The 144,179-nt window shown below is 40.7% G+C and overlaps 1 protein-coding gene across 3 annotated transcripts; it reads left to right on the top strand.

Annotated features, from left to right (window-relative positions):
- Window positions 1–36,228: 36,228 nt before the first annotated feature.
- Window positions 36,229–114,606, top strand: gria1a (glutamate receptor, ionotropic, AMPA 1a). Of its 3 annotated transcripts, none has more exons than XM_085474760.1 (16): window positions 36,229–36,532; window positions 36,685–36,819; window positions 58,505–58,744; window positions 65,264–65,448; window positions 70,151–70,204; window positions 73,458–73,616; window positions 73,914–74,081; window positions 75,000–75,104; window positions 75,864–75,971; window positions 83,580–83,786; window positions 84,479–84,924; window positions 100,374–100,572; window positions 101,294–101,541; window positions 105,263–105,377; window positions 112,133–112,267; window positions 114,129–114,606. In XM_085474760.1, the coding sequence occupies exons 1-16, from the start codon at window positions 36,445–36,447 to the stop codon at window positions 114,294–114,296; spliced, it is 2,760 nt and encodes a 919-aa protein (XP_085330886.1). In that variant the 5' UTR covers window positions 36,229–36,444; the 3' UTR covers window positions 114,297–114,606. The 3 variants fall into 3 exon arrangements, with proteins under 3 accessions (XP_085330886.1, XP_085330879.1, XP_085330895.1); XM_085474753.1 differs by lacking the exon at window positions 105,263–105,377 and adding an exon at window positions 104,418–104,532; XM_085474769.1 differs by lacking the exon at window positions 105,263–105,377 and adding an exon at window positions 104,418–104,532 and having other exon boundaries at window positions 112,133–112,422; window positions 114,129–114,190.
- The last annotated feature ends 29,573 nt before the right edge of the window (window positions 114,607–144,179 follow it).

The following is a 144,179-nucleotide window of genomic DNA, read 5'->3' as shown; positions in this document are numbered from 1 at the left end:
TTTAAACTGCAGATTCTGTTATTACATGATGTTGAACAAAATGTATACATACATGCTCATATTTAACACATTAAAGTGAGTTATACTGTCTTTATGTTAATTATGCTATGTGGAAATTTAAATTTTTTTACTCCATAAAAACATGCCAACAAATAAGTATCGTGCAAAAGTCTTGAGGCACACATCAATCGTTTATAGTTTGCTTCAAAGGAGGGGGGTATTTAAGCACTCAACATTGACCCAAGCATAAAAAAGAAACCTAACTCAAGGGATGGACCACATAACAGGCAACTTAGCAAAGAACTAATTTTAAATTGTATCTTTCAGCAGTATGTTAGAAGTGGACTGTCACAAAAACATATAATTTGTCCCCATTTCTCTAGCTGAATCCATGAAAAATGCCAAAGATAACACAGTTTGACAAGCATAAAACATAATTTTCAACCAACAAAGTGATTCCCAAAGAGCTATTAGCCAAAAACTTGGCATATCTTAGGAAGGTGTGCAGCGTATCCTTAAAATTGAGGAAACTGGACAAAACTGAAGAAAAGTAGAATAAAAGCTTACATGGATAGAAAAGCACGCGATGGTCATGGATTGGCCTCCCCAGCTCCAAATTATTGATGCATTGTGGGAAGCCAACATCCATCGATCCAACTATTCCTGAGGACTACTTAAAGAAATTATAAGAAAGCTTTGACTGTGTTGAAGAATAATTTTGGTAATACCAAATATTACCTTTCAATAGAATTTGAGAAACTCTGTTTTTGCCCTATATGTTATAAATTGGAACATGTTTCAATAAATCCCCGCACCTATTTCCCATTTCCCTACAAAAATATCGACACATTTAATTTTTTCGTTTAATACTGTATAAACAACAGTGTCTCCCTAATGCAGCTTGGGTAGTCTGTAAAAAAGATTTAATGAAAAATGTATGGTCAAAGTTACATTACTCATTACTATAGCAATGAATGACAGGACTGAATGATTTAGGTGCTAAATTCCAACAATATCAACACTGGGGCTGAGTCAACACAAGAATTGTGATACTGAACCATCTATAATCTCAATAGCAATATCGAATTTTCAGTTAATTTTTTTAAAATCTACTTTATATCCATCCAAAAGGTTTCGTATACTTGTGTTTACTAAGCTCTAAAGCATCACAGTTGATCTGCTAAACAGAGATGGGCAGTAACGCGTAATCCGATTACTTTTTTCAAGTAACGAGTAAAGTAAGGGATTATTATTGCAAAAACGGTAATTAGATTACTTTCCCGTAGGAACGCTGCGTTACTGCGTTACTAAAACCGTGAGTTTTTTGCGAGAATGTCTCATGACAGTGACGTAAGCGAGTGCGACGTTCGTGACAACAGCTGTGTGCAGATCAACAATGGATAATATATTGAGTGCGGGAGAGAGTATGAGGTGCAGCGTTTAAAGCGTGGAAGTACTGACCTTACTTTGAGTTTGATTCCATAAAAAGTGACAAAAACATTAGCGTCCATTGTGCGTGGGAAGAAAACTTATTTTTACAGCGAAAAAAACCCCTAAACTTCCAAGCAAGCACCGAGAGCGCTACGACGTAATGGGAAATTCACAGAGGAACTCTCAGATTCTTCAACTGACCGCTGCGGCACACCTGCACCAGGGTAAACCTCCGCCTACCTCCTGCTTTACAGGTGAAACTAGAGCAACAGGACACTAGTCTTTGACTTTATTTATTTTCTGCTGTGTTTTACTTGCATCTATTTGAAAGACTGAGTGTAAACACACAAAAAAAATATCTTTTATGTGCTGGAATGTGCAGAAAATAGGTTTAAATATTAAACAAATTTCTTCCAGTCAGAGAATGTTGCATATAATTAAATTTTTGCTTGATGCATGAAGTTAAACGATTAAAACTAATAAAACAAGTTTTAAAAAGATGCTTTTCCATTTGATTACATTTTGTATGATGGATTATGCAGAAAAAGTAGAATTGGGCTGAAATATCTATTGCTTTATCACCTCTTCAGGTTGTAAATCGTGTTTTTAAAAAGTAACTAAGTAACAAAGTAATTAATTACTTTTTAAAATAAGTAATCAGTAAAATAACGGGATTACGTTTTTGTGGAAGTAATCAGTAACTAATTACTGATTACTTTTTCAAGTAACTTGACCAACACTGCTGCTAAATACACTATATGTTACATGTGCAGTGTTTCCATCTCTTAATTTTTTGGGATAATGGTGTGCTACTGCCTACTGCGCTCACTTCTCAGAGTTACTGGCCTGTAGCAAGCAATGTGGATTAACTTAGTCATTACATTTTACAGATATGGTTCAGTGGAGAGTCCTGCGCTTCATGATACAGAGAATATAAACTCAGTTGTAAGTAAATTTACATCTAATTAAGGGGGATTGATTGATTGATTGATTAATAGTTAGTTAATACATGTAACAGTGTATGCACTTATGTTTGTGATTATCGATTATTAAACGCCATAAAAATAGAAAAGTAAGTGGTTTCATATATCAAAGTAACACTATTTTAGTAAAATCCCTTTGGCCTCCACCTCAGAACGTATCCTTGAGTGTCTGTTACTTTAAAGGCTACATGGCTTTTTAAAATGTAATGAGGCATTTATCCTTTCTGCCCTGATTGGTGTTATATTTCCTTGAGTTAGGCTGCACTTGATTTTCAAACAGCCCCTTGTTAAAACGCTACACTCACTGGGTTATAACCTTCACTCCCTGCTGTCAGCCTTAGAAGACAGACATCAAAGTAACAGTTTTGTTTTTAATTTCCATTCTATTAAACACCCTCTTGATTGGCCCTGTACAACCAGCAATTACAGCCATGGCTTCAAATACTATTAACTATTTCATACTTGGTTAAGCCACAGGGAATAGGAATTTGTGAATATAGTTGGTAAGTAAAACAATTTAGGTCTCAGATCTGTAATGTGTGCATGTTTGAAATTATTCTTAAAATGGTTTGAGGAACAATGTTGCTTTTGAGGTTTGAGGCCAAGGCTAAGCCTCGGGATAAGCCAAGTCTAGATTGAGGATTTTCTTGAAAGCAAGCATAGCTATGAAGTTAGTAACCAAGGCTAGTTCAAATTAGAAGAGAGCAATTAGAAGCTAAAAATAAGACTCTAATGATTATAAGGTTGAGTTTCAGCACTAGCAACATTAAACTTATTTATGGGCCGTCATCAGAAACACTACAGGGCCTAATAATATTTGGCAGTGATTTTTTGGCCTAAATGCTTGTTTTCTTGTTTTCCTCTGCACTTGAATAATATGCCAATAAAATGGTGTAAGTGTTGCTAAGCAATCTCGTGACCTTGATAAGGCAATGAGCCATGATGAGGGGCTAGAGGGGATTAAAACATCAGCTTATCTCAACAACTCACTACTGATGGTTTTCACAGAGCTAAGAAAGGAGGAAACAGAGAAAGGAACGCAAAAATAAACAAAAAAGTGTAAAAGGAAGCATAAAAAAATAAAAAAGAACACATCTGTGCATTTAAAAAGACAATGGAAAAACAAAGTCTGTGTCACTGCAAACGCTTCTTAGCAGTGTATTACACTTGCAATGCGATGTCAAACTTTGGGGAAAAAATAGAAGAGAAACAAAGAGAAAAGACTGAGGTATGCCAAATCACATAAAAAATAAACCGAGAATCAATGGCAACAGCTCTTCTGGAGTGACAATCCAAATTAGAATAAAAAAATAAAATGTGTCAATATGTATAGAGCGAATCAGAAAAGAAGTAAAACAGTGAGCATCTTCAGTCATGTGTAGGGGGCTGCAAAAGTTTGATGAATGTAATACCACATGAAATACAACTGACCCACATCTGATCTGATGATCACCAACACTCTGCCAGTGCAGTATACATACTGTATATCTGGATAGAAAAACACACAATGGAACATTATGAGTTATGGACTGGCCTCACCAGAGTCCAGATTTCAACATTATTAAAACAGAGTGGGATAATCTTGACAAAACAGAATAAAAGGCATGTAACATCCACAAAGAGCTTTAACTGTCCTTAGAATTGTTAGAATTGTACAAACTCTGTGTAATCCTAGTCATGACATGTAACACTTGTGGTGCTTGAGATTTGTTTTTATTTATACTGAACAGAGTTTTGTCTTCGCCGACGCTGTGGAGCAGCTTTCCAGCAGACTCCACACACATCTCTTGCTCCAGGCCCCGGTGTCACTGAAGGGGTAAGAGTGTGATTACTGGATGCAATGCAGCTGTCCTACCACCCTCCCTGGCACTGCCCCTCAAGCCTGCTGCACCACCCCTCCCCTGCAGTGGAGTAATAGACTACACCTCATACCTTATTTACTGTTTTTCCATTTATGTTTGCACATTTCAATAAATCACTGCACTCCTTTCCCCCATTTTCTTAGCACAGTATAAAGAAACGTGGGGTAACTCAACATGTTTGCACACTACTCTGTGTAATAGCATTAATACATAATCGTTTTTAAGAGTTCATTTGAAGTTATTTATTTTGTTTTTTGTTTGTATATGTTTGCACGTTTCAATAAATTTCTGCAAGTATATCTCATTTTTCTAGCAGAGTATGAAAATGAGGGGTGCTCAAGGCTATTGCACAGCACTGTATGTGTGAAAGTGATTTTCAGGAGTGTCTTCCTAAGGCATTCAGCATGGGCATTTTCTGGGTTGAAGTCTAAAACCTTTTCATGGCTCTTTTTCTTAGGTATGAAAAATATATATTTATTGGATTGTGTTATTATGTATTATGTACTATTATGCAAGAAGGTCCTGAGTTCAATTCCACCATCAGGCCGGAGTCTTTCTGTGTGGAGTTTGCATGTTCACCCCGTGTTTGCGTGGGTTCCTTCCGGGTACTCTGGCTTCCTCCCACCGTCCAAAGACATGTAGTTTGTGGGGATAGGTTAATTGATTAATCCAAATTGCCCATAGGTGTGAATGTCTCTGCGTGTTAGCCCTGTGACAGACTGGTGACCTGTCCAGGATGTACTCCGCCTCTCGCCCTATGACAGCTGGGATAGGCTCCAGCGCCCCCTGCGACCCTGAAAATGATAAGCAGAAGAGCTGAAAAGGATGGATGGATGGATGGATTATGTTAATTAGCATCAGTGTATAGTAGTTGAATTTCCAGTAAAATGGCACCTAATTTATCAACATGAGAATTTCTGGGAATACAAGAAGACTAGGAATCTAGAACTGAAAACTCTTATATATCCTTCTTTATTACCAATTCCAGTGGCTTAGACACTGAAAGCACAAAAGAGACTAGATTTAAATGACGTGTAATACACCTATACAAGCGACCAATGACCCTTTCAAGCTTGAGTGGCCTTCTGCTTTAGTAGCACTGTAGAAAAAGGAGTGGACTGAGGGCTGTTGGCGGACAAATTGATCTCTATAGGAGGGAGAGAAGCTGTAGCTGTAGCTTTTTTTCATTCAAGCTGTAAATTAAATGTTCAGAATATTAGGACTGTTTATCTGCTCAAGGGCTGAACACTCGACATAAGAACCTTCAGATTTAAAAGAAATAGATGTACTGAGAATTATTTAAATGTACTGACACTTTCTGGTGGTTTATAGTTAAACTACAGGGTGGGCCATTTATATGGATACCCCTTTATAAAATGGGAATGGTTGGTGATATTAAAGTCCTGTTTGTGGCACATTAGTATATATGAGGGGGCAAACTCCTCAAGATGGGTGGTGACCGTGGTGGCCATTTAGAAGTCGGCCATCTTGGATACAACTTTTGTTTTTTTAATAGGAAGAGGGCCATGTGACACACCAAACTTATTGGTAATGTCACAACAAAAACAATGGTGTGCTTGGTTTCAACGTAACTTTATTCTTTCATGAGTTATTTACAAGTTTCTCTTTGTTCACAGCCATTGACATGTCGAAGAGGTTAACACGTGAGGAGCAGATCGAAATTGTGTTGATATCTGGTGAATGCAGTAACCGGGTCATTGCAGCAGATTTCAATGCAAGACACCCTACGAGACTACCCATCTCCCATGCTACAGTTAGCAAACTGCTTGCTAAGTTTCGTGAAACTGGTTCAGCGTTGGATATGCCAAAATGTGGACGCAAGAAAACTGTCACTAATGAAGAAACATCAGTGGCTGTCCTAGCTTCATTCAGCAAGAGCCCACAGCGTAGCACTCGCCGCATGTCACTGGGGAGTGGCATTAGTGGAACATCCCTTCAGCGGATATTAGCTACTCACAAATGGCACCCTTACAAACTCCAGCTACTGCAGCATCTCAACGAGGATGACCCAGATCGGCGCACAGAATTTGCCGAATGGGCAAAACAAAAACTGGAACAGGACCCTCAGCTCACGCAGAAGATTTTGTTCAGTGATGAGGCAAACTTTTATGTGAATGGTGAAGTTACTAAACAAAACCACCGCTATTGTTCTGACACTAATCCACATTGGATGGATCCCTCCAAGACTGTTGGAACAACAAAAGTGATGGTTTGGTGTGGTATATGGGGTACAATGATAGTGGGTCCATTCTTCATCAATGGAAACCTCAAAGCCACTGGATATTTGAAATGGCTACATGATGATGTGTTTCCCTCTTTATGCACTGACGCTGGCACGTTCCCTGAGTTTTCCAGCAAGATGGTGCACCACCACATTAAGATAAGATAAGATAAGATAAGATAAGATAAGATAAGATAAGATAGAACTTTATTAATCCCTCGGGTGGGTTCCTCTGGGAAATTCGACTTCCAAAAAGCACAGCAACAACCGAAGTTACAGTTACAGAATTGTTATATATACATATATATATATATATATATATATATGTATATATATATATATACACACACACACACACACATATATAAATACAGAGACAAATATAAATAAAATATACAAAGGGGATAAATAGAATAAATAGGTCCGAGCATTCCTAGATGAACAGTTTCCTGGAAAGTGGATTGGTCGTCGTGGGCCAGTTGAATGGCCCCCAAGGTCTTGGACTTTTATCTTTGGGGTCATCTGAAGGCAATTGTCTATGGTGTGAAGATACGAGATGTGCATCACCTGAAACTACGGATACTGGATGCCTGTGCTGGCATTTCTCCTGCGGTGTTGCTTTCAGTGTGTGAAGAGTGGGAGAAGAGGATTGCATTGACAATCCAACACAATGGGCAGCACATTGAACACATTTTATAAGTGGTCAGAAACTTGTAAATAATTCATGAAAGAATAAAGTGACATTGAAACCAAGCACACCATTGTTTTTCTTGTGACATTACCTGTCACGGGCTGAAAGCAGGGACTCAAGCGCAGAGCAGGTTGATGTCTCAGAACACGATTTATTTACACACCCGTGCAATAATATATACAGTGACGGGAAATTCAGGGTTCCAGGGGATTAGGGGAAGGCACTCTCTCTCTCACGCTCGCTCACGTCCTCACACACGTTCGTACCGCGGGGAGGTCACAGGTCCGGGAAGATAAGCTGGAACAGGGAAAGGGAGAAATCACTCACAAATCACGAAGGCATAAAGGTGTAAGACCACGGGAGCTGGAAAGGTAGACTAACGTCAGTAGCGCAATCATCCCACGATGAGAGGATCTGTGACCCAGCCTCAAATAGAAGACGGATAATCAGCTGATCGCCAACAGCTGTGAGAGCCAAGGGCGGGAGCCAGCTGTGAGCTCCGCCCAGGCAGAGAGATAGGGGGAGAAAGAGAAAAAAAACACAAGTGTAGCCTTGTGAGGCCGGCTGGGCAGGCACGGGGACCATGACAGTACCCCCCCCTCAACGGGAGCCTCCCGGCGACCCACCAGGCTTACCTGGATGCCTGTGATGGAAGTCCCGAAGCATATTCCTGTCCAGAATAGCCGCCCGAGGCACCCAGGAACGTTCCTCTAGCCCGTAGCCCTCCCAATCCACCAGGTACTGAAAACCCCTGCCCCGGCGCCGGGAGTCCATGATGCGGGAGATGTCATAGACCAGCTGACCACCCACAAGCCGGGGGGGCGGCGGGGGCCTGGCAGGAGGACACAGCGGGCTGGAGAGCACCGGCTTGACCTGGGACACGTGGAAAACATTGTGAATCCGCATGGTACGAGGCAGCTTGAGGCGAACGGACACAGGGTTGACAATGGAGTCTATGGGAAAGGGGCCAATGAACTGAGGTGACAGCTTCTTAGACTCCGTCCGCAACGGCACAAAACGGGTAGACAGCCATACCTGTTGACCGATGGAGTATTCAGGGGCCGGTGTCCGGTGACGGTCAGCGAGGGCTTTGTTGCGCTCCTTAGTGCGGAGTAGAGCGGCCCGAGTAGCACGCCAGGCCCGGCGGCACCTGCGGAGGTGAGCCTGAACAGAGGGGACAGAGTGCGCACCTTCGACAGCTGGGAGCAGGGGTGGTTGGTAGCCCAGGGATGCCTCAAAGGGTGACCTGCCCGTGGCGGCGGAGGCGTGGCTGTTGTGGGCGTACTCGATCCATGGCAGCTGTTCACTCCAGGTTGATTGATTGTGGGAGGCAACACACCGGAGGGCAGCTTCCAACTCCTGGTTAGCCCGTTCGGACTGTCCGTTGCTCTGTGGGTGGAAACCGGAAGAGAGGCTGACCTTGGCCCCCAATGCGGTGCAAAACTCCTTCCATACTCGGGAAGTGAACTGTGGTCCCCTGTCCGAGACGATGTCCTCGGGGATCCCGTGGAGCCTGAACACATGTGAGGCGAGGAGCCGAGCCGTCTCCAGAGCCGTAGGGAGTTTAGGAAGGGCGACAAAGTGTGCGGCCTTAGAGAAACGGTCGATGATAGTTAGTATGGCGGTGTAACCTGCAGAAGGAGGCAGTCCAGTGATGAAGTCCAGCGCGATGTGTGACCATGGTCGAGCCGGCGTAGGGAGAGGTAGAAGATGGCCCGACGGAGGTTGGTTTGACCGCTTGTTCTGGGCGCAGGCGGGGCAGGCGGTCACAAACTCCCTGGCGTCCCTCGCCATGGTGGGCCACCAGAAGTAGCGTCGAAGGAAGGACAGGGTACGGAAGACCCCGGGGTGGCATGAGAAACGGGCAGTGTGAGCCCACTGGAGTACCTGGGAGCGGACCGCCGAGGGGACGAAGAGGCGGCCCGTTGGGCCGGTCCCAGGATCCGGTTCAGTCTCTTGTGCCTCCTGAATGAGGGATTCAATCTCCCAGGAAACGGCTCCAACCACCCAGGCCGCCGGCAGAACTGGTTCGGGTACCGACTCCTCCTCCGTGGTGGAAAACTGCCGGGACAGGGCATCCGGTTTCACGTTGCGAGATCCGGGCCTGTAGGTGATGGTGAAATCAAAGCGAGCGAAGAACAATGCCCACCTGGCTTGCCGAGAACTGAGGCGTCTGGCCGAACGGATGTACTCCAGGTTCTTGTGATCCGTCCAAACAATGAATGGGTGAGCAGCCCCCTCCAGCCAATGTCTCCATTCCTCCAAGGCGAGTTTTATGGCCAAGAGTTCCCGATCCCCGACGTTGTAATTGCTTTCTGCGGGTGAGAGACGGCGAGAGAAGAAAGCACACGGGTGAAGCTTACCGTCCTCCTGTTGTGAGAGAACCGCCCCCACCCCGGAGTCAGAAGCGTCGACCTCCACCACAAACTGCCTTGTGAGGTCCGGCTGCCGGAGGATGGGCGCTGAGGAAAACCTCTCCTTGAGCTGGACGAAGGCTCGCTGAGCGGCAGGGTCCCACAGAAAAGGAACCTTCGGAGAGGTGAGTCTAGTGAGAGGGAGAGAGATCTTACTGAAATCGCGAATGAATCTCCTGTAGAAATTAGCGAATCCCAGAAAACGTTGCAGTTGGCGGCGATTAGGAGGGACTGGCCATTCAACCACCGCACGCACCTTCTCAGGGTCGGTACGTAGATTTCCGTTCTCAACTATATAGCCCAGGAAAGCCACCGCAGGCGCGTGGAACACACACTTCTCCCCCTTCACAAACAGCCGGTTCTCCAAGAGGCGTTGCAGGACCTGTCTCACATGCACCTGATGCTCCGCGAGTGACTTAGAAAAAATGAGAATATCATCCAAGTACACAAAGACACAGCGATTAACAAAGTCACGAAGCACCTCGTTCACCATGGTCTGAAAAACAGCGGGAGCGTTGGTGAGGCCGAAGGGCATAACAAGGTACTCAAAGTGCCCCTGGTGAGTATTGAAGGCCGTCTTCCACTCATCCCCCTCCCGGATGCGAACCAGGTGGTAGGCGTTGCACAGGTCCAGCTTAGTAAAAACAGTCATGCCCTGGAGCAGCTCAAAAGCAGAGGAAAGCAGCGGCAAAGGATACTTCAGGTTAAGGCCCCGAAAGTCGATACACGGGCGCAACGAACCATCCTTCTTGTCCACGAAGAAGAACCCAGCCGCAACCGGGGAGGAGGAGGGACGGATCAAGCCCGTAGCGAGCGACTCAGAGATGTAACGCTCCATAGCGACCCGCTCCGGCTGGGAGAGGCTGTACAGGCGGCTAGACGGCAACGGAGCCCCCGGAAGGAGATCGATAGCGCAGTCATACGGGCGGTGGGGGGGAAGGGACCGCGCCCGATCCTTGCAGAACACGCCACGCAAGTCATGATAGACCCGCGGAACCGCCAAAAGATCTGGGGGGTCGGACGGCGAACCAGAGGGCAGAAGCGGAATGGGCGCCGTGGCCGCCCGAAGGCAGGACATGTGACAATTAACACTCCAACCCAGGACGTCACCCTTCTCCCAGTCAATGTGCGGGTTATGGAGCACAAGCCAGGGGTGACCGAGAACCAGCGGAGTGAGTGGAGCCGTGAATGCAAAAAAACAAATCCTCTCCGTGTGATTGCCCGAGAGAGACAACGAAAGGAATTCCGAGACATGAGTGATATCGGGCAGGCGGTGACCAGAGAGCGCGTGCACGCGGAGAGGGCGTGACAAAGGCTCCAAAGCGATGTTCAGCTTGGCGGCGAGCGAGGTGTCAATAAAGTTCTGCTCAGCCCCAGCGTCAATGAGTACTGAAAGCGAGTGAAAAACAGATTGTACTTGAAGTTTGGCCGGTAAGAGAAGTCTGGGGAGAGGGTTTTTACTAGACAGATCGCCCACCAGCACCCTCTCAATCACTGGCGAGCGCGCCCTTTTGCCAGCGTCGGGCACGAGGAGACAGAGTGACCCTTACGGCCACAATAGACGCACTCACCGGCGGCCAGACGGCGCTGGCGCTCTGCAGGCGTTAGCCGCGAGTGTCCAAGCTGCATGGGCTCCTCCTCATCACCGGCGTCAGAGTCGCGCGGCCCGCGGCCGGCTGGAGAGGCCCCGTGATAATCCAGTGATTCCTGTCCCGTCCGTGTGTGCGCGCTCCGGTGTGCACGTACTCTGTCATCCAGCCGAACGCACAGGGTCATAAGCGCGTCTAGGGAAGAAGGCAGTTCACGAAGCATCAGTTCTTTCTTTATGTCTTCGTTAACATTAGAAAGCAAAGTACTCTTTAAAGCCTCCTCCCCCCACTCTGTCTGTTCAGCTAAGGTGAAGAAGTCAATAGAGAAATCAGCCAAACTCCGCTTGCCTTGTTTGAGCGCGAGCAGGCGCTGGCCGGCTGTGAGCGTGGTGGATTTTCTATCGAAGACACCTTTGAACTTATCCAAAAAGTCAGAATACGTTATGTCAGGGTTGGCGTGAAGCACAGCTTGAGCCCAAATCAGAGCCCGATCCTGGAGTAGTTGAACTATATATGCAATCTTAGCACCATCGTTAGCAAAAGCTTGCGGTTGCTGACGAAACTGAAGGGCACATTGAGTGAGGAAGCCAGCACATTTATCAATTTCTCCGGAGAAAGCTTTCGGTGTGGGTAGAAATCTGTTAGCTTGGGTAAGTGAAGAAGCAGGAGGTGTGGCACTCACTGCTGAGGCCGAGGCTTCCTGGAGAGGAGCGGCGGCAGGTGGAATTGCCGGCAGGGGTGTTCGTTGGGCCACAGCCTGCATGAGAGCAGTGAGCTCGCCACGGAGATGAACAAACATCTGTTCGTGTCGCTCCAGCATTGCGGCCAGGGTGGCGAGAGTGGGAGTGGAGGCCGCCGAGTCTGCTGAGTCCATTTCCTGGCGGGATGATTCTGTCACGGGCTGAAAGCAGGGACTCAAGCGCAGAGCAGGTTGATGTCTCAGAACACGATTTATTTACACACCCGTGCAATAATATATACAGTGACGGGAAATTCAGGGTTCCAGGGGATTAGGGGAAGGCACTCTCTCTCTCACGCTCGCTCACGTCCTCACACACGTTCGTACCGCGGGGAGGTCACAGGTCCGGGAAGATAAGCTGGAACAGGGAAAGGGAGAAATCACTCACAAATCACGAAGGCATAAAGGTGTAAGACCACGGGAGCTGGAAAGGTAGACTAACGTCAGTAGCGCAATCATCCCGCGATGAGAGGATCTGTGACCCAGCCTCAAATAGAAGACGGATAATCAGCTGATCGCCAACAGCTGTGAGAGCCAAGGGCGGGAGCCAGCTGTGAGCTCCGCCCAGGCAGAGAGATAGGGGGAGAAAGAGAAAAAAAACACAAGTGTAGCCTTGTGAGGCCGGCTGGGCAGGCACGGGGACCATGACATTACCAATAAGTTTGATGTGTCACATGTCCCTCTTCCTATTGAAAAAACAAAAGTTGTATCCAAGATGGCCGACTTCTAAATGGCCACCACGGTCACCACCCATCTTGAGGAGTTTGCCCCCTCACATATACTAATGTGCCACAAACAGGACTTTAATATCACCAACCATTCCCATGTTATTACGGTGTATCCATATAAATGGCCCACCCTGTATACTAAACTTAGCAGTATAAATAGGGAATGAAGAAATCCTTCATACAGCTAAGTATCAGCATCATTACTCTACAACCAATGATTTAGAGAATTGTGCAATATTAGTAGGCATCATAAGCCAGGAGCATTCCACAAACAGGACACCAAAACAATCATATTAAACACTTTACCGCTGCTGAGACTAAAGCTGACCAAATATCATAAGCTCTTATAAAAAAATGCAATAATCTATGACTGCCATATCATAATAAACTAAAAGGTTATCCTACACCAAATAAAATGAATTGGAAATCAATTTTTAACTATTACTCCAATTTCCCTCATCTGCTAAATACGTCAGGGCTTTGGTAGGTAATTTGAATTAAACCTCCAATACTCTGTGAGACTGTGTAGGTTCTGAACATGCACATGGCTAAAAGTAACCAGTATACAGCTTGTGCAAGTGTGTAAAATATTTGACAGTCATGGAGTAAAGCAAGAAACTAAACTGATGTACTGTGAAGTTAAATTAAGAATAAATGCACATTTCTTGTTGCTTTCCCTTAAAATCATGTCCACATTACCACAAAACATTCATCCATCACTCTAGGAGGTGGTTGCGTATCAACAGAATGCTTGTGGTTGGCAAATGAAATAAAAGTGTAATTGATGAGTTTGCTGAGAGACAGTGGCGCAGGAATCTACAACATTTGCTCTTACAAACCCGCTGATAACATCTCTTGACTATTATCATATAACTGTGAGACCATCAGTTTTATTCAAGCAACAGTGTTTTGTAGCTTCAAGACACAAACCATGAAAGATTTCTAGATGAAAATGGTTGTTGCACACTAAGTTATCTTTATGTCATCTGATGGGGACATACCTTAATTGACAATTTCTGCATATGTGGATTCATCTTATATACACGTATGGACACATTCAGCATTTCCTTATGTATGAAATGCTGTGTTTTTAATCCCATATTCTGCTTATACGTCCTCCCCTGGTTTGTGATTCTTTTCCTCTGAGGCCCAGTGATATTATCCATCAATAGTGTTCTTTATCCAAACTATACATGTAATGGTAGCACCAACCCCCAAGAGAAAAGGCAATGAAACAACCCCCCTCTGCAGCTTAAAAGAGAACTGTAGTTTCCATAGGAACAGCTATAAAAGCAATTAAATGCGATGTGCAAAAAAAGAGCTTGATGAGCCATCATTTAGGAATGGCCCTCAAAATTCCATCTGAGATGCACCAAATCCTACGCATCACTCCCCACCTTTAATTTCCCCCTCTTCACTATTCGTGTCTCCTTTCCTCTCTTCAACAGATGATAGTTTAAAGCACGCTTTCTGCAATGAATCTCATCTTTACATCATAAGAGGCCCTATTCATCTTTTGATCAGCCAGTTTGCCTGAAGAAGAGATCGATGACACAATCTCGCTTTCCGAAAAGGAGAATGGGAAGATTAGGATGGGCCGGAGAGGCAAACACAAGGATGTGTTTAGGTGGAGGTTAGGAAGCAAAGGAGAAAATTGAAAGAGATAGTGGGAAGGGAAGGTCACAAGCATATTGGACAATGAGGCGGACAGAGAAAGAGTGGGATCGCTGGAAGAGGAAAAAGGAGAAAGAGGGGAGATGTGTTGATTGGTGACCCTATTAGGGCTGTAGTCCTGGGCCCATTGCAGCTCATCTCCATAATGTTCCTCCTGGCCTCATTAAAGATGAGTAGAGGTGCTGGGAACATTCTGCCAGGCAATACAAGCGATACAATCTCCTCCTCCTTTCCTTCACCCTCTCACCTTATTCCACCGCTGCCTTCTATCTTCGATTCTCGGCTCTCGCACCCTCCAACCTCCCTCCAATCTGCGTATCAAAAACGCATAAGAGAGAGAAAGGAAACATCTGACAGTCTGCAGTCCTCTGCACCTCTCATCCATCATACATAAATGCTTCCCTCCCCTCCTTTCCACCACCGAGCTGCCACCCCCTCCTCATTTGTTAGTACATGTTCTGCCTCCCTTTCTCTCCCCTTCAGCATATCTCTGCCTGCTTTGGGCTAAAGCATGACTGCATGTCATCCACAGTTTAAAATACTACACATCTTTTCAGGAAGAAATAAATGGATTGCATCTCTATTTTTTGCCTATGTCAGTCGCTCTTCCTGATTGGCATAACGCAGCGCGACAACAGCTCTGGCACCAGCCTTAAAGGCCATCGCTAAATGGATAGCAAGTTGAAAAGAAATTCAATTAAAAAATCATTATTAACAAAAAAAATTGTGGACACCATCCAACAGCCTCCAGTCGGCGAAAATCTGTATTGCATCAAACACCAACCATCACGCTCCTCTCCTTTATTTCCTTTAGTCTCTTGACTTAGAGAATAATGGCTGCTGTGGCAATCAATAGATTTCCTCACAACTAATGTCACTCTCTGTTCTGTTCTCTCCCACACACCTCCTCACTTGTTGAGGCTGGAAAGCGCAGCACAGATTTTTTTCTCATTTTCCGCTCACACACTCCATTTGTTTTTACATCTTTGTACTTCTCCCCATCTCTGGTCCTTTTTTTTGCTCTCTCCAATTATGTTGCCCCCTCCCCTTCTTTCTCTGCTTCCCTCTCTATCTGTGACAGCTGTTGTTGCTTTGCTGTGTTTGCAGCCTACGCCTTATCTGGGCATGAATTCATTTAGCTGCCATTAGATGCCTCCCTGCCCAGAGCTCTTCTAAAGGGGGGGAACCCATTTAAACAGCATAATTCATAACACAGAGAACAGTGGTACAGATGGAGGAGTAATGTGCTTTAATGCTGTCTACTGTGAGTCGACAAATAGCTGGTCGTTAACATCCATATCAGTGCACGAGGGGGGGAAAGTAGATGCTTCAGTATTGTTATCATTTACATATAATGTTTTACAGTAAGCGCTGTGTTTCTGACATCAAAGTGTTCCCCCAGCAAAATGACACATTTCACTGGATTTGTGCTGAAATGTTGGGTCTTATTTTGCACCCACTGCCTACATATGCAAATTTTACTCAACTTTTAAACCTTTTATCCAACTTCCCTGGATTCTCTGGCTCTCATGCATGCTGTCAGCACATTTCTCAAATCACCTATCCAGCTTTGTGCACCATATGTCCTGAAATCTGCATGCCTTTTTCTAGACTCACCCCCATTATTTCTCCACCTTCTCCTCCCTTTTGTTCTTTCTTCCACCATATTAAAAGAGAGACAAGGAAAGTGGGTGAGACTACATACCCCAGTGATCGTGTTAGATGGAGAGGAACTTTTTCATGGCAATCAAGTGTTTAAAAGTTGCATGCAGAATTTCCCAAGGCTCAGTTTTTGGGCATCTTCTGTTTAACATTTGCATGTTCTGAGTGACTTAGATTGGGTATAGCCGCTAAATATTTTACTATATTTATCACCAGCATCTGTAGTTAAACAAAGATGAAACAAATAACACATTTTATGATTAACTGTAGTCAAATCAGTAAAAAAAATCAAATCAATAGTATTCATTCATGCCTTCACACATTTCATGAGTAAGCTGTTATTTGTATTTCCCTCCTTTATCTTATTCTCTTGTTTTTATCCCCAGTAGGGATAACATTTGATCCCCAAACCCCTTCTGATTTTTAGTGCTGCATCTTGAAAGAGTCTACAGTGCAAAAACAATCAAATCATAAAATGGCTTTTACTTTCAATGCTGCAATCCTATGACAATAGAGATGACACCGTGTAGGGGGTGTTGATCAGGATCTGTTCTACTCCAACTTTCATTAAGCCACCGTGCCAGACTGAAAACTACTGTTATCGAAATAAAGGAGAAATCACAGTTTTTTCATAGCAGACCCATAATACAAATGTTTCAGCAAGTTGCCTCATTGTTGAAAACTCCATACAAAGGTGAGTTATGCAGCTCTTTCTTTCAAGTTGTTGAACTGCAGTTATGCACCAGGGCTGTCTGTGGTGGCGTGCTGCTTTTAGAAACTCTTCCTATGAAGGATGTCTCTGAAAAATTACATGCACGGTTTGTTGGCTTTGCAAGCAATGATGCAGCTGCTGTTTTGGGATGATAGAAAGAAGCAGCAATATACCCCTAACTATAAAGGGAGACTGTGTGGCAAGGGTGGCAGACTTTCATTTTTTGGGAGTCCACATGGAGGAGAACTTGTCCTGGAGCATAAATACCTCTGAGTTACTGAAGAAGGCCCAAAAGCGACTGTACTTCCTGAGAATTCTCAGGAAGAGTAATATCACACAAAGACTGATGGTGTCCTTCTACAGAGCTACCATTGAGAGTGTACTAACTTATGGCATAGGCATTTGTTACGGCAGATCAGAGGAAAGCACTCCAAGGGGTTTTTAACACCGACCAAAAGATCAATGGCTGCCCTCTCCCAATGCTGAAGGATTTACATGAAAGCCGTTGCTTGAAAAAAATTCAGAACATCATTAAAGACACTTCTCACCCCGGCCATTCCCTGTTGAAACTGCTGCCCTCAGGCAGACGGTATAGGATTGTATAGGACAATCAAATGTTTCCTCATTTTTCCGAACTCGTAATATAGGGACGTGTTGGGTGGCCGAAAGCGTAATATACTGATGATTTGTCACCTAGCATAAAATGTTATGCTTTGGTAGCAGTGTTGGTCACGTTACTTGAAAAAAGTAATCAGTAACTAATTACTGATTACTTCCACAAAAAAGTAATCCCGTTACTTTACTGATTACTTATTTTCAAAAGTAATTAATTACTTAGTTACTTTTTAAAAACACGATTTACAACCTGAAGAGGTGATAAAGCGATAGATCTTTCAGCCCAATTCTACTTTTTCTGCATAATCCATCATACAAAATGTAATCAAATGGAAAAGTCTCTTTTTTTTAACTTGTTTTATCAGTTTTAATCTTTTAACTTCATGCATCAAGCAAAAATGTAATTATATGTAACATTCTCTGACTTGAATAAATTAGTTTAACATTTAAACCTATTTTCTGCACATTCCAGCACATAAAAGATTTTTTTTTTTTGTGTGTTTACACTCAGTCTTTCAAATAGATGCAAGTAAAACACAGCAGAACATAAATAAAGTCAAAGACTCAGCGGTCCTGTTGCTCTATTTTCACCTGTAAAGCAGGACTGCGATAGGCGGAGGTTTACCCTGGTGTAGGTGTGCCACAGCGGTCAGTTGAAGAATCCGCGAGTTTCTCTGTGAATTTCCCATTAAGTCGTTGCGCTCTCGGTGCTTGCTCGGAAGTTTAGCAGTTTTTTTCGCTGTAAAAAGAAGTTTTCTTCCCACGCACAATGGACGCTAATGTTTTTGTCACTTTTTATGGAATCAAACTCAAAGTAAGGTCAGTACTTCCACGCTTTAAACGCTGCACGCTCATACTCTCTCCCACAATCGATATGTGATCCATTGTTGATCTGCACACAGCTGTTGCCACGAATGTCGCACTCGCTTACGTCACTGTCGTGAGACATTCTCGCAAAAAAATCACGGTTTTAGTAATGCAGTAACACAGCGTTCCTACGGGAAAGTAACTGTAATCTAATTACCGTTTTTGCAATAGTAATCCCTTACTTTACTCATTACTTGAAAAAAGTAATCAGATTACAGTAACGCGGCGTTACTGCCCATCTCTGTTTGGTAGTGAGAACGTGGTGTGAAGTTAAACGGCACAGCAGGCCGAATAAGTGGAATGGGGATTTAATTCTGATGCATTAAACCATTTGTATTGTTGCTTTTCATTGCATCACCTGTGTCTGAAGAGAAAAACATGAAACCTAGAATACTGCATCTTATAACTTTTTTAAGTATATCATTAATATATTAAATATTCTTGGAAATGCTGCGTTTAAGTTCTGAACTTTACTTGAAGTTCATGTTTAATCCATTAACGTTACACTGACAGCAGTAATGACTACTCTAACAGGCATCAGGTTTTAATTTGACAAACTGCTTAGTGTCTTGGTCGCTAAATGTTCATCCATGAGAACGTCTCTCCTTTCACATGGCGCTCTTCCACCCAGCTGCCAGAGACATAAAACCCTTTTGTCATATAAAATAACAGTTAAATGGACATACAACTTTCTATGTCATTCCCAACCCAAATCATGTTGTTCAAGAGCACTGTAGAAATAAACTTGACTTACCTCACCTTTTTCCTTGATCTTCAGTATCACTGGTGAAACCATTAATAGTATGGTCACTTCCCATTTAAACCGAGTCATCTGATAACTTTGTCATCTCTGCTCAGCTCCTTTAATGTGTCTTCATATCATCTCAGGTCGACTCATACATATTAATTGGAAATCAAATTGAAGAAGCTCCTCTGATCCCCCTGTCACTTTTGCAGAGGTATTAATGGAAGCCATTAACCTGTTAACGACCAGCACGCTGTATTCATCATTTGCATTTTTTTTCCTAAATTGTGTTTGAGAGTTGGTGCATTGCCATTTTTTTAAATGAAAAGGGAGGCTTTTCATTTGCAAAAATGCTGATATTGTTATTTGTAATTTATTGTGAGTTACAAGTATAATCTGAGAATGCATCTGTATGTGGGTGTGGGATGTGTGTCTTGACAAAACCCTACACTTTTCTTTCTAGCAGGGAGGAAAAAAACGAAGCTGTTCTCCTCGGAGATTTGGCCCTAGTTGCTGTTGTCATCACTTCAAACTGCCGGGTCATTACTGCACCACAAGCAGCTTGCCTTAATGTCTTTTGACTTAACGCTAATGACTGGCTCCGCATCTGTCCCTGCGGGTAGGAGGGGAGACGGGAATGCTATGAAAAGTCATGCTAACTCTTATTTGCGACAATTAAGGCAGTAATTCACATTTCATCAGTTTTCTTAAAGTGCTTCCATGATGATAGTTTGGTTTTCATAATGAAAAAAAATTATGCCCCATTAGAGGGGAAGAGAGAAGACCTGAGGAGAAGAAAGTGAAGGAAACAAAAGGGACAAGGAATTAAAGGAACAAGGAAGTAGGGGAATGGAAGTGGGAATTTCAGCTGTAGAACTTTAACAGACCAACCAGATGAGAGGAGAGGTGAAGAGCAGAAAGGCGATGAGAGGGGAGAAAAGGAAAAGACAGGATTTTTTTCAATCGTCTCCCTTCCTTACGTTCCTTTGTTCTCTCCTCCTCCTTTTTCCCCACTGTCACTCCTTTCCTCTTCTACTCCTTTTCCCCCACTCTATGTATGGTGTTGGATTATCCATGCATATTTAACATAGCTGCATCTTCAAAGCTATGAACTTATTCATTAGCATTTATAGTGCTAATGAAAGCGTGCAGAGTGCTAGTACCCTCGCTGTTTCCCTGCACTTATTCTCAGCTCTCTTCATCCAACCATACACCACCCTCTGCATATTGCCACCCTCCCACAGCACCTTTCTAAGACCCCTCTGTCTCCCTGTGTCTCTCTTTTTCATTGTTTTCAACACAAAATTCTATTACAGAAGGGACAGACTTAAAAAGTTTAAACAGGAAGATGTGGGAGAGGTAGAAAAATCCCACAGGGTTTTTCTTCCTTCATCACCCACTACCACTACTTCCACTCAGCATTGCTCTATTCATATTTCACCCTTCTCTTTCTCTCCTCTTTCCTTTTGGTGCTTGTCTGGCCTGATGTGGAGGGAGGAGGAGATGCAAGGAGTTCCCAAGGGTCAGGAATGTGTGTTCTTTCACATGTCCTCATTCTCACAGTCTCTTTTCTAATTCTTTCTTTCTCTTTTATCCTCTTGCTACACTTTCACAAAAAAGACAGCAAGTGAAAAGTCACTTGGCTAATTGGACAAAAAAAGAAAAAACAGTGGCCCTATCCATGTAAATCGCGCATGCACAACATTCTCAAATAAGCAATTTATCAATATTTTTGTCCCAAAACATATTTGCAACAAATTTGTATATTACAGCTGATCATCCGTATAAAGAAATGAACGCCTGGTTGTCTCAAATGTAAACACGAGTCTTTAAAATGATTACTACTGCTACTAATTATTATTTGTATTATTATTTACAGTTTCCCCAAACACAATATGGCACAAAATCATATGACACAAAATGATCAGAATCACAATTAAATTAAAAAAAAAAAAACTACATTTAAAGAAAACAAAATATAAATGAAAATTGTTCCTTAAATGTATTCCTTATGTCTTAGATTATGTCATCTTTCTCTAAAAATGACTTATTGTTGGATGGATATCACTTACAGTTTAATTTCTTAGCATCAGCACAGCTGTTGGAGAATCTGGGTTCTTTTTTTCATTGCAGTGAGTTTCTCGTCTCATCTGACAGATCACATGCACACGTTTTTTCTTTTTTTTTTCTTTTTCTTGTAGTCTGTTTGTTTCTTTTGTATCAGTTTTGATTGTTGTTTTACTACAGTTAGATTTTTTTATTACTCCACCAGAAACACTTTACAAAGCTGCACCCCTTTCCTGGCTTCCTCTTTGGAAACAATTGCATTTCTCCTGGTTTCTTGTCTCAGAGGTTCAAGCTTCTCTTTTGGAACACTGGCACTACTTTTTCCATGCACCATGAAGCAAACATGTTTCCTTATATAGAAAAATAAAGGCATGTCATCATGCAGATTGTATACAGATTGCACAAGCCTTCTTCATTTCATTCATTTCATTTATTTATTCATTTTCAGGCACAACAAATACCTATATTGAACATAAAATACACAAAACAAAAAACAAAACTTGCCTGAAAAAGGAGTGGGACGAAGAAAACTTATTAAATCCCACCCCTATACTCTGGCTCAGAATATTCTAATTTACAGTGGCAAGAGCAAAATAGGCCGGTGTTGCATAAATCTGATGGTAATTTTATGTTTATACTTGTTTTTCTGTATAGGGTAAAACATTTCCACACACATATTAATAAATGAGAGCAATATTCTCCTAATCCATTCCCTCCCACTCACTGAATGAAGTGAAAAGTGGGCGCCTTTTTCTCAGGGCCAAAACCAGCTCCTGGCTTTGTCTTTTCTCAGCCTCTGGTCTCAGTCTTGGTCTGTCTCCTCAGTGTGTTCCTTGCATAGGCCTTACCTGAATAAAGAAGCTTTAAAGACCAAAGAGGCTATTGACTCAAAATGGGGGTGCATCTCTACACCGCCTCCAGCTACAGATCCATCACTCTCCCACACAAATCCACAGCAGCCCATGTAGGTCTCTGATTGACAGAGAGCAAGAGAAAGACCGAGAGTATACAGAAGCAATAAGGCCGGAACTGGAGAGAGTGATGAAGCCGCGGAGAGGAGGGAGAGAGAGGCAGACGCTGGAGATAGTGGGTGTTTTGGTGAAAAGACGGAGCCTGGAATGAGAGAGTTAATCTGCAGAGGAACAGATTGGCTTCCCGGGCCTCCTTCCTTGTCCTTCAAAGCAAAGCACAAATTCTGCAGTCTGATATACACACATACACACGTGCGCGTGCATACACACAAATACACACTCACAAACCACGCACAAAAGGAAAGAACTCCACATGGTGAACACTCAAGCATGCAGCTCATGCTGTGAATGTGTGGATGCAAAATTTACAGAGATGCAAATAGTAAGAGAAAATGATCGAATTCCACTCTTATGGATAGGTACGGATGTGGAGCTGCATACTGCCATTCAGTGGTCCATTTCTGGCCCTCAGACACTTGGGGTTGACCAGAGAATAGGGTTGGCAACTTGAAAGATATGGGTCAATAAAACACAAGGGACATTTTAGCTGAAAAGGAAATTGATTTCTCAGCAGCCAGAATGTGCTGTGACCTTCACAAACCTTTTTCTCATGACTTTATGAGGACTGAGCTTCATTTTGTCCTTGTTTGTTTCAAACAGGTCTGACTGCTGCAGCCGTGGCTCCATCAGCATTTCAGAGTACATTACATCAATATTCTAGACTCATAACCTTATTGAGGAGCTAAAATTGTTTCGACTGAAGTTAAAAACATGGCATTTGTATGCGTAGCCAGATAATCATGGACTTGGTTTACTTACAGTAACCAACTAGTAAGAAACCCATGATCATTAATAATTCAAAAGATTTCAGTTAGAATTTTTATGTGGAAAATATATTCATGATTTGAAATGAATGTTATGTTTCAACAGCTTAACGCAGGACACAGGAGGCAGGTTGCACGATATCCAAATGATAGAACAAAAATATAGGAACAGATCTAAGCAAACTGAGAACACTGGAAGCATGATGCAAGCAAGAAAGGTGAACTGAAAAGACACAAGTGGAAACAGTGTGAATTAACAATGGAAGCATGGTCAAGAACAGGTGAAAATAGTCAGGCACACACATAGGCTGGACAGTAAGCAGAGTTTTTATGTTACTCATAGTTTACTGTGTGACATCAGGAAATATGCTCTATAATAATCACTGTAAAGCTTTGTAATTTGTGCCGTGCTCGTGGGCTAAGCTCACATGCTGTCTTACAGTGACACCCTTCTTGTTGTGCATTCACCCTTGGCCTGGGGGATGCCCGATACTATGCCAGCTGTGTACCATTGGTCACAGTGTTTGTTGCGATGGTGTTAGTTTTAATTAAAATATGACGTTTGGAAAATAAAGATTTGAACATGGCTCCTAAAAGCTTCTTTTTTTCAGCCTTATAGTCAACAAATACTCTAAATTATTATAATTGCTATATTTTATACTATGTTTACATCATATCCAGTGCTGTCACCTTAGTTGGCACTCAAAAAGTCATGTTGCAGTGTTTGTTTTGTTTTTTTGTTTGCAAGACATTAATCAGTTTTGGAAACTTTTAATTTACAGTAGAATATTTAAAAAATAAAGCATTTTTCATTCTGTTGTGGAATATAAGCATTTACACCATGTAACTGCATTACACCATGTTAAAAATTTGTTATGTTACCTTATAGCATGACCTTCACAGAAAACGGACCATATTGCATATCTGTAATATTTATGCAAAGACTAAGACCCTACATAGTTAATCATGATATGTTTAACTATGTAGAGCATCCATAGTCACATCAAGTACACTCTACATATCTCATACACCCAAATTAAATGCAGATTAGCTTAGAGGAGCAATGTCTTGTGATCTCAAAGATGAAGTTGAATATTGTGTGAGCAAGCAATTGGCAACAGTGGAAAGGAAAAACTCATTTTTAACAGGAAGAATCCTCCAGCAGAACCAGGCTCAGAGAAAGGCAGTTGTTCGCCATGACTGGCTGGGGAAGGTCAAGAAAAGGTAAATATACTCGCTAAGCGTACCTACAACCTTCATTATTAACGCTGTTTTACCCAGATCTTTCAATCTAACGTTTAATCTTTGAAAGGGACGACAAATAGCTTGCCTGAGTTTATAATAAAGGAAATGATCAGTGAGCTACAGTACAGGTTATTCTTAGCTGTGGGAGTCACAAGAAAGAGGACATCCCAGTCCGCTTGTATTTGTAAATGCACTAGGTGCGTCAATGTGTGTGACCTGGTTTGCTGACCCAGTAACTGTGGGCACATTCACCTGTATTACTCACACTTCTCTGATTTCCACGTCTCGCGCTGCCCAACACCAGGCGGCTATCTATCGGGCTCACTACTGAATCATAACTCTGCATCCAAGCTGCAGGACACCTGGGAGCAAATGCTCTTTGACTATTGCTGTCAACAGTTCTGCAATGTGATCAAAGCAGAGCGATGCGCACTGCCAGAGAGTGGTTTCAGTGTTTAACAGGCAACAAGCAAATGTGATTTCTTTTTCCATGTGATTTCACTAAGAGTCAGGTTGTGGAGAATGTTGCTTCATAAAGTTTTCAGCTGAGAATAGGAGTGCTAAAGGTATGCGCCAGAGTTCAGACTTCATGAAATTCCTTTAGTTCTTCAGTTTTATTTACTGTGTTAAATCTCCTTTAGTCTCATCCACAACATCAGATCTGCCCTTTCCACCTTTGCTCCTCTTTCCAGTTTCCTCTGTGATAATAATGTCAGTCAGACTGCATCAGGTTGCCTTGGAGATCATTAGAGCTGCTGATTTAACATCTCGCAGCAACTTATGCAGAGGTACCATTAAAGGTTACGTTACTAACCTACACACACTAACAAATGTTCACACTGATTAGACTGGCACTGATTTCCCTGGACAAATATGCAATGCATGATTACTTTCACAGGAAGGCGATGCCATCTCTGTTGCCTGCAATGTATACTGAAACACGTGAGTCATGATATTAAACTTCGTGTCTGTATCCATGTGCGTATGAGACAGAGAGAAAGAAGGGAGCAGAGTGCTTATTCAAATGAACCTCAAAGGTTTCAAGGGGATTTCATGATTAGAAAATTAATTTAACTGCATTCAAATTCTTCCCATTTTTTAAAGATTTTTGAGGGCCTTGGTGAATGCAACTACTTAACATTCAGACCACTGATTCGGCAGCATGTAATAATAACGGTCAACTGTCAAAAAAAATAATTTAACATTTTCAAGACTGTATTCGCCCACCGGCTAAGTGACCACTAAAATTAACACATGCACTCGTTTTAGCCTGAAATGGCTATCCTATTAAAGGAGTTCACTATGAAACACAAGCTACTAAGCTTAAGATTGACTCAAGGCCCGTTAAGCATTCATTCTTCTTTAACTGTGCCTTTGAGTGTGTCCAATCTCATTTGAGCTGACCCTGGTAGCTGCTCCGAACATTAATTTGTTTTGATGGATCCTAAATGCTTATTAGCAAAGGCAGAATATTCACACAGAGACAGCAGCCTTGATATTCTAAATTATTAGGTAGTGAGGTAGTTACGTAACATATCCATTTGCGCTGTACAAATTTACTGCTGTTCGTAGACATTCACCTGAAACATATCTGCCGTCATTAAAATAATGTGCAGTAAACAGCTCTGTTTATTGATTTTTTTACTAATTAGTGTACCAGCAGATGGTGGAGTAAAAGGTATTAGTTTCTTCAGGTAGTGTGCAGTTAAGCAGTGTCTTTGTGTAAAGTTCCTAACTAGTTTGTGATATACATGTTTGGAGATTAAATAATGAGCCGTCTTTCTTTCTTGTCAGTATAACATACTGACAACATACTGCACATACAATGTGTAAACCCGACATTCATGTTCCTGATATTGTGCCAAATCTACTCAGGCTTAATCCCAACTGGAGACATTATAAGAGGGAATCATGGAATCAAACATAGAGCTGTTGTTCTGTGTCTCCAAACAAAAAGCCAGTCAACAACTGAACCAGGAAACATATACAGTCATGTGGAATATAAAGTATGTGTTTTGGCAGTGAGGTTAATGTACGCCTCATGAGGAATGATAAATAGCTGGTTTAGACTAGTGTGACTGATATACCAGCAGGGCAGATATATTAGCCAATATTAGCTGTTTGCTGATATATTGATATCTGCATTTAGAATGACAGGAGAAACACCCATTAACCATGTTATGAGTGTCAGTGTTATTTAGTTTGTCTACCAGACAGCACTCTGTTGTGTTGGCAACACACAGTCAGCTGATACAGGCATAGCATAAACCAGTAATCCACAACTTGTTAAGTAAAATAAATTACTATTTAAAATGTATTGTCATTTGATCTCATCAAGTACTCATAAATAACTAATAATAGATATTTAAAAAATCTGTTTATGCATCAAATGTCTAAAAGAAAAAAAGATACCAGCCGATGTGTCAGGGTTTAAAATTTAAAATCCAAAATCTGTTGGGTCTCCAGTTAAATTAATGAAAAAATCTGTGTTTGTTATTTCGCTTCATTTCCTTGTTTTGTACACACAGCACTCATCATCCATATTTCTTTATATAGAGTTTCTTCTGCAAAAGAAGAAAGCTGTAAAAAAAACAACAGATTTTTGGCTTCGATGGTTTTTCAACTCTAGAACATAGTTTGTCGAGAACCTTTTTAGTGGCCACTCAACACACTTGCTGCATATTAAATATCATATCTTAAGAGAAAACATTCTGGTTCTCACTCATTTCTAAGCTCTGTCTCTGTCCTTGGCAGGTTTTTAACTGACGTAAATGCAAGTCCAAACATTAGCACTGTGGCAGGACATTGAGACTCACAAGCATCAATGAACTCAAGCAACAAAAACTATTAAATCATATGGAAAATGATTCGTTCAACTTATTGCTGCTAAAACTGGTTCTATAAGCTACTGAATCATGGGGTGCACTCAGTTTTTCACACACAGCTTCTGCATTTTTGTTTCGTTTTTGTTAAATAAATTATGACACTGTTTAATGTGTCACGTGTGAGTGTGAATTTACCTCATTTTAGAACCAGGTAAATACCGGTTGATTTTTTTATATTGTCCTGATCTTCTTTTGAAACATGTCTGTAAGCTCCTCTAGTTGGGAGTGGGAAGTGAATGTATTTATTTATTGTTTTTCTTATTCATAATTTGAGTTAGCACAGTTCTTGTTCAGTACTCTGTTGAATGAGCTGTACAAAAAAAACCCATTAAAAACAAACAGAAGAAGCATCTCGGATGAGAGGTGAAACGTTTTCGAGCAACTTAAAAAAGTCCAGACCTGGATGACTGAGAACCTTCACAGACAAACAGAAGTAATGCCGTGCAATTCTTTGTAAGTCTTACTCGGAGACAAAGTGACCAACCTTTCAAGATTCTGCTAATCCTCCTTGGTAAATAACTAGCCATAGAAGTTATCAAGATGGTTGCTCATTGTCATGAACTTTGCCACCACTCACAAAACCCAAAACTGATGTGATTCCAACACCCTGTTGCCAGAAACCACAAGACAGTCCCATAATTCCCGTTATCCACCATTGCCCTATAATATTAATAACTTGATATTGGCATCTTATGCAACAATCCAACATTAGTCATGCTTTAATATCTTATTTAAGTTTCTTCACATGTAAACAAACTTGTATTTAGGTGATTCTGCAGTGTTCTTTATTTACTACACATTACTCTCTTTAATCTACTTTCTGGGTTGTGTGATGTAAGTGATCAAGCTGTAAATGGATGTAGTAGAGATAACATGGACACACCATTTTTATGCTGAATTACTTCTGTGACCGTGATAACAATCCATAACTATTCTTTTTCCTCAAAGCTCACACTGAGCTCCTGTAAATCAAGAAGAGAACGCAGAGAGTGAAAATGATTTCTTAGCTAATCATAATGCAAAAAATCTGAATTTAAAATCTGTCTGATTAATCATCTGATACTCCTTCGAGCATTGTTCGGCAGCCCCAACCATGAATTTCCTCGTCGTCATCCTTCCTCCCGTCTGTACAGCTAGACAATGGTTACAAAAGCGCCTGGAGTCTGGTCTTATTGTAGAGCTCTATGTCCTCTATGAGTTCGTAGGTATTCACAATATTTCCATTTCCCCAGAGGGGATTAATCATGATGCGGGCTATTATAATTTGTTCCTCGAAATTTGTCATGTCTGTGTGTGGCAATGCTCGATGTTCTGGAACCGCACAAGTATCGACTCCATCAATCAGTATTACCACGGTAACGTTGTGAGAGCTCCACTTCCCCTGCGGCCAGTGGAGGGGAAAGGCAATTATGCAGGTACCATATGAGAGCGAGGGAGCTAGAGACAAAGTTAGTGAGAGAGAGCAAGAGAGCACCTGAATAGCAATAAACAGCAAAACAGGAGTGCATGTTTATTTCCCACACCACTTAATGTTTTTTCTCTTTGCACTGTATGCCTGATTGATAATTGGCATTATCTGATTGACTGTGTTCTTTTTGCATAAACAGCCTCTCTGGGTATACGAGGCTGAATGTTTCCAGTATTAAGCGTGGCCATCTGCAGTTCCTTTCCATAGTTTGGTAACTGAAAACTGCACTGGGGAAGGTATTAAAGCAGCACACTACTTTCTCCGTGGTGCAGCTCACTGACCACAATACACCTTGTTCCTGTGTGTTTATGTTGTCTTAGTGCAACCATTAGGTATCAGTGTGATACCTAATGCTTTTATTTTATTTCCTTAATTGCTGTTTAATGATGTCAGCTGTTATGAGAATGTATCTTAGAAACGTTAATATCATGAAAATGAATGAAAAGGTGTGTCTTTAAATATGACAGGTAACCTTGATCTTAGGTAAAATGTGTAAGTTCTGAGAAAATGTGCCCCAATATATGGAGTGTGAACATTTTCACCAATCTTCTCCTGTTAGAAAAGGCACGCTTCGTCTTTGGCATCCCTGGTAAATAAATTACCAGGGCAAGTAATTAAGCTACATGTCAATAACTCATGCCAATTAAAGTACAGAGCAGAAATCAGGTATGCATTGAGTCCAGGACAGTTTTCTTCCTATTGATTCTGTACTAATGCCAGGCAGTCGTCCAAGGCTGGTGTAGTTCCACAGTGTCTGTCAGTCAACAAGTGCCAAGCAAAAACCATTGGAATGCATTACTGTGTTCTGCGTGTGACGTGAGGTCCAATCAGTGTTTCACAACTGTTAGAATTCATTGGGAGAGACAATTTTCACATTAGCACTTTGTGAATTCTGTTCTACTGTGATTTTTTTTAAAAGGAAACAATCACACGCTTTATTTGTTTGCCTATTACGGATCTGTTTAATGTTTTCAAAGGCAAATAGGATGAAACATCTTGTGGGATTCATAAATGTCTTATGATAATCTAGATGTGCCTAAATTCATCTTCCTGTCTTTGCATACAGATGAGACCAGACGACTGGATTAACTGTTAAATCTTTATTTTGTTTATTTACAAAAAGAAAATATTCTACAGTTTTTGCCTCATGGAAATGTAAAATATGTTATGTTACTTATAAAATCCCACAATGTTTAAAAAATACTGTTTTTCAACATTAATTGTTAGACCATGTCAGGGACCAAGCAGTAAAGCATAAAGGACACAGGTGGTTTTAATTCAAAAAATGGGTTTTATTGACCCAAAAATATGAAAATATATTTAACAAAGCCAAAACTTAAACAGGCAGACCAATAAAAGAGGTCAACTCAATAGACTAAACTCAAGATAATAATTAACAGAACCTCAAACAACCATATGACAAACTGACCTGCTGAAATGACACACACGGGGGGAAACAAGATGGCTGCCATATAACCAACTAATACAAAACATTTAAACAAACATGAAACACCCCCCAGGCAATGAAGCATGTGGTGCAATCCAATTAGGCTGTCAGCAGTACTTCAGGTCTCCCAGCCCTTTGCCACACAGGAGGAGACACCAACCCCCAGGTAACTCAAACAAAGAAAGATGTATTAATATAACATAAAACAGAACTTTGACCTTGCAAGGTTAATATGTGTGCACGCCATATAAACATTGGAAGGTGTGATGGAAAAATGAATACATTTAATAAAGAAACAATATTGAACAATAAGTAGAATATTTTAAAGTAGTGACTGTAAATTAAACTAAAGTGAACAGCGGGTGGTGAGGTGTGGAGCTTACCATGTGTGGCATGCCATCACAGACCAATAAAAATGAAGAAACTGAAAACCCCACGTGTCTCATCATTTGTCAGCAAGACAAATGCTGTGATACAGAAACGCAGCACAACTGTTTTTATATATTAGATATTTTTTCTTTTGATTAAGAAAAGAAAAGTTTTGTTTAGTTCAAATAACAATAGCAACACAAAGTGCTTAAGAATGATTGAAGAAACATCAAAAATGTGGGCATGAATCAAGAATCAAATGAGGATGATGTCATTTGTTTATAAATAATAAGATAAAGTAATAAATAGGTTTGATATCAACAAAGTCCCATGCAGCACAATCGTCCCAGGCTTTCTTTGTATTTTGCATCCAAGAGCTTTCTTTCTTTCTTTCTTTCTTTCTTTCTTTCTTTCTTTCTTTCTTTCTTTCTTTCTTTCTTTCTTTCTTTCTTTCTTTCTTTCTTTCTTTCTTTCTTTCTTTCTTTCTTTCTTTAAGCCACTTAGAACTGACCTATGAATCATTCAAACATAAAATTGGTACCTAACCCAACAGACAACTTAGCAAAGAAATAATTTTAAATGATATTTTAGACACTTGGTTACTAGCAGCCTGTTGCCAAAATCCATCATTTATTCCTTCTTTAGTGGAATCTACAAATTCTTTTTTGAAGATCACAGAGTTTGACAGGAATAAAACAGTATTTATACAAACACACACACAAACTAACTACAGCAAATGAACAGCATCTGAAAGTCATGCCCTTAAGAAATGAAAAAAAAAATCCAGCTAAGACCTGACATATGACTTGAGAGATGCATGTGGCCCTTAAGGTGATCCACATACTCCTCCCTGAAGCCAAGGAGGGCCTCAGTGGAAGGGTGGCTGTCAAGAAGCCATTGTTAAGGAAGAAAAACAGGGAGAAAAGGATGAGGTATGCCACATTACACAAGAACTGGACTGAAAGTCAGCTGCAACAGGTCTTATGGAGTGATGAGTCCAATTTTGAAATTTTTGCTTCAAATTGTCAAAGTGTAGAGAGGATGTCAGGAGAGAGGTGACTATAGCTGCTGCATTGCAGCCAGTGGTCTTGTGGATCCTGTCAAAACTGATGAACTTATGAACTTTATTATTAATCCATCACACAACATCATCTGGAAACCTCTTGATTTCACCATGACAATGATCCCAAACACACTGCCAGTGCAGAAAATTCAAACATAATATCACCAGAACTCAAAATTATTAAAGCAGTGTGAGATCATCTTGACAAAATCCAGAGCAAAGGGCAGCCGACATCCAAAGAAGAGCTTTGAATTACCTTCAAGAAGCCTGGAGAACTATTCCGGAAGTCTACTTAAACAAATGACAAGCTTGCATTAGAAAGTTCAGGCTGTGTTGAAGAATAACGGTGGTGTTAGAATTGTAAAGACTCCGTTTTTGCCTTTTTGTACTGCATTACCATTTATGGTTGCATATTTTAGTAAATCACTGCAGTCATTTCTCCATTTTCCTAATGCAATATAAAGAAATGAGAGGTAACTCAAGATTTTTGCACATAATAGCATAATAGGTTTTGAGATTTCATTTAAAGTTATTTATTGTATCTAGTGTAATAATCTCATTTGGATAGCTGTTAGAGATGCCAATAATACAGAGTCAGTATCTCTAAATGTCTTCGTTCTACTCTTTATTTAATATTTTAAAAAAAAACAAAGTTAGAGGATCTCAGGAATCTAACCAATGTGCTAATAACTGCTAACACTAATCTGAAGGTAGGTAGCATGCAATGCTTTACCTTGGGTCTGCTGATGAGAACTGCCTTTGGAGAGCGGTGAAAACTTTAATCATCGTGAAAATGTGAAAAAGCTTTGGCCAAAAAAAGTCACCCAAAATAGAAAGAAAGTTTTTTCAAGCACTTTAACAAGACTTAGAAAAACACAAATATTGATTTGAGTTGAGTAGGTATTTATACACTGGCATTTATACAGCCAGTGATAAAATTATTATAGGAATATAATAGTCTGGCCATTTACTTTCTCATACCTTACCGGTGTTTTTGCCCTCACTATCATTGGGTTCTGTGGTACCAGGAGAGAAGCAGGAGGTTGGCATTTTGATTGCTAACAACTACTCTTCAGCTCATTTGATATATTTGTTCCCTTATCTTTTCTGCAACATTACGTTTTATAGTTTTGCCAGCAGCCGTGTGACGCACACAAGTTCTCAACAGCACAAGAGTGGTAGCTCAATTATAGGAATAACATGCAGGGAATTTTTCCTTTTTTCTCTCTCTCCCTCCACACTCAAACTGGAGTGGAACCAGCAGATTTTGACAGATTAGGCCCATTATACTCTTCACATAGATTTCGATTAAAACCCTCCAGACAGACGCTCACATTATGATCTATGGTGAAGACGTCCTTAGGAACAAAAAAGACAGCGTATGTCCTTTTTTCTGTTACACAGACTCTGTCGAATGGTAATATTTTTAACCTCGAACAACAAGCGATTCCATCTGCGATAGTTACTCCTCTACTTAGCACCATAGAATATTTAGCCATTGCTTATAATGCTTTTTTAAGATCTCTTTGTATTACTTAAAAAAAGACTGCCTGGCACTGATCACACTCGGGGCACCGCAGGCAAACACATTCACACAAAGAGAACAGAAACACTGACATGAACACTGTGATGCAAGATGAATATTGTGCATAAATCAGGCATCTTCTTGGTCATACCCAGAGTTAAAAAAAAAAAAAAAAAAAGTAGTGGAATGAATGCCTGCACAACCATCTATGTTTGAGGTAACCCCTTATCATTTTGATCAAAGACAAGGAAAATCAGCCATTCTGCCTGTATCTATATACAATTTATCACTCAGAAATTAGATAACCTTTCACTTCCTGCAATTCTATTTCTCAAGTGTTTCAAGCACAGCCAGAGGTAGTCAGCCACAGTCTTTTAAATAGAAAATGTTTCTCCTCAAATGGAAACACTGGAAATCTAATTCAAGCAAGCTTCTAATCTTCTAAATATAATTTTCTGGGAGCGATATGCCTGCTATTGTTATGGAAACAATAAGTAGCAAAATTGAGTTTAACTTAAGAAAGTATAGCTGTACTTAGTGTGATAAATGGATACCTAATTTGCATAATTTGCCAAGAAAAAACACTTCATTTTCTAAACTACTGCCAGGGCATCACAGCATAATATGATTTACAATCCATCTCATGAGAACATTCCCAGTGTTGGTTAATATTTCAGTGTGTACAAAACAATACCTGACTTTAACAATGCATGGTCAAAGTCATAACCACTGTTGTACCAGTCCTGCACTATGTGTGTGTAAGTGTACTAGTGAATATTTCACACTCATTTATTTGTTATTAATAATAAACAGCACATCCTACTAACTACTCATTCATTATCGAATACTTGAACATTAGTTTCACTTTTTTGCTCCGTGTAGTAAAGAAAGTATCATACAAAGTGCCCAATATGTAATTCTTCATTTCTTCTGGAATACTTTACCTTTTATTTTTGTTCTTTATGTCCTGAAGTAAAGTGAGACAATTATTCTTCATAATTGTCACAAACATTTGCATTACCGTAAATGTGAGAAGCATTGACAGCTATGCTATGACAGCTAGCAAAGAATCTAGTGGTTAAGAAGATAGATTGGAGACTGGAGAATGGATAATCATCAATAAAATATCCATAATATACATAAAAACATTAACATTGCAATACAGTAATAATATCCTAATATACTAAAACATCAGCCAGTCAGTGTATAAAAATTCTAATACCATCTAGCAGGTCATCACATTGTTAGCAAAATATTACTCTGCTGTTACTAATTGTTTTGCCTCATAGGTATATGTTTGTTTACACATTTGTACCCCTAGTCTGTAGTCTGATTTTACCCAGTTACATGACTTTTAGTGTAATATTACTCAACTATAACTAATGTTAACACAATATGATTACTTGTACATTATCTTGGTAATTAAGTAATAATAGCTAGCCATATAACTTTGTATATAATTATATTATCATTCCCCCCTTGTCTCCAGCTTATTACCCCACTATTATCACAGTATTACCTGGCTGTAATAGAAAGTACTACCCATAAATGTTTGCATTCATTGTTTAACATTTGGGATGCAGGTGACTTGTGATGCAATGCGTGTATCTTAAGCTAAAAGATTTGATGTTTGATCGTTTTATCATAATATTGTTTGAATTTGGATTTTATTGTTTAAAAGTATTATATTTTGGTTATAATATAATGTAACATATTATAATATTAACTATTCATACATGAACTAAACTGGGTTTTATTACACACACAAACACACAAAAAAGAACTAATGTTGAAATAATCAATAATGAATGTGTAATTACTGCTTTGTGCTGCTCTGTGTTTGGATCACCTTAACTAGGAATGACTCACAAAGAAAGTTGCAGTATGAATAATTTATGGATAATAATGAACTAACCATTAGGTTACCTAATGATTCACTTATCTCTCAGCTGGTTCTTTTGCGAGATGTCATTGTCTATTGTATGGTCCTGGATAGGGAAGTAAGTGATGCTAAAAAAAAAGAGTGTGTATTGTATATGTGAAAAGTTAATTAATCCTAAATTACCAACCAAGCAAAGTTGACTCACCTCACTTTCAAACCTCTAATTGTTCCTCCTCCAAATGTCAGCGTTTTATTATAATGGTTTACAGTAACATGGTAATCAATGACAGCAAACGTCAGAGACTGTAATATGCTTCTGTAATTCTAACTATAGCCTACAGACAACATTGCTCCAGCTGAAAAAACACTTGTTAGCTGCATTGTCTTAGTACCCCATCAAAACACATATTATACACTAATACAGTGTCATCTTGTATTCATAACTGTACATACTGTAGAGCAGGCATGAAGTGATTTAACACGACTTCTTTAACAAAGTAAGGCTGTCAAAATAAAATGAAGTGCAAACAATGCTGAAAATGTCCTTTGTGGTTTTACGGAATATCATTTACAGAGTATCTTATAGAGTTATTATATGGCGAAGAAGATGAGAAAACAGCCTCACCAAAGTGTTCATTAGCAGCAGGACTTCTTTACCATGCCACATGAGCTTGATCAGTGCAAGGACTTAACACTGTTTTACGATGTTACATGCTGAAATATCTTTTAAATTTAGGGACTTAAGGAATAACCAGTCATGTCATTTTGGGCTTCCTTTCCTTGTTAGACTGTATTCTTTAAAAAGCAGACAGATATCAAATAAACTTAATTCTTATTCGCATTCACCCAATTTAAACTTCATTTCTTAAATCTTTGAAATACGCTTGTTTTTAGATGTTATATGGGTTATACATTTACTTTTTAATGTAAATCTACAGGCACAAAAATTATTACAAAATAAAAGTGACATTACAAAAACACTGTCTTGTCAGTGTTGATATATTTGCTCCACAACGAAACGAACGAATGTCTAAACCCCGTGCGTGTCTTGGGGGACCTGTGTGTGCGCTCCAAAGGCGCACACTGCAAAAAATATTTACCCGCAGGTCATTAGTCAAATAATGAGTGTGAAAATTTCCATTTTCTTTTCCAGCTGTAACATCCTCCTATCGAGTGACACATTGCTACTTGTTTCCTGTCCAAAGCAGCCTTTTTTAAGTAATGCTCGCTTCTGTCCTTGTGTCATTTCCTTTACTATTGCGCGCTGCCCAGACTTGTTGCAGTGACACTTGCTCTCGAAATATTTCTTTGAAAAGCCAAAATTTGCTCTATATATCAAATAACTGAAGTTATCTCGCTATATCGTGGAGGGGGGAAATCCTTGTTTAGGGTAAAAGGCAATTAAAATTGTCTTTAGGTTCAACAGTTTTTTAGGTTGTTGGTTTTTTTTTCCAAAACGGGTTTATTTTTTGCAGTGCGGCTAATGCTGAAGTCATTCTCCGTCTCATACAGCAGCAACCAAGGACAAGAGAGCATCAGCAGTGAGAGGGAAAAGAAGAGAGAGAAAGGTGCCTCCTCTCGCCATTGCGATAATTGTCTCGCTGTTGAATCGATGTCGGTGCAAATGCTGCTCTAAGGGGAGGCAATAGGAGTGGAGGAGAAGCGGGGGGATTTAACTTCACACACGGACAAAACCTATGCTTGGATTTCGGCTCTTTTTCCCTTCGCCAATGCAAAAGGAAATATGCAGCGAAGCTTCACCATCCTCTACACCAGTTTACTGGGGATGTGCTTGGGTTCAAGCTCAAGTTTTCCAAGTAACATCAATATAGGTGAGAATGGCGCACACACATCGTCACCTTTTGTCTGAGAGAAAAAAACATCAACCTCTGATTCAACTTAAGTCGGTGTCTCTTTTTTAATTTTTTTCCTTTTCGTGTCCACTGTGTACTACATTAACTCCTCATTCTTTGCTTCTCAACAGGAGGATTGTTCCCAAGCGGATCCCACGAATATGAGGTTTTTCGGTTCGCCCTCTCTCACCACCAGGACATCCCCAAACTGGTGCCGCAGGTGGATATGGTCATGATGGGGAACAGCTTCTCCATGACATATGCCTGTAAGTATCTCAGTGGAAACTGATTACATACTAGTCCATGTAGTCCACCTATTGAACCTAAATCTTTAAATCCGTTTATTGACTTTGTAAAGAGCGCTTGCAACTCCATTTGTAAGAGAAGAGAAGAAGGAGGAAAAAAGCCTGTGTAGGCTGTAATTGCTTTTAATACAGGCCTACTGCAAAGCGTGTGTTCGTAGGTTATCTTATTAACTGTTGCGTGGGACCGCAAAGGACTTGTTTCCTCTACATGATTGCAGCGTGGTTTGCGCTCTGGGGAAGCCGCGGGGATTCGAAAGCAACCTATGCGACAGCGACAGCTTTCCTTCAGTCATGTAACAACAGGTTTTTTGTTTTTATGGCTCCTCGTATATGATTTTTAAAACGGCTGCCAATGATCCCAGAGCGCCTTATGCTTCTTTTATAAAGAAAACAAGGAGTCAGCGCAGATCATGGCTCTCCAAACAATGAGGAGGGTAAAAAAAAAAAATACTCCAAATGCATTTCTAATTAGCCACGGATCACAATCCGATTATCTTTTCCTGGCAGAACACAGACTATTAAACCCTCCCACCCTGAAAGCTTCACAAACACCAGCACACAAAATAAACGTTTTAACTTTTGGGACTTCACCCTCCTCCTTCTTTGTATTAATATGGATCTGGAACAGGCAGACGTATCCTTGGCTAACTCAAGTGAGAAACTGTGCCAGATTCTCTGACAATGGGATGCAGGATTTATGGTCATCAAGCAAGTTTAAAAGTCCTGCTGGTGAAACCCAATAGTCAGAGCAGTGTGAATGCTATTCTCCTGTTGGTGATAATGTGTGTCATTATGCCAGCACCAACAATTGCTCCGTGTCTGAGCTGTGCAAAAGAAATGTCAGTCTAAATTGTTTCATCTTTGTTAGCCCTGCTCTCATCCTTCCTTTGTATTCTGACACGATTTTGTCACCCTTGAGGCTCTTCAGCTGTGTTTTTCTCATTTCATCCTCGACTCCTCTGAATTTGCCCGTGGCTCACTCGCACTCTCTGTAGTGAAGTCGCACACTTCCAGGAGATACCCTTTGACAACCCTGTCTGTCTGTCTGTCTGGCAGGTGTGTGATACTGCTTCATCCACAGACATTTACTCCTACTCCCACTTTGAGTCGTTGCTTTTTCACTCTGAACCCTCCCCGCGATTCAAAAACCGGTCTTTATGACTTCCCTGCCGGAATGTATGCAGCAATGATATAAGTGAAGAGAAATTAATGTTGATTTATAAAGACACGAAATGCAAGTGTAATGGTATTCTGACTCAGAGTTTTAATGTAATGTGGTTGTAGTCGTTCTTATGAGATTCGGTTATGAGCTTAAAATTGGATTGGAAATAAAGCATTACTTGCAGCGGCACTCATGTAGATTTATAGACATCAGGTGCTGGCTGCTGCTGAAAGCTGAACACAACCACTGAAAGGACATTTACCCTCATCTGTCAGAGTCTAACAAAATATATCATTAAGCTTCATGCTGTGACTTGTTCTCAAGACCACACGCTTTATGAATCACAACCTATACAGAGACATCCATCTGCAGCGTGTCTTGTGGGAAATACTGCAAAACCTGCAAAGTCCACAGCAGATATTTCAACCATCATCCCCCTGAACTTCCCCCACCCTTCAGCCATTTAGGCCACAGAGCCAGGGAGCGCTGTGTAATGAAATGTAAACACACCCAAGATGCCCTCATTAAAGAGACTGTCCTCTGCTCAGAAGGGAGCGTGATGTAAAATATAGGAGGCAGGCTGCTGTTGAATGTTTGCAGATTTCTCCAGTGGATCAAACATGGATCCTATCGCAGTAGGGAGGCTGCTGCTGGTGGTGGTGGTGGTGTGGTACATTAACGTCTTTGTCACCGCGTGCAGCCAGTGGCGAGACATCAGCACAAAGAACAACTCAGATGGCTCTCGCCTGCCTTTTTTCTTAGATTTTCTCAGTCTTTTTTTTTGACTATTTTTGCCAGAATTGCTTCCAGAAACCATTTGATTGTACATATTTTCTTAAAAATATATATATCTTAGATATCCACAGACATCCTACCAAGCAACACACATACCCAGAGCTTAACGTTTTTGGTAATTTGGTGCTAATAATTCAGTCAAGGGTCATTGCTATTATCCAACTTTTCCCAGAGGTTGATTAGATCTATTCTCTTTTAGCTGCAGATGATGCAAACAGACTTTCCTTTTCTTTTCTATCTACCCATCCTGTCCTGTCTTTGATGTTTAAATTTGACCCCCCTCCCACCTCCCATGTCATGCACATCATTGCAGTCCATGGGTATGATGATGGGCTACGGTACAAGCGTGTCAGAAAGATTTGCAGTGGAAGGAGATGACAAAAATGAAAATGACACCTCTTCCTGCTGTGTGTCACTTGCTCTCAAAAGTGTTTGGATGTGAAGGCTATAGAGACATGTTTGAGAAGAAAAAGGAAAGGCTCCGGGGCTTGTTTATAATGAGTCAGATGAGAAACGCAGCCTATTCCTGGATTTCCATTTTGTGTGGTAACGTGGAGGAATTTTGTTTGCGTGAATCTACATCTGGGTGCCCTTTCTATTTAGGATGTCTCGGGTGACTGACAGTTCACCTCTGTAAGCGTGCGACTGTGGGAATGTGCCCGGGGCTCTTGGGGTCCGTGAGTGTGAAAAGCAGAAGGGTGAATGGGCCCTTGTGCACGGGGATGAATGGAGCTCCGGATGAGGGTGATGCTCATCAGCTGGCTCTTATGACCAGCCACTTCCTCCAGAAGCAAGTCTACACAGCATCCACAAACACATGCTCTCTCTCTCTCACTCACACACACACACACACACGCACACACACGCACACACACACACACACACACACACACACACACACACACACACACACACACACACACACACACACACTCGCTGGCACCTGCCTAAAGAGCAAAGGAATAGGGGCGGGTGGCTGGAAGTAGGGCAAAGGTGACAGAGAAAATGAGAAGAGATAAAGAAAGCCATAAAACGCTGAATGTTATGGGCAAAGTGGTTCATTTTATTTCCTGCATGTGGAGTCATCAGGGTAGTAATAATAACGATGGCATCACTGTCTGCATAATGTGAGGCTAATTTGCATTTCTCTCCTCTTCCATCTTACGTTGACAGGCAAAAGCGAGTCAAAAAGTAACAGAATTAGCAATATTGCCTTTTTACTGCTGTGTTTTCACATTTCCAGTAAAAGTGCTTGCTGGACTGTTTCCTTGTATACGTTTGCATCGTTTAAAATAGCTGCCAGGGATGCTCAGCATAGATAGAGAATGTTAGTCACCCAACAGTTAGATATCACATTACCATAATCTGCTACTGGTTTATAATGCAGATGTCTCTGATTCACTAGCTTCATGTCAAAGTCTCTGCAGGCTCCCGCCTGTATGCTCTGTTTCTCACTTTGATGTGCGGTAAGACTTACAACTAATCTTTGGCTATTTTTGGTTAAAAATGTAAAAAGAAAAAAGAGGGCAAAAAATCAAATAAAAAATAAATGAATTAAAAACATTGCACTTAGCAGCAAAGCTAGACTGTGGAATTTCCAATAATATATGTTTTGCTTCAGCAGCACCTAACTTACATTTGATTTTGTGTCACGTTCAGCCATCTTGACAATAAACCTTTCTTTAGGACTAATTAGTGTTCATGGAAAACACGATATGCGTTGACAGTGTGATGTAGATAGCAGTATTTTCCCCAGCTCTCTGAGGGTCAGTTAAAAACCTAAAGAGAGTGTGAGTGTGAGGCGGCAATGATCAATGAAGTGAGCGCTCTGTGGTAGCCTGCCTAGCTGATCAATAGAGCGTAGATGGGGGTGTGGGTTTGGGGTGGTGGTGGTGGTTGAGAGAGGGGGGGGGGGGGGACTGGTCGTGTGCTGCTTGTAAATCACATAGTATCACATAGACAGTATCAGTGAGGATATGAGTTATGGGAAGAAACTAAACAGGTACTATACCGACATGGGTCGTGGAGTAACAGTCTGACATGTACATAATAAGGACTTACCAAACAAGCAAGTTTTAATTAACTGTAGCAACCACTCCTCAGAAAAAAAACATCAAAAATTGGTGATTTATTGTTTCTTTTATTGACTATTATTAGTTTATCCATAATCACTGGCTCCTCCACACCATTTCTTTGCCCTGTCTTTCTCCTATCACCCCGAACTGGTCATGGCAGGTGACTGCACCTCCCTGAGCATGGTTTGCTGGATGTTTCTTCCTGTTAAAAGGGAGTTTTTCCTTTCCACTTTTACCATTTGCTGGCTTAGAGGGGGTCATCTGATTGTTAGGGTTTCTCTGTATTGTTGCCTTACGATATAGTCGCACAACTGTTTATAGCTGTTGCTGTGACTTGGCACTATATCAATAAAATTGAACTAAAGTGGACTAAAACAAAAAGGAGGGCTGTTTTTGACTTCGTCTGGATAATTTCTTTTTATATGCCATAAGAAGTGAAAGCTTGTGAAATTTGTCACTATAGGAGCTTTAATGGAAGTGAGGCTGAGAGGTCTGGCATGGGAGGAAATATAGGGTGTCTGTCAGCCATAAAGAAAGCACGTCAAGGAAAAGAAAAAGGAGAACTCTGAGTGTAGTAACCACTTCTAGTCACTGATTGAAATTTAGTGTGTGGTTTCACCGTTGTGCAGGTAAACATTTTTTGCCTCAGTGCAAAATGCAAAATATGGAAATGTAGATCAATATCTACCAAACATTTTGGCTTGTGACCCCTAAACTAAAAAAGCAAATTAAAAGAATTAAAGTCTAACATGTGATCCAGAACACTGGGGCTACAATCCCATGTCAAACCGCTTATATCAATAGGAGTTACGTTCCAGTAACCAAACTGGTGGACAAAATCCTTTACCTTGAGATAACGTTTGCCATCATGTTGTGTTTTCTCATGTGTATGCGCTGCCACATTTACATGGCTCAAGTTTTCCCCATCAGTGTAGTACCATGGTCTGACTATAAAAAAGAAATGTGTGCGAGCATGTGAGACTGCTTTCTGAAATCCTCTGTTCACACCCTTGCGCGCACACACAATAGCTAACAAGAGACAGAGCTTGAACAGATGCATTTAATGTATTATTCAATGCAGCACATCCAAAGCTATCACTCCGTGGAGTTATAAGCATAAATATGTAATAATAAGCCGACAGAAAAAAGAGAATTCAACCAACTCTGTTAAACACTATAATGCTTAGAAATGTTCAGCTTTCCATAGGAGAAACTTAAAAAAAGAAAAAGATGTCATCCTTTATTCTTTTCCATTTCTAGGTGCAAACCGACATGTTTCAGGGGTGAAAGCAATGAGTGGAAGAGGGTGGTGGTGGGGGTGTAGGGAGTTAAGCTGCAATTTCAAGCCCGGTGGCTGGTGTCAGTGAAACTCTGGCTGGTTGTATTTGGGGTTGGTTTTTTTTCCTGTTGTAGCAATTGTATCAGTCGTTGAGGTCCATCTGTGGTGACTGACTTCCACAGTGCATGCATGTTCAGAGGGATTACAGAGTATTCAATTTGCTATTGAAAATGGCAGACAAAAAGCAGATCACTGCTCCCTTCTGACTGTTTGGGACATCACAGTTATTTGTCAAGAAGAAAACAAAAGGAAAACAAATAAGAAAAAAAACTTGTGGCAGTTCTCTTGGGCTAGAGTCTGGCAGGTGCTGGTTTGATGAATGAGAAGACTCCGTTTTTTTGTTTTTTTTTTCTTGCTACAGAGCACCAGGAATAGAGAAAGACCCATAGCAATCAATGCAGATCAGCCAAAACCTCTCCCAGAGCAGCAGACTGATAGGATGCAGAGCAGGAGGGGGGTAGATTTTTTTCCCCATGTTCTGTGCGTGTGTGTGTGCGCTTTTGTTGCTTTGTACAAGGAAGACAGAGGGAATGTACACATGGGGCAGGGAGGGAAGAAGAGAGTAATGGCTGCGAAACAGAAAATAAGCAACCTGTCATTTAATATCTTCGCCCTCATGTGACTTTTTCTAAGAAAGACTTGCCACATGAAAGTGAACTGACCAGCCAGTTGTGGCAATCCAAATTATGTTGTGAAGACAAGACCACAGCCTTTATCATACATCTTATTTAGCCCAGAAACGCACACACATTACTGATGATTGTGTCCACTCTGTTTCAGTTTGTCCCCCTCATTGTCTTTCAAAACCAACTCCAAATCCTCCTCTGTATTCATGCAAGCTCACCAAGTATTTAAAAAAATCTGTCGCCTCTGGAGGTAATGGGAGCTGGGACGTGGAGGTCTGAGCTGAGACATCTGGGGCTGGCAATTAGAAAACAATGTGTTCGCGGATGAGGACCAGGATTTGTGTTGCAGGGTGGAGGGACGAGCGCCTGATGATGGCAGCTGTCATGTTTTTGCAGCAAAGACAGAAGCGGAGTCCCTCTTTTGTCATACAGTGCATTATAGGAGCCTCTGTGTACTGTAATGAGGAACAAAGCCTACAAGCATATTAAGCAGTGTCACACAATACAACTGCTGTTGTTGTTGGCACAGTTGCGCAGATCACACAAAAGTGACACAAGAACTGCAACAGTTGTTAAAAGTCGCAGAAGCAGAAAAGGCAAGAAATGAAACAGAAAATCATGCATCATCACATATTTTGCCTTACAGCTTAGACTGTTGTGTATATTTCCTTATGTGTAGTCGCATTAACTTGTGTGGCTGAAGTGTTATAAATCAGACAGATAAATGCATTGCAATACTAGATTTAACTTTTTGCTAGCATAAATTAGCATTATAACTGATACCTGGATGGTCATCATGCCTGTCAGTCTTGGCTGTCAAACTTAGCCAAGCGTGAAAAACCCACAAGATAATGTAATTATAATTACGTATTAACATTACTAATTTTGATACTATGGATGTCAAACTTGATACTAAAATAAGTATCTAAATAAACAAATGACTCTAATAATTGCTACTGAAAATTACTGTTGGAATGGATATGCATTTGCAACATTATTGATGCAAGTATTGATATCCACACTGTCTTTGTCTCTTCCAGTTGACACACAGCTTTACACAGCAGACGGGCAGGCACATAGCCCCTCCCCTCACTAGCAGCTAAACACATGAAATGTGGTTGATATTCACAACGCTATTAACTATTAGCAATTATCCGATACAAATAACCATCTGTTATCATTATGTAGCAGCTAGCAGCTGTGACCAATAATAAGATTGTAACGGTAATGCTGGAGCTAGCGTTATATGTCCTGCACATCTGTAACATTACAGTGTTAATTTAAAAGGATAAAAAAATTTGTGTATCTATCTATGTTTCTGTTAAAGTCTGAGATTTAATTCTGAGAAAAGACTACCAGCAATTAAATAGAAACATCTGCAGCACCATCTCAGAAAACATAGATAGATAGATGTGTAGAAGAGCATCATGAGAGATAGGTCCTTGATGAATAAGAACAACATGATACCACTATTAATATTGATATAAACGAGCCTCTAGAAACTGCCAAACAAAGGCTCACAGCTCAAGCCAGTAGGCTGAAGAGATATAGCAAGAGAAACAGAGGCCAAGAAAATAAATGCCTTGTTCTCCAAAGATCCGTTCAGGATGTACTCTCGCAGAGCTAGGTGGGTCTGCCTGCGTACTGCTGGAAGAACATCTGGGAGGAAAAGGTTCCATAATATCAAGTGACTAGTGGACCTAAGAGCACACCATGAAAGCCTGGCAGCACAAATAAGGGACTTGCTAACAGCAGGTACTCATCCACTACTGGCTAACACAGGGCAAAACAATCCCCACAAGCATACAGTATCGTCAAACTACTGTCCAATTACCTGTCTCGCCACAACATGGAAGATCCTCTCAGGCATCATAATATCCAAGCTGAGTGAAGACATGAGCACAGCTCAGAACAGCATTGGGAATAATACCAGAGGGTCAAAGCAGAAGCTGATGGTTGACAGAGCAGTACACCAGCCAAACTAACCTGAGCACCACATGGCTACACATAATCCTATAACTCTTGCCCCACACATGGATACAGGAGTGCTTTGGAGTATACAAGGCTAATAGTGTAATAATAGTGTAATAATAATGTAACATTCATCTAGAACTGTAAAGTGTGAATGATCATAATGTGTGGAATATACCAAGGTGATACGCTGTCCCCACTGCCATTTTGTCTTCAACCCCTTAAGTGAGCTCCTCACTAAGAGTTGATACAGATATACAGGGAGTGCAGAATTATTAGGCAAATGAGTATTTTGTCCACATCATCCTCTTCATGCATGTTGTCTTACTCCAAGCTGTATAGGCTTGAAAGCCTACTACCAATTAAGCATATTAGGTGATGTGCATCTCTGTAATGAGAAGGGGTGTGGTCTAATGACATCAACACCCTATATCAGGTGTGCATAATTATTAGGCAACGTCCTTTCCTTTGGCAAAATGGGTCAAAAGAAGGACTTGACAGGCTCAGAAAAGTCAAAAATAGTGAGATATCTTGCAGAGGGATGCAGCAGTCTCAAAATTGCAAAGTTTCTGAAGCGTGATCATCGAACAATCAAGCGTTTCATTCAAAATAGTCAACAGGGTCGCAAGAAGCGTGTGGAAAAACCAAGGCGCAAAATAACTGCCCATGAACTGAGAAAAGTCAAGCGTGCAGCTGCCAAGATGCCACTTGCCACCAGTTTGGCCATATTTCAGAGCTGCAACATCACTGGAGTGCCCAAAAGCACAAGGTGTGCAATACTCAGAGACATGGCCAAGGTAAGAAAGGCTGAAAGACGACCACCACTGAACAAGATGCACAAGCTGAAATGTCAAGACTGGGCCAAGAAATATCTCAAGACTGGTTTTTCTAAGGTTTTATGGACTGATGAAATGAGAGTGAGTCTTGATGGGCCAGATGGATGGGCCCGTGGCTGGATTGGTAAAGGGCAGAGAGCTCCAATCCGACTCAGACGCCAGCAAGGTGGAGGTGGAGTACTGGTTTGGGCTGGTATCATCAAAGATGAGCTTGTGGGGCCTTTTTGGGTTGAGGATGGAGTCAAGCTCAACTCTCAGTCCTACTGCCAGTTTCTGGAAGACACCTTCTTCAAGCAGTGGTACAGGAAGAAGTCTGCATCCTTCAAGAAAAACATGATTTTCATGCAGGACAATGCTCCATCACACGCGTCCAAGTACTCCACAGCGTGGCTGGCAAGAAAGGGTATAAAAGAAGAAAAACTAATGACATGGCCACCTTGTTCACCTGATCTGAACCCCATTGAGAACCTGTGGTCCATCATCAAATGTGAGATTTACAAGGAGGGAAAACAGTATTTAGTATTTATTTATTTATTGTCATTGTCAAGAACAATGAAATTGCGTTTGGGGCTTCCATACAACCCAAAAAAAAGAAGAAAATAATAAATACCCCTTAAAACCCAAGTGTACATATTTAACCCAGTGTGACTCCAATGCAATAAGACAATCCTTAGCAATAATGTTCGTAGAAATTCAGACAAAGACCTGAGAAACATGACAAAATACAACAATGCGACCCATTCAATATTATTGTACTGTGAGATATGATATCAGATATGATAGTTATCTATTTAAGAAAGAGGGGGGGGGGGGCAGGAGGGGGAAGAGAATAAAGATATGATGCACCAATGCAGACCAGTTCATTGCTATTAAGAAGTTGGATATGGTTATTGTCCGTGAGAGGGGGGCAGAGAGTTCAGGAGCCTCACAGCCTGTGGATACAGGCTGTTGGCCAGTCTGGATGTTCTGGCCTGTATAGACCTGTACCTTCTCCCTGAGGGCAGCAGATGGAAAAGGTGGCGCGCAGGGTGATGTTGGTCCCGCAGGATACTGTGCACCCTCCTCAGACAGCGAGTGGGGAAGATATCCTCTCTGAACAGTGTCTGGGAGGCTGTGGTTGCTGCTGCACGCAATGTTGATGGTGAACAGATCAAAACACTGACAGAATCCATGGATGGCAGGCTTTTGAGTGTCCTTGCAAAGAAAGGTGGCTATATTGGTCGCTGATTTGTTTTTGTTTTGTTTTTGAATGTCAGAAACATATATTTGTGAATGTGGAGATGTTATATTGGTTTCACTGGTAAAAATAAATAATTGAAATGGGTATATATTTGTTTTTTGTTAAGTTGCCTAATAATTATGCACAGTAATAGTCACCTGCACACACAGATATCCCCCTAAAATAGCTAAAACTAAAAACAAACTAAAAACTACTTCCAAAAACATTCAGCTTTGATATTAATGACTTTTTTGGGTTCATTGAGAACATGGTTGTTGTTCAATAATAAAATTATTCCTCAAAAATACAACTTGCCTAATAATTCTGCACTCCCTGTAGAGTCAAGAGTGGAGTAGCCATAACCCACCTCCCGTACATGGATGACATCAAGCTGTAGGTGCAGTGCTGTCCTGGTAACAGCAAAGATACTGTGAAATACTCTCAAATTCCCAGGTGAGTTTGAGGAACACACATACCAACCTCTCAAGGAAAGTGAAAGGGAGATTTATATGTATCTCACCCATCTATCCATCAATGGAAATTGATGGATAGATGGGCGAACTCCCAACTCTTGAGCCACAATCGCCCCATGGTATCAAATTTGAAGTATTTTCCTGAGTATCTGTAGCAAGTTTAAAATTCCAATATTGTGACTAACACACACAACCACAACTTTATATTTCGACAGTAATGACGTTACTTTATTTTTGTTAAGCACTGGAGTATCTCTAAATACTCGCGCATGAGCTGTCTAGCCTATACAAGCTCAAATTGCCATTTTACACAGGATTCACATGGTAACATCAGACACAGCCACCACAATTTCTAAAAAAAACATTCAGGGACATTTTAAAAGTAATAACCAACACAACACCTTACTCTGTGTAACTCTGCAATGCCTCCGTTTGAGATGATGGAATGAGTTTTGAGGTGTTCAAAATTCTTCTGATGCCTGTTACTAGTCCTCAACCCCCCCACACACACTCAAATGCAAACGATCTCCTTATATTGCTCATGTTCAGCTGATTCCTTTTTACACTTTCAAATTAATTCCTTGCGCTTTTGCTTTTGTATTCTTGTGTTAATGATAGAACTCATCTGTCAAACCTGTGAGCCGCATACATTCTGTAGTGTAACTGCATGTGTACACAGTTCCTCAAACGCCTGAGACTAATCCACTCTACGGAGTTATCGATATCAAGATTTAAATACATCAGGGTAGCGGATTTAATCCATGAATTATCCATAGGTGCCTTGTCCTGTACTGTTATTGATTGTCTCTAGTATCTGCAAGTTGGAGTCAATGGCTCAATTAGTTAGCTGAGAAAAAACTGACTATAACATTATTCATTTATCAAGCACTAACAGTCAAATGTTTGCTAGGTGTGTTTTTTTTTTTCAAATAAATACATTTTCTACTTTTGCAGCCCTAGATAGAAATGATTTTTTGCAGCGCTCATAAATTCTGCTCAGTGACCACAATCATTTCCCACGAGCTCGGCTGGAATCTGTTGAAGAAGGTTTTTAATTCATACAGAGGTTCCTAGTGAATTAGCTTGCAGGTTGTGAGTTTGGCTCTCCTTGCCCCTCATATCCACTTCCATCACTTCCCCTGTCAGAGAAATGAAAGCGTGTGAGCGGGACTGTCCCTCTGCACCTGTCGACACTGATACGCAGATGGGGAGATAATTGCGAAGGGATAATTGTTAAGGAGATAATTGGAGTTTCCATACCCCCTGACAGGAGCTGGTCTGGGCTATGTTTCTGACCCGTTGCCCAGGTAAGCATTTGTTCAGCAGGCGGCAGGGCTCCGCAGCAAACCAGATTGGAGACGTGGTGAGAAACAGTAAGAAGGAGAGACAATAGCTTGGCGTGAAAGGGTTAGAGAGTGAGACACCAGAAGAGAGAGAGATGTTCGGAGCGGAGGGGAGTGCTTTCACACCCTCGATTACCCATTTAATGAGGCGATGCGGTGCCATTGTTTTATTACTTAGAGGAAATAGGAGAGATCTAGATTTCACTGTGTGGTCCCTTTATTTCCCACTGCTAGGCTGGCATCTGTTCTCTTTGTTCGCAGCATTCTCCTTATCATTTCCTCTCACAGACACCCGTGCTTCTCTTTCTTTGCCTTCTGTCTGCTGTCACCTACATTTTCAAGACTCACTTCATTTTTTGCTCATCCTTATTAACCTTCCGTGGCCCCGTTTTCAACTAATATAAACTCTCATGAGTATCCAGTGCGCCCTGACTTACAGTCTAAGTCCTGTTTGGTTGTTCAACTGTTGGTCCCACATCTCCCCCAGAGTTCAGTGTCTTCCTCTCTGGATTTAGTCGATATTTTCCTTATTTTGCCCCCTTTCTTACTCCTTCAGCCACTCTTTTTTATCCTCTATCTCAATTTTCCCTTTTTCTTTGTTGCAAAACACAATTTTATTGCTTTTGTTGAGGAAGTACATCTCTTTTGAGCTTGGGAAGGTAACGCTGTTTAACCTGGGAAACAACAAATCGCTGGAGCAACAAATTGCCGTCTGTCAAAAAACCAACGCCCTTTTTAAAACCTCTTGAACCAGTTTTGACTCCCTTAACTCTTAAGTATCGATTTTCTGGAACATACATGGATCAAAGAATTACCACTACAATGCGCTATGACTAAAAATACTCGTTGGCAGATTTTTCAGGATTTTTAAGGCGATGCAACTGAAAACTGCTTTGACAGCGAAACCCTCCTACACAGTCATGTCTGGAGACTTTCATGCAGATCTGGGTTGGTGCTGTGTTTTGGTCCCCTGGGTCCCTGTCCTCTGCGCAGAAGGAGATTGATTGCACTGTGTGAGTCATGCTGTGTTGGAGGGCTCGCAGAGTAGGCCACCTCCACCCCATCACCTGGGGGGTTCTTTACAAGCACGATCTGTGTGTGATACGCTGTCTTGTCAAACCCAGTGAGACATTATTGTTATTTTTTATTTTTTTTATTGAAATATTTTTGAGCTAGCGCTTAACGTTTATGAAGGGGTATTGTTTTTTACCCTTAAAAGAAAAATCAGGTCTGAATGCTTGCATACAAATGTGCGGTCTGATTGAATCGGTTATTGACTTCTTTTGCTCGTCCTTTCATTAACATAGCTGATTAGCTCTCCTGAAGATGGATGAGACCAGAGGGACCACAACATGCTCTCTGTTTTTATTACATACATTATCTGGCAGTTATTAGCCATGGGTGGCTGAGTGGAGGATAACTGTGCGCCGAGCAGTGTCTGGTGTCAGATGTGTTTATCTCCCCTCAAAGTGCTCTGTGGTTGATTGAGTGACCCTTCACCCTTGTGAAGGTGGTGTATTTTGCTGCCTCATGTGACAGCTGCCTTCCTGCTGGTGTCATTCCACTCATGTTTCCAAAGGATACTTTAAACTAAGTGCAGAAAAGTACCAAACCCTAGGATTACCAGTGTAAGCCAGCAAAGAAAAGGAAGTTTACTTTTCTGAAAACAAAAAATTTAAAATGTTTTTTATATAGATTTTTCGTTATTTTGTGAGGAATTTAAGGCTTTCATTACAGAACCAGGTGCAGAAAAACGGGAAATGGTATCCAACTAGCCTCTCTGTTGCTTTAGCTACTAGGTTCATACCTACACTGCAACCAATACATTCACTTCTAAAAGGAAATGTTTGACAGCCTAGTGGATTGCTGCTGATTTTGTCCCCCCCTAAATTTTATATGAAGGCCTATAAAATCTATTACATGACAGTTCAAGAATCAAAAAAGTATCTTCGCTTCCAGTAATAAACAGTGTAAGAAAGATAAGAAAGACATCAACCTGCTAGAATCATTTGGGTAGTGACTGTGCAATGCTGTACATATCTCAACACTAGTTTTACCGCAGCCTAACACCTGCTGTTAGAAATGATAGAACTGGGATATTTGGTATTTCGTACTAAACAAAAAGTCCACAGGACAGTGATAAATTGTGCAGGTGCTTAGCAGGATTAGAACCTATTGTGGACACTGAAACTATACTTGAGGTTTTCAGTTATGTGATGTTGTTTTTACCTGACATAAATAGGACTATTGACAGATCATTCCACTGTCTCGAGTGTTGAGAACCACTTTGTATCACTTGGAAAAATAGGCCAAATAAGCAGTGTGTCCCAGGGCTAATTATAAAAGCGTCTCATTATCATCATCAGGATTTTATGTATAAAGACATTTTAAATGAAAATATATTTAAATATAAATGATCTGAGGATTTGATTTTGTGTTGATATGAACGATACATGTAGGAATCTTACCCGTAGTTGTCATTTTGGGGGGCAGGATTGGAAGCATAAGATCCACAAGAAACTTGACTTACCTTGAATTTTGCGTACCGTTTCTATAAAATGGTGCTACAGGTTCACAGCCGCTGGTCACTGTGCATTCATTCCTTTATAAAATGTAACTGTGCTGATTAATCAATCAAACCTTAATAGCTTCATTGGAACTACAGGAAATCTGCAGTTTTATATCCGTGCAGTAGTTTCGGAGCTCTTTTGTAACAGATCTCGATGTTCATCCCTTGATTTTATGATGTTGCTCCAGGGTTGTGAGGGGAAAAAATTAGACAGGACCTTTAAATTTCTCACACTGGGCATTTTTTGTTTCCTAATTTCTTATTTTTTTAATTTCCTTTTTCAAGAATTCATGAATAATTGAATAATGTGTTTGGTTTTCCTCTTTCTATAGGCTGACAAGGGACTAGTTGGAAAATCGTGATGACGTAAAGGTGTAGGATTGGATGAGATGACTTTATGAATCAGTCTAGCAACAGTATGCTGAGCTAGAAGAAAGCTGGATTTAGCAGCTTGCAGCGCTCAGTCTTAGTCTAGTGATGCCCGCAGGAAAAATTCATGATTTCATAGCATTTGAAACAGATTTCTTTGAAGTTTCACAGTAAATAATTCACCGAACTGAGAACGGTATACAGTCAACCAGAGGATAAGATGAGCAACCAAATCGGATGTCCTATTTTATGGAGTCATCTGGCATGTCACTTCTCAGTAGTGAGGCTCTATCAAAAAAAACGATCTTTATGGATGACTGAACAAGAACTCTCCAATCAGTATGCTCCCTCCAGCTAAACCCAGCTTCCTGTTGCTGTGAAATTTCCTGTCTACCGCTGACCTTAATGTTGCACATTATAATAGCATGTATAACCCAAGGGAGGAAAATAGTAGATACGTGTGTCCCTCCTGTGTGTGTCTGCGTGTGTTTGTGATTCTGATACACATATCAGAATTTGTGGTTTGTCTATGGTCTCCGTAAACCTGTGAGTCCAGATTACATCAATTACTGATTTAGCATTAGGGACAGCACTCAAATGACATTTGTTATACAGTATTGATTCTTTCAAACCTGTTTGTGTGAAGCCCTAAAAATACATTTGTGAGGGCTCTTGGTACAATTCAATTCAGCTGCATTGATTTTTTTTTTCTTATTTATTTCTTTTTGGCATGTCAAGCAAACCCGGACTATTGAAAAAAAGAATCACATACACCCACACAAAGAAGCAATTTTTTAATACCGCTTTTCTGTACACAGGTTAGGGAACAGCTGATGTGGAGCTGCTGGGAGGCAGGCATGTGCAAGGGCACCTTGACACCTCTGACTTATTTATATATATATATATATATATATATATATATATATATATATATATATATATATATATATATATATATATATATATATATATATATATATATATATATATATATATATATATATATATATTAGGGCTGAACGATTATGGAAAATAATCTAATTGCGATTTTTTGCCCCAATATTGCGATTGCGATGCGATATGCGATTATTTTTTAAGGTATTTGTCTTCTGTATTATTAAACAAAGACAAGCAATACATCATATAGTATGGCCAATACTATATTACATTAATTTTAAACTGTTCTTTCCTGGAAGACAGACCTCTGTTATGATGACATGAGGTGATGCATGAATTGATGACTGACATTTTTATTTAACTTCTTCAATCACAACAGTATATTTGAACATACACAATAGTTTATTTTTAGCTTACAAACATCTGAGCATAAAGTGCTGACAAGGAACCCTGGTGTAAACATTAAAATGAAAGTCAGTACAATGTGCAGATTGCAGAAATATACATAAAAAAAATCAGTGGCTTTACCACACTTAGTTTTTCGACATCTGTGAACTACTAGACAGTCATTCAATTAAAAAATAATATTAAATAAATAAAACTAATAAATAAAAAATACACACATCTTACTGATCTCTGCAGTCAGTAACATTACACATAAAGTGCAAACATAATAGCAATTGTATAAACACACACACAAACACGCCTTTAAAGTTTAAAGGCGTGAAATTGGACGGTCTAGCCTTCTGATTAGCGTCACCGCTGTCTCGGTGGAGTTTAATAAACTCGGCCGTCTGCTTCTTGCTATCTAAAATATAACCAGACACTGGTGTAAATTCTCGACTGTCTCATACTTCTGTTTAATAAGTTTTCTGTTTGACGTTAGTCAGCTGTGTGAAAACCAAGGAGGAACCCACCCGGGGGATTAATAAAGTTTTATTTTATCTAATCTAATAACTTTAATCTCAGCCAAACCGATTTACTCACGAACAAACAAAACACTGAAAAAAGCCCAACAATAACATTTTTAGGTTGTCTAAGTGACTTATATATTACGTTTAACCCGAGCAGCGAAACTCCGCGGTGATCTGAAAATGATGTGCCGGGAGTTGTGCCGTTCTCGGCCGCATCAGTAACCCTCGAGCTCCCGGCTAGCTGTCGAGCTGGTGGGTAGCAGACGCCTCTGAAAACGTCGAAGCACTTTTGCAAATATGGGATATCTTGATAAACCGAGCAGATATTTGATGTTTACACAACTACTTTCTCGCCTGAAAATATGTTAAAAGTTTATTTTGTGACCCAGAAAGATTAGTATGAGTAATTTTAAAACTTAGTAGCGGCCGCCATTGCTGGAAACTGGAGTTTGGCTGGGCCGCGCTATGAATTCTGGGATATGGTAGTAATTTGGACAGCCTTCGGCGCGTCGCTGTGATGTAATCGGTCTACAAATGCGGCCTCAGGAGGATGCAGCCCATGAATTGTATAATATAATCGCAGTATAATCGCAGCCTTTGCGGTTAGAAAATTGCACTTGATCATGTCGCGATATTATCACAAATGCGATATATCGTTCAGCCCTAATATATATATATATATATATATGTATATATTTCCGGCGAATACTGACATATCCTTAAATGAATTTCTTTTGTTTTCCCAAAAATCTGTCGAATATATTTTTTTCCTATCCATCAAAACTAACAGGATGCTGTTTTAATACTTAAAGTGTACTTTTTTTAGCCATCAAGTCGTCTATCCATATTTCTATCGTAAACCGTTATGGTCACTATTAAGGAGGCACCTTTTCCAAACACCGGCCCAATAGCCCGTCAGATGCAGGAGCAACTGTCACAAACATCCCTCTTTCATGCAGCCAGCATAGACACGTCTGTCATTTAAAATTTGGCTCATGCTAAGCAGAAGAACAGCTGCAGGGCATAGGAAACAGAGAACAGGGAAGACGTGAGTGCGTGAGTTGTTTCTGACAGTTCCTCCTGTTGCGTGAGTATCAGCCCCTTTAGGAATTGAGTTTCTCTCACTCTCTTTCTCTCTTTCTTTCTCTCCTTTTTTCTGCCGCCCAAAGCTCTTTGGCCACAACAAATGCAAATCAACATCTTGTTCATTCATAAGAAAAGCCTGGTATGGATAAAAATGTCAGCTCGGTTCCAATGAGCTTTCCTGCAGCTGTATGCAGTAAACAATTAGTTGCTGACTTTTTGGACATTGTTATGGGTAATTGGTGGTAATGCATTTAAACTTAACTTTGTGGGGTTCTCACATATTTTTTTACAGTGCTGCCATCTTAGGGAGGAGCCACCAAAACAGGCAAATGATAGTCACTCATAATAATCAGGTTGATGAATTACATTCATTTAAAATGAAGCACAGTTACAGATAGGCACCATTAGACAATGTTAAGATTTCGATAGTAAACACACACAGGCCTAACTGTAAGAGTTAAGAGGTTAGTAATGAAACTCTCAGAGACTGATTGCAATCCGCTGTGTGTATGAGTTTATCAAATATCTGCTAACTCCCACATTTATCATTTATTTATCCCACAAAAAGAGAAAGTATAAAGAAATCACCAAGGCTGCTATCATACACCGCAGGTAATTTGTCACAGTTTTACAGTTAAATCATTTGTTACATGGATGCTCGGCTTATACACGGCTGTTGAAATATTATAATTTTAGCGTTTAGTGGTGGGCAGCCGATCAGGAGCACAGAGCTTTAAATTCTTTTAAACAGTTAACTTCACGAGCAAAAAGTCACAGATATTTCTCACTCGCATAGTATGATCCTTGGCACACAGGAGCTCACTGTCTAACTGCTTTTATGCCGACAAGGCCAAAATGGATGAAAAGGAAAGATGAAGCAGAGAGAAAAGTATCCTTTAGTGTTTTTGTTTTTTGTAGTTTAGTTACTTTTTCCAGATGTACCATCCTTCACAGTAAAAATTTTTACCATACCAGCCCCAGTGAAGATGACTGTGTAGCTCAGCCAGGGAGATTCAGAGAGACTAGTTTTTTAAAACGGGCACTGACAAAGTTATGAGTAAACACAAATCATTGTGATATCTGCTAGCTAAACTCACACACTGGTGGCCACTGACAGCTCAGAAAAAGCAATGGCTAGCTTTTATTGTGGCTAAAGAGTTCAGTCTCTTATTGGTGATGTGGTGGAGGAAATGCTACCAGTGTCAGCTTGATATGAAACGGGTTAAAGTTAATACATGGCATAGATGATAGGATATTCAATACTCTGACTGAAACTGCAAAACCTGATGTAAACAGTGTTCATTTTTGATAAGGCAAAAATATGTTAATGAGTAATTCTCTGTAGGTAAGGCTGTAATGTTTATTATCATTTGCAGTTGATTTTTAATGGCAGTAAACTTGTAAATTAACAAATTCCATTTTAATGACAATAATTTTCTGTTATTACAAGTTCATTTCTAATGGACCTCATAATGTAACAAGATCCATTTCAATAACAGTAAACTCTTCTTGTTTCATGCTTATTTTTAATGGCATAAATGTTTTAATGTTACAAATTTCCTTTTAATGGCAGTAATTTTGCAATTTTGGATGTTTTTTAATGTTATAATGTCACAAAACACTTCTAAAAGTAACATTATTATAAGGAAGTGTAACAAGTAGAACCTGAATTCTGGGTGCTGGTGTTTCTAAATTGCTCCCCCCGGCATTAATTTGTATGTATAGAGAGCCTGAGCTGAGCTAAGCTGGAGATGTTGGAACTGGGGTTATTTATATAATCAATAATAACAACCTTAAAAAAGGATAAATAGCTTCTAAATGAGAATCAGCAGAGCTTTACCTCGCAGTTATAGCAAGTCAGAATTTGTTGGGCATTATCCCTTTCTCGTTTTAAGTGATAATAAAAATGGGATGCAGTGAAGCCCTACTGTCTTTCATTATTTCAGAAATTATCTAAGGATTTTGCAAAACCAAGTCACTTTTGCAAATTTGCTAATTCCTCGAGGTGAAAACCCTAATTATGACAAAATGTCCAAACACTCCACAATTCCCACTCCATCTTACGAAAGTCCTTTAGCAGCTCTGAGCTACTGTAATCCCTGCCAGAGAAACAGACTGTTGCCAGGGCAACCCCAGTCCTGCCACCATGGCAGCTGTAACTGTGGCGAGGAGATACGCAGTGCCAGAGTGGACAGGTGTTGCCGGGGTCTTTGAGATCAGTTTAGGTCTCTCAGCCCTGCGTCCAGTGCCGTTACACATGTGGAGCAACACTAACGAGCTGCTCACACACAAACAGACTCAACATGCTACCGGTGTGTACTGCTATCAAGACTCGGACTGCTGAGCTACGCTAATGCTTATGTCGAATTAGACAGGCGCATGGTTGTCTTGCCAACTCGGAGCAGGAGGTCTCTGTCGCATGGTTTTTGTGTTTTTTTTCCAAACACACACACTGAAGTGATGAGAAATGACTCATATTCTGTGAAACATTGTAACCTGCTGTAGGGCAGAGTAATGGGGCACTGCACAAAAAGTCAAACAAGCTCCCGTTACCTTTTATTCAAGCAGAACATGGAGGACACCGCATCAAATTGGTCCTAGAAAATTGTAAGGGGATATATATAATGTGTGCTAGTGGAAAGCAGTAGCTGAGAGAGTGTCCATTTATTAGCAAGAGCATGAAGAAAAGATAGTTCTGTTACTGAGTCAGTGTGGCGAGGCGCAAAATGTCTATTTCAGGGCTTGCTTTAAGTAGGGTGACTCACCAGGCTTTGGAGCACTAGAGGCTGCATATGTGTGTGCGTGTTCATGGCGTGTACGCGCGTGTATTTTTCTGTGATATCCCTGTTTTTTCTCCCACTCTCGGTTCCTCACTCTCCCTCTATCTCCGTCACACACACGTGCCTGACCGGAGGGTGCAGGTCTGTGACAGGTTAGGCATTTTGGGTATGGGCCATCCTCGCTCTCTGTCTTTCCCTCAGCTCCTAGCTGCAAGCTGGCCTTCGTGTGGGTACAGGCACCGTCTTCAATCTGTTTGGTAAATACTGAGATAAGTAAGGCCCACCCATCGCCATAGCAGAAAATAGCCCAGACCAGACCTGGAAGTGCAAAGATACCATGCTCTACTGAGAGCACGGTGAGGATATAAAGTGCCGAGAGAAGATCACGAACATAAATTAGCTATTTTAAGAATTTAGGGGGTGTGAAAGAAATCAGAGTGACAGACAGACAATGAGAGAGAGAAAAATGAAGGGACTGAGGGAGAAAGGCAAATGAGAGCTGGAAACCGCCTCCTGCTGCTAGTAAAATGTCAGTGGAACCCTGGGGATGCATTGATTAACCTCTCTACACCTAAGCTGCCTCCACCACCTCCACCTTTCACTGAAGGCAAAACACACAGATTAATGCTATGCAGCTGGACCAGCAGATGAGCCCTGCATAAACATGCTATTGAGTACTAGTTAATAGCTCAGGCTCTAAAGACTTCACAGCACCCGGCATGCCACAGATATTTATTTCCTCTTTCTCTCTATCCTCCCACTTTAAAAACCAAAATTAAATCCAAACCATGGATTAAATTGATTTTAATTCAGACAAAATTCTGTTGTGGGATGTGATTAGTTCAGTTTGACTAACCACATCCAGTGAAATGATTATTTTTTTCGATTAGCCTGATCGTTTCTCAATTTCCTGGATATTCATCTTACTATAACCTTAGACTCAGAAAAGCTTCAGACCTGCACACGATAGCTCTACAGGCTAATTACGATAATTGCCTATTGGACCATATCACTCTTATCCTACTAGCAAATGTAGGCAGGATGGCGACAAAGTTTAATTTGTCGCTTAATAGACGCTGTGTAACAGCAATGAAAAGATAATTGGATTGATGTTTTTGCTGATTTCATTGTTCAAAGGTTTAAAGACTAACACCCTGTATATCTGCTTGTTTTTCTGTTCTGTCCCTTGCAGTTTGCTCCCAGTTCTCCAAAGGTGTGTATGCCATCATTGGCCTGTATGACAGGAAGACAGTCAACATGCTCATGTCCTTCTGTGGAGCACTGCACGTCTGCTTTGTGACACCATCCTTCCCCATTGAAACAGCCAACCAATTTGTGATCCAGCTCAGGCCCGAGCTCCAGGATGCGCTGGTGGGAGTTATCGAACACTATGGATGGTCCAAGTTTGTCTACATGTACAGTTCCAACTCAGGTAGGAAAGCTGCTGGCTCTCTGTTTGACTTGATGTTTAGGCTTGCCTCCATCGTTACAAAAAAGAAGGATGTCAGAATCTGACGGTGGAATTTCTCTCATGAAAACGAGCATGCGTGCAGACGAAGACAGCCAGTACCAGTAGTTAGACCAGCCACCAGTTGTCATCTTTATATTGCCATGGCGACAGCAGCAGGGTCAATTTTAGCCATTGTGCAGCAACAAGCAGTCATCAGAACGCTTATTTTAGACCACCACTTTTTTACAGACAGGGAGCACCGAATAGAAATATTGACCTGCACTGACTATCAGATAAATCGCACAATGGTACGAAAGATTAAGCTTTTTATTGAGCGCTCCTCAACAGAGACCAGGGTTGCTGCAGTTCCTTTGTCCGTCCGATGAAAGAAAAAAAGGAGTGCTGTAGCATTTAAATTGAACATTTTAATGACACTCCTGCATAGTCAGACAAGAATAAAGTAGCACACCTGTCAGCCTCCTGCTTCTTCCTCTCCATCTCCCCCAGAGCCAAACAGCTATAGCTTTCCCCATAATGCCAGGCCATCTGTCCCAGGTGTTGTGGGTTTTGGAGCATGACCATGATTTGTGTATTTTTTGTGTATGCCCAAAAGCAGGCGCACTTCAATACATTTAGGCTGTATGACAGCGTATTGCAGCTTGTATCTGCTTATGTGTTGCATTGTGTTGTGTGTGACAAATAGCAGATTTAAGTCAGCTTTAAAAGACAGATGCCATTATGTCATTCCACACAGCACACAATCAAGCAGTGACAGTAGAGATTTCACAGCAGTCTTTGGCCTGTCAATGCATGATGACCGTAGCGGCCACACATGCCCCTCAGATTATTATTATTTTTTATCTTCTGTGATCCATTTATTAACTACTCACGAATTCTGCGTATGCCTGTGTGTGTGTGTATATTTGTGTCTGAGAGGGTCACCCCTGTGAGTAGTGGGATGGAGCCAGCAGAATCCATATCAGTCGTCTCTGTTGCTTGGATACTATACTGCAGTCACTCTTCCTACATGGTTATTTAAAGCCTTTAAAAGAAATCGTATTTAGTTTGATCAGTTTGTGTAGTATGGTATAGAGCAGCTGTGTTTGCCTCTTCTAAATGTTTCATCAAACTATGTTTTATTAGGTACACTGCATCAGTTAAGTTGACAGTGCCTTCAGGAGATGTTGTGAATTGGCACTATATAAATAAAACTATATTGAATTGAACTGAATTGAATTTTCTAGCATGAAACTCTTGTACACTCTACAGTGTATCTCTTGTAAGTTACAACAACATATTATGGTACAGTACAATTTAAAGTATAAGGTTTACCATAACCATACAAAACTATTTGTCATCATTTGTCTGTACTCTGTCTTAAAATTCATTATGAGGAACAAAGTGCAACCATATGTCGATAGTCTATGGACCCTAAACTCCGTGTCCTTTTTTTTTGGAACTATAACAAGATCTCAGCTTTTGTAGGAATGTCCTCTACATGAAACAACACTGAGTATGAACTAGAGATGGACCGATCCGATATTACGTATCGGTATCGGTCCGATACTGACCTAAATTACTGGATCGGATATCGGAGAAAAATAAAAAATGTAATCCGATCCATTAAATATCACGAAAGCACCTCACAAAACTTGCAACACGCCGTAACTCGCCTCAGAACGTCGGAGCAGTATGCATCACGTGATAGAGCAGCTGTGGCATGCGGGACCTGTCGGTGGTCTGGATAGCATTTGGAGCTTCGCTAGCAACCTGGCATTTCATCTCCGACAAAGTTATCCCCGAGAGAAGTAAAGCAAGCGTGTAAGTCCATCTCTGAATGTTTGTAAAGCAGTCCTGCGTTAAGCTTAACGAGCGACTGCCTCTCGCTCTCCGGCTGCTACTTCAATCGTGAAACTGCTAATGATCAGCTGATCGGCTTTTCTGTCGTGAGTCTCTCTTGTTTGTTTTTGGTCCACTTTGCGCCAGAAAGAGCAAACCAGCGGCTGAACAACAGCAGCACGTTTAAGCTTGATAAGCTGTTGTTACAATTTATTTAATATTACTTTCTACACCAGGATTTTTTTCTACGTAGCTGACGCTGGTAACTGTGCAGGGGCGGATCTAGCAAAGTTTAGCCAGGGGGGCCGATAGGGCATTAACTGGGAAAAGGGGGCACAAAGACATACTTTTCTTTCTTATTCTCATTTAAAATGTCTAGCTTTTAATAAATAATTATCTGACACCCAAAGTTTTAATTTGATGTAAAATGAATAGAAGTCAATTACTGTATATAGTGACTATTAAGTCATATATATATACCCTAGTAAGCTATAGTACATTTTCCTTTGGGAAGGTACCATCTGTGCAGTCTGCAATTTTGTTGAAGAAAGATGTTGAATCTATTTAATATTTCTTGAAAAATAATTGATTTCTGTGCATTTTTTTTCACACTGCATCAAATTAAGGTTGATTACGTTGATTAAGCATCATGAGGTGGAGCGTGAGGGGTGGTTCCCTATTTTTTATTTATTTATTTTTGTTGTTGCTGGGAGTTGGAACCCTATTAGTTAGGTTGCTTAATATTTACGCTAAGTACTCTGTAAAATACCAGAATAGGGAGGATGGTGTAGGTCTAAGTTTATTAGATTGATCAGTATTGCTGAACTATGAAATATTTTTTTTGTATACAGGTATAACAGAATAGCTTTAGTGTAGTTGTTGTTTTAAACTTGAGTATGAACTTGCAGACTTGCAAAATGCAGCAAGATATTTTAAAAAACAGTTTTGTTGATTAAAAAACACTATATCGGATTCATATCGGTATCGGCAGATATCCAAATTTATGATATCGGTATCGGTATCGGACATAAAAAAGTGGTATCGTGCCATCTCTAGTATGAACACTGGCCAGAACCTTTACTTTGTTTCAGGAGCTTTGGCCACTTCTAGCTAAAGATTAACATAGCTTAACAGGGCTAGCCATCATAGCATAGGCTGTAGCGGTGAGCACTGTGTGTGAACTTTCTGTGAGGAGGAGCCACAGTGCATTTATTTCTGTGATTTTCTCTTATGACAACAAACAAACAAAAAAACAAACAAACAAACAAAAATGCTAGATTATTGTTGCCTACAATGACCCAGGACACAAAAACAAATTTTGTGAAGTTTCACTTCCTGGTTTAAAAAAGTCCAGTTATTGGCAAGGAATCAAAGTTTAAACACAGCATAGCTAAACATTAACATTTTAACACTATTAAATTGAGAATTAAAAAAAATACAGTATTTTACTGTAAAATTGGTGTGTTGCTCACTTAGTAGATGTACTTTCAGACCAGACTGTTACTGTGTAAACCTGCATTTTTCTGATTTAAAAGACCAAAAGCGCTCTAATTTCTAGTCTAATACATTCATATTCAATGTCTACCTATGTTAGCATTTTTCCAGTGTTTAATCCATTATCCAAAGCAGTCAAGGACATACAAATATATCACATGCATTATCACTCTCCTGCCACCTGAGAGGCTTTAGTATTTCCCCCCTTTTCTATTACCATTTGTCTTGCTCTCTTACAGCATCCCCTAATAAATGTGCCTATCATTTTTATTTTCAGAAGCCAAGAATGGGAAAACAAATTTGATAGCCCATTAAACCTATCATAAACAATATTCAGGAAATAGTTTGCTAAAGTGTTATTTTCTCTGTTCTTGATTGTCTGTTGCCCTGGTCGCCCATGTACTGCCTCTGGCCAAAAGGGTGCTTACGACAGCCAGATTCCATTATGATATCATTCTCTCTCAGTATGCCTTTGAGGGAACATTTTTGTGAGTTCTCCTGTCAGACTGACTTTGATTTAGAGGAGTGCATCAAGCACATTTAAAAATGCGAGAGGATATTTGAGGTAAATCAGTCGGTCAGTGAGGCAAGCAATCAATACATCTGTAACAAAACAAATGAAAAATAAAGAAAACATTAGAATCCATTAATGAGATTCAAATACTAATTTTAGCACACCTTAACTGCTAACCAGCTGTATTCCAAGGTAAAATCAGATTAAGAACTAAATAAGTATATTAGGTTTTTAAAAGAAATAGAAGAATTTAAAATAAATAGCAAAAGAATGAAAAGATGAAAATCAATTAACTTCTGGGTTCAATGTGTCCCAGTACTAAAAGTAGCTGCTAATGAAAATAATGAGTAAATTCACAGAGTTTCTCTTAAAGTCAGGATTATACAAAGATTTTACACAGTGGCTGTATGGAAATAGGTAAAGCTAGAAATGGTGTGACTTTTGGAGCTAGTGTAACTAAGTATTTAAATTTCCCACCATAATAACAGTGACTGCATAATAATAATAATAATAAATTGTGCATTTGCATGTGTGTCAACTCCAAATGCTGAGCTAAGATAATGTTTGTGGTCGATCTCATTTAAAATTCACTCACATCTTCCAGCCAACGCAATAACACTGAACTGAAAAAAAAGAAAAAGAGCACAGCAGTGCAGCAGTGCAGCAGTGATGAGTTTGGTCGGTCCAGCTTTCATCAGCTGAGTGATCACACAAACAATTACAGCTCTTCCACGGTCTCGTATTATGATTCAGTTCATTTTATTTTTCACATCTCAGACTTGCAAAAGCATTCACAGACATGGCGAACTTCCCGGCGTTGTAGGTGTAATTTGTAAAAGCTGAATAATTTTCACTGTTAATAATTAAGCGCAAAGTATGCCAACATAATAAACTGGTAGGTCCGTGTTTTCAAATATTTCATAGACTAAAGTATGGCTTCAGATTTATGCAACTAACTTATTTATTACAATTTTATATTCATGTTTAAACCATTTCCAGAGTAAATTATATGATTAGGTCTGCCGATTTTGCCCATCATTTTCACTGAACCAAGCACAACCTTTGAGAGAATGAGTTATACCTGGCGACAGGGTCACCACCTTTCTGTCTTTTGAGCTGACTCAGTCTTAAGCTGGAACTCTTTGCTTATAGTTTTATTTACAGTTTTCTTTATAGTTTTTGATGAGCTCTCTGGGAGGATTATCATATTTGGGAACACGGGTCCTGGTTACAATGAGTGGTGCTGTCCATGGTGCTGAAACACTTACTACAGCTCGACTCCATTAAAGTACAGCCGGCCTTGTGACTTTATTCACAGCTCACTATCTCCTGTCTCCCCGTGCTCATCACTCTATCGTTCATCTTTCTGTTAAATGCGTCGGCACCATGAGGTAAAAAGGAATAGCCATGTACCAACCCCTCTGTATCAGTTCCATTCAGCATTCTCACATTCGTCTGGTTCCCTAATTTATTTACATGTGCTATATTGTGGTCATATATAGAGGTGAAACGCCATCCATCTTTTTATTTCTTAATGACCTGTTGTCAAAAAAAGCAGCGTGAATTGCCTGGAGAGCAGCTGGTGCGCATTCTAATAAGACCAAGCAATCATCTTTCAGAGGCTGTGACTTCATTTCTCATTCTTCTTTTGACAGGGTCTGTGTTGTTGCTGCTGTTGCTGTTGTTGTGGGAAAGCCAGTATTTGCGTGCATTTATCGTAGAATATATGTGAACCGCGTGATGTGCGGAACGAAGGAGTCTTTAACAGCGCTTGCCAGCTAAGTAACATAGAAGCAAACACAACTACGTCGTGTATCAGTTTGCAATTCTACATTTTGTGATTGCTATAATTCATTTGGGTAATGGCTGCCAGTCTGCCGTGGGTGAAATTACTTTATTTACTCTGTGGAACAACTGCGGCTGCCAGCTTGAGAGGAATCTGATTGGTCTGCTGCCAGCAGCAAAGAAGTACAACAGTGACTCAGGTTGTAAATCAGAGCTCAAGATCAATGTGTTCCATAATCACCTTTTATATCCTGTCTTAGCATGAGCCTTTAGCTTTTTGGCTGCTCTACCTGCTTCTCTGTGATGCTCGAATGAGGCAGCAGGGTATTGGTGACAGTGTAATTGAGTAGAGCCACCTGTAATTGGGGCTTGGAGGACTTAAAGCTTACTGTGAGTGTGTCGTCTAGCTGATTGTTTGTTACCATGAAAATGGTGATTATTTAGCCCGGCGGTGTGCGAGTTGGAAATGTGCACCTGTATATGTCAGTGTGCTTAATGGACTATCGCATTCGTTACACTTTATCACCAGAGCTACAAGGGAGATTCTGATGGATAAGCTTATCAGGGGCAGTTTGGGTTTGTGTGCAGCTTCTGTTTGGCTCACAAGTTGTCTTAATTTATCTTGCAGTTCATAATATAACTACACAAAGCATGAGGTTACCCCGCATGTAATTTATTTCACATGCTGTCTAATAAGATGTAGACACTGTTGGATTGCTCCCAGTAGATGAATACCAACTAGTCATTCATCATCTTTGCAGAAGTTCTGTTACAGGTGCCCACACAGTTACCTCCAGAGCTTTCTTTGCGCATTTCAGTTATTCCGTACACTTGGCAAAAACACATGTTCTCATTTGCTTGTCTTCCAGGTCTGTCTGTGCTGCAGAAGGTTCTTGACACGGCAGCAGAGAGGAATTGGCTGGTGACCTCAGTCAATGTGGAGACCATATCGAGTAATGCCTTTGCGAAGGTGTTCCAGGATTTGGACAAGCGAAAGGAGGGCCAGATTATCATTGACTGTGAGACTGAGAGACTCAACAACATACTGCAAATGGTAAAAACATTCACTCTTTTTTATGTTTTCACAATGTATAATCAAATTTTAGCATAAAAACATGGCCTCATAGCTCAACAAAAGCATACAGCTGTTCTTTTAGACAGATGTCAAGCTAAGTATTAGTTATGTATGTGGCTTAAGTTTAAAAGAATTCGTCGGACATACAAAAAAGGCACAAACATTTCAGGACAAATTTATACACATTTTTATCAGATAAAGAAAGGAGGGGATATAAATTTAATGTGGTGGTTGGCTGTTGGTCTATTGTGATGTCTCGTCTGCTGGAGCATCAAGGACAGTAAAAGATAAATAACGCAGCTTTGGCATTTGAAGCCAGCAGTTCTCCCATGATAGGATCATCACTTTCTCACCTCCGCATTGTTAAAAGGAAAAGGATCCTATCATCGCAATTGACTGTTCACAGCCCCTTCCATCAAACACAGACTGTCCAACCATAGCTTAGCAACTGTAACTAGGCAGAGCAGGTCCCTTGAACTCCAGATTATATCACGAAGGCGGTGTCTCTTTGTTGTTACCTTTATAAAGGGTTATTAAAAACACAACAGGGAGATAATATGAAGAAAATGGTTCTGACTAATTATTCACAAAAACAGTAGTTTGGCTAAAGGAAGATATCACAGTAACCACCGCAGTTTACACATGATCCAGTACTAGGATGTTATGTTGGCAGTTTCCTTAGCAACTGCTAAAAATAGTGTTTAAAAATATGAAAAGTGAATGTTTATACGCTTGTAAGAATATTGTGATGGACACACACACTGTGTCATCACCCACTGGTTTTTGAAATGGCGTTTTTTGCAATTAGGTTGTTTGGAGCCATAAATGAATATAGCTGGATGAGAGGGAACAGCGCTACATTATGGGCTAATGCTAGCTAGCTTTATTAGCAAAGTCCACAGACAGCTGTATGGGTGCATTTCACCGACAGTAGCTACAGTTTGTTTTTCTCTTGTTTAAATCACTAATTTGTTAGTCGTGTAACCAAGAGAAAAAAGTTAGACTAGTGTAAAAGATCCTAAGAAAACATTTAAACTGAGTCCACATTACAGCAAATATGTTATGTGTGTTACAGGAGCAATATGAAATTGTCAATCGTGTTCCTTGTTCAATATTATTTGGAAGCCGCTGAAATGTGGGCCATTTTTTGTCCTTTATAAAGTTACAAACACACAGCATCAGATTAGATGGCAGAGTATGTCTAACCTTTGTGATACTAACAGCAGCCGCGTTGGTTTACGCTTGCTAGCATTCACATCCAGAACATGATTACACCTGGCTATGGATGCTTGGTTATGTTCCTGTTATTCTCCAGGTTTTATACATCAGTGCTAGTTAGGACAGCTGTCATCAGTTTATTTTTCCCCAGCTTGTTTCCACTGGTAGAAAGAACGTGAGTAGGGTGCTGGCTGTGTGTCAGGGCTGTAGCCCCAGGTAGTCGCCAGTGGTGTCATCTTTGAACCATCTTTGAGCGAGTAACTGCCTTTCTGCATTAATTAAAGAAAAATAATCCATTAAACAGACTATTATTTCTGACACAGACTAGCAAATTTGGCAAACATTCAAACATCTAGCTCATAGGTGTCAAACTCTGGCCCGCGGGCCACATTTGGCCCGCAGCCTGATTACATTTGGCCCGCGAAGCCATACCAAATTACTATTAGAGCTGGCCTACTGGTATTATACAGCTAATATATATATTGTTTAGTATTAAGCTTTGCTTGTTCCATATTCAGTTTTTCAGCAAAATGTGTTTGAGTCCATAAGAAAAGATTCATTCTTATATCTGGAGGAATAAATATATTTCAATAACTATTAACGTTAGCCCGCAACTTTGTTCCAGTTTTGAATTTTGGCCCACTGTGTATTTGAGTTTGACACCCCTGATCTAGCTGACTAGTCAGGCTCATCCCTCATTTGGTTATTGGAATTAGCTCAAATGCAGCCTAGCAGACTGTGAACAGGCTTCCATAACAATGTTAATTCAACTCAATGTAGTTTTAGCTTTATAACGCCAAGTCAGTGGTGCTGTGAAGGTGCTGTTATGGTGTACAGTGTTTTACATTCAGCATTGTTAAAATCTGCTAAAAAGACCAGAACAGAACATTTTTATGCTGTATAGTTTCAAATTTTAATACTGAAGGGGATTAGTTGCTTTTGGAGACAGCCTCAGGTGACAGTTTAGCTCTTGAGATTTTAAGGACAGATTATTAAGTGTTGTTAATAAGAAGCAGTAGATACATTAAACCAATAATTTAGGATACAACATCTACACTTTATTACTAAACTGTTACATTTCTACTATTTATTAGTCTTCCACATTAAACGTCACCTCTGTGGATGCCCTGCCACGGACAGTCTTTTATCATGCACATTATCATGAATGAAGTACTTAGGTTCAAGAGACCCTTTTCACAGGGTTCTCAGTTTAAAATGAGCAAACTGGAAACATTAAAATATATTTTTCATCTAACTCATGTACAGTTCCCGAGTTTAATTACCTGGCTGCTAAGAAAAGCTGTCTTTCAATCAGCAAAATCAGTGGTTGCTGACTCAAAATGAGCTGCTTTTATTCAACCGCTGTCTGAAACCAAGAACCCGTTATTTCAAAAACTTTTGTTCACTTTGTTGTTTTTTGTGGGGGGGGGGGGGGGGTTTACTGCCTTTTACAAGCAGGCATTCTGGCATAATATGAAGGCACCAAGGTGTAATTTGTTTTGCTTGCTGATTCCACGCATGTTATCAGTCTGACTGTCATAGTTCTTTATGTTTGTTCCAGAGAAGAAAAAAAAGTGCACACACATCCCCATCTGTATTTGTAGGCTATCACTGCTCTGTGTGAATGTTATTGATGGCCTGGTGTCTACAGTTAAGGTTATTGCATCAGTTCTCACCAGTTTACAGAAGCTGAGCCCGAGAAGTTCTCCATTCAGACAGCCACCATCAATCACCGACATCTGCTCCCTGCCTCCACGCTGCCCTGCCTGTGCACCCATCCAGCGAGAAACACATATATACACAACACCTCTGCTTGGTTTGCCCTTTAAACTCACAACTGATCGCATCTAATTCATCTCATACCGTACAGATATTGTCTTACAATACAGCCACTGACAGTATATCACACAAACCGAGTGTAGAGGCAGTTTCATAGAAAAGCCACCGCAGAGATGTTTCAGTGGGTTTGCCAACTGAGAGACAAAAAGGGTGACCTGCTCTTTTTGGGCTGAACTCTGAATGACTCTTAAAATCTGCATGCATTAAAAAAAGCTACTCAAAGCCAAAACTTTTCCATTTGACAGTCCAGTGTGGCTGTGTGTTTCCCCCTGTTGTACGGTGTATTGGTGTCAGTACTGGTTCGTGTCTCTCCTCCCTCCTTCTTGTTTTTCCTTGCCTGAGGCTTGGCCGCAGGGCTCCCCTCGTGTTGAGGTCATCATTAATAACAAATGCCACCTTCTGTCATGACCTACGGCATCATTAGACGCACACGCGAACACCACACAAACAAATGAGTGCACTTTGCACTGTATACACAAAGCAAAATGCTTGCAAAGAGAAAGAGAAAGGAAAAACCATGTTTACCACACTGCCTGCATGGAGAGCATGAAGCAAACTTCATATCCACCGGGTTAAGGCTGTTATTAAGCTTTAAATTAATGCTGCTCACTTGACCTTATTTTATGCGACTGTTGTCAGGACACACACACACACACAACCAAATTTGCTGTAGCTATACACAACAGCAGACTCGTTATTTAGCCAAGAAAAAAAAATAATTTAGCCACCAGCTAAGCATGACATTTTTTTCTTTTTAATCATATACTTAATCTACATTTAGATTTAAGTAAAAGTGACGCTCGGTTTACCTGCTCCACTCATAATATAAATAAACCATCTCTTAAAGTGTCCTGGCCCTTTGTGATTGGCCGACCTGCGACGCCTGCAGTGAAAGAATTATGACAGCGCAGGCAGGACAGAGATGCAGAGTGTAAGCGTGGGAGAAGGGCTGGCACAGTTCATCACTAACAGCCTGCATTATTTCATGGTATTGTTAGACCTTGATGGAGCTCCAGGGAAGTAGAACTCTGTAAAATATTTAAATATCAGATCAAAGATCAAACCAGAGCTCACAAGGGAACAATACTGAGAGCAGAGAGAAGACTAGTAGGATTAGGAAGAGTCTGCCTCATGTCTTAAACTGTGTATATTTCTCCGTCTTTGCTTCTTTTTTTTAATATTTAATTTTTAAGTTGTTCCCTCTTCGGGTTATGTATCAAAATTTTCTGTTGATACATTTTGCTTGGTAGATATTGTGCCATTTTCTTTGGAACAAATATCTGCATAAAGACAGCAGTGCTGTAAGAACACTTCTTCCATAGCAGAACCATTCATCACTGGCAGGAAAGGGAGGAAAGGACATTCTTTGACTCCAGAACTGTCATTTTCTCAAAGCCAACATGTTCAAAGGCCAGTCCCTTTGCTCTGATTTCCTGTTAACCTACTTTCTGCCTGTCCTGCACAAGATCAAATGCTTTACACTGTCCTGTCTGTGGTGTGATGCCGAGAGAGTGTCATATCCTTCCTCGCACTTTCTCACACATGAATATATTCGAAACAACCTTGTGTGCTCGTGTGTGTGGCACGCATTTTATTTTATGTCTCTTTTGTTCTTATCTTTCAGATTGTAGATCAAGGAAAGAATGCAAAGAGCTACCACTATATTCTGGCTAATCTGGTAAGAAAGACTATTTTCATTTTTTTAAATTTCTTAATAACCACCAATAACTAATTATATTTTGCTTCCAAGAAGCCAGATGTTCTTGTAATTTTTTAAGACGTCTTGAGCAATAGTTCTCTAGCATTTCCGAAGTTCTTTGGTTGCTTTTTCACCCATTTTCAGTCCACTTCCTGTACCTGACCATTTCCAAATATTTTTTTTAAGCCACAGTTAGCGCTTACCTATGAATCATCTAATCATATGTGCTGACACATAACAGACACTTTAGCAAAGAATCTATTTTAAATCAAGTCTTTCAACAGTTTATTACTAGCAGTCTGTCACAAAAACATGTCATTTGTTTCCATTTCTTTAGTTGAATCTACAAAAAATGCCAAAGATAAAACACTTTGACAAGCATAAAATAGTATTTTTCCTCCAACATGTTGATTCTTAAAGACTTACTAACTGAAAACTATCTGGACACTGTTTACTTTAAAAAGTTGAGGACAACAGAAGAAGTGGCGGGTCTTAAAAAATACTAACTATAGCAAATGAGCGGTATCCATTTCCTTAAAAAACAGGGGAACAAAACCAACAAAGACCTGACACAAGACCTGAGAGATGCCTTAGTTGGTCCATTTACTGTTCAATGGAGATTGATTGGAAATTATTTAAGTAGACGGGTTAACAACCATCCGTAAAACACAGTGGAAGCTCTATCATGATTTGGGGCTCCATTATAAATGCAGAAAAGTACCGTCAGATTTTGATGTAATATTATTTGGAAAGCATATGACTGGAAACAACGTAACATTTCAGCACAACAATGATCCCAAACACACTGCCAATGCAGTAAATCATACTTGGATATAAAAATACAGAATGGAATACAATCAGGCATGAAGACCACTTAAAATAAAGTTAAAAGAAAGCTTGTGTTAAAGAGTTCAGGTTCTGTTGAAGAATAAATGTTCATATATGTTGGCAGATTTCAGTAACTCACTGTGCCTATTTCTCATTTTCTAAGAGAAAGAGAGAAATCAGGGGTGGCTCAGGACTTTTTGCACGGCACTATTCTTCTCTGCATTCACACTTTATTTGAATTTATATAAATGTATGTAAATTGTATCTTTTGTCTTATATTTCATTTCATAACTGGATTCCAAACTTTCAGTAGTTTATTGCCAATTCAATAGTTGTGTTTACCCAATAGAATTGTCTGGTTTTACCCTCATTCCATCTGCAGCTCAGCTAAGTCAAATATCCTTTCACTGCCACAGCTATAGAAATCACAGCAACACAAGTGGGAGACTTGCGACAGTGACAGAAAGCTGTGCAGACTCACAGCAACAGAAAAAGGTCAGGCAGCCAGTGTATGAAAGCATACATCCATTAGCTCTCTTTGTCTGCTGCCTTTTCCTCGCCACACACATGTTAGACCCTGACAACACTCGATAAATGTGGCTAAATGAAAAGAAAACTGGCATCAACAGAAGCTGTGGTAATAACAACATTAATATGCAGATGCTGGCTTGAACAGTTTCTCACTGCTGGCGTTTTAGATTGACTCAATCTCCCTTGTCCAACCGGTTTGCCAGATTTAAATTTAAACGATAAAGCTTAGACGGTAATAACAGATGATATACAAAGTGGCCACAGTCATTTATAATGGGCCCGTTAAAATGTTGGACCAAAAAAACAGGGAAAAAAAGAAAGAAAATGACTTTATACGTCCTTGGACCTTTTAGTTAATTTACTTACCTCAGTGCACATGTGTGCTTGTGTGCGTTGATTCTGAGCACAGACTGAATTTCAGTAAGTACTTAAATTGTGGTTACAATTCTGTCGGGAACATCCCCCATCTACGTCCTGTGTTAGCAAAGGCTAGTTTCTATAGTAACCTCCTCAGCTGACTGCACAGCATTAGCTCATTCATGGAGCAGAAAAAAGACATAAGTCTGTCTGTTGAGCTGAGAAATATGGACACCTGGCAACACATACAGGTACATTAAGGGAAATGCGGCTGTTAAAGCAGACTGAATGCTGCCCCTCTTGGTTGCCCGCATATGTTTGGGGTATTTTTCTTCTTCTCTTAAATGAAAAAGGGCAAAAAAACCAAAAAAAACAATTCTAGATAACTTTAGGCTAGGGAACAGCAAGTCCTCTTTGTTTTTCTTCAGTTCTTTTGACTGTATGAAAATCAAAACACAGTAAACAAGCGCGAATTCGGAACGGATGTGATAAAAAGAGCCAAGGCTTCAAATGGCACGATAAAAAACAACAACAACATCAGAGCAGAGAAGAAAGAAAACGGATGGTACGCTGGAGACAATCCAGAGAGAGGCACCTTTTCTCCTCATCAATCAAAACTTTGCTTTTAAACCTCAGACAAATCACAGACAAATCTTTTTTCCTCCTCTGTCTCCACTCCCACCCGATCCCTCTTGTCTACCTCCTCCTCTCCCCACGCTGACAGGAAGCCTGCTGAGAGACTGAAACTGTCTTTCCTACTTTCTACCTCTGAAAAACAGCCCTCTCCACATAATAGTTTTTTTTGGGGGGGGGATACAAGAAGGAAATACCATTACAGTAAATCGCTTCTTCCTCCATTCTTCTTTGCCTGAGGCTCGCCTTGCATTGTTCACAGTAGCCTATAAGGTTTTGATCCTGCTGTTGTTAACAGTAGCATATGAGGACTCCGTCTATCACAGATTAGTGCCGGACTGCTCCTTCCATGTAATGAGGTTTTCTATTTTCTTTCTCACTACTTCTGTCCCTCAGGAAAGACCTAAATGAAGTCTGCTCAATGGGATGATCTCCCTATGTAAAAATGAAAGATTTTTTTTCTTTATTAAGAAATTAAAACCTGAACTTGTGATGGCACAGTTAAAGCAGTACTTAAAATGTAATAAAGTTAGCTAAATTACCCAACCAGCGGCACCAAATGTTAGGTGCCCTGCTGCTGGTTCCAAAACCTTTTTGGACAGTGTTCTTACAAAATGCTCACCTGCTTGAAACCCTTTGATGCAGTTTTTAACAAGTTATGATAATTGATCCATTCATCCATCTGCTTATGAAGCTCAAAAGTAGAGGCGAGATCCATTTTACATGTGGGTTTTTTTCTTGTGACGCCTGGATAACCAGAACCCCTGTTTGCAATCCACTGCTGTAGAAGAACATATCAGCTGGATTTCACAGGGAGTTAACATATCCTCTGTACCTGTGTGAGTATGTGTGTGTAATCTGTTTCTGTCTGGTTTCCTCTCAGGGTTTTCTGGACATCGATCTGACAGATCTGAGGAAAGGCGGGGCAAACATAACCGGCTTTCAGCTCGTCAACAACTCAGAGCCGAGTGTGAGCCGCATCGTCCAGCAGTGGATGGAGTTTGATAATAAGGACTCCAAAGTGCCCAAGCCTGGACTCAAAGTACTACCCCTTAAATTTCTGAGTTACTTTCTTCTTCTTCCATAAGTCTCTAAGCCTAGTGTCTATATAATAGGTAACTCTTACCTGAATATGCTTTTTGGATTTTGGATTTCTGCTATAGCAATTATTTATCTATACCAAGCTGAGAGTGATACCATATCAAGGTATTTGTGTATTTACAGGCATAAGAAAGTAACCTAAAGTTTAAGTTATAGAAATGAAGTCTCTGATGTTTAAGCAAAGCGCTTCTAGTGTTTGTGACATGAAATGTAATTGAATTAAACTTGCTCTCTGCAGTACACAGGTGCTCTAACATATGACGGGGTGAAAGTCATGTCCACAGCCTTTCAGAATTTAAGGAGACAGAGGATAGACATATCTCGCAGGGGCAACGCTGGAGAATGCCTAGCCAACCCACCAGCTCCCTGGGGACAGGGCATAGACATCCAGAGAGCCCTGCAGCAGGTCTGCACACGTGGAGAGGAACACACTAATGCACACACGCATAAATACATAGATCCTCGTGCACACTCACACAATTTCTTGAGTGGCACATTGGCTAACAGCTCCTGAGTTTGGGCTGGCTGAACAAATTAGGTCTCATTCTGTCGTGTAAAGTTCACATTAAGTCGTTGGAGAGCTCTCCAGCATCAAATGTGACATCATAGCTAGTAAACACAACCTGCAGGCAATAACACTCGACTGTGATTATCATGAAATATGACATCAGCAATTGAGTTTAGAAATGTAATATTTGGCGATGAAAATGCTGGACTGGCTGTGAGACTCCTTAATGTCACAGAGACACACGAACGCCGACCCGCATGTGCATTGAGGAACACGGACAGTTATTTGGATTAAATTTAGAACGCTAATAAAAAAAAAGAAAATTTAAGTTCAAGCCATTCAACACCATTCACGCAAAATATGGAAATATAAAAACTGCTTTTGTGTTCATGAGGATTTACGTACAGTACAAGTGCTTGTGTGAGTGTGCTGCCCAAGGCGCTGTCTGCAGAGTGGCTGCGCAGAGGCCTGTTCCGAATCAGTCTCGCCATCTGCCTGCAGATAGACTGGAGATTGAAGCCGTTCGTGTTCGCTCAATTAATTCCATCACACAGCCAAGACAAACACGGTGCACTCTGCACACATACGTGCACACCGTCTGTCATTTATGTCCACAGTGACGCGCGGACACTCACAAATGAAAACGACACAAAACATGCGAGTTGCGCTTAGAATGCATGTCATGTTAGCATGATGTGCGAGTGCTTGCTCCTAGCACTGAAACGCTGGTTGAATATCACGTTACGGGGCAGCCGTACCAGCCAAGGAAGTGAGAGGATCTGAATTACTTATTCGATATCTTTGACTCCATTACAGGTCCGTATAGATGGATTGACTGGTCACATTCAGTTTAATGAGAAAGGCCGCAGAACCAACTACACTGTTAGTGTCATGGAACTGGCCCCCTCTGGACCCAAGAAGGTGAGCCTGAGGGTCCGATTTAAGATATTCATTCTTGCCCAAGGGCCCCCTTTCTAAAAAGACAATATGTATGCAGTCTTATTACATGTGTCTGACTAACCCTGTAGCTTATTTTAAAACCTTGTACTGTAGTCAAACGAGTGAATGCTCCAAAGAGCCAGTTTCTAATTTAAAAAGTTAAGATTCACATTTAACAAGAAATCTCCTACTACCTTCAGTGAAGTGTATGAGTAGCTTTTTACTCTCACACCTCACTGAGCAGCTCCCAAATGAGTACATCATTACTGCTGCAAATACCTTAAGGGTGAAAGGTAAATTAGAGACATGGATTTACCTTACTTCTTGGTATGTTTTCAGTCTTGCAAATGCAACTGAATGTTTATTTGAAATAGCAGGAAATTCATATTTTCCTCTTGCGCTGGAGAAGCTATCCAGTGAGGAGACTTAAGTACTTGAATTTATCTGAAATGCCTGATAAATTATACATTTTTATTAAATACAGCTCATCATTTCAATTAAATTTTGTGCACTCCACATACATGTCTCTTTTGGGATTTCAGTCATTCACAGTAAGAGCTGCTAAATCAGCTTGATAGGTCATTGAGCTGGACTTAAATATAAGCTGAAATATGATAAACTGCCTTTAAGCTCGAGTCTTTGAGTGGGAGTAAAAGTTATTTTTCTCTCATATAGTCAGTTTCACTTTAGGCAGTTAATTAAACACGAGCCCTACTTTGTGACACATTCTCCTTGCCTTAGGTCGGCTACTGGAATGAAGATGAGAAGTACGTGACCACAGCCAGCCTGAGAGGGAGCAACGAGACTTACCCACTGCTGAACAGAACTTACATAGTCACCACTATCTTGGTAAGTATGAGTTAAAAACAAAAAAACTCAAACAAACAGAGGTTAAGGGCTTTTTTTAGGGGACGAGGGTGTTTAATTTGAGAGACTGAAACAGATAAAGTAATAGTAACATATTTTCTATCATGGTAGAGTTCCTTAAATTTCACGACCCTGAAAGAATTCAGCAGGCGTCCGCAATTGTATCTTGCTCTCTTGTTTCTTTTCCCAGCTACATTTTCTAACTGCTCTCATTCTGACTGAAGCCTGCTCAGAATAACAATGAGTATCAGTATAACTTTATTGCTCCGTGTACATCTGAAGTGCAGAATCTCATGCCTGACATACAGTGTTGATGACTGTTAGAGTTGGTATAGTACACATTTATTGCACTTTTAAAAGCTCACAAAAGGTCAACATAATTTCTGTGGTAATGTCAACACACATAAAAAAACAGGCAGACTAGAAAGAACCAGCAGAAGTGTCTGTGCAGCATTAGAACTTCTCATGAAATAGACAAAGTAACTGTTATATATGAGGCTGTGGTATGTCAGTGCATCCTTTTAATTTTTATTTTTTTATTTTTTTTACCATAAATGTCATCATTAGGTCATCCAACATGTCTCAGGTTGTATTTATTGGCAGTAACACAAATGGTCTGCAAGTGAGGTCAGATTCGACCTAATCCATTCTTGTGACACGTATCATTATATTTTGTAATCATAGCTGATAATATCTGACTATAGTACAGTAGAGGATATTAAAGTTAGTACAATATATCCCTGGAGGTACAGGATGTTCTCAGTAGCTTGTCTATGAACTGGTTCCCTAATTTTTACTAGTGGTATATTTTTAAAGTGAAAATGTTTTTTTTTGCAGTGAAAAGTGGCTTTAATGGCTCTAATGTATATGTGAAAGGTATATGCACACCAGAATTAGAAATTAAGCAGCTTAACTTATATGTCATGTGAAAAAAAAAAGTTTTCACATGACTTTCTGCAGTCTTGTGAAAAAATACAACCTACATCAGCAAGTATGAGCATCTCTATGAAGGAAGACATTTTGGCAGTTTGCTGCTCTGGAGCTTTCAGGTGTATGTTAACACAATTCTGAGGAGGGAAGACACCAGCAATATCTAGAAACAATTGTTGCTGCCTATCAATCTGTGGAGGTTTATAAGACCATTTGCACACAGTTTGAAGTCAATCATTCAACAGTGAAAAAAAATATTGACAAGTTGGCATTCAGGACAGATTACCAATCCTCCCAGGAGTAGAAGTCGCAACAAACTCACCTCAAGATCAGACAGTGCGACGCGAAACTGAGAAACTGCAAAAATTTCCAGAGCGACATCTCAGACTCTGCAGGCCTCAGTTAGCATGTTAAATGTTGCAGTTCGTGACAGTACAACTAGAGGAAGGCTGAACAAGTATGGCTTGTTTTGAAGAGTTGACAGGAGAGACTCTTCTCTCTAAAAGGAACATGGCAGCATGTCTTAGATTGGTAAAGATCCATTTGAACAAACCACAAGGTTTCTGCAATGATTTCCTCTGGACAGATGTGACCAAAGTGGAGATGTTTGACCATAATGCACAGCACTATGTTTGTTACAAACTGAACACAGCATATAGGCACAAACACATCATACCTACAGTCAAGCAGTGTGGTGAAAGGAGTGATGATTTGTGCCTGTTTCACAGAGACAGGACCTAGAAGTCTTGCATGCTCTTTATAGCAAAGCATTCTAGAGTCAAATGTGAGGTCATCTCTCTGACAGTTAAAGCTTCGGCGAAATTGGGTCATTCAGCAGGACATTGTTCCCATGCACAGCAGCAAATGTACAACAGAAGAAGAATCAAGTAGTTCCAATGACCCAGTCAAAGTCCACACGTCAACCTGATTTAAATATTGTGGGGAGACCTAAGAGAGATGTGCTTAAACAAATGCTCACAAGTCTTTATGAACTAAAGCAAATTCATAAATAAGAGTGGGTGAAGATTCCTTCACAATGATGTGAGAGACTGATAAAGTCATAGAGAAAAATAGTAATTTAAAATTATGGTGGCGCTACCAGCTACTGAATCATGAGATGAGCCTCATTTTTCACAGGACTGTATAGAATCCTGTGAAAGCTTTCTTTTTTGCATACAATACATTACAGTTTTATTTATATAGCACATTTAAAAACCCGAAGGCACACCAAAGTGCTTCACAGTAATATGGAGAGTCAACATAAGTTAATAACAGGGTACAAATCGGGCACTAGCATAGACAGGATAGAGGCACTAACAGACCAGAAGAGTTAGATAAATACAAAATCCGCTGAGACAAAAACAGCAGTAAAATTAATAATAAAATAATAAATTTTATAAAATTTTATAAAAGATTTAAAAGTTTAAAATTTAAAAGATTTAAAAGGGTATTAACTGGTGAGGAAAGCCAAGTCAAATAGATATTCTTTCAATCTTGAGTCCAAGGCTCGAATAGAAGCAGGGAGGCTGTTCCAAAGGTTGGGTGCAGCTGAAGCAAAGGTACGATCGCCTCTGGTCTTCAGTCTAAACTTAGGTTGGGCCAGGAGTAATTGACCTGATGATCTTAATGTACAGATTGAGGAGGTCAGTGAGGTAGCTGGGCGCAATGTTATCCAGGATTTTAAAAGTGAGTAGCAAGATTTTAAACTCAATGCGATATTTGATTGGTAACCAGTGTATATCAACAAGAGCCGGAGTAATAGGGTCAAATTTTCTAGTTCCAGTAAGAAGGCGAGCCGCAGCATTGTGAACGAGTTGCAGCCTTCGAAGAGAGAAGGCTTGGACACTACAGTAGAGAGAATTACAATAATCTAACCTGGAGGTCACAAAAGCGTGGATACGTTTTTCCAGGTCCCTGTGTGATATAATGCTTAGCTTTAGAAATCTGGCGCAGTTGAAAAAAAACAGATTTAACTACTGATGATACTTGTTTATCAAGCTTAAAGGAGCTATCCAAATAGACACCCAGGTTACGCATAGAATCAGAGAGAGTTAGCTAGGGGCCCCAGCAGGGCAACAGGCTGGTCTCGAGGAATATGGCTGTCGAACACCATAACTTCAGCTTTTTTCTCATTTAAAATGAGAGAATTATCTGACAGCCAATCTTTAACCTCTCTCAGGCAATCGTACAGGGAGTTCAGTGATGCTGACAAATCATCAGTCAGTTGACAAGAGATTTGAATGTCATCAGCGTAAAAGTGATAAGAAATATTGTATTTTTCAAATATGAAGCCCAAGGGTAGCATATACAAAGAGAATAATAAAGGGCCAATACAGACCCCTGGGGCACACCACAGCAGAGAGGGGCAACAGAGGAAGAGTATCCTCCCATCACAACAGAGAAGGATCTATCTGTGAGGTAAGAATTAAACTAGTTAAGGGCAGAACCCTTGATGCCTACAACATGCTCTAGCCTCCTCAAGAGTATATTATGATCAACCATGTCAGAGGCTGAAGAGAGATCCAATAAAACTAAAACAGCAGGGCGACCAGAGTGAGCAAATACAAGAGGATCATTATAGACTCTTAGCAGGGCCGTTTCAGTGCTATGGTGTGGCTTAAAGCCAGACTGGTATTTGTCAGTGATATTATTTGCAACTAAGTAAGCCTGTATTTGGAGAAAGACGGCTTTCTCTAAAACTTTTGATAAAAACTGAAGTTTTGAGATTGGCCTATAATTGGCAGGGTCTTTCTGATCGCAATTACTTTTTTTAAGAACAGGGTGCACTACCGCATGTTTAAAAGCAGTCGGGACACAGCCCACTAACAATGATAAATTCATTAAAAATAAGATGCAAGGCCCAAATTCCTCAAAACTTTCCTTGATAATTCGGGATGGAAGGATATCATGCACAGAATTTGAGTTTCTCAATTGTTCAATTATTCCCTTAAGAGTGGGGAGTGATAACAGCTCAAAGTGTGAAAAGGTGGACATGCATCGTAAAACCGGAACAGGATTCAGCACAAGAGAGTGAGAGTGTGAAGCCTTCAGTAATAAAACTTTTCCACTAAAATGAATAAGAAATTGCTCACAGAGAGCCTGAGAGGCCGAGCTCGAAGAGTCCGGACAGGAATTTATCACTGAATTAAAAATTTTGAATATCATTCGCGGGTTGTGGCTATTAGTCTCAATAATATCTGATAGGAAAGCTGCTTTAGCTGCCTTTACAGAGTTCTGGTATAGAAAGACTGCATGACTGTGGGATTTTTGTGGGACACGCCTTCCTTCAGATGACGTCAGTGCTCACCAGATAAAAGATTCTTAGTGGAGCTGATGAAGGCAAGAAACAATGTAATGTAATTGCAAGGAGGTATTTCTGTAGTCTATTGATACTAGATAGTGGAAAAGGGGTGGGATTAAATAAGCTTATGCTTCTTCCTGCTCCTTTTTGAACATGGACGTTATTTGGAGTTGTGGTTGCTCGTTTTCCTTTTGTTTGCTTTGTTCATTTGTCTCTTTTAATTCTATTTTTTTTTATACTTTTTCAACATGTTCAAAATAAAGATTCAATCAATCAATCAATGTAGAATAACAGAAAAGACATCAGTACACATCAACTTGTGCACTCTTTTTAGAGCCATTGGCTGCATATATAGACATCATTGCCAGTGAGAGGAGAAAAACTCTTCCAGTCAGCCTCCAAGTTGTAATTAAGATAAAGAAATTTTCAGAAGCCAACTATCTCTGCCACTTAGCAGATATAATTATGTTTAAACAAACTAGTGCAAAATGGCTGCAGTAGTCAGTTCAGCTTAAATGAAGCCCAAAGTGAACCCTAATGCAATCCATTCAGCTGCGAGAAAAGGAGATTGATAGCTTACATGGTTTTTTTGTACCCAGTTTTCAAGCCTTTAGGCTATTTTTCAGAAAAACAGAGTGCATAATCTCAGAGATTAGACATAGTTAACTAAACACATTCTTTGTTTGAAAGTAACTCTCCAACACTCCAGGAGAGAGAGGCCAGAGGGCAGCCACTTGGAGCTTGCCAAAAGGCACCTAAAGGACTCTCAAATATCGAGAAATAATTCTCTGTTCTGATGAAATAAAGATTGAATTCTGTGCCCTGAATGCAGTGCGTCATCGGCAACATCATGCTCTGGAGATGTTTTTTGGCAGTAAGAATAGGGAGTCTAGTCAGGGTCAAGGGAAAGATGAATGCAGCAACGTGTCCTTGATTATAACAAGCTCCAGAATGTTCTGGTTTAGCCCCAGTTTTCCAACAGGACAACGACCCTTTGCACACAGCCAAAGTAACAAAGGAGTGGCATCAGGACCACTCTGTGAATGTCCTAGAGTGTCACAGCCAGAGCCCAGATTTGAGATCTGAAAATGGCTGTGCACAGACGCTCCCCATCCAACCTGACATAGCTTGAGAGAAGATTGAAATATTGAGCCAGGGCTTTCAATACTTATGTAGTTGTTATATTTTAGTTTTCAAATTTTACTACATTTACAAGAATTTCAAGAAAACTTTGTCTTTATGGGGTAATATGTTTATAATTTGAGGTAAAAATGAATTGAATCCTTTGTGGAATGAGGCTGTAACATAACACAACGTGGAACATGTGAAGTGCCGGGAATACATTCTGCATGCATGTAGCTTCTGCCACTTCAGCTGTCTGCAGTACAACTGGAAGACCAGAGATCCTGTTAGAATCATTTTCACTGAAAAGCCAATCAAGTGGTTGTTGTAGTATTACTATAATAAGATTACTGAGTTAAATATAAGAAAGTAGCCACTAATGTAGCTGCAAAGGAAAATCCTGACATGTAGTCTATTGACATCTACTTTCGAAAGTATGCCTAAAATCCTTATTTAAACCCAAGAGTTGGAGTCTCCGGAGTAAGCCCCCAAAATAACTCTCTCTGACATAATCTCCTGTCAGTGTCCTTTTCTCCGGGAAGATAAATTAGTTTTCTGTCTTGGAAGCTAAGAGAAGAGATAAGGTGTGAGGAGCACAGGCGCAGGAGTTTTTACACCTTCTAACTTCTGTGCTCTCTGATTCGTTGCCTACGGGTGGGTGTTGTTTTGCTGCTGTGTTGATATCACATAGTTCTTCACTGTAGTCCCTGCTGTCCAAGCCTGTGCCCACAGACTAGGCCTGGAGATGTGGAGAAATGAGGCACAACTGGTTTAATGGGGCATCAAAGCTTCCTTTGCTGATGACTGCGGCTTTGCACTGAAATCAGACAAAGAGTGAAATGTGTCTAATCTTAGCATGCCTGATTTTTGTGTTATTGTCGCCTTTAGTGTGTATAACCCTTAAAATATATTGGGTAATGTCAGCACACAAGAGAAAATGATTGAATTTTTAAAACGTATTAAAAATATGAACTTCTACATGTGTAGTTGCATTTGTTCAGGTGCACAAGTGCTCTTGTGTGTATAAATGTGCAGCGAATGTGTCTGAGTATTGTATTTAATGTGGTTGAGTGACAGCAGATCTCAGTGGAGCTGTTCGAGGTCAATGTGATTCAGTCCTGGAGGACCTTTTGTATGCCTTGCCACATCTCCATGTGCACATTTGTACATGTGTGTGTGTATTTCTGTGTGTGTGTGTGTGTGTGTGTGTGTGTGTGTAGTGGGCATGGTCACAGTTGCGTGTGCCCTGTCTTTGTCTATGACTGCGTGCGCCAGTGCGTACACTGTGAAAGCGCTGCACGCCAGTCCTTTCTCTTCACTGCCTCCCCAGGGTGCCATTTGTCTACCAGCCTCAAGTTATGTGCAACAATGATTACCTTCACCTGGATCATAAAGAGCGGGAGAATACAGATAGCTGTAACACATATAGGAAACCCTCTCCTCCCTACACCCCGCCTCCTTATCTAGACACTGGTGAACACGATGGAAGGATTTTCTAAGCTCAGCAGAAAACTCTCGCTTAAAACAGGAACACATAACAACTTGTGGGAATTGAGGCCTTCTTAGTGCTGCTGGACAATTTATACTGAGGCGACTTTAATTCTGTATGAAATACATATTTCTGAAAGTGGAGCCCCAGGTGTAGTGCCAGCTGCAGTTTCTCAGGCAAGTCAATCAGTGTGAGATGTGCAGTAGTCGATGTAACAAGAAGAACAATGTGGCCCTGGAGCAGAGGTTATCCTGGTTTCAGAGAGCTGTCAGCTTCATTGTCTTCATGCACGCACTTACACAGGTGCTCGTTTGAATCATACCTCATGTCTCTTCGGCTCTAACAATGCTGCCCAATTCCTGTTTTCTTGCTGCATGCTATGTGCTTTTCAGTGCACGATTCAGTCGCACTCATCCTACTTAGAGGGTCTTTGTGGATGAATTGCATACCTACCTTCAGGGAACAAAGCTAAAATAATGCCTTGTAGTTCCATTTAATTTTCTTTTCTTCTCAACCTTTAAACCTACAATTATATCTGGGGGCCAGTGCTTTTTTTTCCTTTTTTTTGCCCTAAGCCTCGGTTTAGAACAAGAGATAGCACTTCATTTTCAAAGTGCACACTAATTTCAGGGAAATCATTTCAGAAGCTGTTGAGTGAGTTCCTGTAAATGATTTTTAAAACTTTAGGAAAATAAAAAGAAACACATAAAAAATCTGTTTTTACTCATGGCTGCCCCACATCCAACAGGAGTCTCCATACGTGATGCTGAAGAAGAACCACGAACAGCTTGTGGGGAATGATAAGTACGAGGGCTACATCGTGGAGCTGGCTGCAGAGATAGCAAAGCATGTGGGCTACCAGTACAAACTGAAGATCGTCTCAGATGGCAAGTACGGAGCCCGAGATCCCGAAACCAAGATGTGGAATGGCATGGTCGGAGAGCTGGTGTATGGGGTGAGTCGGTGGAGCTTCTTCTAAGATTTTCTTTTTGTTTTCCCCACAGTCAAAGCTGGAAAATTAACTTTTAAATGTCTTTTGTGAATACTGATTATTGAAGGTCTTAACACATTGAAAACCGCACTGGCCCCAAGCCTGTTAAGGATGATTACCTATTTTGCTTTCTTTTTATTAGTATTCTGCGCTGCTTATTTAAATATAATTTTAATATGTTAGACTTTGGGCAAGGTTCACTTTGGAAGAAACAAATCCTTACAGTTTGCTGCTAGAATAATTTGTGATTATATGATTACTAAAGGTTCCTCTGAATTGCAATTTCGACAGTCTAACCACTTTGTTCTTCAGAAGTCTGAAATTGTGCTGTGTTTTTAATTTGACCTGGATCGTTACCGACTAACTTTTGCTGTGTGTACCAACTGTGCTGTGATGAGGGGGAGGAAGATAAAGACACCATCTTAAAACTGAAAGAACTGGTCTTTCTTTTGCTTTCTCGTTGTGCAATACACTTGGATAATGATCAAGAATACATTTATATCTAGACACGGTGTAGTGCACGTTGAGTGGTTGCGGTGATCCTCTCAGACCTTTGCTGCAAACAAGGAAACACAAGTATCATTCCACCTCAGAATTTCAATGAAATGCTACTTTATCCAGCACTGTTTACACCTGCCTTTGTGCTCTTTCCTCAGAAAGCAGACGTGGCTGTGGCTCCGCTCACTATCACCCTGGTCCGTGAAGAGGTGATTGACTTCTCCAAGCCCTTCATGTCTCTGGGTATCTCTATAATGATCAAGAAACCAACCAAATCCAAGCCTGGCGTGTTTTCCTTCCTGGACCCGCTGGCTTACGAGATCTGGATGTGCATTGTGTTTGCCTACATTGGCGTCAGCGTCGTCCTCTTCCTGGTCAGTCGATTCAGCCCGTACGAGTGGCACGCCGAAGACTACGAGGAGGGAGCCGAGCCGCAGACTCCCACCCAAGCGGCGGCTTCCAACGGGGTGCAGCAGGGCCAGACACCGACGCAGCAGAACACCACCCAGCAGAGTCCAGAGCAAACCAATGAATTTGGCATCTTCAATTCCCTTTGGTTTTCACTTGGCGCCTTCATGCAGCAAGGCTGTGATATTTCACCACGGTAAGAAGCTGAGGCCACAAATTTTGAAGCTTTATACTCCTCTGAGTCTCTGCTTTTATTTGTTGGTACACAAAGAGACATTCAGTACCACCTACGTGTAGTACATATCTATCTGCCACACCAACGCCTCAGCATGCTGACTTGCTTTCTTTTTCAGCTCACTTGAGTTTTGTTTATTGAGATTTTGTTGTGTTTTTCTTAGCCGTTTGTCATACAAAGAAGTGATAAAACTTTGATGAAGGGCAGAAGAGCCAGCTTATGATGTGGTCATGTTGCAGACTGTTGTGGTCTCATTCAGTTTCCAGATAATTCCCATAGTGCTAAAAACATGGCACAAATCTAGGACAGTCAAAACTGGTAGTCAGTAGAAAGCTTTAGTATTTTATAAAATTAAAAATTCCTGCCATTCTGCATCTCACAAGTGATTAGCCAGTCGGTTGTGCAAATATTAGAGCCTTAAGAAGCTGCTATGAAGGATCCTGGTGTGAGTATTGAGTGTTATATGTTGGCTTCCCTCAAGTGCTCTCATGAGCTGTGGTATGAAACCGTTCTCAAAAGGTCACCAATTAAAAATCTCATTAAGTGTCTGAAATTAGAGACACTGAGGTCGACTTTCTGAGCTCTCCAGAGGCGCTAACAGGGGGAGATGAGAAGATAATGTCAGTGTTATCACTGTAAGCTCTGAACTAGCAGAGACAGGTTAGGTCACTCGTAGACAGAGCTTCTTGTCTCTTTAAACATTAAGCTGCATATACATTATGTAGCAGCTACCGTGAAGTTGGAGATCCCAGCGCTCCGTCTTGAAAGTGTAATCGTAAGCATCGTTGCGTTCCATCTCGACTTCCTTCTTGTGGCAAATTAAAGGGTGTATCTTCACTTTGGCCTCACCCTGCACAAATAACAGAACGGAAAAAAACAAAACAACTTTGCAACCCACGAGCCTGCATGCGGCACATAGGTGCTCAGCAGTACATAATGTAGGTAGTGAATTCCTCCTCCCACAGGCCTTCATCTGACATTTACTGTTTTCTGCCTGCAGACTGTGCTGTGCTTCATGTGAGATGAAGCCTATTGTCCAAATGCTCTTCTCTTACAGGCAGAAAATGCATTTGGATTAACTATTGATTTTCTTGTATGCCACACAAAGAGAGAGGGCCAGGGAATGTCACGGTGCTTCCTTAAAATTGTCCCTTCTTTGAGCTGTGTGTGTGGAATGGTGTGTACTTTGCAATTTAAAAAAACAAAATTAAGAGTATTTGCATTTCTTTTGCTCGAGGAGCGAGGGGGACGACCTCCGCGGATGCAAGACCTTTCATTGACTTCGGCTAAAAGGACAAAACAGGCCATTCCTCTCTACTTTCTTATGTTCTGTGTAAAATAGGTTTGAGGTGGAACCGAATTTCATTAGTGTTATTAGTGAGGTTGGGCTTTAAGGGCGCTTGTCCTCTAAGGACTTCAGTCAAATACCTCTCTTTGTCTTGGAGTGTCCTTTCAAGGTGAGTCTGAGTGTTCATTTTTGGTTCTTGGTAAAAGATTTTTTGGGGGGGGCGTCAGGGGAATTCACAGACTTTTTTTTTTCTAAAAAGAAAAAACTGCACATGTCACAGCGTGTGCAGCAGGACATGCTGTAGCGATCAGCATGGCCTGCTTGGTGTCTTGAAAAACCAACACAGTGAATGTTTCACCCCGCTGAATACTGGCCTGAAGGAAACATCTTCCCCTTGAAAATTTGGGTGACCTAGTTGCTCTAGTTAGCACAGTGCATATTCACACACACTGGTGCATGCTGATGTGTCTCCTAAAGCATTATGAGTTCTTCTGCTAGAGTTAAAGGACATACTGTACGGTTTGTCAGATGAAAGCAACAGTGCTTGTAACATCACAAATTCACAAGAACAGAGTATTACACAGCGTACGCAGTTTTACTTTTATCAAAAAAATTCTTTCTTGAGAAGGTTTTGTTCTTGTATGTAAGGTAGGGTTTGACCATCTTCTTTTTTTTTTTCTTGCCTAGCTGCAGCCTGTCTTTCTTTTTCCACTTTATTCATAGACTGAATATGTCCTGTCAGTGTGAAAAAGGAAGCTAGTGCGGCTGTGCCTAAAACCTCCATACTTCTCTCTCCGGATTGCGAAAAGAAGGCGTATTACAGGGACGTCCTCAGTAAAAACTCTCTTAACAGTTTATATTCTAAGGCACTACCTTCAGGTCTTTTTCAATATGGCGTTATGTTCATTTTGTATGTTATGGTCCCATTTAGAGAGAAAGAGACAATAAAATAGAGTGTGCTTTAGAGCGAGGATACCTTGTCAGGCACAAGTCACTTTTTTAACATTTTGTATATTCAAAACTTTGCTAAAGTACAAAATAACACTTCTCACTCAGAATTGTGCGTGTATTTTTTGGAGCAATGTTATTGATGTCTTAGCAAATACCGCTTATGAAATCCTAGATACTCACTTGTTGGTTATTATGTAAGCACATATGTAAGCAGCACAGCCAATCAGCATTATCCTTGCCGATTGGCTGATCTTAGGTTAGTTTTTTTTAAAGCATCAACAATATTGATTTGTCTGATGTTGTAGCTCTAACTAGTTAATTAAGAACTTGTTAATTTGGTAGCAGCTGATATACAAAGTGACTATGTGGATATATATGACTATATGAAATAATATTTGACATAAAGCAGATTAGGGTCCGTATTGACATATTACATCACAGAGTTGCTGCAGCTGTGTTGGTTACACATCCATGATATAAGTGTGCTGTTTAACCACATTCCAAAGGTGATCTGTTGAACGGATATGATTTGTATGACTATGGAGGCCTTGTGAGCACAAGGAACACATTGTAATGTTAGCAATGATTTGAGCTTTTCGACACGGTGCGTTATCCTGCTGCAAGCAGCCATCAGAAGATGGGCTGTGGTCATAAAGTGATGGGCATCGTCACCAACAATACTCAGTTTGGCTGTAGCCTCAGTTTCCGGTTCGTAGCTGACAGGAGGGGTACCTAGATCCTCTCCTGCATGGCTTGGTTTTAACAAGTTTAATAACAGAGTTGCTGTTCCCGTTCTATCAGCTCAAAGCAGTCTGGATATTCTCTTCTAACCTCTGACATCAACAAGGTATTTTCACCCAGAGAACTGCCGCTCAATGGATATTTTCTCTTTTTTTAGACCATGCTCTGTAAACCCTAGATGTGGTTATGAGAAAATTACAGTAGCTTTTGAAATACTCAGACGAGCCCGTCGTCTTGACCACTTCTACATGCCTAAATGTAGGGTTGAAGATAGATGGATGGATGGATGGATGGATGGATGGATAGATGGATAGATAGATAGATAGATAGATAGATAGATAGATAGATGGATGGATGGATGGATGGATGGATGGATGGATGGATGGATGGATGGATAGATAGATAGATAGATAGATAGATAGATGGTTAATTAATACATTTCAGAATAAAACTACGTAAAAGACATTATGTTTCTGAATTTGCTGACATTTCCCAGTCAGTGCCTGTAAACCTCTCATCGCTGTGCCTTTATTGCTAATAGGTGAGAACAGATTGTTCTAGAGGTGCATTCAGCTCTGTGGTAGGCAGCCTGAAGCACTTCTCTCTTCATACTTCTCCATTTAATCAGAGACAAAAGGCCAAGGAACAACACTGATGATCCACTCTGTCCTGGATTAATCAGTAGGCGTGTTTAATTTTCTCGTCAGCCTGTATCTGTGTGTGTGTGTGTAGCCTGGTTCTATTAAAAGCAAACACTTATTGCCATTTTCTTTGTCAGCGCTCTAATAGTAGGCTATCAGATTGGAACAGTCTACAGTGTACCTGTGCATCAAGGTGTACATGCAGCTCTGTTTCTCTGTGCACATGCATAGACTCACTTGTATTAATTTATGCTTCAAACTGATGCGATGCATTAATGCGTACAGTACGTGATTGTGTGTGTATTGGCCAAACTGCTCCCCCTGCTATTTATTCTGTGCAAGGCCATGTTTACTGTGCTCTTTCTAAATGTCAGCACTGTCAGTCAGGCCCTCCCATAAGCCCCAGTCTGTGCTGTTGGGCCCTTCTTGTGTTTATCTCTGCAGACAGGTGGATTCCAAGACTGACCCTCACCCTCACCACACACAAACACACACACAAACATAAACACCCAAAGAATTCTCCATTCATCTGTGCACCCGTTAACTTCCTCGTTCTTTACTTCTTCTCAGTCCTAGCATTCGCTAATAAACTCTGTTCTCCGTTCTTCAGAGGTGAAAAACCCTCACCTCTCTCATCCTAAACAGTCGCACATCCATAAAATGTGAATAAAACACAGGGCTTTGGTTAACCCTGCAGTTGTCTGCCTCCTGCGAACAGATTCAAACTAGCTAATCGCATCAACATTGAGCTGTAGTATTGTTGCAAGGCTTGGCCCTCACTCTTCATATGAACCCTGCCAAAGTAATGGAGGCTTAAGTTAACGCATCGCAGGCGAAGTCAAAATCTCAACAGATGATCCAAATAATCCATGGAAGGCACGGAAATAATGAGCACTATACTTGTGTTACAGTGAAGAGCTAGTTTTTTCCTTGTACTATATTTTAAGCGCAGCAGGGAAGATGCAATGAGGGAAATATTGAGTGGATTTGAGTAAAAGAGCGTAGTGTTCTTCAGGTGAATGTGTTTGGATATGTTTAAGTCGGCATCTGTCGTCCGTGTCTCCTCATAGGTGCGCGTTTGTCTGAAATGCATGGCCCCGTGGAGTTCACTCTGGTCCTCAGGTGTCTGCGTTCCCTCCGTTATATGACTGTAGACTGAAATAAATCAGCCCTGTCACTCACACCCTTCCTGCCAGCAGCAATGTCTCAGGCTGGCGGTCAGAATCATTCAATAACGGATTGTATACGAGGCGTATAATGTAACCCCAGCAGGGTCAGTATTTATTTTTTTTGCTACTGCACTAAAAAGGAGAGTTTAACAGAGGTGGGACCAAGTCATTGTTTTGCAAGTCTCAAGTAAGTCTCAAGTCTTTATCCTCAAGTCTCAAGTCAAGTCTCAAGTAATGTCAGGCAAGTCAGAGTCGAGTCTCAAGTCACTGGTGTAAAAGTCCGAGTCAAGTCACAAGTCTGAAATTTTGAATTTCAAGTCCTTTCGAGTCTTTAAAAAAAAAAAAAAAAAAAGTATGTTGCAGTTATGCTAAATGTAAATATTAGACCATGTAATTTTTAAATCTGTGTTTTTCTCAACACATGACAAAATAGTGAACTTAGAAAATATACACAAATTGTGAAATTGCACCTCTTTAAAATGCAGCTCAATTAAACCTAGCTCCAAGAATAATTTTCACCGACAGTTCTGAGATAAGCTGCATGTCATTCTTGGATGCGGTTGTAGGACCGGTGTTGTGCCAAAAAGTGATTGTCTGCCAAAAACTGATTTCCGGTATTTGCCAAAAAGCGATTGCTCATATTTAAAGTGCTATAAGTAACTTGTTGGGCTATAATATGTTAAACATATGTCAAATGCATCCCTTATGGATGACATAAAGTCATCTTGAGCCACAAACAACATTCGTGTAGCAAGATACAAGCCGCAATCAGTTTTTGGCAGCGACTTTTATATAACCTTTATTTATGCAGTAAAAAAAAATCTCATTAACATTAAAAATGTATTTTGTAAGAGTAAGTTGCCCAACAGGACAGCAGAAATGGCAGCAAATATTACAATAGTTCTGTAAAAATATTTTAAGTGGGGATAAAGGACCGGATTGGTTATAATGTAAGTACAAGTTGTAAAGATACTTAAAAAACAGATAATTTTTTAATTCTTTATGTAACCCCTTTGTATCCCCTGTTCACCGAAGTCTATTTACGAACATACGTAAAGATATTACACATAAAAAATACACAGAAACACTGGAAATCACTTTTTGGCAGACAATCACTTTTTGGCACAACACCGGCTTTAAAATCGCATGACAAAAATATCATATACATTAAAAAAACTGCATCACCAACGTAGCCTGGACAACATTTGCTAGTTAGATGAAGTCAGCTATCTCATCGTAGCATATTTATATGCATATTTATAATTATACGGTTCTTGGAGTGAGTGCATACACTCGTGAAGTTTAGTAACTTCCGGTCACTGCAACAAGCCCAGGTACAGTTTACCGACGGATGGGTGCAGGACCTTGAAATGCACCGTGTAGAACGAAAGACCATCGTACGTATCATAAGTTTACCAGTCTCACAAATCGTCGTCATAAATACACAATCGTTAACCGTTTATTAATAGGACCTTTGAGCTCAACGGTAATTAATTAGTAGTGGAAATAATTTCTGGTACGCCTTACAGAAATGTTGCAATGACAATAATATTGTATGCTGTAATCGCACTGGACAATTAGTGATACAAAACAACTGTTTTATTCTGTGAATAAAAGTATATGTTTTTGTCAATGTACCATGGTAATAACAGAAGCGAAACGCAATATTGTGTCAGGACAATTCACTATTTATGCACAATAAATAAAGGAGCATAGCGCGACAATTTCTGTTCAGCGCCAGACTTGCTTGTAACCTATATCACCAATTATGTTATGAAAATGACGCATTAACTACAACAGCAGACTGACCTTTGTGGAAATGCTTGGAGCAGACTAACCTGTGAGCTGGAGGGTTCTGGGACGTTATATTTGATCTTTGAATGGCTGCAATCCAGTCGCGTCTTTGTTACTTCGGAAACATGGCTCGAACAATTTCTCTTCAACGACGTAATCCGATAACAACCGATCTCTTTACCCGTCGGCTTCCCGTGGCTGTCATGCGACCGGCTATTGCAGTTAATAATACAACGGCTTCTTGACATTTTTGTGTTTCTTTTTATCGCTGTGTGACTGATTTCAATTGAAAGCCTGCGTGCGCTAGTACCGCTTGCCACGAGTTCCCAGAATCCTTTGCGGTTCTACCCGTGAATGACGTCACATTTTCAATCTCTATATAATATGCATGTTAAATTTTATATTTGGGGTAAAATATCAAGTCTTTTCAAGTAAACCGGTTCAAGTCCAATTCAAGTCCCAAGTCATTGGTGTAAAAGTCCAAGTCAAGTCACAAGTCTTACAACATTTTTTCAAGTCAAGTCTAAAGTCATAAAATTAATGACTCGAGTCTGACTCGAGTCCAAGTCATGTGACTCGAGTCCACACCTCTGGAGTTTAAACACTCAGTTTTCTCAGGGAATTTTTGATTTCTCTGTTCTGCATTTCTCCAGCATTACGTGAAGCAAAAACATAACAGTCAAATTTTCAGATCAAGTACTATGTGTAACACAAGCATAGTGTTCATTATTTCCCTGCTTTCCGTGGATTATCTGGATCATCTGTTGAGATGCTGACTTTCTGCCGTCAATGTGTCAACTTAAGCCTCCATTACTTATTTGTTGACTTATGTAAGCACAGACAACTTTTATCAGAGTCTCATTGAAACCCGACCCAGATCGCAAACAATAATTGAAAATATGTTAAATCAAAGTTTTAGTGTCAACCTGAATTCTACCTTTGAGTCTTGATCATTTTTGCAGTTTAATACTGACACATTGTTGAATTTATGACTTCTAATCAACTGAACTTCTGTGGTATTTAAACTATAAAATCCACCACATTTCAATATAATTTCCCGGTCAGCTATAAATCCATGACTTTTCAACCTCATTGTCACCTGATCAACTATAGAAAGATCATCATCGATCAATTATATTATTGTGTTCTTTTAATGTCATTACTATTACATCGTCAGGTTTTAACATTGTTGTAACATTGACTCAACATTTATTTTGCATTGGGTCACTTTTTTCCAGAACATTTAGGATGTGATCACTTTATTTGTTTAGATATAGATACCCTATAGGTTTGTCTTCATTCCATTTTGAGAAGAGCTTTCAAAATGGCTCACGCTTCAAACTGAATATTGTACGTGTTCCTTTCCTCTTCCTTTCAACCCAAACACAGACTCACCCGCAGCACACTGCACTTGAAATTAAAGGTTTCCCACATAATGCAGGCACACCCATTATTTCTGACATGAAAGCTATTGTTCGGCTGCTAACCAAACCCTCAGTGACGAACCAGGTGAACTCTTGTGATCAAGGGAATTATTGATCTTGCACAGGGATCAAGCGGGATGTCACACTGTGTTTATTGTTGTTATTAATGTCGCGAGCACTGAGAAAATAGACTGTGTTACACGCCACCGAGTTACATAATTGTGGAATAAGTTAGCTGCTATAAAGCAGTTTTTTGGAGAGAGTGGGGGGGTGGGGGTTCAGGAAGGGATGATTTATTCATAAAGATACGGCTCGGTTTAGTTCACGGCACAACTTATGTTTTATTTATTCGGAGATCGCATGAAGGCAACTTTTTGATCTTACATGCATGCACACTCGCCAACAGAAACCACCGAGGCACACGCACGCACGAGCACACATACATTTCCACATGCAGAGAGGGCTTTTTTTTTCTTTTTGCTGTAATCAAGCTGTGACAGTATACGGATATATTTCTTGCAACCATGAATAATACACCGAGCTCGAGGCCACATGGGAAATCTACCTGGGCCAGTGTAAACACTGCCAGTTATTTGACTGGAAAGATGCGATGCTGTGAGGCTTATGAGAGGGCCTGCGAGTTGATGAGAGTTTTCTCTTTGTGATGGCAGGCCCACTCTACTATAGGGGTGGATGCCCTTATATATGTAGTGAGAGGAAAAAGAGTGAGAGGAGGAGGAGTGAGATGACTAAAATCTCTCTCAGCTCAGCTGTACTGTTTTGAGTGCAGAGTGTGTCACCATAGCAACCGTAAAGAGATTTTTTTTTTTTTTAAATCATAGCAGTTTCCCTTCAAGTCTCTCTGATGTGCAGAACTTCACTCAAATGCACACATACAGCATCTCCTTTTCTTTTTTCTTTTTTGTATTAATGCTCAGAAAGCCTGAACGCACTGTCAGTCCGCTTACACGCGTGTTGATGGCATTGATTTGCGGGAAACAGTTGTGATGTATTTGCCTGTTTTTCTAGCTGGAGTGACTAAGAGGCTTTGCGTATGTGTGTGGGCGCGGAGCTGAGCACTCTCACAGATTGCCAGAACTGTCTTTTCTCAGGTTACTTGAGGCTAAGACAGCAATCCGCAGCATCATTCAGCAAACAAGTGTGCGGACACAGATATAACGATTAGAGTTGCATCTCAATTATATCGATTCCCCTGCACCGGCAGCGTGCGGTGGCTGCAAGCTGAAGTTTTGTTTTGTTTTGCATTCACGCATGACCGCTCCAAAATGAGCCATATGTTGCAAAGCAGCCTGTTAACTTTACTGCTTCTTATTGAAAGAAACATGCATTAAATAATTACAAAGCGTTTGAAATCATAATGCTTTTGTCAGTGTTGTTTTGTTTTTTTCCCATAGTCTACTTGAATGAGTATAATTACAAGCTTGTGGTGTGTTTGCTTCAGGCTGGTAACATTACCATAATATTCTCTTTTCAGCTCAATGGCATGGTAATGCTGACCTTTAGATGGAGATGGTCTTTGCAACAAAAGCGCAAGCACACAAAAGCAAAACCTGCGGCTTTGCAACAATATCGGCCGTAGTGTGTTACTGTTCCCCCGAGGCTCCTTTGGCAATATCAAGAACACACTAAAAGCGTCAGACAAGTGTGCGTCTGTTGTCTTTCTGTGCACTAAAAGCATCGTGTGTGGCACATCAAGCCAAAGCTGCCACGTCTGCGCTGAGCTCTGAACCCGTGACCGGGGTCGTGCATGTGCTTTCTGCAACTGCAGCGACCTATATTGAGGCAGCTTTACATAAAAAAGTTCAGCACTCATAAATATACTATTCTGGTTCATTATCCCAGCATACCTGTGCAATTAGGCATGATTTGAGCCGCCTGTTTTTTGTTTGTTTTTTTTAATTTGCTAAGGAGACTGTGGAGAAAGCTTAAATAAAATTTTATCAACCCATAACATTTACAAGCAGTGGAGGCATAGTTGGGGAAAAGGCTCATTAACAAAAGCCCTGTGATATACAGTAAGTGAGTAGAAGGACTCTTAAAGGAAATATAAGTAGAATCATTTAATCCTCCAAATAAAAGAATAAATTATGGAGTTATTATTTTTCTTCTTCTTCTCTAATTTCATTCAAATGTAATGCAGGCCATCATCCTGTGCCAGCACTGTGTGACAAACGCATCAAGTAAGGTATTAAAAATGATTCACCTCAGTTCTCACGGCCTGTTCAAACCTTCAGCTCCTTCAAAACAGAATACAAATAATGTTTACACACAACTCGGAATTATGACTGTAGAGCCCTGTGTGCTATATTATGCTAGAATAACTAATGGAGTAACCCTTGACTTGGTTGTTGCACCACACACACACGCACGGCCACTTTATCTTCTGCAGTCTCATTGTGTTGATTGAATAGTGGTCCTTTCTTCTTTATACCGCTTTCTTCATTTCCACGTCTAATGAGTTGTTTTTGCTAAGGATGTTTTTCGCAGTTCACCAGAGCAGGGGATGATTAGCTCAGATATAATCACTCTATCTCGGATTATATCTATATATATATTTCTGCTTAGTGGCACAATAACCTCACCAGTTCCACTTTGCTACTCTCTCACTCCCTTTTTGCCGTTTCTGTTGTTTCATGCCGTTGCATGTAAGAAGGCTCGCCTGTGGAAACACACTGGGAGTGGCCGTTCCCAGTCATTGAGAACATACGGCTACTAATTTAGAAGAAGGAAACAAGAAAAAAAAAGCTGCATATCAGAAAACTCCTGTACCATCCCTGATTTGTCTTAGAATCACACCATAATTAGAGACCATTTTCTTTCTCATTTAAACCTCTGTAATTCCTAATCCATTGTAATGTGGCCATTACTGGCTCATTTTTTACACTTGCTAAAGTCATTAGTCATTGCTAATTACCATATCGAAAAGAGGAGGCCAGCCAGGGGAATTCTAATGAGAGTTTAGCGCTATAGCAGATTCCCGGGGAACTGTGGGTGGAGATCGCGTAGGAAACGTCAAAGCCAGAGATCCGGTCTGCCGTGTGTAGCTTTTTAAGATGATTTTTTTTCTGACAAGAGAGTTTAACATCTGCTTTCCAAAGGTAAATACTGTACGTGAGGTCACAGCCCAGTCCTCTTCCAACCACTGCAAGCCAAACCTGAGGGACCCCATCACTGTAAGCAAGAAGCTGATTTAGGGAATGCTAAACTTGGGTAGGTGTCGGGTGGTGAGTCCTGGTGGCCGAGGGGGCTTTAAGAAGCTGTGTAATCAGTGTTCCCGCAGACCTGGTGCAGTTCTTGATTGCATGACATGTTTTCTCTCCATCACTATGAAGCTGAAGCAAAACGCTCCAGGAAAGACTTTAGAAAAATACACAAACAGAACGAAAGGCTCATTTGGATTTGATACTGAATTTAACAACACCAATGAGACCTGTTTCCTTTTTCTGCTCCTAAAATACTTATTATATTATTTGGTTACTGTATTTTTTTATTTATTTAAATTTAATATTTAAGGTAATAGTGAGAGAAGCCAAAGAAGGTAAATAGATCTTTAAGGTTAAGAGAGTTTGGTAGGTAAGTGTGCGCTATATTTGCTCGATCACATGTCAGTGGCTGGACACTTTGATTGATCGTTTAATCATTTCAGCACTAACGATGTGCATACACACAAGTATTGTATTTCTGCCTGTGCCGCTGCGGTTGAGCCTGTGCTTCTGCTGCTGCTTCCATTAACATTCATTTTCTTCTCAATACAATAAAAAAAATTAAAGGCGGAGTGAATAATTGATTAATCGTTGCCTTAACATGACTATGAAATTACAGTGCTGCTCGGAAGATTTCCTTTACTGTAATAGGACAGCTTAGTTAATCTTTTACTGAGGCGCCAAGGTTGGCTGCTGTGCAATAATGTATGAGGGGCGGAAAGGAGGCTCAAAGGAAAGCAGTTCAAAAGGAAACAAACAGAGACAAACAGGTCTGTGTTTGCCAGTCACTTTGCTCAAATGGGGAGGACTGCTGCAAGAGGCCCAACACACACCCACTCACACTCTCACACACACACACTGAGGTGCACAAACGACCCTCACATCCACGCATGTACACACACAGCCCTTTTCTCTTCGTCCAAATGGTGACCCCTTTGTTCCCTTGCTCAGACACACACACACTCATGCCAGTAAACCATCCCCGGGAAGGCAGCAAATGCACATGTGGGTCATATGTGTGTTGTGTGTGCACGCACTTCTGTGTGTTTTCGTGCATACTTGAATTTGTCAGCATCAATGCCAAGGTGTAGGGTATTGTTGTCTCGGGCCAAACCCCTGTCACCACCCCTCCCCCCACCCCCCAATCGCATCCCTCTCAGCACATGAAGAGACAGGCAGGCGTGCACAGCGGAGATGGAGGGTGAACGGAGAGGAAAGGGAAAAGAGAGGAAGAGAGGAGGCGAGAGAAAGAAAAACGAAAGGAGAAAAAAAAAGGGCAACTGAGGGGGAAGGATTAGACAGCTGTTTACTGCCATCTCTGGTGGCAAGCAGCAGTCAAAGCTAAGGAGTTTGTCTGCCTCTGGTGGTACTATCCAGTTTACTTTTCATCTTCTATGCCATTTGCCCCCCCCCCCCCCCACACACACACACACACACACATTCCTCCTTCGTTTCACTTGTTTCAGCCTAGAATAACAGACTTAACTTCTTCTTTTCACAATAAAATGTGTGCCGTGTAGTTTGAACGCTAACATAAAGGATTGAAAATAACTTATTTCTACAAGGACTCTGAAATTCTTGAACATTATTTTCATCATTTCTGCTCTTTATCTCTATGTTGTCACGAATAATAGGAGATGGCCAGTTTTATAGTGGATCCCGGCAAAGCATAATCTAGAGCTTTCATTTATTTTAAAGAAAACAGCTGATTGGGAACATATTGGTGGAATATTAGATCTTGAATATATTTGTTAGCGGGCTTATTTGAGATTTGTACTTTCTTGTTTTATCAATTAATTTTTTAGACCGTACTGATCTGCCTTTTTAACCTATACAAATAGGAAATAGTAATACATTGCTCGAGATATAACACCTATTTAGTTAGACTTCTGGGATATTGATCTGGTCAGTTAAGTATCAGAGGGGGCTGTTAATCAGTTTAAGCTGCTTTGGCGTTGATGAAATTAACAACAGGTGCACTAGAGGGGCAACAATGAGACAACCCCCAAAACAGGAATGATTTACAGGTGGAGGACACTGACATTTTTCCCCCCTCCTCATCTTTTCTCACTGTTTTTCACTAGTTTTGCATTTAGCTAGTGTCAGTGTCACTACTGAGGTGATACCTGAAGCCCGCAGAGGTAGCATAGTTAGTCACACAATCAATACATGGCATTGCCAGATTCCAGATTTCTTGTGAAAATTCAAAAAGATCTTATAGGAATCATACAGACACTTCAGTAACCATAATGTGATGTATGGATGCTGGCTGGCTGGCTTGCTTCTTGACTAATGTATAAATGACAAAAGGGTTGTTCACTTCTATGAATATCACCTGAAGAACCTTAGCATATTATTGTAGGAGGATTATTTGCAGATGTGCAGAAAGTTATATAACTGTATCTCAATATTTGTGTGTATTGTGTATGTTAAATATATGAGTGTGTTGACATATCTGTAAATCATAAAAATAGGCATCCATCATCGCTTCCATTTTCTCCTGCTTATTTGGTAGCAGCAGTTTGAGCATAAATACCCAGACCTCCCTCTTCCACCTCCATTAGCTCTTCTAGGGTGACACTGAGGCATCCGTAAGCTGTACCTAGATATATCCCAAAATTCCCTCACAGTCGGACATGCCTAAAACAGCTCCATGCAAGCACATCAGCCAGCTGCTTTCAATGTGGAGGAACTGCAGCTCTCTATTTTGAGCCCCTCATGAATGACCACATTCCTCACCTTTTCTCAAAGGATAAGCCCAGATACCCTTCAGAGGAAGCTCATTGCTTTCTTGTATCCATAATTCTTTGGGTCACTACCCACACGCTGTGGCCACAAGTGAGGGTAGGAAAATAGATCAGCCGGTAAATGGACAGCTTTGCCTTCATGCTCAGCTTTCTCCCCATCAGGACAGACCGGGATAGCATCACATCTGCATCGCTGCAGACACTGCAGCAATCTGTCAGTCTTCCACGCCACTCTTCACCTCATGAATGAGACCCTGACATACTTGAACCTCTTCACTTGAAGGCAGCAACCCTGAGCGAGCAATCCGCCCTTTTCTGTCTGAGAACCATTGCCTCAGGTTGAGAGGGGGTTATTCTTGTCCCCAACTCACCTAGGTACAAGTGTGTGTATATATATATATATATATATATATATATATATATATATATAGCCCTGCATCACACAACACACATGCTGCGTGCACAAGATTTCACTGTGCAGTCAAAGTTTAACCTCACCTACACCCATATGATCTTTGAGCAGTGAGCAAGTCAAAACACACACACACCACACACACACAGACAGCCTCCCGACTGATTTTTCAAAGGCTCTGCAACCGTTCTGTGTTTGCTCTCGGCTCGCTCCATGGCTGCTCTTTCATCATCTGCCCGTCATCTGAAAAGCATCTTAAATGATTACGTTTCGGCTTCTCTCCCTGTCTCTTTTTTTCCCCTCCATACTTAATCTTGCCTTCATGTTCATGCTCCATTTGAGTCGTGGGTACAAAGGTGAATCACGAAAGCCTTTTATTTTTTGTTTCAGATTTGTGTCATTTTCACTGCAGAAGCTCTGCCACCCTGTGCCTCAGTGATTTTTTGGGAGGGGGTCTGATATGTAATGCAACATGATTTTTGCTGCTGCTGTTCAAACTGGGTTCTCTTGAGGTGAAGAGATACAAGGAAACGAACTGCACAGTGCAGGCATTTGAATTTGGCTTTTTTTTTTTATTGGAAGTGCAATTAGAGCAGTGGCTAAGTGTTCTTGTCTGCCTCTTAATCCCCAACAATTAATGTGTATGGCATAAACCATATTGGCGACTTTCTTAAAGTGAGATTAATTTGGCAGGGAGAAAGCTGAGTGGGCCTTTGTGGAGCTGGTTATCTTTCCTTAGCAGACCGGGGTATGATCTCCAAGCCTAGTGAAAAGAGGAATGATACAGTGAGTGTGATGTAATGTGGATCATTTGAATGGTGCGAACATCACCGGGTTCTTTTAGATAGCTCTTCTTGATTGCGTGCAGAATTTTCCATAAAGAGAAAGATGGATGCCACCTATTTATTTCTCCCCCACCTTAATGCAGAATTGGCTCTGTCTGTGAAAGATATGTGTGAACAGCATCTTTGCATACCTATTTTTGACAGACTAACAACATTCTGTCCTTCTCTTTTTAGCTCTCTGTCAGGCCGCATTGTTGGAGGCGTCTGGTGGTTCTTCACTCTCATCATCATCTCATCCTATACTGCGAATCTGGCTGCTTTCCTGACTGTGGAGAGGATGGTGTCTCCTATAGAGAGTGCCGAGGATCTGGCCAAGCAGACAGAGATTGCATATGGAACGCTGGATGCTGGCTCCACCAAAGAATTCTTCAGGGTGAGGAACAAAACCTGGCACACCCGGGGTTTAAACATTTTCATTGTGAGCTAGCGGCATTTGGGAAGTATAAGTTATTTTAAAGTGTTATAAGAGGACAGTAAATGTAGAATCACAAAAACACAGCTGTGGACTCTGCCAGCAATCTAACAGTGAGTAACTACTGACGAAGCAACACAGTATCACGGCAAAACGTGTAACAGACACGCCGGTCCACTGTGTCCATTTCACGCTTTGCCTCTCTAAAACGTGAAATGTACACGCTTACCAGCAGGGGGGATAATATATTTAAAGGCACAAAGTCGGTAGTGACTTCCTGGACATTCCAGGGTCCTTAATCACCAGAAACCATTAAGCTAGGCAGCTAATGTGTACATACATGTAAATGTGTTACTAATGTCTGTTTAAACGCTTTCCTGTGAATTATTTTCACTCCCTGTGCTGGTAGTGCAGCAACGTCTGCGTGTGTGTCCATTTCATGTTTTGGAGAGGCAAAATGTGAAATGGACACGGTGGACCTGCGTCTGTTACACATTTTGCAGTGATATTGGGTTGGATGAAAAGAGCATAAATAGTTAAATTGGGAGTAAAGTCCTGACATTTTTAAGGATTTTAACATTTACCTTTAACACTCTAAAGATAGATAATAAAGTATTTATATACTGACAGTCCCTTTCCCTGTACTTCTATCCCTTTTCTTATTAACATTTCTGGCTGTCAGAGGTCTAAGATCGCCGTGTTTGAGAAGATGTGGTCTTACATGAAGGCGGCCGACCCGTCTGTGTTTGTCAAAACGACAGACGAGGGTGTCATGAGAGTCAGGAAGTCCAAGGGCAAATATGCCTACCTGCTGGAGTCCACTATGAATGAGTACATAGAGCAGAGGAAACCCTGTGACACTATGAAGGTGGGAGGCAACCTGGACTCCAAAGGTTATGGAATTGCCACACCAAAGGGCTCCCATCTCAGGTAAACCTTTGCCACTGCAGTGGTTGGATAAAAGCCTTCATGTGCTTTTATTGGTGCCTGTGCATGAGCGTTACCCCTCACCTGTTTATTTGGAGGTCTGCATTTGCTCATTTATGAACATATTTATGTGCTTAGGTTGATTTTTTTTTGGTGCCATTTCATGCATTCTGAATGCTTTGTGCACGCACTACCAGATTAATTTATAAGTATAAATGCTCTGATCAGATATAGAAGGCATCTCATTATTGTCACGGTCATCCTCCAACTGTTTGCACATATTGCACTGGCATTTATAGCTCGATCCCTCCCATTTTCAATTCTGATCATCTTTATTTGTGTCTGCACATCTACGTACGCAGCTAGATTATTCCCAGCTGACTTGTGAGCACTAGCAGAAGTATAAAGCAGGACGATGAGATCTCTTATCCTCTTTAAGTAGCACTTTGCTTCCTTGATGCCTTCCAATTATATTTCAAACTCTCTTTATATTCTTCAAATCATCCCCCTTAAACACAAACACACACGCAAAAAATAGAAACGTGCCAATCATAAAAATCCGAGCCCCTAAAGCAATTTTACAACTTAAAGAATCCGTATAGCTGCTTTACCACTTAAGCCAGAGCTCACACCTTGAATGTGAAGTCAGCAGAGTGGAATTTGTATTTTGCGACATTTAATGTGATAATTGACATAATGAAGGATAATTCATCCCGGATTTACTCCTGCCATCGATGTCCAAGAGCAACAGCTGTCATTTCACATTACATTAACACCTTAACCAACTTCCCATTTAAATTTCTCCCGCAACTACAGAGAGAGTGCAGAAGCTGGTGGCATCTGAAGCTTTTAATCTATTTCTAATAGGCCTCATTCATTTTAATGAAAGGAGCCATATGGGAAGATTTTATTCAAACTCGCTGCGGATTCATATGGGTTTCCTCCTTGGTTGACAGCCAGAGGTCAGAATGCTGAGTAGAACTGCTTCTAAAGCCTCGATCAGAAGCTCCTTTTTAAAATTTAATACAAATTAGATTCCGCAAATGAAGTTTAATGCTGCATGAACGATAAGACAAGAGGTTGATATAAATCTGCTTCAGAGTCATGTAGTCGGGATTGGCCCAGACCACAACATAGCAGTGGGACAGAGTGGTGAACAGCTAAGGGTGGCCCCCGTTTGATCTCGCTCTCTTTGTGTTAATTATTTACTTAGCGATGTACCTTATTCCCAAGTTGTCATTGTGGTCACAGATGTCTGATATGGAGTTCCATTAACAGATAACAAATATTTGCGATTGCATGAGTGGTATTAAAGCATGGCAAGTAGAATGACCCACGGATTTTTTTGGTTTTAAGGAGGAAATGTATTCAGCTCATCCGGAATGGGACATGAATGAGTTACCCATGAATTTAAAGAGCTGAGTCCAATCGCACCTGCAATGTATTGATAATGAATCAGTTTGCACGGACGACTGGATATTAGAGAAGCAATAATCTGACTCTTTTTTTCTCATCGTGTTTAAATTTCATAGAGTATCTGTGCAGAACTACAGAACTGATACCCGTTCCAATAGAAGTTCCTAATTAGACATTTATATACTGTCATTCTTTTTAGATTTTTGCATAAGTAGAGATTTCTTTTCTACACAGTAAATGAGACTAATAGCGCTGATAGCGCTAATATTGCATTGCAGGCCTGATTGAAAACAGAACTTTTGAGGAAAAAAAACCTAAAATAACTCTTCATTTTGCAGGAATGTCTTCAGAGATCACTTTCTTGTCAATTGCTCTGACGATCTGTGTAAATTCTGATCTTCATTTCTGACATATACAATTTTCAGGGTCTGCACCATCCCGCTAACATTCAGTAACCTCCCTGACATCTGCTCACGCTGAACCAACCAAACCATGACTCTCCACAACATCCATGTCCACTTTAATTCTTCTCGTGACTTCTTTCTTTTTTCTCTGAGTCTGCCAGGCTAAGAAAGAATTTAGAGGTTTTACCAGCTCCAAAAAAAACTGTCTTCCCTACAGCTGTGTGATGTCCTCCAGGTTGGGGGTAGAGACTCTTCTGTGTTCAGTGATGAGAAAGGCAGGATGCCGACAAACTAAATTGTTCCTGTGCAGAAGAATTGGTGCTGATTTGAGCAAAAAAAAAAGACAATCACGTAAAGGCTGTAATCTTTACTTTTATATGCAAATTCTGATTGCAGATTCTGGCATTCTTGTGATTTGTGGATGGATAGTCTTTGTCCTCAACCTTGCAGCTTTAGGAAATACACAGTGACCAGAGAGAGACAGAGCTACCCATGGGGAGGTGCTTTGGGTGATGTGTCTGCAGTTGGTCAGGCAACATCTTTTTCAGCCAGTTAGAGAAATAAAGCTATCGTGAAAGTGATCGTAGCAGTTAAAACCGTCGAAGCTTCTGCTGGAATTTGTTTCTGCTGTTATTTATAAATTATTCAGTATCAGCTTCTATTCACAAGAATGCTGTTATGGCTTGAATATTGATAGGTTAGTTGCCATAGCAATTTGTATGCTGGTGCAGCTGAAAGGAAATTACCATCTGTAGTCAGACTTCCGCATCCAAAAGCATCTCCATTTATAGTGTTTGCTCTGCCTCTCTCTGAGGCAAGCCCCTCCTTGGTAAAACCCACTGTATTGGCACTCAGTGTTTAAGCCCCATTGCAGGTATGTGACTAACACGTGCATCCTAAAGCCAGCGCTCCTGCTTAACACCAGTAGCCAAACGCAGGAGTGCTTCCAATTCTAAGTCAGCATTTCATTATCACCACCACCACCACCATACGACCAATCTCTTTATATCTGTCCCATAGAGTGTCTCCTAATGGTTATCGTTTTATATTATTTTCAAGAAACCCAGTAAACCTGGCAGTGTTAAAACTGAACGAGCAGGGCCTCTTGGACAAATTGAAAAACAAGTGGTGGTACGACAAGGGAGAGTGCGGCAGCGGGGGCGGGGACTCCAAGGTCAGAGCCAGTTTGATAAACCCTGCGGGTAAACCCACCACCACTGAGAGTGGGAGGTGGGGTGGGAAGTGGGGAAAGGGGAACAGAGGGGTAACTGGCAGGCCTGCGCTGCACCACCACTCCAGCAACACTTAATCTCTCTGTGTGGTGTGGGGAAGAGCAAAGGGAAAGGACTGAGGGGGGTGATTGCTTGGTCGGCAGGGGATGAATTTGAAATGCATAGAGAGGGGAATTTTTGCATCATGTCTCCCTGCTCAAACAAAATAGCACTGATTTAAAATTGATCAGTGCTAATTAAAACGGCAAAGTTCTTTGTGTTGTGGCTCCCACGCATCCATTCTGGGACTATAAGTTTAGCTGTACAACATGGTTGATTTCGAATAGGAAAAGATCAAATTAAGAAAGCCTTGTGGCATAAGTGAGTGCAAGCAGTATGCCGGTTACCCCAAGTGATATAGTAATACACATCTACTGCCTTAGGGAGCAAACTAACCGAGCTAGATGGAGTATTAATTCATATCACTTTGATTGATGTTTCTAATGATGTTTCTGCAATATATTTGTGTGCACGTGGGTGTGGTTTGTGTGACATTTTTCTTTTGTTTTGTTTTTTTGACAACAAGCAAATCCAGGCATGTGTATCTATTTGCTGCTCTTTATGTCTCTGAATTAATAACATAAAATAACATGGTATAATATGTTATTTATGTTATTCCCTTATGGTTGGAAGAATCCCAGTAAACCTAGCGGTGTTGAAGCTCAATGAGCAAGCCGTCTTAGACAAACTGAAAAACAAATGGTGGTACGATAAAGGGGAGTGTGGCAGCAAGGACTCCGGAAGAAAGGTTAGTCTCCAACCCGAACCTGGCACCTCACAGCACCTCGCAGCACAACCCTCCTTTAATACTAGACCAGCCCAAAGTGTGCTGCACTTAGCAGCACTCCCCATGTGGCTCTGGCAGCTCTACTGTATTGGCCCAAATATAAGATGATGATTAAGGATAACTCTCACCTGTTTATGGTTGAAAAATGCATTAAAATAGACAAACAAAATTTTCTTATCAATGTTTTTCCATGTATCATTACCTTTAAAGAAGAATATAATAAATGTCAGTTCAGCCTGAAAGAATTGTTATTGCAATCTCTCTACAGAAACAAAATATTTGGATTTAATTACCTTAATTTTGAATTAATAGGAAACCAATAAAAATGCACAAATCAAAGTGAATGAAAGCCACTTTTTCTAAAGTTTATCTACTTCAGCTTTCACTCTGGAGAATGAATTCTAAACACTTTGCTACTATGTAAGTACACAGCGAAGAGATTGTTACATCTGTCCATCCATTCATTTTCTTCCAGCTAAACTGTTACATTTGTAGTTTAATAATATCTAACAATGTCTTTATGGGCTGTCCGTGATCAAAAGTGGCACCACTTGACCGCCTGTCCAATCCACTTCTACTGTAACATTAACATTAACCTTTGCCAGCAAAGAAAGATTGTACTATTTAAACTAAGCCTGTGCACATATATGAATGGCAAGGAAATGGCATGGTAATTTTAATGTCCCAAAAGGGCCATAAAGTCTGCAGTGTGAGTCATTAGCATCGGTTCACAGCATTATCTATTAGACTTTTGCTCCACTTGCTCCACAAAAACATGACGTAAATGTTAATGTAAAGGTGTATCCAGGACAACAAGATGACTTCATTTTATGTGCATTAACTGATCAGATCTTTTTTAGACCATATGAAAATTCATTAGCTACACCATACAGACAAAAGTACTGGGCCACCATGAGCTGGAAACCCATACCATGAAGCTCCTGGCACACAGCGTTTGTGCTGATGTTAATGCTGCAGTTAAATAACTGCAGCATTACAGTTACATTACAGTTATGGATCTAGGAGGGATAAGATTTCATGAATGGACTTAGCCATGCAGTACCACACTGCATGGCTAGGTACTTGATTTTATACACCTGTTGCAAAGGTACTGAGAACAGGTGATTTCAAAGATTAAGAGGTGTGGCCCAATACTTTTGCAAATATTTTATGAATTCCTGTTTGGACTAGTTTTACAACAGTCATCAATTTATGATAATTATACTGACAGCTCCCCAGACTGCCATCAGAGACCACCTTGTGGTCTTGCTACTAAGTTTACTGGATTGATCAAAAGTTTTGTTTATTGCATAAAACACATTTGATTACCAAGGGAGAAATGAGCTTATTTTTGTTTGTTTCAAAATGTACATATTTTCACTTTGAAACAGGCCGGCTGGGGTGTTGATCAATACTAGTAGATATATGCCGAGGGATAATTTCGCTTTCTCAGCAACACCAAAGCAAATGAACTCAATGCAGCTTACTGTGCAAGTGCATCGACAGTTCCATTATTCAAAGAAAAAAAAATCTGCTGTTTTGATTACGAAAAGTAAATCTTCAAATGTGAAATGACACCCCCCCCACCACCACTTTGAAAAATGTACTTACCAGAAATACTGTCTTATAATTGGGCCAGTACTCTGGTGGTACTCTGCTGTTTATTTCTTCCTTCTGATGAGATTGTGTTGTCAGAGATTTATTGTTCGTTCCCAGTGTGTAAATAAACAATGTGTGGTGGATTAGCAAGGACTGTTAAAATTAATTGTTAAACATTTGGATCTGGGTAGAAGGAATCCTTATAAAACGGTTTGTCCAATCCTGCAAACAAATGTACACACACAAAGTGTTAGGATAACATTATATTTGTGCAGTAGATCAAATATGAATTACTCAAGCAGGCTTTTTGAACATAAATCTTTTTTGTCGAAAGGAATGAGAAACACAAAAGGGCATGAAGTGAGAAAGATGAAACATGAGCTATTGGCCCTTGCCTTTATATATTAGCCTTTATAATAATCCTGGCATAACGCTTTTAATTTAAGGTATGCATATATGGATGCCATGTCAATTCATATTAACCCGGAGTTGTATCAAGTCTGCCCACTGCTCTTGCATGCATTAGAATTTTGTTATCTACTGTAAAAAAAAAAAGGAGTTTCTCCCGACAGAAAAGCTTTAGCGCATTACTTCAGATACCTCTTTATGTACCTCTATGTGGCCCACTGAACTCTCCCATTGCTTGTACCGACAGTTCTATTGGTAGTTTATGCAGAAGTGTCAAACTATGTGCCATGAAGAGCTCAGTCTACAAGGAGCATGTTACAAACAAAATCACAGTAGTTGCAAGGAGTTACATTTGAGGTTAGGCTTTCTGTAGAGTTCAGAGTGGAGCTGAAGCCTATCCCAGCCATAAACTGTATATAAACAATAGTGTGTTCAAGAAAAGTAAAGTAATTGCAGAAAAGCCATAAACCTGCATTCCCCCCAGCAGGAGACGTCTCCTCTGGTTGAAAACAGACCTTAGTAAAAACTGTTCTGATGGAATTATAGGTTCAGTCGATAGTTTGAAGTCATATTAAATACACCATTGTGATCCATTCGTTTTCTTAGATGCTTATATGCTAGTCATCGTCCAGGTGAATGATCAATCAGGGTATGCTACCTTTTTGTTGCAAGCCTATGTTCATCCAGTTCCTCTGTCAAATCCCCACCTCACTTGTACATTTGGTTTCAAAGACATAGCAAAAGTGGCAAACTTAAAGAGTCACAGTGGGACTTTGCTAAGCACTGGGTGCATTCATAGTGACATACAATTTTTATATCCAGTTTGACATTGGGTCAGGGACAGGGTTAAGATTCAACAGGTTGCTGGTGTCTCACAGACAGAGACTGCAATTATTCTAACAACAAGGCACCCTGAAAATCCCCCACACACAATCAAACCCAGATGTGAGATGACAGCCACTGAACCACCTTGCCACCATACATATAACAGACTAATTAAAAGCCTTTATTGTAATATATGCACATATGTACTTAAATTAAGTGATCGAGTTTTTTTGCTTGATCGAATTCAGTGATTAGTTTGATGCTGCTCTCAGATCTGTATGCTAACAATGTAGCAAGAGCTAACAGCAGTTAAGCTAGCACTCTCTTTCCAAAGATAACAATCCTAGTAGCACCCAGAGGGATTTCAAACTAACCACATCATACTTTATTTGTTTTCTGTGGCCACAAAATAACCTGGAATGGTCCAGTGTTAATTATTTAGCATTATCTCTATACAGCATACTTGTAGTACTTATTCAGCTTTTTATTTCACTACAATGTTATCGTCTTCTTGAAAAACTCAGACTTTAACTACCCTCTGCGAGCATATTTATACTGTAGAGTGGTAAAACACTTTAGCTAGTCATTAGGGTTTGTTTTTTTTTTTGGGGGGGGGGGGTATGTATGTATGTATTACTGTAAGTGAGTAAGTGGTAAAATTTTCTTCCAGTTTTAATATAACAAAACTAATAAATTGGAAGACTTTCAAATTCAGCTGACTGAACACAAATTCAAGATTTAGTCTAGTGTGTTTGGGGAATAAAACAGCAGATTCAGTCCTCCGTAGCACATAGTTTGGCACACGTCACCTGTTATAGAGTATATCTACATATTTGGACAGACTTTAAACTCAGTTTTGCACTTTGGTTTAAAGTCAGTTTATCTGAGCAAACAAATTGATGCCTCAGTTTTATTTAGTTGCTAAAAACCACTCAACTTTCCATGTGTCTATTTGAGTGATATAAAAACATTCCCCACATAATTTCATGAAAAAGAATATTTAATATACAGAAAATATCAGTTTGGTAGGTTCACTAATTCAAGCCTTAATAATTAATGTCCTCTGTATATCATCAGCAGACACAGATGTAACGTTAGGGGCACTTGCAGCAGAGATAAACAAACCATAATATGAAATAATGTCAAACTAAAAACTTGTTTGTGCTGTTGTCACATGAATGCATGTGTTATGGGGCGTGTTTGTGTGTTTATCTATACCCATTTCCTCACAACAAAAAGTTATCATTTAAAAAGAAAACTGTAATTTGTATGTTTTTGACTTCACATTGTGTAAAATGTAAGTCAGTGTTAAATGCTATCTGGGGCCTGCCACACAAAGCGAGTCGCACATAGTCATGCACGCACTATCTTTATTCTGATTGAAAATTTGGGGTCAGATGCTGGAACATGACTTAATACGGTCTGGTGTTTACGCGAGGATGCACGTGCACTTAATCAGAGCGGAGTGACATGCAGAAGAAATGAAAATGTCACACATGCCTCAGTGGCTATCTTATTGTAGCACACGATTGATCAGCTACCCGCTGCGTCCCCACTCTTGGTTCTCGTACATTTACGTCATAACAGAGAACGTGTGCAGGAAAAGAAAACGAGAAAGTGAACATTACGTGATGAAATTCTTCTTTCTGAGTGGTTTGTGAAGAGGTGTAATCAGTTCCACCTGCTTATTTTGAGCTTTTTCTTTATTCGGATTTTTCCTTAATAGAATCAGAATATTAGCATCCATATAAAGAAAGCCTCTAATATGGTTAACATTAATTAAAAGTTAAATTCAGTCCAGTAAACAGTGGATAAACAGCAAAGTTTTGTTACAGAGCACATGCAAGAGGTGGGATTTCACGCAAACAGCCACTTACAATTTAATAAAAGTGTGAAATTTGACTTGACGTTCGCACAAAGTGGCAGGAAGTGAATTAGAGATACACGGCACTTGAAGGCAGGTAGAGTATGAAATACTATAAAAAGAATATACACTTGTGTAGGGTTATTAAACAGGGTTCAATATCATTGCTGACATTTTAATGTGCTATGTAAGTCTGTTTTGGGAAATAATAATTTTGCCTTCCTCTCTCATGAAGACAACAATAAATCCCAACTTAGTCTAAGACAGAGCATAATCTCAAAGTGTTTTATTATGATGTCTCTGTAAAGTTTGATTTCTTTTTTTTAACTTAAGGCTTTTTTCAGTTTGTCTGCTGTATATGATAGTGTCATCAGATGTTACAGTTTAGCCTCAAATGTTCTGTTCCTGTAGCGACAGAATAAGTAAGTTATGTAAATCTAAGCAGTCACTAAAAGCTCATCATTGTAGTTAACTTGCAACGGCAGATTTTGTTTGTGGCTTTTGGAAGTACTGGCTTTGAGAGAAGACTAGCTGCACTACAAATTATTCATGATATCCTTTTTATAGGGACAGGTGATAAAATGAGCCAAATGTTGAGGGAGCGTTCCTAAGCCCGATTCATGCTTAAGGATGTTTTGATGAATCATTGGAGCCTGCAGTGGGCATCAGTCTGTGCCAACATAAATTCACTCGGGCCTTTTGACTGGAACACCATTCTCTAACTTTGACTCATCGTACCTTCAAACTGCCTTTTGAGTCCTACCTTCGCATGCCGAACATTTTTTTTTTTTGTAGTACCTCCCATTTGTAAGGGCTTCTGTTTTGTAACCGCGCACACAAAGATCTTTCAAATATTTATGAGTTAACTTTCTCAGAAAAGCAAAGTCACTGAACCAGTTTCACAGAATAACTCTGTGCCCTTTGCACTTATCGTTTTAACACTTGCAGTATTTACTGCTGCTGCTTGTATCATATAAGAAGGTCCCCCCTCCCCTCTTAGGTCTCCTCCCCAAGTTCACCAAGATAAGAAAGCCAAAGTTAGATCCAAAGTTAAAAACTGCTTTGTGAGCCAGGCCTCTGAAATATATTGTTATCCCTGCTATTTTCTTGTTGTGTGGTTATGTGTGTCTTAGCTTGTCGACTTTTATGTTAACTTGTCTTCATGTGCCTTAATAGTTGAGGCGTTTTCTTTACAATGTGGGTTTCTACTGGTTTGGATTAGTGTGGGTTAAACAGTACTGTGCAAAAAAATCTCGAGCCACCCTCATTTCTTAACATTTTATTTCCAAGAAACAAGATTATTGTTCAGACTTCCTGGCCAATGGTTCTTCAGGCTTTTTTGTTCCTTTCTTTCACTCATTTTCAATCTATTCCTAGTTCCTGAAGCTGCTGAACAGTGATCTATGAATGATTCAAGCATAAAAAGACACCAAAGTCCAGGGTTGAACCAATGTTTTGTCTACATATAACGGTCAGCTTATCAAAGAACTACTTTAGCCAAAACACATAATTTGTTTCCAATTCTTTACCTGAATCTACAAAAAATGTCAAATATAACACAGTTTGACAGGCAAAATTTTTTAAAAGTGATTCTCAAAACCTTGGAATATCTCGACATGCAGAAAAGAAAAGTAGATTATATTCCACTGTGCAATGTCATCTTTTTTTTTCTTTTAGCATGATAATGATACCAAACACACTGCAAATGTAATATATATAGTATTTCAACGTGTGGTTCCACAAGTTTCAATAAATTATTGCACAATTTGTTCAGTTTTACTAAGAATATTGTAAAGAAGTCAGCGGTGGCTCAATATTTTTGTCTATAGTTGTCATTTTGCTGTACATGTACTCCATTTGAGTCGTTTCACTTATGATTTCTGTCTGTGAAACTAGTTTATAGCTAAATTTGTCTGTGTGTGTGTGAGAGAGCGAGGGAGAGAGAAAGAGTCCAATTATATGTCATATACTGCTGCCGCTATTGCCTCCTCACGACTTCTCTCCGCCCTCCTTCCCCCAGGACAAGACCAGCGCTCTGAGCCTCAGCAATGTGGCGGGAGTCTTCTACATCCTGATTGGAGGCCTGGGCCTGGCCATGCTGGTGGCACTGGTGGAGTTCTGCTACAAGTCCAGGACCGAGTCGCGCCGAATGAAGGTGTCCACCGCGCGAGCTGCTGCTGCCTCAGCCGCTCAGGCCTTTCACTGCTCAGCCTTAGACAGTGGTGCTAGCGCCCCCTACACAGAGCTGCAGAGCTACGGCCTGTACGCCAACAACACTGTTAAGATATAAGGGCAGAGCACAGCCACGGGGTAGGAAACGCTGTGATCAAGCCATGATGATGATGATGATGATGATGATGATGACATCTGCCTCCACACCCCCTCCCCGCCCATCTAACCGTGATCACAGTAGGGCCTCCCACGGCTTCCAGTGCAAACGCTCTCCTGTACTTCTCTCTACCTCTGCCGCTCCCTCGCTCAGTCTTTATGTCACTGATCTCCTACAGTGTTGTTCAATCACTTGATTCCAAAATTGCCCTTATGCCTGTTTCGTCACGTTCGAGAAGTAAGTTTTCAGAGCAGTTGCTTAGAGTTTCATGTGTTAATGTGGCAGGGTTGTTAGCATGTAGCATTTTTTTAATGTAGTTAGTTTTTGCCTTTGAATTTACATGTAGATGGATTATTTGTCACTATATGTTGTTCTCTAACTAATATTTCCTTCTTGACTGTGTGGTTAAGTACACATGTTGCTTTTCGATGTCACACTGCACAATGTTCCTCACAGGCCTTTTGTTAAAACCCATTACTTAACCCATTACAATAATCTACCACAGCACAGGTATAAAGGCAATTTGAATCACAGTGGTACATCTATCTACTTCTGTCCCTCTGAGCAATTCTCTGCCCTACTCCTTCTTCTCTTTTTGCTGACTGTCTCGCTAACGCAGGCCCCATTGTGGTGAACATCGTTTATATGTATACCATAAGGCAGACGTCGTGCGGCTCGCATGTCTTCCATCACTGCTTTGACCTCGAAAAGTCTTAACTCAAACTGCTGTTATGTTCACAGATCTAAAATGTAGAACTTGTTGCTTTATACTTTACTGGTAGATGTGAGGTTTGGTCTTCAGCAGCTGTTAGTTATCAGCTTCGTGGATCAATTTACAACAAACAGCCTCTGATTTATTCTTCCAGCTTCAAAGCCCCCCCAGGGGGGCGCACTGATATCGTTTTCATGTAAACAAAAAAAAAGGCAGGCTGAATGCGAGGAGTGATCGTCTACATGAAATCTCTTATGTTTTAATCAGCCCACAAAGGGGCCACCTGATCAGTATGCTGAAGAGAATGGTGAGGAGCCTATTAGTCCAGCGGTGCCTTTATGCTGTTTGACTTGAAAGAAACAACAACACCGTTCCAATTAGAGGCCGGTATAATTCTCCAATCCCCGTGCAGCACTTACTGGTTGCTCCAGATCGCACTGGCTTTGCCCGATTTAATCAGCTATAGAATGCGGACAGATAGCGAAGTGGCACGCATGGGCACGTGCACGCACACACACAAGCATCACACATCATTAAGTCAGCATTCGAGCCCAGTGGCTTTTATTGCGCTAGACTGGAGAATGAAGCTAGTAAACCAATGAGTGAAGCCTCAGCTCCCTTCTCTCTGCCCTCCCTTCACTCGGCTCCTCCTGCTACAAATTGGTACATTTGATGCACAATGTCTGGTACCCCAATTTTAACACCGGCAAATATAACTGATAAGGAATGTTTAACAGTTTACTTGCTCCAGATTTTTTGGGTGTGCCTAACATTCAAAAAGGAACATAGGTACATGCAGCAGACTCTTTTGTGCGTGTATTAACGTAAAAAAAAAAGACTTCTCTGCAGACATTATCTGTGTGCTGCTAGCTCAAACTGTTGCATTCACCGTTTTGATTACAAGATATCGCATGTGTGCACAAATACACCAAAATCTGATCTGTGGGCTAATTGCGATGTTTTTGCTTCCAACAGCAATCCATCAACGACGCCATGCACTGCTCCACCCTGACCAGGATGAGTGGCAACGGGAGCGGCGGAGAGAACGGACGAATCCTCACCCACGACTTCCCCAAGACCGTTCAGACACTGCCCTGCATGAGCCACACCGCCAGCATGGGACTGGGTGCCTCCGGCATGTGATCATCATATTACTGTGCTGGCGGCGAGGGGATAGGCAGGGTGGGGCAGAAGAAGAAGAGCACAGGACTCTAATAACCTCAAAAAAAACATAAGAAAACCCATGGCTGTCCGGTTTGACCCATCTATTCTCCCGGCTTTCCCAACTTGAACAAAAACTTACTGCCAAAACGGACTCTTAAAAACCGCTCCTCGCAAATGATGAACAGAGAATCGCAACTTTTTTTTCTTTTTTTTAGTAAGTGGGTGTTTGAAAAATAGATATCGAAAAAAAGAAGGGAAACGTGCTGCAATAAAGAAGTCGTCAACTGGGCGTGTTTTTGGACTTTTTTTTTTTTTTACCGTGTTCATTTATGTGGAAAAAAAAAAGAGTTTTATTCTTCAGTGTGACGCCTGCGCTGTGCCATTTCGATGGAGCTGTTGACGTTAGTCTGCTTGTGCAATATCTTCACCTCCACTGCTGACCTTGTACTACCTAGATGCTTTCCGATGGCTGATGGATCATGTCTTTGCACAGATGTGGCAGAGGAGGACAAACACTTGTGACTGCTACGATGATATGATGTTGTTTTCGGGATGTCCCCACCTTCCTTCACTTTTACATTTATACTCCATTTTTGAAGGACTAAGTGCTCAGAGTAGCATAGCCAATTTTTGTGAGATAGTGGTTTACGCTAGATTGATAGCGCAGATTAGTTCGTCTCACGTATTTTTGATTTGACTTGTGTTTCGATGACGGTTAATGATGTTCAAATCAGAAGTTGTCCAGGCTACGACAAACAAGCATTGCTGCTAGACGTCATTGAGCACATCATGCCTTGTCTTAGTGCCACATGACCATTCAAATGCGGAACATTGTACACAGATTGAGTTTGAGTACTTACATCGATCATCAAAGCAGTCATTGGGCACATTCATAAATGCTCACCTCAACCTACGTGAAAAAGAGAATGGAGATGACACAATGACACATTATCCTGTATGTACAATACTGAGTGACCTTAAACTGTATTCTGCTGTTGTGACATTTATAGCATAATCACTGATACACTGGACAGTCTTTTTGAAGACAAATTTAGAGTTTATCTACAGTTGTTGCAGCATTGATATGTTTTGTTCAGTACTGAGTGAAAAAGCCAGAAAGCCGGCTTCCTCGCTGTTGCTAGCTAGCACAGCAAGGAGGGGGTGCGATTGATACACTCGATGTGACTGACAGATTTGGAGTTAGTATTGCTATTGGAAGTCAAGGTTATGGTGATCACTGCGCTACTTGGCTCTCCCGAGTTCTCCCTTTCAGATCACATCAAGTATCAAGGAATCAGAGTGACAGGCCTGGGACATTAGAGGGCAGATGTGACAAAGGGCAGACATCCTAGGTTTGGCATTTAGGCCCTAAAGTAAGATTCCATACCAGAGCATTTCAGTACATTTAACATAAAACGACCGTCGGTGATGCACTTTGTATTTCTTGGGCCCATTTTGTCACACACCATGGTAATTTATATTCTTATGCATAAGTGGCCAACGGCAGAAAACAAACCTTTAGCTAATTCTGTGATTTAAAACGGAAAGATGATGTAACAGGAGGGAAAACGAGAAACACTGGCATGATTCTATAATTTTATTTTTTTCGTTTATTGACAATAATTCCAGAGATGCGACGATACCAACAATTTTCACTTTTGTTTTTTTTTTTCATTAGAACAATTTGAGTGTTTTGCTGCTGTCTGCACTAGTTTACTTGTTTTTTTATAGCCAGGAGAAATGTGTTGTCACATATTTCAGTATGAAGATGTTTTAATCAAAACGCGATGACAGTGTTGACCCCCGTCGCTCTCACAAGGCTCTGATCATCAATAAATCACAACGGGCCGAAACAGCTTTTGCTTAAATCCCATCTGACCTCAAACCAACATTTTACACACAAGTAAGATATTCATGAATATTCTCATGACAGTAGCAATTATAATAACAGCGCACATTTGTTTTCATGTATGAAAATAGTTTTCATATATGCAAACCAATGAATTGCCTCCAACCATGTACCAACAAATGACAGTCAGCTGTAATTTTTTTCCACAAAGTGCATCACATATTAAAACCTAATTTATATGTATTTTTTAAAGGTTTATTAGGAAATAATCCTTAAAGCAGTACATTCATTAATAATGTGGCTTTCCCACTTATCCAGTAACTACGGGGAATCACGTGTCCTTTTTTAAGCTTTCACCACAGACAGTAATATTTCAATTTTATTTTTTTAAACAACTTCTACACTTTTTCTATGATAGCCCTCTCTGCATTTTCTTTACATAGAAATAGATAGAAATAATTGGTAGCACTATGCTGACTGCAAATAGCGGGAGGACCTGTTATTTTAGAAAAACTGAGAACATACACATGGTGATAAGAAATGTATTGGATGTTGCGCTCTTATCATAAATGCACAAAAGCATATAAGTGGATAGGGTCCAGTGCTTTAGCTTTTTCCTTTTTTTCCTCCCCAGGCTTGCACATTTTGCGACAAATGCATCATGCCTTGATCATCCTTAGGAATTTTGTGTTTTGCCAGCCTCTCTGAAGCATTCAGTCCCAGTTTCTGGGTATTATTGCAGAAAAGGTGCAGGATAAAGTGAAGGAAATATGCAGTATTCTGGTTTGTTGTATCGAAATGAAATTTCAGCAGGGTCAGGTGACTCACTGATATTTTTTTAGGCAGTATCAGAGCAATAAGTTACAGTATCAGACTTTGACTAGTTCATTTTTGTTTTGAAAGATTGATAATCATAGCTGGTTTTGTTCTTTTCATTGGATTTGTCAACAATAATTTAAAAAAAAAAAAAAAAAAAAAAAAAAAAATATATATATATATATATATATATATATATATATATATTAGGGGTGCAACGATACACAAAATTCACGGTTCGGTTCGGTTCGATACTTTGGTGTCACGGTTCGATATTTTTTCGATACAAAAAATGTTCATGCATTTTTAATTTGTCATTTATTAAAATTATAAATATATATTTTAACTCAAAAGTACAGTTTTTAAATTTAACCCTAACCCTTGTGCGTGTTTTTTATTTTGACAGCGAATGCGCACCTGCGGACCACTTATGTGCAGCCCTGGTTATTTAGCTCGTCATATTGCAGCCACAGAAATTCTTTTGTCCATGAAACCATAAAGCTGCACTTTCTTTTTGCCTTATAGTCTGATTTGTCATAACTTCTCCGTTTTGTGGTAAGCTTTTCTTTGGCTGTCACTTCTTCACCCTGACCTGTCTTATTTGGCTCAGCAGAACTGAAATGCTTTTACACATGCACTCACATAAGCTCAGCGATTCTCTGCGCGATCAACCTCTCACATGTTTAAGCTTGCTGCGTCATGTTTGCATAGTAAGCTAACGATTAATAAGACGATGTCAGAGGAATTGGTGCACAAATTATCATCACTCACAGATCAGTGCTGTCGCTCTCTATACACAGTTCGCACGATTGCAAAGTGAAAGCAAAAAAACAAGCGCAAATTCAAACGCGACTTCAATATGTCACATATTGACAGTGGCTCACCGATGCCAATGACATAATTACCCAGCTACATTTCTGAAAGAATGCAAAAGCATTGACATATATTTTTCCTACAATAGCCCGACGGGCAGGGAAGAGATAGATTTTGGTAGCCCGACTGAAAAAATCGCTAGCTCCGGGACGTCGGGCTAGCGATATTGCAAGCCCTGTATCTGATTGAGGAATCACTCATCTTTGGAAAAGAGAGTTTATTACAGAGAAATGGCTCTTTCCAAAATAAAAGCTATACTATCCGCTTCTTCTGGGCTATATTCTCAGCAGCATAAGGAGAATCATGTGCTAACAGCTGTCTAAATGACTCGGCTAAAGTTAGTAGCATGCTTGCTTTTTTTTGTCTGCTTCCACTTGTCTTTGCACTAGGATGATGTCGGCGTAAATGTGCAGTCATATTCGTTGTGTTCCCACTAGTGCTTTCAGGTTAATCTCGTTGAAATGACCTTAACGCCACAACACGGCAAATCTCCGTTAACGAGCTACCGCCGATAGCTCCGTGCATGGGGCTAGACGGCCAACACGTTAACGAGCTAACTGCGCTAACACACTAGCTCCCACCCATGTAATTGAGCATTGCATGGCACATCCAACATACTGTTTTACTTTAGTCCATGACTCGCTTACCTTCAGGGTCATACGTCACATGAAAACCAAAATAATTCCAAACGCCAGATGTGAATGAGGGTGGGAGAGGTGCCCTGCCCTCTTCCTTCTGACGATGCTGTCTGTGTTGAGCGCTCAGTGGATCTGCGCTGGACAGTGCAGCCTAGGCGGAGTAGTCGAACGCAGATTCACTGAGCGCTCAACACAGACAGCATCGTCAGAAGGAAAATTGATAAAATAAATTACAAATGTTGTATTGTTCGATACATATGCGTACCGAACCGAAAGCACTGTATCGAACGGTTCAATATCGATACGAATATCGTTGCACCCCTAATATATATATATATATATTATATATATATATATATATATATATACTATTGCCAAACTGATTGTTTAAATGGAGTAGTCGTACAGCTGAAAAATGTGCCAGGAGAGAAATCACTAACAGTTTTTTTTTTCATAACACATCAGAGCCTGGAGCTATGTAAAGGATGCATTATGTGCCTTCAGCCAGCATGAACATCTTTTCCTCTTACATAGCTATCACTCCACCTCAGTCCACCTCCACAAATATTCCACTGCAGAGTACAGCAATTTCACATACCCAAATCGTTAAAAGGCTTTCAAGTAAATATAGGAAAAACCGAAGATTAAGCAGAGGGAGCAAGTTGAGGGAAATGTGAGTAAAAATTAAAGTTCTTTTTTAAAAAAGTGGTTCAAAATTATAGTCCTTGAAAAGAGAAGTCCTAAAATGCATCAACCATCACCACTGGCTTGATATCTGCGTGTCTTTAACAGTGTCCAAGGGGGTGAGTTTAGTCTAAGGTGACTGGAAGGTCGAAGCGCTTGAAATGGGATTTTCACTGCTGTTGGATGCCAGAGGTCAGCTTTGGATTATGTACTGCAGAATCTAGCTGACCTCTTATTTTACAGCCAAGCGCCTGTACAAAGGCAGCACTCATCCTCTGCTTCCACAAATGGATGTGCTTTTATTTTTATTCCTGAGTTTGTATCCTTTTTTTTCCTTTTTCGAGGGTACCAAATCTAATGTGGAACCTCTCTTTCCGCCATTCCGCCATAAGTGGGCAAGCAAAAATCATATGTATCTCCACATTGTTATGTATATAAAAGGATTTTTCTCTTCCCCAGTGAAAATGTTTGTTCTCCTTTAAATCAAGCCTCAGTGTACCAGAATTAGTTGCCTGCCGTGTGAATACTTTTTTCTTTCCTCCTTCATATGCGTCTTCTTTTTTCTGATGATGTATTAATTACTACGACAGCACAGCACTCTTCTGTGGAGGCTTTATCTTGGGAAATATGTTTTATATGGCATAACAGGATTTGTAAAAAAAAAACAAAAAAAAAAATTAAACAAAATGAAAAAGTTTTTGTTTTTTTGTTTTTTAAAAAAAAGGGACATTCAGTGTTTGTATTGTAAAGGAGAATTAGGTGGCACTTTGAAGGCTATGAAAAAAGTAAACAACACACTGATGTTAATTAATCTGCAGACGCTTTTTGTTGTTCAAAGCCAGTTTAGAGTTGATTTTAATTTAATCTCCTGTTGGTTTTTTTTTTTTTTTGTTTTGTTTTGTTTTTTGAAGTGCTTAAAATCTATCACCATGTGAATATTTCTTCTTTTTTTTTCATGGTACTTTTACTACTGGAATCTAATCACCAGAAACACTGTCATGTTTTTTTTTAACTCTACAAATGTTAAAATTGAGTTTTAAAATTCAAAGTTCAATAAATGGGTTCAGAGTTTTAAAATAAATAAATATAAAAGAATACAGAACACTGTTAGGAGTCAGACTTTTGAGAAATCTTCTTTTTTTTCTAACCAAAGTGTCCTGGAAAGAAGTCATCATGCTTTTGTAACTGAATAAAGGAATAAACTATGGATATTTGTTCAGTTTTATTTCCACTGGAGTCATAAATCTCACTCCGTGCCTTAGGCAAATGGTATATGACGTTAGATATTACAAGCAGAGAAGGATAAAGCGTTGCCCAGGTCTGAAAGGAGTGCGCTGATCCAAAATAATAATAATAATCTGAGGTAGTCTGTTTTATTTGAAAGCAGACGAAGGAAGACTGTTTTACATAAGCTGCTAGACAACTGAACAGAAACAATCAGGGTCATCGAGATTAGTGTGTACAGACACTTAATCAAGCAGCAACTCAGTGTGCAACTCACTTGAATTAATTGGGATTTTGTAATATGCATCATTTCCTGTACAAAAACAGGCAAGTGCATATGCATTACCAAACAGCACAGTGTGTGTGTGTGTGTGTGTGTGTGTGTGTGTGTGTGTGTGTGTGTGTATCAGTGGATGTAATGGGAAGTAAGGGGAGTGTAAAACGGTGATGGCATGCTGTTCATTCTACTGACATGGCAGTCATTTTTCCCATTCTAGATATTTAATCTATAACAGCTCTTTTTTTATTAACACACTTTATTAGGCCAGCAGTCAGATAGTGTTTTTTTTTTCTGTTCCATGCACCTTTGTTATTTTTCTTACATGAAGTACCTGCGTTATGCTGTTATCATTCCTGCCCCACACGGTAGTACTCCAACCTGTTCAGCTGTTGTTATGTGAATCAATTCGATTCAGTCAGGAAGCTCGCTTAGAACGAAGCTATTGTGTGAAAGCGGTCTATGTTCTATGTTTGGCTCATCTTACCTCATCACTCCCCAACAAAAACAGCATGATCAGCACAGCAGGGGAGTCGTGGTAATAGCGTTCCCCCTTCCCAATGGTGAATGAAAACCCGAGCGTACAGGTGGATACTGATTGGAAGCACTTTTTGAGAAATTCTATATGAACAGTCATAACAAGTGTTACCATAGCTTTCGAAGGAGACAGCACTGCGGTAAAAGATCCAGCACTGACAGCTTTAATACTCCACAGTGATTAGCCCCTAAAGCCTTAACCTATTTTCTGAAATTTTCTCTTCAAAATGCATCCCAAAATCTGTCAATGAGAGCTCAACAACTTTGAACAACCTTGGAATGATATGCCCAAGGGACGCTTTGGAATACAATAGATCCCTGTCACCAAGCTTGTGGGAGATTTTATTACTTCACTTCTGCTAAATTAGGTACTAAGCTTGTCTTATAATAAAAAGCAGTAGTCGTTCTAAAAAGCAGAAACTGTTCATTTTTACCAGTGGCCAACTTTATTGAATGCCCAGAAATCTTCTAAAAACCTGCTTTTCAAGGACTTCCATGGGTGTTGTGTACCTGTGTGCACATTTAGAGAATAAGATTAAAACAAATGAAAAACAAATCACACTCACCAGACACTTCACCGTGTACATCTGTTCTTCTGCTTGTTAATACAAATATCTGATGAGCCAATCATATGGCAGCAACTCAGTTCAAACTGAACCAGAATAGAGGCGAAAGTTGATTTAAGTGACTTAGAACGTAGCATGGTTGTTGGTCAGAGTATTTCAGGAGTTGTTGATCTAACAGGTTTTTCTGTCTGAATAAAAAGAAAATATCCATTATTTTCAATATTCAGTTCTCTAGAAGAAAATGCCTTGTTTATGTCAGAGGTCACAGGACAATGGCCAAACCGCTTCAAGCTGATAGGAAGGAAACAATAACCACATGCTGCGGTATGCAGAAGTACATCTCTGAATCCATAACACGTCAAACCTTGAAGCAGATGGGCCACAGCAGCAGAAGACCACATCAGGCTCCAGTCCTGTCAGCTAAGAACAGGAAACTGAAGCTACAGTTCACACAGGCTCACTGGAATTGGACAACATTCATATTAGTGAATATTCACACACATAGTCAGACTTATGGAGCCTCTCACCACACTTCTTTTTCTCTTTCTATTTACAAACAAGGGATGTTTCCACATTCTCTCCACCTGTCTAAACGAAACACCCAGCATACCTCATTAGACATACACACACAATTATGGGCATGCTGAGGTTTGTCACATGGAATGTAAATGGAGCTGGCTCCAGAGGAAAGAGGTTAAAGATATTTAACCAGCTTAAAAAACTACAGGCAGATGTTGTTTTATTACAAGAAACTCACAGACCTGTCACAGGTTTAAACGAACTTAAAACACCTGAGTTTCCTAACGTGTTTGCAGCCTGTTATAATTCTAGACAACGGGGAGTAGCAATTTTAATACATAAAAATGTTAATTTTACAGTACTCGATACAGTTATAGATCCAGAGGGTAGATTTCTAATTATTAAACTATCAATATTGAACAAAAAACTATGTATTGTTAGTATATATGGTCCAAATGTTGATGAACCCTCATTCTTCCACGGATTTTTTAGTGCACTCTCTGAACACCTTGATTGCACACTCATTCTTGGCGGTGACCTCAACCTTGGACTAAATGAAGACATGGATAGGCTCAACACAACAGGAACTCAGCGCAATTGGCAATCCACAAATATAATCAAACAGTATATGAGCGACTTTGGTCTTTGCGATGCATGGCGCTCTCTTCACCCCACCAGTAAGGAATATACTTTTTTCTCGCATGTTCATCACTCTTACTCTCGTCTGGATTATTTTTTGGTCAGCAGCTCACTGCTGTGTGACATTTCAGACACTGAGATTCATCCTATAGCTGTCAGCGATCATGCTCCTGTATCTTTAACACTAATGCACAAGAATAACACTACGCCAAGAAAAAACTGGAGATTTAATATATCACTACTTAAAGATGAAGACTTTATTAAATATTTTAAAAAAGAATGGACTTCATATTTAGACTTTAATGACACTCCCGGAATATCTGCTTCTGTTCTATGGGAAGCAGGGAAAGCTGTGATGAGAGGTAAAATAATTTCTTTCTCATCACACAAAAAGAAAGAAGAAAACAAAAATATTCAGGAATTAGAAAAAAACATCAAATCACTAGAAGAAGCCTACGCGTGCGACCAAGATCAGGAAACATTGAACAAAATATGCAAAACAAAACTAGAATTAAATGAAATTATTAATAAAAAAACACAATTCCTTATACAAAGACTTCGCTTGCAGAATTTTGAACACAGTAACAAATCAGGTCGATTTCTAGCTAACCAGCTAAAAATAAATAAAGAAAAAACAACTATATGTGCTGCTAAAGATTTATCGGGGAACACAATATATGATCCTGGAAGAATAAACAACATTTTTAGGGATTTCTATGAAACTTTATACTCACCACAAATAAACCCATCTAAAAATGAAATTGATCTGTTTCTTGACAACGTAACTCTTCCAAAATTACTAGACAGTCAAGCAATGGAACTGGATTCGCCACTGACACCAGGTGAACTCCAGGAAGCCCTGATAAGTATGCCCAATAATAAGGCTCCAGGTCCAGACGGCTTCCCTGCAGAATTCTACAAAGAATTCTGGATAATTTTGGCACCAGTATTCCACGGCATGTTGCAGGAAATCGAGGAAAATAGCAGACTACCACCAAATATGAATTCTGCCAACATTAGTCTCCTGCTAAAACCAGGCAAAGACCCTTTATTTCCCTCAAGCTATCGTCCAATTTCTCTTTTAAATGTAGACCTTAAAATAATCTGCAAAGCTCTCTCAAAGAGATTAGAGAAAATGACCCCCCTCTTAATTCATCCTGACCAAACTGGTTTCATAAAAGGTCGGCACTCCTCAACAAACACTCGTAGATTACTTAATTTAATAGACTACTCATACGATAAAAACATCGAAACCATAATATTATCTCTAGATGCAGAAAAAGCATTTGACAGAGTTAACTGGAAATTTTTATTCGCAACTTTACACAAATTTGGTTTTGGAAACTCTTTCATAAACTGGATAAGAATATTATACAATTCCCCAACAGCTCGTATCAGAACAAATGACCAGACATCCTCCAGCTTCTGTCTCCTGAGGGGCACCAGACAGGGATGCCCACTCTCCCCTTCACTTTTTGCAATTTTTATCGAACCTCTAGCAGCAGCATTTAGACAGGCTACAACAATTAAGGGCATAAAATGTAAGAACATAGAACATAAAATCAGTCTCTATGCGGATGATGTGTTGCTTTTTCTGCAAAACACACAAACCAACCTCTCTGAGGTAATTACTTTAATAAACTGGTTTTCAAGAGTTTCAGATTATTCAATTAACTGGCCAAAATCTACAGTTCTCCCCATTAACTGCTCCTTCCATAATTCTTCCTCTGCCCCACTGCAATCCGGAAATATTAAATATTTAGGTATTAATGTCTCTCCTAAGCTTTCAGACTTAACTAAATTAAACCACATCCCACTTCTAAAGAAAGTAGAAGGCGATCTGACTAGATGGAAATCTTTACCCATATCACTCATGGGAAGGGTCGCCACTATAAAAATGATGATCTTGCCAAAAATAAATTACTTATTTTTGATGATCCCTAACAAACCATCACAAGATTGGTTCAGATCTCTGGATTCATATATTTCCAAATTCCTTTGGAAAGATAAACCCCCGCGTATCAGCTTAAAAACGCTACAAAGAACCAAGGATAGAGGAGGATTAGATCTGCCTAATTTTCACCAATACTTCTTAGCCAACAGGCTTCAGTTCATCTCAGAATGGTTAAAACATACCTTCTTAGTTGAGCCCTGGCTAGATGTTGAACAGGCACTATGCAAGGATCTAGAGATTTCAGACCTCCCATTTATTAGCTCAAACATCAAAAGACATGAATGCTTTAAAAGTATCAACATCAGCTTTTCTCTGACAGCATGGTGGGAGTTTCTAAAAATAACGGAGTCTTCATTAATCCCATGCAAACGTACACCTATCTGGAATAACCCTGACATATTACAAAACAATAATATGATTAATTTCCCAGAATGGAGTTGTAAAGGAATTAAATACTTAGAACATATATTAGAGGGAACAGAATTTATTCCATTTGACAGACTAGTTGCACAATATGGGATCAACAAGACAAGATTTTTAGAATATCAACAAATTAAATCCATAGTAAAAAAGAAATTTAACCTCAGTCAAGTTGAATTACAAACACCACTAAGTGCGGCACATTTTCTTACTCTTAAATCCCCCAAATTATTATCTAAAATATGCAGAACACTTTCTAAATTAGATGAATCAATATCCCTTCCTATTGCAAAGTGGGAAGCAGATTTATCAGTCAGCTTAGACCAAAACTTCTGGTCTCAGATTTGCTTAAAAACCTTTAAATTAATTAAAAATCCCAGTCTGCAATTAATACAATACAAAATACTACATAGAGTGCACTATACAGGTCATCGGATGTTCAAGATGGGCTTTACATCTTCCAACAACTGCTCACACTGTCAAGGCAATACACCAGACAATTACATCCACGCTCTTTGGTTCTGTCCACGAGTTTAGAAGTTTTGGCGCGAGATATGTGAAGACTTATCGAAGTGTCTGAAATGTAACATTCCAACTTCCCCCTTAGTGTGTTTGTTGGGCAGCTTAGATAATGTCACTTCAGAAAAGAATATCGCCCATATGGTTTTCACTGCCCTATGCATAGCCAAGAAAACAGTCCTCATGAACTGGAAAAATAAAAATAATCTTAATTCTAACCAATATAGAAATTATCTATTAGATTACATTAGTCTTGATACAGCCTCGGCCACCACATCAGATCAATTGCTCTGGACTCCTTTTATCAGCTCCATCACCTAGTGGGGGTGGGGGGTCATAGTTTGGTCCCGCCTTCACTGTTGTGATTGGTGTGGGGGTAGGGACAGGCTTAGGGCGTCGGGGGGTTCCCCGGAGGCATCTTCCTAGGGGGGCTCAACCCGGGGTAGCGGTCATGTCCGGTTGGGGGCTCTGTTGGCTCTCAGGTGACTGTTTCCTCGCGGCTGCGTGCAGCGGGGCTAGGGGAGGGTCTGTGCTGACGGACGTGGGTTACTGACCTGGTAGCCTGGCTGGCCCTGGGTGGGTCCGGGATGGGCGTTAGGTTCTGGGGGCGCTCCGTCTCTGGGCTGGGGCCCGAGCCGGGCCTCGGGGGCTTGGATCCTGGTTGGTGTGTTGCCGGGGTTGTGGGCGGGTGGGTGCATGGGGGCCCGGCCCTGGAGCAGGGTGCCGCCGGTGCGTCGAACCGCCTGGGGGGCTCTTCAACTGGTGGGGGAGATGGTCACATCTTGCAGGAGCTTTCCTCTCTTCAGGAACTCTCTCTGCAGGAGGGGGAGATACAGGAGAGGTGGAGGAAGATCTCAGCCTGGGCGTTTACTGTCTTATGTAGTCTGGAAGATGAGTGGATGGTGGGGTGGGTGCAGTTTTCTCTGTGGTGGGGTTGGGTGGACTGTCCCGGGCTCTGTGGGGCCGGGAGGCGCTGCTGCACTGGGCCCCGGTCTGGATGGGCCTGGGCCCCCTGTCCCTGGCGGGTCGCGGAGTGTGGGAGTGCCTACTGGGGTCAGCGGGGGAGCTGGCCCCAGGGAGGGGTTACCTACCCCTCCCTTCCTTCCCTCCCCATCTCCAGCTGCCTCCCTCTTCCCGCTCCACCACAACCACCCACACATGCAGGGCCTTGGAGTAGGGGTATGTCACCAGGGTGCAGAGGAGGCTACCCCCCCCCCCCCCCCCCCCTCTGTCCCCTTCTGGCTGCCTCTGCCTCAATTTTATCCCACAACTTAGACATTCACATTACTCACACTCTCATTACACATACATATAGGATCTTGGGGGTGGGCACAATCACGGAGTCCAAATTACCATCAGGGTGTACACCCCACCCCTGGCGTCGTTGCCCACCTCTCAATTTTAAATATACTTAGACATTGAGGGCTATCAGGAGGGACCATGCGCTTACCTGCTGCTCTCTGGCAGGTAGCTCCATGCCCTCCTGGGTTTTAAATGCACCTTAGAACACAAATGCATCAACACTACAATGAGCGGGTGGAGGGAGGTTTGGAGTCTTCTCCCACCCCCATTCTCTGCGGCCTGCTGGAGCGGGAGGGCTAGGTGGAGTTGGCCGTCTGACTGCGGTCTGGAGTGTGGGGCCTCCCTGCTGCTACGGAGTCGGGGTGGTCTGCCTCTCCCCACCGCAGGGAAAAGGGTAACACCACCTGGGTCTGGGTGCAGTTCTCCCCTCCAGGGGCAAGGGTACCTAGACCCGGTTTGTAGAGTACGCTTGGGGAGTGTGATCGTGTGTACAGCGTCTCTTTATGTCTGTCTCCACGTTGGTTGAGTGTGGAGTAAGTGCATATGAGAGCATGAGGGGGGGAATGGATGTTTGTGTCTGTGTGTGCCTGTATGTCTGTGTCTATATGTCAGGCTGGGTATCAGACGCCACCTCTCTGGGGACACCTCAGGCCCTCCAAGGTTTGGAGGCCTATCTCCACCTACCACCACTTCCCCTGCCGGTGGCGGACTCCCTCAGGTGTCGGTGCGTTGGTGGTTCTTTGTGTCTGGGGGTGGGCGTCCAGGTACACACCGGCTCACTCCTTGGCGGCCGCTTATCGGGGCCTGGAGCCTGGGGCTCGCTCGGGCCCCTTCGGGGGTGGGGTGCCCCCGGCCTCTCGGCCTGGGGCTCGGTCACTCAGGCACAGCTGGCGGCCGGCGGAGCTCACGGGCGCGTCACTGCAACTCCCCCTGGCTTCTGCTCCGCGGCTGCTGAGTGAACCCTCATCTGGGACTCTCCTCAGCTCTTACTGGAACAGTGGCGCGGCTGCCCCTCTGTGGGTCTTCCATGGTCTCTTGTGTTCTGGGGGCCTCTGGATGTCTGGAGTTTTGATCTCCTCCATACCTGCTTCACACCCTGGAGGACGGGGCTGTGGCCCCCCCACACTCCCTAGCAGATCGTTACATGGAGAAACCTTTGGAATACAAGCGCGCTGATCCACACAGGTATGCACACAGGTGTTCACTGCTCGTAGACCCAAATTACACCTTTCTTGGCTGCTACTTCGAAGCACATCTGTCCTGCGTGCTGCACAACAACATTGAATATTTAGTATTTACTGCTGTTTACACTTAGCTAGATTAATGCGATGGTGTTGTGTTTAGTATGTTGCTTTGTTTTGTTTTTTTGTCTTTTTTTGCTTGTTTTCTATTCTTCTCTCAACAGGTGATCCAGGAGATTTTTATTTTTTTTCTCCCCCCCCCTTTCTCACTGTCCCTCTCCCCTTCTGTTTTTCCTTTCCTTCCTCTTTCTTTCTCCCTTTCCTATCTCTCACTCATGTCTGTCCCGTCTGTAACATCTGAAAATAAAATATAATAAATAATAAAAACAAAGATCGACCAAATGGACCAATACGGCAATGCCACGATGATCCATTTGGCAAAGTAAATCCATTGGGTATCCTTGTTGGTCTTCAGACAACAATTCTGATGGCTAAAGAACTAAATGGGACAGGCGAGAAAAAAAAAAAAAAAAAAAAAGGAATTGGACAACAGAAGATTGGAAAAATGTTGCTTGATCTTAAGAGTCTCAAGAATTTATTCCAAAACAGATAAAAGCATGGTTCCATCCTGCCTTGTATCAACAGTTCAGGCTGGTGGAGAGGGATGGGACAGCGTTTATGTGAGGGACTAGCATGGTGAACCTACTTTACCTAATTACCTAAAATAACTGTCAGGGTCCTGGGACTGGGCGACCCAGGATCCCTGAGCAGTTATGTATCATTATTATTATTATTATTATTATTATTATTATTATTATTATTATTATTATTATTATTATTATTATTATATGTATTTTGGTGTTGCTGCTGCTCTTCTCCATGCTTGTAGATGTGAGTGTGTGTGTGTGTGTGTGTGTGTGTGTGTGTGTGTGTGTGTGTGTGTGTGTGTGTGTGTACGTCTGCGGGTATGCTTGGAGGATGGAGCTCAGCCACCTGCAGGCCTGAGGGGTGTGGTCCTGTGGAAGGACTGGCCACACCCGAAGCCACACACCTGCCGCTGATCAGGGCTCGTCGGGGGAGCTACTTAGGAGAGTCTTGGAGCTCCCACCGACGCGGGATCATTGCATGAGACTCCACGTTAGTCGTCCTGTTATTGAGTTAGTGTGTGTGCATGCCCGCAGTTGTATGTGTCCTGACGGCTGCGTCTTTTGTTTCCCGCAGGAGCAGCGTGGAAGACACGAGAGCAGCGAGCACCGGGGGGTGCTGACACGGGAGCGGAGAGAGCACAGAAACACGGACTATTCACGGGGAGACACGACACGGGAGTCTGGGAGAACACGGGGATTTATTGTTACGTTGTTTCACTTTGTAAATAAACACTGTCCATACATAGAGCACCGCGCCTGGGTCCTCCTTCCCCACTCCTTCCACGGTGTGCCATGCCATACCGTGACAATAACTGACAGATAACTGCCAAGTCAGGCTTATGTGCTTTTATAATTAGCAGCAAGTGACCAAGTATGCATGATTTCATCGTTCAACTAGAACTATCTTTCAATTAGAACACGTAATTCTTACTGAGAAGTGTCATTTTTGAAAGTTTATGTACTCTTGACAACAAATACTTCTACACTTTAGCAAAGTTTTGAATGTGCGAAAGGACAAACGCCCTAATACATCCTGTGTTGCCTATATTTTATTGACACGAAACTCCCATCATCTCAAACGGGCTTCTTGAACATCACAGAGAGTCCTCCGTACCCCAATGGCCTCTACAGTCACCAGACCTCATGCTGTGTCAGTGAAGCTGCTGATGGTTTGGTACAAATCTTACCCCTTGACGATTCAAATTCTTTTTAGCGCACTAATTAATCTATTTCCCCGGGTATGTTGCATATATTTAGACTTGATGCATCATCCTTTTGATGCATAAGGGGTGAAAACAAAAAAAGAAGAAGAAATAGTTTTCATTTCTTGGGATAAACATTTCATGCAACACCCGCTTCTCATATCACTGTTCAGCCTGGAAGAAGAAATTATTATTATTATAATGAAGATACAAATATAGAATGTACCAGCGTGCGCTGCGCCGAGCACACGCGCCTTTGAGTGTGTGTGCGTTTGAGTTTGTGTGTGTGTGCACTTGTGTGTTACATTAGAGATAGCAGGGTGTCATGCTGTGTCACACCCCATGATTAGTGGCATCAACCGTCGGAGAGGCCCCACTCTTTTTCACTCTGACAGCCAGCAGCCTACTGTATAATTAACATCTCTTTTGTCTCTCTTTCTGCCACTGTCTCCTTTTTTTTTCTGAGTGAGGTGTTTTCAGCAGTCACAGGATTTTTGCAGTTGGGTTTACCTCCTCTGACCTGGCAACTTTCTAAATTCTTGTTGTGACTTTGAAATAGGGCTGTTTGAAGAAACGTGTCTGACATCTCAGTATGATTTTCTGCGCCACGGGCCTGAACTAACCACCTGTATTCACTAGGTCTGATATGTGACTGTTAATGTCTAATAGGCATAAAGAGTCTGACAGCTCAAATTAACTTTATCTAAGGAGAATGAAATCATATCCCTAGGTTTCAAGAGCCCAAACAGTCTTTATCTAAAATTAAATCTGGAGGTGCCACCTGTCCTGGATATTGGAGGACGGGTAAATAACATAATTTAGGCTGTCCTGTAAAGCTTCACTTTACTTTCTTCATGAGTGCACTATAAAAAAAAATGCCCTTCAACATCAAATTAATGAAGTTCTCAGAGAAAACTTGCAGATAAAAGAAAGCAGTCGTATTATGTACGGGTAAAGAAAAAAGTTTGATAAGAAAGAAGTAGGCATTCGAACGTAGGGGGCAGGGAGAATATCTTGTTCCAGCCTGGAGAGTCATTGAAAGTGAATGCTAGCTAATTGTGTCCAGGTGCAGATTCCCCACACTTTCTATCCCTCATTAGAGAACTGTTGATGAGCAGCAGCTGAATCAAACATACACAAGTGGACACACACGCACGCATACTCACACTAATAAGCATATTCACAGATTTTCTAATAGGGATGGTTGATTAGCAGTGGGGCCATTTGCCAAGAGACCAAGGCAAACACAGATGTGGACACACAAACACAGGCTCGCGAAATAGTTCAGCTTTGTAGATGAATGTGTCTGACACGTCACTCAAAGTATTTTTTTTCCTTGTAAGAGAATATTTACAAAAGCACTCAAATGCCTGAGGTTACTTTTTTAAAGAAATGTCCCAGGTTAAAAAGGACCAAAAAACTGAGGATATAGTAGCTACAGCAGGGTGTACAACTCTCAAATAAAAGGCACAAGCTGGTTGGAAAAGCACAAAGAAGTAGTTCACAAGGGATCAGAGGACAAAGTCTCTAGTTTGAGAAACAGATGCTTCAAAGATCCTCAGGTACCAGTAACAGCCTGATGTTCTGGTTTGTTAAGGGAGTAGTAAGCCTGCACATTACTGCTTTTTAAATGCACGTGTGTTAAACATAAGGCCTGGGAGGCCAGGATCGAGCCAGAAAAGACTCCAATCCAGCCCTCTGGATGGCTCTGGAAAACGTGAAAGAGTGCCCAGGTCTTGAACTTTTAACAGTGTAGTCATTCGTTTTACAGCTGATGATAAAGAATCCCTCCTCAATAGCTGTTCAGACTAGATCAAAGTAATGAAGTAATAAACAATTAAATGTCAGAATTTCACTACTATATTCATTTGATTTTTACTGTGGGTTTACAGAAAAAGGATTTTATTTTTTTATAACTTAAGTTATAAAAGTAACCTGTATGTGGCCCATGTTGTAAAATGAGTTTGACATCCCTGCTTTAGGACTGCATCCTTCAGTCCTTTACCTTACACTTCCCTGAAGTCCAGTCTTGGTGGCAGCAGACTAAGCAGTGTACTCCAAATGTCCTTCTTCCCAGCAACACTTTCTAGTTCCTTTTGGGGAATCCTGAGATGCTGCCAGGCAAGATGAGATATATACTGTAATCTCTCCAGCAGGTTTTTCTTTCTTCTTCAGTGTGTCATGATTTATGAGACGAATCATCATCAATTTGCAAAATCTAAATGCATTTTAATGACCAACTAAATCACTGTGGGTTTTAATTTCCACAATAATTAGTGAACACAACAAAGCACACATTTCAGCTTCTGTATTTTGAGACCAGGTTTTTGGAGACCTGGAATGTAATTGCACGTGTGTCTAAGGCGCTTCTGTTGTGTAATTGTGCTATTGGCTATAAATAAAATAGACCTCATAGTCAGCACAACACATGGTGCATGTTTGAGGTATATTCTCATGGTTCCTGGTTCCTCTGGATTGTTTGTCATTGTTTCTCCTTCGCTCCTCACCTGTGCACCCTACTCACCTGCCACTTATCACGAATTATTACTTACCCGCCATCCATCATCAGTGACTGCTCCCATGCTACTTAAGACCTCAGTGGAGGCTGATTACTCACTGGAAATCACCTAGCGATTTCCTTGTGTTCTCCTAGTGCTCCTCACCAATGTTCCCTCTAAGCTGCGCGCGAGCGCAATCGCGCACTGCTGGCACGGTCTCTGCGCAGAAAGAATCTGTGTTGCACACAAAAAAGAAAAATCTAACCTGAATTGAAATTTAAATAAATACGTTAACAATTCTGTTTTGCAGTGTGAGTCAGTAAGTGACTGGCTGCTCCAGCCAATGATGCGATTCACATTCGTATATACGCAGCTAATCAACGTCGTTGACAGGCTATGATGTGGAGTGAAGCCACGTTAATGACAACGTGTACAACCACTGGAGATGTGAGGACAGACGGAACAATTGACGGAAAAAGTGTGGACTTTGTACCAGTTTTTAAATTGTGTTGATCGGCCACATAAAACCAGAGGTATGATAAAAAATATATGCAGTGTTTGTTTTTTCTGAATACTATCGTTGTTTATATTTACTGCTGAAAGAAACGGTAAAAAACAGTGTTTTATAAGGAAAGGGCTCGAAAGCACTCTCCGCCTGTGAGCAAAACCAAAACCAAAAAACCCTACTGTTTCCTATTGGTGGAAAAATCTACCATGTCGACCAATCAAAAAATGATATGGCAACATGGCATTTAGTTGTTTAGGAAGGGGGGAAGTTTTAGCAGTGACGGTGGTGTTTTGAGATGTGAGAGATTTGCAACATTTAGCGTGTTTGGAGTCTAAAGTTAGTGCGTTGCCTTGTGTTGTTAGTGTGTAATGTAGTCAATAGTTTTGTTGTGTGTGTCAGAACAGTGAGGCGAATACTGAATGTTACAGGTGTTACAGGAGCAGTGTTGGTCAAGTTACTTGAAAAAAGTAATCAGTAACTAATTACTGATTACTTCCCCCAAAAAGTAATCCCGTTACTTTACTGATTACTTATTTTCAAAAGTAATTAATTACTTAGTTACTTAGTTACTTTTTAAAAACACGATTTACAACCTGAATAGGTGATAAAGTGATAGATCTTTCAGCCCAATTCTACTTTTTCTGCATAATCCATCATAAAAAATGTAATCAAATGGAAAAGTCCCTTTTTAAAACTTGTTTTGTTAGTTTTAATCTTTTAACTTTATGCATCAAGCAAAAATGTAATTATATGCAACATTCTCTGACTTGAATAAATTGGTTTAACATTTAAACCTATTTTCTGCACATTCCAGCACATAAAATAATTTTTTTTGTGTGTTTACACTCACTCTTTCAAATAGATGCAAGTAAAACACAGCAGAAAATAAATAAAATCAAAGACTCAGCGGTCCTGTTGCTCTGTTTTCACCTGTAAAGCAGGACTGGGGTAGGCGGAGGTTTACCCTGGTGCAGGTGTACCGCAGCGGTCAGTGGTTGTGTTGATGGAAGAATCCGCGAGTTTCTCTGTGAATTTCCCATTACGTGGTAGCGCTCTCGGTGCTTGCTTGGAAGTTTAGGGGGTTTTTTTCGCTGTAAAAAAAAGTTTTCTTCCCACGTACAACGGACACTAATGTTTTTGTCACTTTTTATGGAATCAAACTCAAAGTAAGGTCAGTACTTCCACGCTTTAAACGCTGCACGCTCATACTCTCTCCCACAATCGATATGTGATCCACTGTTGATCTGCACACAGCTGTTGCCACGAACATCGCACTTGCTTACGTCACTGTCATGAGACATTCTTGCAAAACAAAATCACGGTTTTAGTAACGCAGTAACGCAGCGTTCCTACGGGAAAGTAACGGTAATCTAATTACCGTTTTGCAACAGTAATCACTTACTTTACTTGTTACTTGAAAAAAGTAATCAGATTACAGTAACGCGTTACTGCCCATCTCTGTACAGGAGTGATACATCTTCTGCTGTCAGGCCTGCAGGTATCAGGCTGTTGTTCTCCTTTATCTCATAGTGGACAGAAATTATTTTTTTGGAGTGGCACAAATAATTTGTGTGGCATCAAATTTGATGCAGAACAGCTGATTGTTCTGTTAATAGTTTGAAATATTTATTTTAAAAAACGCCTAAGCTGCATTTTTAGGTAAACAGCTGCAAAAAACTTTGTTTGCAAAACTCAGTTACTTTTTTGAAGAAGTAACTATATAATTAATTGCCCAACACTGGTCATTACATACTATATTTTGCAGACAGAGAGTTACAGGACTCTCCCCCAGACCAAAGACTCATACTCATAATACAAGTCAGAGCTTTATAAAAAAAAAAGAAAAGAAAAGAAGTTGTGTTTTCAAAATTGGAGTTCAAGTTATTTTTACTTTTACAAGATTTTTTTTAATTTCCCTTGTAAGTGGGCTAAAGCACTTAATTAAAAGTAGTCTAACATAAATGCTGTAATTTGATTATTTTAATAAACCATGTAACTTGGATGGATTCGATGCTGGCGTGACCGCAGTGCACATGTCTAATATTGCTCACAGAGGTCCAAGGGACCGCTCAGGGAGTTTGTGCGTTTGCTCAGACACACGAAAAATTAGAGGGAACATTGCTCCTCACTAATGTCAGCCTCTCTTCTTGTGTATAGATTTCCCTGGACCCTGGCCTATTTCCCTTCCCCGTGAATCCCGAGTGCATGAGCATGTGTGAGAGCGAGTTTGGACTGGATTAGTGTGCGGATTGTCGTGAGTCACAAACTGTGTGAAGAGGAGTTTGGACCTTCCTTTGTCACCTTGTGACACTTGTGTAAATAAACCACCTTTTGACTCTTCATTCAGTGTGATTCCTGCGTTTGAGTCCAGCACTCGTAATCATGACATACATTTTTCATCTCTAAAATAAATAATGTATTTACCACAGTTCTATGGTCTACATAGTAAACTTGGAGGATAGAAGCAAAGTATCAGTCCAATACCAGCGTTGGTATCAATACTATCAAGTACTTGTTCTTGGAAAACCTCCAAAGAGAAGTGCCCAGAAGGAATTCTAACCAGATGCCTGAAACACCTCAATTGGCTCCTTTTGATATAAAAGAGCAGCAGGTCTAGTCTAAGAACTCCAAAACTCTCTAAAACTCCTTTTAGCTGCTTCTATTTGTGACCTTACTTTTTTGCTAATTATCCAGACTTCAGACTAAAAGTGAAGATTGGAATATAGGTGGGTTCATGAGTTCAATACCTGTGATAGTAAATATCAAATCCACTGACTTTTGCTCTTAGATTTATGGTTTTTGGAATTGTGCCGTTCCATTCTTCCAGGATATAGACACATCAAAATAGCTGTATAATAACTGTTTGGGGTATGGATTTAGCAAAGGGCCAATCAAATATTTTCTGTTTTATTTGTCAAAATCATTTGGGGGATTTGATTAAAAATACACAGGTGGGCTTGTGTCTTGTATATGGCCTAAAAATAATAGACTGTACAGCTACAATGACCGTAAAGGCATCAACATTTCAATAACCACCCTCTATACTCCTAGTAGATGCTACCTGTTCTTCTGCTCATGAGAATATTTTTAATTCAATCATAACTTATGTTGGTTGAATGTGCTGCATTTGTGTGTAACGTTGATACTGTGTGTGTTTTGTTTTTTAAATCGGGTTTTATTCGGGCGTCTTCTCCTGCCGTGTGAGCCATGTTTTTCCAAATAGAAAAAGAAAGGAAATCAATAGCGGTGAAGACGATGCTGCCAGCCCATGTTGGAGGGACGGAGTAAAGTCTCGCAGCCATCGAGGAGGCAACGCTTGTTCCTCATTGGCGCAGCTTGAATAAACTGACTCTGTCTCTAATAAAAGGGCACCGTCACACACAGCTTCACGCCTGTTGCCTCTTCCACATTATCTTTACTTTTCATGTCACTTGTAATTCACCTGTTTCTCTATTTGCCCCTCTTGGACCTGTCCATTGTTTCTTCGTGTGTGCTGTTTCTACACCCACAAGCAGCTGCGGGCAGTGACTGCACACATTTCTGTGTGGGAGTTCTCTCTCTCTGCTTTTATCCATGAGCAAAGACACACAGACACGGACACGGGTGCATATAAACCCGAGCAAGCGCACATGCACACACGCTACACCCACAAAGATGCTGCAAGACTGAAGCCCTGTTATAGCATGTAGCACCTCTCGTCTTTCATCCATCTAGCCCTCCGGCCCTTTCTTTCATTTGAGTGACTGACACTTACACCATGACGGAATCTGAAGGAAATCTGAAGAAAACATCTAATAACACGTTGACAATACAAAGAAACAGCCCTCGGGCAGACTTAGTTCTCCCTTGATTAACACGAACGTATAACGCATAAAAACGTGCATGCTTTCTTTTTATCGTTGCAATCACACATGCAATATTTTAGCCATTTTGGATCCTTTTTCTGATTAAATCCTTCAGTGGTTAGGTACACTTTACTTTTCACTTGCATCAGAAGAAGCTGCAAAATTTAAACGGTTTCAGCTACTGCACAGATTTAGAAGACCATTATCTGCATGCCTACCTGAGATAATGTCTCAAAATCAAAGACTGTGCCAGTAATTGATTGATTGATCATTACAATTTCTGCAGCCACCAAAGTGGTGAATGTTTTTATATCTTTTGTGGAGGAAGACAGATTAATCAAAAAGCATGGAACATTAAGTAAGGAAATAGTTGATTTGGGTCCGCAGTAAGATTCTTGCTGCATTCATTAGATACAGTTTCAGCAATCTCAATTTAAGGAAGCAGGAAAAAAAGAAAAAATAGATACAGATAGATAGCTCTGTATATGTGTATAAAAATTTCCCTCTCACCCCTGCAGGTGGTCTATCCTTCAAGCTCGGGTCCTCTAGCAGAGGCCTATATATATATATATATATACATACATATATATAATTTTATATATAGAGAGAAGTCTTTTTTTAATTATCTAGCATACCACACAAACTCTCACACACACTACTATATGATGAAGAAAGTCTGAACCAGCAGTTTAAGATGATAAATCATACAGTGGGTATTCTTTGGCAGACTTACTGATAGCAATAATTTCACTCTTATTAAGATTCAAGTCATATCCAGAAATCTTGCAGAAATATTCAATAGACTCCGTGAAAGAGATGAGCTGGAGATAAGAAGGGTCACATACAAAAGGACTGCAAAAAAAAGTCAAAAGAAAAAGATGGGTGTTCCATCAGAGTGGCAAATAGAATAGTTATTGTCGTTATACAAAGAAAATGTAGGTGCTCCACACCAACTGTGCCGGAATAAAATAACCCTGGACTCACGGGACATCCTTGTCTAGCCGAATGATGAAAGTGGAAACGATCTACAAGTATGCTGTTGGCCCTAACAAAGGCTAATTATTTCTTGGAATAAAGTCGTTTATTCCAAGAAATATTTTTCCCCCAAAGCCAAATTTCTCTAGAGTGAAGAAAAGATTTTCCACTCTATCAAATGCTTCGTCAGAGTCTAAAGATATCAAAGCCTCAGGAAATGTTGATGGGAGCTGTAAATGATGTTAAATACTCGCCTGAGATTTAAAAAAAAAAAAAAAAAAAAGTGCCTGCTATGAATAAACCCCATTTGATCCAGGGACATAACAGATAGAAGGATGATTTCAGGACTCTTGGCTAGTAGCTTCAACAATAATTTAAAATCAACATTTAAGAGGATTATAGGACGATATGAACCACACAGCAGGGGATCTTTGCCTTTCTTCAAAAGCAAAGAATTTGACATCTTGGCCAAAATCATAGGCATGAACAAATCCATCTGCCAATAACAGACAAACCGTTTTTCTTAAAGGTGCCAAACTTTTTACACTCTGTTGAGCTCAAGCTGCTGCTTTAAGTTCTGCAGCTATGATTGGATGCCCTAATTTCCTACCAGCATTTTGCTCGGTAATCAAATGATTGGTTATTAAGGTTTTCCACATCAGTTTTATTGGAAAAACATTCAGACCAAATTTAGCACTTATCTCCTAAAAGAATGTAGAGGGGTTGTAATGACCTGATTTAAGGCAATGATGTATATATGAGTCTTACATATTTAAGATGTGTTAACTTAAGATGTGCACACTTACTTTATAAGAAAACTACAATAAAGAAAGAAAGGACTCCAAGTAAAAGAATAAGGCCAAAACTTTAGAGCCAGGAAAACAGCAACAACAAAGGGAGTGGGTTTTTTTTATGGCAACATATGAGCAAACAAATGTGCTGGCCTGAGGGAGGATACCGTTAAATATTACTTAAGCACTTCAGTGGTCAGTACGCACATCAAGGCTAACAGTCTGAAGCTCCACTTATCCCATTAGCCTTTGATTTATTACTGGTAATGTGGTTATATTGCTCTGCAAATGAAAACGTATGAGGTTATGATGAGTTATTATCCAGTTGGAGTTTTATTGGTCCTCTCACATCTCTGTGGTGTTGAGGGTCACTCAGGGACTGGCTGCAAGGGACAGTCAATCACAACAGAGCCTGTTAGTCTGATGCTCTTAAGATTAACTGTCCCTGTTCGAGTCGTCTCTCATTGTTGTCGGAACAGGAAAGTTGCTCTGCTGCCGGACCCACTGAAGTTAGGAGGAAACTGACACCCTGGACCTTGTTTCTTGTACTGCCTTTCCCAACTGTCCATTTTTAACGGACAAAAGTAGACGCTGGCCTTGTGGGGAAGATGGATGGCCGTAGTAAACAGGCACTGGAGATGGAAGGAACAGGAGTGCAAAGGGGAGGGAGTGAGGGAGAGATGTATGGTAGCCCACATCGCCTCAGACAGAATGACAGATGATAGGATTATGGAGCATGGCTACTTTCCACAGTGATCAAAGTTAGGTGGCCTCCCTTTACAACCAGGTATAGTCCGAGCCAATCGCTTTGGTGGATAGGGTCAAAAAAGAAGAGAAGCAGGAAATAACCCTCCCATTTCAATGTAATATTTCACTCCATAGTGCAAAATTCCCTGCTTAAGTCCCTGCACTGCAAAGCAACACTTCGATTGCTGTTTCCATTATTTGCAAAAGAACTGCTCTCCTGAAATACCAGGTATTTTTCATTCTCCCAGTCAGTGCATGGTGTAGCTGCTTGCTTCGAGTTGCAAGTGGGCAATCTCTTTCTCTTTTCATTCTCAATGTTAAAGTTCACTCTAAAGACACTCTTATAAACATTGCTAACTCTAAATTACAGTCTCCCCCCACCCCCGTCTTCCAAGCCCAATGCATATTTAGCAGGAGCACAAATGAAATTTTACCATAACAGTCACATTATCTAAAAAGCATTACTGTGGTAATGGCAAATTTCTTCTCATGCACTTATTTAAATAACTGCTTATATGAAACAGCTGCAGAGAGCATGTGTGTATACACGTATAGCCCACATATGTGAGTGCGTGTGCAGGTTAGCGCACATTGGCGTGTGAAGCAGGTGGGATTGTAATTTTGGTAAACACATGGTGTGAAGTAAAGCCTGAATAATGGATTCAGCCACGGTAAGAGTAATCAGTGAACCCTGAGCTCAGCCTATTGAAGTTTAATAACATTCTGAATGTCAGAACACATGACAGCAGAGAAACATAATCCCCTCTCCCTGTAGAGAGAGGCCCAAACGAACTCTACCTCTCTCTCTCTCTCTCTTTCTATCCCCTTCCCTACTCTCTCTCTCTTTCTGTCACACACCGCACACACACACACACACACCAAGGTTGGTAAAGCCTTTTCAGATTAGCTGGTGTGATTTAAACAGCATTTAAAGAGAAGTAAATAAGGGGAGAGTTCCAGTTCACCAGAGTTCACATATCCCCATCCCCGCAGAGTTCTGTCACCTTATCACACTCAGGTTCTCTCTGTTTGATCATTAGAATTAAAGTTACACAGTGCCCCGCATGGCTTCTTTTCTGTTTCCAGCTCATGTGACCCATTCTGTTTGCGGGGCTTTTCTGCTGTGAAATCACCACTTGTTGATACAGTAGCTGATACTTTGAAATGCTTCTCAGATTTTCATTAAGATCTCGAGTTAAGCGAAAAGAAAAGGGCTTTAGGCTTATTAGCTGGCCAGAAACAATGCCTAATGAATGATAATGCTACTCTGTCTGCTGGATGTGTAAATAAGCATCTATTTCCTTAAGTGTGCTTGACTTGAAGTCTATAGGATAATGATGTGCTTCCAGTTCCCTTTCCACTGGCCCAAGTTAGTGCTGTGCGATACTGTAAATTTTGGTATCGATCCTATGCCGATACTTTTAGTCAGGTTATGTAGAGCAGCGGTCCCCAACCTTTTTTGTGCCACGGTCTGGTTTATGCCTGACAATATTTTCACGGACCAGCCTTCAAGATGTCGCGGATAAATACAACAAAATAAAACTAGTACCGGTACCGAAAAAAAGAAGATTTATTCATAAAACACGTGAAAAGACCCAGGAAAACCGAGTCAATGATAAAAACGATAACAAAATAACGCTGAAAACCGATAAAAACCCTGAAAACCATACATTTCACACCTGAGCCTCAACTCTCATGGCCCAGTACCAAACGACTCATGGACCGGTACCGGTCCGAGGCCCGGGGGTTGGGGACCACTGATGTAGAGGACAGCAGTGTGTCATGCTTTATGAGTTGAAGCATCATCAATTTTGAAATTCTGAACAAATTTTAATGACCACTAAATCAGTGTCATTTTTTTTTTTACATTGTGCAATAATTAGTTAATACATAAAAGCACACCTTTCAACTTTTCATGTATTTTGAAACTGTTTGGGGGGGGGGGGTGTTGGCGACCTGGAATGTAAATGTGCCTGTCTTTAAAGGACATATTTATTTTGTTAAATGTGCTTTAAAAAAAATAGACATGACAGTCAACACATTTATAGTGCATGTCTGCGGTCTATGTTTTCATTTCCAAAAAAATTTTATCAATATTTAACACAATTCAGTGGGCTACATATTCAAGTTAATAGAAACAAAGTATCGATTCTATCGGGCTATTGGTCCAATACTAACACCAGCGTTCGTATCGTTACTGGATACTTGGATCGATCCAGCCACTTCTAGCCCAAGTGGCTGAAAAAACAAACCACTTAATGCGATTGTTCAGCAAGTGGATGTACAAACCTAAATGTCGCATTAACATACAGCAATTTTTAGGAAACCTAAATCAAAGGTTTTATGATATTTACCCCACCCACACTGCTGTTTTCTATAATGAAACTCAAGGCCAGTTGCTGATTGTCGATGTTAAATAGGGAGCATGCAAATAAAGTGTACACGGGAAGAAAGGGATTGTGAAATCATGATAGCTAATGATGTTGCTTGTATCTGAATGCCTAATTATCATTCATTAGCATGAATTCAGTACTTGAATGCCTCTTTATCTCTCTCCATTGCTCCCTCTGCCTCTCTCCATCCATCTCTTCCCTGTGCCCTCTCACTCTCTCTCTGGCATCTATCACATCGTCTCTCCACACAGTCCCCCCCCCACCCCAACCCCATCGTCACATTTTCTCACTGTCCCTCTGTAATCTGTAAAACCGCACATTTGGCTCGGTACAGAGAGCGATGAGAGGAAATGTCACATTCCAGCGCAAAGCAGCGGACCATCACACTGGAATGTCAATTGGCCAAGTGGTGTTGGAGGTGGAGGGAAGAGGTGGTAGCGGTGGTGGGGGGACGGCTGGATGAATGGGCGGAGGAGTGGAGGATGACAGGAGCAGCCCCATTCTATTGTGCGTTTTTTAAAGACATGGCGGTTTTTTAATGATTATTCTAATCCCACCGAGGACCTCTCAGCCAGAACTGGGTGTCTTATCTGCCCTCCACAGTCATTCTCTCATTAAAACACAATCACAGGCCACCAACTCTAATAAACCTTCAACTTCCTCTTTGAAAGAGGGAAGGGTGGGGTGGTGGGGGGTGCAGATTACAGTAGGTCTGTCTGCCAGCGCCTCTGTACGTGACACGTGGAACAGGAATCCTGCTTCCAATCACTTCTTGTGCAAAAAAGGCTATTTTAAAAAAAATCATTGGATTTGGTGATATTTTTTTTTTATATCCACAATGAGAAAGGTCACTCTTTAATAAAGACTATAAGGATTATGGAGTGCCAAGTGGGATTTGGCTGGCGTGTACCTCGATTGTTTTTGATTGCCTTAGAGAAGTGACTTGGTGCACACTTTTCAAGTCACTGTTCTCTTGGAGTTGTCCAAAGTTAAAATCAAGCCAAACACTTCCAGGCATTGATGCTGCAGCCCACAATCCATTTTGACTACCATATCCCCCCTTTCACTCTCTCTCTCTCTTTTTCTCTCTCTGTGACAAACACACATGCACAAACACACACTCCAGACAGGGTTTTAAACCCTCTTTAATCATCAGCTCAAGTGAATATATCAACCTCTGCAGCTTGGCTTTAATTCAGACATGATGCAGTGAAGTGGGCCAGTTTTGTCAGCTGCTTAACAGCTTCAGTATTTAAGTATATATATAAAAATATGTGTGTGTAGGACTGGATAATAAATCAGATTTACTGACAATAAGAATCTCTAACCGATCTAAATGTACTTTTACAGTTTTCAGTAAAACTAAAGGCTTTTAACTGGCAATATAGCAAACACATTCAGATAAACAAAAGTAAGCCATATTTCATTTGTGTGACTCTATAAACTGTGCAAAGCTTTCAGGAACTTCAGATATTTGGCTTTATTGCCGTCATGGAGGGAGGCATTACCTGGCAAACAAAGGCCAATTCTTGGCACTATATTGAGAAGTGGTCTCATTTTATCTTTACTGTGCACTGTTGTAACTGCAACAATGTAAACCCTGTAAAAAATGAGGCACATGAAAGGATAGAAAAACTTTTGCTTAGCTTAGCATCTCCTAGTAAAGGACTGCTGCTGGCTTAATGATGACAGGATGAAGAAAAGAATGGGCATTGTTTCCCACTAGTGATGATTAAGCAAATGGAAATAATGATCCAGCATGAGAACAGAAAAAAAGATATTTTTTTCTCAATGACTGTGAAAAGGAAGACGCCACAGTAGCTGGGATAATATCTTCTCTATTAAAGGTTATATGCACAGCTGCTCCTATCTGACTCATCCTGGACCTCTGCAATGCACCACCTTTTTGTTTCTGTTTCCTTCCTTCTCCCCTCCAACCCTTTCCGCTAAACCTTCCCTCTGAAACATTCTGATCACCACTAGCTATATCTGAGTGGAAAACAGAAAGAGACTGTCTGCCACTCTCAACAGAGTATTAGTGATCTAAGTCCGATTCTTCTGTAATGTTCCACTTTCATCTACATGAACACTGCTATGATATTTATTTCCAGTCCACCTCCCTCCCACGTCTTCCTGATACATTTTGACAAAAGGTAAACCGCTATGGAGTTTAAGTGCTTCAAGAAATCTTAAGGCCACTGCTTCCTTCGAATTCCAAGTACTTTGCTGACTTGTCCCTCAGGCCATAGCCCCTGCTT

Source organism: Copadichromis virginalis, linkage group LG2 (assembly GCF_057382275.1).
Source record: "Copadichromis virginalis isolate Kocher_CV1m ecotype Utaka linkage group LG2, C_Virginalis_male_GT1.1, whole genome shotgun sequence".
Taxonomy (NCBI): Eukaryota; Metazoa; Chordata; class Actinopteri; order Cichliformes; family Cichlidae; genus Copadichromis; species Copadichromis virginalis.
The sequence above is the reverse complement of the archived record's forward strand: the minus strand, read 5'-3'. Positions and strand labels throughout refer to the sequence as shown.

Coding starts and splice junctions, on each gene's coding strand:
- gria1a (XM_085474760.1), top strand. CDS start 36,445: ATGCAGCGAAGCTTCACCATCCTCTACACCAGTTTACTGGGGATGTGC. Junction 83,787..84,478: donor TCGGAGAGCTGGTGTATGGG/GTGAGTCGGTGG, acceptor CTCTTTCCTCAG/AAAGCAGACGTGGCTGTGGC. Junction 100,573..101,293: donor CCACCAAAGAATTCTTCAGG/GTGAGGAACAAA, acceptor TCTGGCTGTCAG/AGGTCTAAGATCGCCGTGTT.